The sequence below is a fragment of the Macaca nemestrina genome, chromosome 7, assembly GCF_043159975.1.
Source record: "Macaca nemestrina isolate mMacNem1 chromosome 7, mMacNem.hap1, whole genome shotgun sequence".
In the NCBI taxonomy this organism is placed as follows: domain Eukaryota; kingdom Metazoa; phylum Chordata; class Mammalia; order Primates; family Cercopithecidae; genus Macaca; species Macaca nemestrina.
The window spans coordinates 120,761,694-120,905,872 of record NC_092131.1 but is presented as its reverse complement, the minus strand read 5'-3'; the positions used below and the strand labels follow the sequence as shown (position 1 = coordinate 120,905,872).

Here is a 144,179-nt window from a genome sequence, read left to right as displayed (position 1 = left end):
ATTTTGTTAGATTTACACTTAATTATTTCATTTTTTGAGGTGCTAATGTAAATGATATTGTGTTTTTAATTTCAAATTCTACTAGTTCATTGCTGGTGTATAGGAAAGTGATTGACTTTTTTGTATTAACCTTATATCCTGCAAAGCTGCTATAAGCACTGATTAGCTCCGGGGGGGTTTGTCTGTTCTTTCAGATTTTCTTTCCTTTTCTTTCTTTTTTTTGTTTGTTTGTTTTGTTTTAAATTCAGAGTCTTGCTCTGTCACCCAGGCTGGAGTACAGTGGTGCAACCTCGGCTCACTGCAACCTCTGCCTCTTGGGTTCAAGTGATTCTTGAGCCTCACTGGGATTACAGGCACGTACCCTCATGCCTGGCTACTTTTTGTATTTTTAGAAAAGATGGGGTTTCTCCATGTTGGCCAGGCTGGTCTCGAACTCCTGGCCTCAAGTGATCCATCTGCCTTGGCCTCCCAAAGTGCTAGGATTACAGGTGTGAGCCACCACCCTGGCTCTTTTAGATTTTCTACATAGACAATCATATCATCTGAGAACAAAGACAGTTTAATATTCCTACTTAACCCATACATCTTTTCTTTTCTGGTCTTATTACATTATTAGATCTTCCAGCATGACACTGAAAAGAGAAGTGAAAGGGGATATCCTTACCTTGTTTCTGAGCTTAGAGAGAAAGCTTCTTGTTTCTCACCATTAATAGGTGTTAGCTATAGGGTTTTGTTAACGTCCTTTATCAAATCGAGAAAGTTCTCCTCTATTCCTAGTTTGGTGAGAGTTTTCATCATAATTGGGTATTGGACTTAGTCAATTTTTTTTTTTTTTTTTTTTTTTTGAGACGGAGTCTGGCTCTGTCGCCCGGGCTGGAGTGCAGTGGCCGGATCTCAGCTCACTGCAAGCTCCGCCCCCCGGGTTCCCGCCATTCTCCTGCCTCAGCCTCCCGAGTAGCTGGGACTACAGGCGCCGCCACCACGCCCGGCTAGTTTTTTGTATTTTTTTTAGTAGAGACGGGGTTTCACCGTGTTCGCCAGGATGGTCTCGATCTCCTAACCTCGTGATCCGCCCGTCTCGGCCTCCCAAAGTGCTGGGATTACAGGCTTGAGCCACCGCGCCCGGCCGTCAATTTTTTTTTTATCTATTGATGTAATCTTGTGATTTTTGTTCTTTCTCTGTTGATGTGATGGATTTTAGCGATTGATTTTTTTTGAATGTCAAACCAGGCCTGCATTCTTCGGGTAATTCCATTTGGTCATGGTATGTAATTCTTTTGTTTTGTTTTGTTTTGTTTTGTTTTTGAGATGAAGTCTCGCTCTGTCACCCAGGCTGCAGTGCAGTGGCGTGATCCCGGCTTACTGCAACCTCCACCTCCCAGGTTCCGGTGATTCTCCTGCCTCAGCCTCCCTAGTAGCTGGGACTACAGGTGCGTGCCACCATGCCTGACTAATTTTTGTATTTTTAGTAAAGACGGGGTTTCACTATGTTGGCCAGGCTGGTCTTGAACTCCTGACCTCGTGATCCGCCCACCTCAGCCTCCCAAAGTGCCGGGATTACAGGTGTGAGCCACCGCACCCAGCCTGTTTTGTTTTGTTTTGTTTTGTTTTTTGAGATGAAGCTTCCCTCTTGTCACCCAGGCTGGAGTGCAATGGCGCGATTTCAGGTCACTGCAACCTCTGCCTCTCAGGTCCAAGCAATTCTCCTGCCTCAGCCTTCCAAGTAGCTGGGACTACAGGTGTGCAGCACCATGCCCAGCTAATGTTTGTATTTTTAGTAGAGATGGGGTTTCTCCATGTTGACCAGGCTGGTCTCAAATTCCTGACCTAAGGCGAGCTGCCCTCCTTGGCCTCCTAAAGTGCTGGGATTACAAGCATGAACCACCAAGCCTGGCCCTGGTTATGGTATATAATTCTTTTTACACATTGTTGTATCTGATTTGTTAATATGGTGTTGAGTATTTTTGCATTAATATTCATGAGAAATATTGGTCTGTAGCTTTCTTTGTCTTGTTTTGATATTAAGGTAATATTGACCTCACAGAATGAGCTAGGAAGTATTCCCTCTGCTTCTATCTTCTGAAAGAGATTGGAGAGTCAGAATAATTTATTCCTTAAATATTTGGTAGAATTCACCAGTGAATCCATCTGGGTCTGATGGTTTCTGTTACAGAAAGTTATTAATTATTGATTCAATTTTTTTTTTTTTTGAGACAGAGTCTTGCTTTATCACCCAGGCTGGAGTGTAGTGGCATGATCTCGGCTCACTGCAAGCTCCACCTTCTGGGTTCAAGCGGTTCTCCTGCGTCAGCCTCCTGAGTAGCTGGGATTACAGGCACGTGCCACCATGCCCGGTTAATTTTTGTATTTTTAGTAGAGATGGGATTCACCATGTTGGTCAGGCTGTTCTCGAACTCCTGACCTCGTGATCTGCTCACCTTGGCCTCCCAAAGTGTTGGGATTACAGGCGTGAGCCATCGTGCCCTGCTGGTTCAACTTCTTTAATAGATATTGGCCTATTCGGATTGTCTGTTTCTCATCATATGCTTTGGCAGATTGTATCTTTCAGGGAATTTGCCCACTTCATCTAGGTTGTCAAATGCCTGGGCATAGTTGTTCATAATATTCCTTTCTTAGCCTCTTAATGTTCATGGGATATGGGAAAGATATCTCTTTCACTTCTGATATTAATAATTTGTCAACTCTTTTTTTTTCTTAGCCTGGCTAGAGGCTTATTTATTTTGTTGATCTTTTCAAATAACTGACTTTTAATTTTGAAGTTTTTTTGTTTTGTTTTGAGACGGAGGTCGCCCAGGTTAGAGCGCAGTGACATGATCTCGGCTCACTGCAACTTCTACCTCCTGGATTCAAGTGATTCTCCTGCCTCAGCCTCCCAAGTAGCTGGGATTACAGGCATGCACCACCACACCTGGCTAATTTTTATATTTTTAGTAGAGGCAGGGTTTTGCCATGTTGGCCAGGCTGGTCTCAAACTCCTGACCTCAAGTGATCTGCCTGCCTCGGCCTCCCAAAGTGCTGAGATTACAGGCATGAGCCACCACGTCCAGCCTTTTTTTTTTTTTTTTTAAAGAGACAGGATCTTGCTCTGTTGCCCAAGCTGGAGTGCAGTGGCCCGATCTCGGCTCAGCATCCTGAGTTTCTTTTTCGTTTTTTCAGACTATTTTTTCTTTGCTTTTTCATTTCAGAAGTTTCTATTGACATATCTTTAAGCTGAGAGAGTCTTTCCTCAGCCTTATGCACATTACTAATGAGTCCATCAAAGACATTCTTTATTTCTGTTACAATGTTTTTAATCTCTAGCATTTACTTTTTCTTCTTTCTTAGAATTTCCATCTCTCTACATTGCCCATCTATTCTTGCATGCTTTATACTTTATCCATTAGAGCCCTTAGCATATTCATCATAGTTCTTTTAAATTCCTGGGCTGGGCTGGGCGCGGTGGCTCACACCTGTAATCCCAGCACTTTGGGAGGCTGAGGTGGGCGGATCATGAGGTCAGGAGTTCGAGACCAGCCTGGCCAACATAGTGAAACTCTGTCTCTACTAAAAATACAAAAATTAGCCAGGCATGGTGGTGCATGCCTGTAGTCCCAGCTACTAGGGAGGCTGAGGCAGGAGAATCCCTTGAACCCAGGAGGCAGAGGTGGTAGTGAGCCAAGATCATGCCACTGCACACCAGCCCAGGTGACAGTGCAAGACTCCATCTCAAAAAATAAAATAAAATAAAATAAAAATAAATTCCTGGTCTGATAATTCCAATGTCCCTAGCATATCTGAGTCTGCTTCTGTTGCTTGCTCTGTCTTTGCAAACTGTGTTTTTGCCTTTTAGTATGCCTTGTAAAAGAAACTGAGGTAAATAAGTCTTTAGTGATGTGGTGGCAAGGTGTGGCACGAGGGGAAGGGAAGCATTATATAGTCCTATGACTGGATCTCGGTCTTTTAGTGAGCCTGTGGCTCTGGATTGTGAACTTCACAAGTACTTCTCAGGTGTTTTTCCCCCTACCTAGGTGAGACAGGGTGGCTATAGTGGGTTGAGGTTGGGTACTTTTCTTCCATCAGATAGAAGGCTAAAGAGGGCTGGAGTTGGGCATTTTTCTTCTCCCTGATTGACTAGGGTCTGATAAAACCCCATTAGTTTAGACCATGGTGAAGTCGTTTCTCTGAGCTCAGGCCTTTATAAGGATAACAGAAGGCAGCCAGGCATGGTGGCTCAAGTCTCCAATCCCAGCACTTTGAGAGGCTGAGGCAGGAGGATTGTTTCAGGCCAGGAGTTTGAGACCAGCCTGGCCAATATGGCAAGACCCCATCTCTACAAAAAACATTAGTTGAGTGTGGTGGTGCACACCCATAGTGTCAGCTACTTGGGAGGCTAAGCAGGAGGATCCCTTGAGCCTGGGAGGTGGAGACTGCAGTGAGCCAGGATTCCGCTGCTGCACTCCAGCCTGGGTGACAGAGTGAGACTTTGTTTCATTAAAAATAAGAGAGAGAGAGAGAGAGAAAGAAAATAATATTCTTATATATTTCAAAATGGTTTGTTTTCCCCTCTTCCTGCTAGAAGCACAAGGGGATTTTTCTCTGATATTCATTGTGAGAACCTGTTAGAACTCCTGGAGGTAAAACTCAAAAGTATAGGGCCCTTCCTGACTTGAGTCTTCCTGGAGTTGTTAACTGTCAGACTTGCCACTCTGAGTCTCCAGCAATTCTTGAATTACAATTCAGATTTTCCTATCCTGGTACAGGTTCCTGTGGAAGTTTCTATTACAGTGAGTTGTGATTCTCTGCATTTGCCTATCTCTCTAATTTTTGGGGCAGCAGTTTGCTATGTGACCTCACTTTTCTAACAAAACAAGAGATGTTATTTTTTTTTTCAGTTTGTTCAGCTTTTTACTTGTTAGGACAGAGTGCTGACTTCCAAGTTCCATACATGTCAGACTGGAAACCAGAAGTCAGGAGTCAAGTTTTCAAAAACACAAGTGCTTCTTTAAAAAAAAAAAAATTGTATTTATTTAGAAAGTGTATGATGATTGAAATGTTAAAGCTAGAAAGAATTTATAAATGGGGAAATTGAACTCTGGAAAGGTTGTAACTTATCAGTCAAGGTCTTAGTGGAAACAGATGGTATACTCATTTTATTTTTATTTATTTTTGAGACATGGTCTCATTCTGTCACCCAGGCTGGAGTGCAGTGGCGCAAACACAGCTCGCTGCAGCCTGGAACTCCTGAGCTCAAGCAATCCTCTCACCTCAGCCTCATGAGTAGCTGGAACTACAGGCACATGACACCATGCCCAGCTAATTTTTCTAATTTTTTTGTAGAGATGGAGTCTTGCTATGTTTCCCAGGTCGGTCTCAGCTTCCTGGGCTCAAACAATCTGCCCACACTGGCCTCCCAAAGTGCTGGGATTACAGGTGTGAACCACTGAACCCAGCCCTAGATGGTGTATTTTAACAGGGCAATTTGAGAAGAGTTTAAAAAAGCAACTATATATACAAAAGGTATGAGCATGGTTTAAGAAAACATACAAGGCATAAATAGTGCAGTATGCCAGGGCGAGTAACAGCCTGGAGCTATAACCCCCGCTAAGGCTAAAGAGGCAAGGGTGAAAGACTAGTTATCAGAACACAGGAAGATTATCACGAGGAACAACTGATAGAAGCTATGACCCCTAAAAGGATGCAGCCAACTCACAACAATATGGTAGGGAGGAAACCTCCCACCTTCCCATCTCCTGCCAATATTGTCCACTGACCAAGCCCAACCAGAAGATGAAGGGCAAAGGGGCCATTGATGCCACCCACCCAGGGACACAGAGTACAGCGAAGTGGAGAGTGGATCTTCATGCTGTGATATCCTTGTCCCCCAGAGAGGTATGTTTAAACCAGGATATTCTTTGCAATAAATAGCATTCAAAGTCCTTGTTTGGGTCACATCTGTTACTTTTAGAGAATACCTAATTTATACACCCTGGAGGAAAGATACCTTATTTAGTCCTGGAAACGTTGTTCTACCCCCACCCCCCAAAAAGGGCAAATGATTTCTTCTAAGGAGCATTAAAGACAGGAGGGAGGAAAAAGGAGAAAAATAATGACCAAACATTTATATCCTATACCCCACGGCTGTTTTTCCCCTCTGGAACCCTCCATTCTGCTGGGGTGGCAGCAGAGGTAAGCTCAGGGTACAGGTCCTTGATCCAAGTCTTTTCATGTCAGGGGTCTAGCAGCAGGCAGGAAGCCAATCAACAGATGTTTTCCCACTTCTGCCAGTATCACTGAGACCCTTAGGACAAGACAGTCTGGGCTCAGGAGCTGGGCCTGGGGCTTCTCCAGGACTTGCTTCTCTGCTAAGTGGACAGCTGGTGACACAAGAAACTTGAGCCATATGGACCAAGAATCCTACTCCCCACATGCCTTGCAGAGGCTGCTACAAGCCCAGGTTTAAACAGTGATGCAATGCAGCCTCCACTCCTCCCTCCCCAGCACTCCTACATTCAACCATCACCAAGTCTTGTCAATTCCAATTTCAAATAAATTTCAAATTCATCCACTTTCCTTGATCCCTCGTGCCCCAATCCCAGTCCACAGCTCTTTTGCGCTTTTGCACTTGTCTTCCTGTTGTTCTTCCTGCTCCCATTTTGTCCCTTCTAGGCTTTCTCATTACTTTAAGGAAGAATTCAAAATCCATAAGATGACCTTCAAAGCTTTACATGATCTAGTCCTGCCAGCCTCTCTGGAGCCATCTGATATTCACTTCTTACTCTTGATCCTTTAGCTATCCTAACCCTCTCTTCTCTCCTCTAACACAACCTCTTTCCTGCCTCAGGGCCTTTGCACATGTTATTCTCACTTAGCTCATGCTTCAGACTTTGGTTTTAGTAGCCACATCCTGTTTTCTTCTTCTTCTTTTTTTTTTTTTTTTTTTTTTTTTTGATACAGAGTCTCACTCCATCGCCAGGCTGGAGTGCAGTGGTGCGATCTCAGCTCACTGCAACCTCCACCTCCCTGGTTCAAGCAATTCCCCTGCCTCAGCCTCCCAATTAGCTGGGATTACAGGCGTACACCACCACATCTGGCTAATTTTTTTGTATTTTTAGTAGAGATGGAGTTTCACCATGTTGGCCAGACTGATCTTGAACTCCTGACCTCAGGCGATCCACCTGCCTCAGCCTCCCAAAGGCATGAGTCACTGTGCCCAGCCCACATCCTGCTTTCTTATATTCATATAGTAACCTGTAGTGTTTTTCTTCATATAATTTGTTGTATTTTAAAATTATATGGGGCTTTTAAAATTATTTGTTTCATGTCTGTCTGCCCTACTTATACTTCTTTTTTTTTTTGAGATGGAGTCTTGCTCTGTCACCCAGGCTGGAGTGCCCGATGGTGCGATCTCAGCTCACTGCAACCTCCACCTCCCAGGTTCAAGCCTTTCTCCTGCCTCCGCCTCCCAAGTAGCTGGGACTACAGTCACATGCCACCACACCCGGCTAATTTTTGTATTTTTAGTAGAGGCAGAGTTTCACCATGTTAGCCAGGCTGGTCTCGAACTCCTGACCTCAAGTGATCCACCCGCTTCGACCTCCCAAAGTGCTGGGATTATAAGCGTGAGCCAACGCACCCAACCTGCCCTACTTATACTTCCTGTGTGTGTGTATGATGGAGTCTTGCTCTTTTTTTTTTTTTTTTTTTTTTTGAGACGGAGTCTCACGCTGTTGCCCAGGCTGGAGTGCAGTGGCGCGATCTCGGCTCACTGCAAGCTCCGCCTCCCGGGTTCCCGCCATTCTCCTGCCTCAGCCTCCTGAGTAGCTGGGACTACAGGCACCCGCCACCGCGCCCGGCTAATTTTTTTTTGTATTTTTAGTAGAGACGGGGTTTCACTGTGGTCTCGATCTCCTGACCTTGTGATCCGCCCGCCTCGGCCTCCCAAAGTGCTGGGATTACAGGCTTGAGCCACCGCGCCCGGCCGGAGTCTTGCTCTTTTGCCCAGACTCTAGTGCAGTGGCGCAATCTGGGCTCACTGCAACCTCTGCTTCGTGGGTTCAAGCAATTCTCCTGCCTCAGCCTCCTGAGTGGCTGGGATTACAGGCTCCTGCCACCACACCCGGCTAATTTTTGTATTTTTAGTAGAGACGAGGTTTCACCATGTTGGCCGGGCTGGTCTCGAACTCCTGAGCTCAGGTGATCCACTTACCTCAGCCTCCCAAAGTGCTGGGATTACAGGCGTGAGCCACCACACTCAGCCTGCCCTACTTATACTTCTTAAAGGCAGCTCCAGTGTCTGATTTGCTGATCACAGAATTCTAGATTCCTAGAATTGTGCCTGGCATTTAAGAGGCCTAAATAGATATTCTTTAAATCAGGGGTTCCAGTCTCCAGGCCATGGACTGGTACTGCTCCATGGTTTATTAGGAACCAGGCCACACAGCAGGAGGTGAGTGGCAGGCAAGCGAACAAGGCTTCATCTGTATTTACAGCTGCTTTCCATCACTCATATTATCACCTGAGCTCTGCCTCCTGTCAGATCAGCGGCGGCATTAGATTCTCATAGGAGCACAAACCCTATTGTGAACTGCACATGCGAAAGATCTAGATTTTGCTTATGAGAATCTAATGCCTGATGATCTGTCACTGTCTCCTATCACTCCCAGATGGGACCGTCTAGTTGCTGGAAAACAAGCTCATGGGTCCCACTGAATCTAAATTATGGCGAGTTGTGTAATTATTTCATTATATATTACAATGTAATAATAACAGAAATAAAGTGCACAATAAACATAATGCACTGGAATCATCCCTAAACCATCCCCTGCACACACACACCCCATCCCTGGAAAAATTGTCTTCCACAAAACAAGTCCCTGGTGCCAAAATTGTTGGGGACCGGTGCTTTAAATGGATGGACTGAATGAATAAAGGTGCACTTTACAATGTAGGTTTTATTATTGTTTAGGTATGGCAAACCCAACAGACAACCGCCATTGGAAAGATATTTTGTTATACTCCCAGATCCCATAAGAATGGGGCATGCCGGCTGGGCGCAGTGGCTCATACCTGTAATCCTAGCACTTTGGGAGGCCGAGGCAGGCAGATCGTGAGGTCAGGAGATCGAGACCATCCTGGCTAACATGGTGAAACCCCGTCTCTACTAAAAATACAAAAAATTAGCCAGACATGGTGGCATGCGCCTATGGTCCCAGATACTCGGGAGTCTGAGGCAGGAGAATTGCTTGAACCCGGGAGGGGGAGGTTGCAGTGAGCCAAGATCATGCCACTGCACTCCAACCTGGGTGACAGAGCGAGACTCCATCTCAAAAAAAAAAAAAAAAAAAAGGGAAAAAAAGGGGGGCATGCCACACCATGGGGAACACACAGGAAAGCACCAGGGCTAGGCTGAAGGCAGAGGGAAAGAGAGAAAAATGTGGAAAAGAGCCTTTGTTGTGGTTTCCATAGTAAGGAATCAGGGAAACAGGGTAAACAGGGTTGCAATTGGCTGCTTTGAATAATTACAAGGGGTTTTGGGGCATAGGGGCTATCTCTAGCTATTTGGTATCTGGCCCTGGAGTTATTAGGACAGGGAGTGTGAGAGCCCAGTAAAGGAGATGGTTGGGAGGGGGGACTCTGGATTCGTTGGTTTGTATTTGAATAACCCGAGGAGGGCAGTCCCCCTAGAGTCAAGGAGGACCCAAGATGCCAAAGCATCAGAATACAGAAATAAAAGACATGCTTAATATAAGGGGCAAGACCCAGGACTTAATTCATACAAATGCCCCTAGAGATTGGTCTTTCATACACACACACACACACACACACACACACACACACACACACACACACACACACACACACACACATCCCTCCTAACCATGGGACTGCCGACTCAGAGAAAGAAGGCCCTGGGCAAGGGTTATTGAAAGAGTTATTGAAAGAGGTATTCGCCGGGCGCGGTGGCTCAAGCCTGTAATCCCAGCACTTTGGGAGGCCGAGGCGGGCAGATCACAAGGTCAGGAGATCGAGACCATCCTGGCTAACACGGTGAAACCCCGTCTCTACTAAAAAATACAAAAAACTAGCCGGGCGAGGTGGCGGGCGCCTGTAGTCCCAGCTACTCGGGAGGCTGAGGCAGGAGAATGGCGTGGACCCGGGAGGCGGAGGCTGCAGTGAGCTGAGATCCGGCCACTGCACTCCAGCCTGGGTGACAGAACAAGACTCCGTCTCAAAAAAAAAAAAAAAAGAAAGAGGTATTCAAGTATGGTTCTCTACTTTCTTTCTAGTAACAGCATGAACACCTCATCCCTCTTGTTTCCTTTCTAACAGGGATATTAGGAAGAGTAACTACGTTCCCAGCTGGAAGCTGGTATATCTCCCAGCAGGGCTGGGCTTCTATTTCAGAAAGAACACAGCCACTTTACTGGAACCAGGGCAGTGGCACAATCCTAATCCTGGCGGAGGGGAGAAAGTCAGCTTCATGCTCAGAATGTGCTTCTCTGAAGGCCTGTGAGTTACCAGGAAGAATCTAAGCACAAGCAGACATATTTCTCCCGGGCATGGGGTATAGGTCAGTGTTCTCAGTTGCAGACCACAGAATCTGCCCCAGCTAGTTTAAACAGAAAGGTATTTATTATGTGTTAAAGACAGATCACAGAATCATTGGAGGCACTAAAGAAATAGACACTAGAATGAACCTTCCGGAAGGACTCCCAAAACCACAACACAGAACTGTGCAGCCAAGGGACCTTCTGTCTCTGCATGATCAAGAAGCTTCAGAAGCAGGAAGCTGCCACCCCAGCCACCCCCAGGAAGCTACCTCCCAAACCAGGAAACTACTGGCAGTCTCCAGTTCCACACAGCCTCTACCGCCATTGCTGCCACGTTGCTCTCCCTACAAAATTCAACACCACATGCAAGTACATTTGGTTGGTTGAAAGTAATTCCCATTTTGTACGGTAGTTACAAGGGGGTATGGAAAATGCCATTTATAGTCCTAGCCTCTCAATTCGAATGGATGTCAGTATACCAATCCATGTGTATATCACACATGGTTTGGTCCTTTCCCCAGGCCTGGTGTTTTTTAAAGAAATTGTGAATTATTCAACAAAATTCTGTCCCTAAATCTCAGTGGCTATGCCTTGGCTGCTCACAGTCCAACTTTCTAGATATTCAAGGCCCACCTGCCTAGATGTCTAAAGGTTACTGTGCTCCTAGCTCCTGTTGGCATACACCATGGCTTCTAAGAACATAGAGCCAAACATTTGTCCAAACTTTGGCCTGGCGTGGTGGCTCACACCTGTAATCCCAGCACTTTGGGAGGCCGAGGTGGGCAGATCTCTTGAGGTCAGGAGTTCAAGACCAGCCTGGCCAACATGGTGAAACCCCATCTCTCCTGAAAATACAAAAATTAGCCAGATGTGGTGGCAGGTGCCTGTGATCCCAACTACTTGGGAGGCTGAGGCAGGAGAATTGCTTGAACCTGGGAGGCAGAGGTTACAGTGAGACGAGATCGTGCCACTGCACTCCAGCCCGGGCAATAGAGCGAGACTCTGTCCTCCCCACAAAAAAGGCCATGCACGGTGGCTCATGCCTGTAATCTCAGCACTTTGGGAGGTCGAGGTGGACAGATCACCTGAGGTAAGAAGTTCGAGACCAGCCTGATCAACATGGTGAAACCCTATCTTTACTAAAAATAGAAAAATTAGCCAAGCGTGGTGGTGCAGTGGCTTGAACCTGGGAGGCAGAGGTCACAGTGAGCCGAGATCACGCCACTGCACTCCAGCCTGGGTGGCAGAGCAAGACTCTGTCTCAAAAAAATAAAAAATAATAATACATTTTTAAAAATTATCCAAACTTCAAGGAGAGTTTGGGATTTTGCAGTATTTTTATCTAGAACATAACATTTCCTGGCTACAGCAACTAGTACTATCTGCTAGACCAGTGCAGGAGGCTTAGCAACTGTTCTTGGCTTTCTCTGTTCCCTGAGGCTTATTAAATAGTCCTCATAACTGAGAAGAAACACAGGTGGGAAATACCTTGTTGGTTTAGATGAAGGCTTAGAATTTACAAGCAAGAGCCCTAAGTTCAGATTCTGACTCTCCCATAATTTATATGTGTAATTTTGGTCAAGTCATTTATCTTCATGAAATATACATTTTCTCATCTCTAAAACAGGCCTTTATGAAGTAGCAACTACTTCATAAAGCTGTTGAGAAAAGCAAAAGAAATAATGTATCTAAAAATGTTATGTAAACTGAAAAACTGTTGTCCTGAGCTAGTAATCAGGCTCTATCTCATGAACTTACTCTCATGAATTTATTACAGCTGTCTGGAGAACTGTGTTGAGAAGGATTCTGAGGGGTACATCCAGGTTCATTGGGAAAAAGTACTATTGTTGGGTAAAAATGCCTGCTGTGATTACCAGGGTTTGTTGGCATTGGAAGGGCACTGGTAAAGACCGTGTCACATATTTGACATTGCCACGCTAGATAAGCAGGTGTTGTAATTAGCATCGTAATGACAGAAGTCATCTGGAGCAGCCTTAAGAAGACAAAGAAGAAACAGCAGCATTAAAGAAGCAGAATATCAGCTATAAGAATGTAGCCTAAAGAAACAAATGACTTACTTTGCTGGATGAGGAGTTGGTTTCCCAAACAGCAAACTCCAAGCTGAGCCTTAGTGGATTAGGAATAGAGCTGAACATTTAGCTCCTTCTCCATCTCCTTTGTGAGTTCCCATTCATCTGCCATTTCTCAAGTGTCCAGGCCAGGTCCTCTTCCATTGTCATGATGCCAACTTGCAGAGCAATCCTTTTTTTGTTGTTGTTATTATTGTTGTTTTTTTTTTTTTTTTGAGACAAAGTTCCACTCTGTTGCTCAGGCTGGAGTGCAGTGGCACAATCTCTGCTCACTGCAACCTCCGCCTCCCGGGTTCAAGCAATTCTCGTGCCTCAGCCTCCCTAGGATTACAGGTGCCCACCACCATGCCCCGCTAATTTTTGTATTTTTACCAGAGATGGGGTTTTGCCATGTTGGCCAAACTGGTCTCAAACTCCTGACCTCGGGTGATCCACCTGCCTCAGCCTTGGGATTACAGGCATGAGCACCGTGCCCAGCCGCACAGCAATTGTATCCACTCCCATGGCTTTAACCACCTCCATGAATATCTCTGCCCCAGATCTCCTAAGCTCTACAACTGCATATCCAAATGCTATCTGTACATTTATATTTGGCCTATATGAGACCAAGTATCTAGTTGCAAGCAACAGAAAATAACCTTCGTGAATTTACACAGAAAAAAATGTTAAAGATATTAAATAGTTCACAGAATCTCTGAAAGGGCACCAGGAAACACAGCAAAAAACAATGTCAAAGATCATGCCATAGAATTGTCATCAGTGGACAAAGTCATAGAATCCTGGGCCACTAATATCACCGACATTGAATACTAGATGCTGCAGCTGGAATAGCTGCCATGCCAGCCTCAGAACACTGGCAGGATAAACTCTTCTGCTGCCTCCCTCACCTGAATGGATTCGGTATGCCATTAGCTTCCAAATCAAAGTCTGAGGGAGAACTGTCTGAATGACAGTGGCTAGGCCATGTGCCCATGCCTTGGACGCAAGGAAGTCTGAGAAAGTACTAGTTGGGCATTTTTCGCTTTATGGTGGGAGGTAGGCTCTGCCTTATAAAGTTTGGAAGAGGGTTTAAATGCTAGATGGCCCTTTTGGGATAAGATGGTATGGTGCAGCCACAAGAGGGAAGGAGTCTGGTCCCCTAAACCACCATGTCACCTTGTTGCCATGCAGATCTGAAATACCTGCATTGGACTGTCATGTGGAGCAAAGCAAAAATAAAATAAAATAAAATAAACCCAAAACATCTATTATGTTAAGCCACTGAAATTGTAGAATTTATTTCTTAGGGCAGATAGTAGTCATATCTTAACTACCATAGTGGCCCAAAATCATTTTAAATTTCCACTTCATTGCCTCAGCAGATTCTTTTTTTTTTTTTTTTTTTTTTTTTTGAGACGGAGTCTTGCTCTGTCACCCAGGCTGGAGTGCAGTGGCCGGATCTCAGCTCACTGCAAGCTCCTTCTCTCGGGTTCACGCCATTCTCCTGCCTCAGCCTCCCGAGTAGCTGGGACTACAGGCACCCGCCACTTCGTCCAGCTAGTTTTTTGTATTTTTTAGTAGAGACGGGGTTTCACCGTATTAGCCAGGATGGTCTCGATCTCCTGACCTCATGATCCGCCCGTCTCGGCCTCCCAAAGTGCTGGGATTACAGGCTTGAGCCACCGCGCCCGGCCATCTCAGCAGATTCTTAAATGTAGGGGTCATCCTCTTTATCCTACACCTCCAAATTTGCTCTCCTTTGTTTCCAGCCTCCCTAGCCCTCAGTCAGAAGCTTGGCTGTCACCTTGCACTCCTTCCTCTGCTTCACCCCTGACATTCAACCAGAGACCAAATTCTGCAGATTCCTGCTGTCAATTCCCTCCTCAGCTTTTCCGCTTTTACTGTCTTGGCCCATTCACCAATTCTCATCTCTTTTCTGCTCTGACTACTGGATAAGTCTCTGAATTCATCCTTGCCTTTACTCAGCCTCAGCTCCAGTTCATCCATTCATCCATCCATCCATCCATCCATCCATCCATCCATCCATCCATCCATCCAACCATCCATCCATTCAACCATCCAACCATTCATCCATCTAAACATCCAATCATCCATCCCATCCATCCAACCTTCCAATCATCTATCCATCAATTTATGAATCCATCCATCCATTTATCCATCCATCCATCCCATCCATCCAACCATCGTCTATCCATCCATTTAATTTATATGTATTAAATACATTACCAGGGTTAGACAGTATAAATATTATAATAAACGAGTCCTTGACAGAGGACCAAGTGCTGGGGAGACCAACACTAATGAAATAGTCTCACTAATAAATATATAATTACAGGTGCTATGAAAGAAAATTACAGATTGCTGTGAGAACATCATAATGGGGCTGTGAACTGGTTAAGAGGTCAGGGACATCCTCCTTGAGGAAGTGACTTTTGAGCTGAGATCTAAAGGCTAGAGTAGGTAACCTGGTCAAGTAGATGGGGACTATGATCTTTCAAGTAGCGGGAAGAGTGAGTGTGAAGACTCTGAGGCAGGCAGGAGCTGGGCACATTTGGGAAGCCAAATGTCCAATGTGGCAGAGGAACCAGTCTTTTTTATCGTGGTATTCCCAGGACCTAGCAGAGTGTCTGACACATAATAGGTGTTTCAAGAGCTTGTTGAAGGAGCCAATTAATGAATGAAGAGATGGATGGTGGAGACAGATGGGTAAAGAAATGAAACTGTAATCATGGCACAACGTACCACTGAAAAATAGAGCTGCAGCCTCCTTGCTGGTCTCCTTACTTCAGGTTTGGCCACCTCCAATCCCTACTCCACCCTATGGCCCCAGGAGCTTAGGCCATTATAGCACTTACCACACTGGATATAACTGACTGGTTATTGTCTCCCTCCTCCTCCATAATGAGCTCCACAGAAACTTGTTACCAATACAGTCCCAGCACCCAACCCACTGCCTGCAAAGAGGAAGCATTGCATATAAAAATTTAATGGGTTGGTAGGCATAGGAGGCAAATGCCCAGCATCAAAGTCAATTGGGCAGGAGAGGGTGGAGTTGAGAATGAGTAAAACACAGTCAGCTGCCATTGTCAGCCAGCACGGGAGGGGCTGAGAATCAAGTGGAGCACTTATATGCCAGTGGCATTTGACAGTAATATATAGAGACAAGCCTAGAGTCGGCAGAGATGAGCAAGTAAGCAGGTGCAGGAGATGCAAGGAGGAGCTGCAGGGCAGGCTCACATCAACAGGGGATGGCATCCTTCTGGCCTTTAAAGAGCTTGGCTTACACCTGTCAGGTCACACAATGCCCTTCAAAAGAAGGCACTCACACCTCCTGACACTTAACTTTTTTTTTTTTTTTTTTTTTTTTTTTTTGAGACAGAGTCTCGCTCTGTCGCCCAGGCTAGAGTGCAGTGGTGCGATCCCAGCTCACTGCAAGTTCCGCCTCCTGGGTTCACCCTCTTCTCCTGCCTCAGCCCCCCGAGTAGCTGGGACTACAGGTGATGGCCACCACGCCCAGATAATTTTTTGTATTTTTTTAGTAGAGACAGGGTTTCACCGTGTTAGCCAGGATGGCCTCGATCTCCTGACCTCGTGATCCGCCCGCCTTGGCCTCCCAAAGTGCTGGGATTACAGGCGTGAGCCACCGGCCCGGCCTTAACTGCTTTTTCTACTGCATCTTGGCTGTGTGTGTGCGTGTGTGTGTGTGTGTGTGTGTGTGTGTAATGCACCCCCTACGGGGACATCCTGTTTCTAGCCTCTGCACCTTGCCAGTGCCCAGTCCAGTGCCTGACTCAGTGCCTGAGTAAATGTGCGTTGGAGGAATGAACAGCCAGCAAAAGAGAGAGGACACTGAGCCTGGCAGCCAGAGCAGCTGGAAGGGAGGCCCCAAAACAAACAGAACCTCTGCCAGGAAATCTAATGACACAAGGCCCCATGGACGATTGTGAGTTGTTGTCTGAATGCTTCCTGTTTGCTTGCTTGAAACCAGACTTCCTACAGTGTCTATTCTGGTCCTCTCACTTTGACTTACCGCCTTTCAAAATGATCAGTTTCACCATTCATTCTGCCCTTTTGGCTCCTAGTTTCTGCAACAGACAGATTGAATCTTTATGCATTTATTCATGAAACACTTCTGGAGTCCCTATTATGTGCGATACACTAAGTCACCAGACTCAGGATTCTATGAGAGAACCTGGTGGGAAAGTCAGCAAAATAATAAAAAATTCACAATCTAGAGTGATAAGAGAACGAAACACCAGGGCGACACTGGGAAGCAGACACTCACACCAAAATAATATATGATTGTGTTTTTCCTGAATTCATTTCCTCATATATGAGTGACTAATGAACCAGATTGGAGGTATTTGGGTCAGGAATGCCACTAATTATTTCCCAAACACCCAGCTGTGTGGTCATTCAGGGCAGCTAGGAACAAACACCAGCCCAACAGCGTTCAAACTTCCCAGGACCAAGCTTGGGGGCTTTGCCACAGCACCAGCAATTACTCACTTGGCATGCGGCCACTCCTCACTCTTACCTGCCCAAGGACCTCAGTCCTGCACTAGAGGGGTTTCCTGGGACAATGCTAAAAACCAAACCAGCCCTGGGCAAACTGGGACAGTTGGTCACACTAAAGTCTGTGTGCTTTGCTGAACTTACGGGTCTGCACACACACCAGGACAGCTGGTCTGGATTGGGGATAACAGAGGAAGAGGCGTTAACTGTTGTGTGGAATCATAGCCTCAGCACCTGCCTCTCCAATCTGGCACCCTGCCAGCCCCAGCTCCTAAGATGCAGGCCACTCACACTTCCTGCCTGCTGACTCAGCCACACGTCAGCTGCTCAGTCCTGATGGAGGCAGGACAGGTGACCTTGAGCTAGTGAGGAGGGTGGAGACCCTGCTGCTCTTCTTTATCACTCTATCCTTAGCAGCTAGCATGGTACTCCATGGAGCAGGGGTTCAGTAATGAATGAGTTAAGAGTGGTCTTAGTCTGTCTCTGTTCAGTGGGGCTTAAAGCCTCTGACTCCTGCCATGTACTTCCCTCTACCCGCCTCCTAAATTCTCTTCTGTTGCAACTCACGGGACACCAAGAACCCAGGGACCAGCCCAGAAAATGCATGCTGCCTGAAACCCAGTCCTCTCTCACTTTCCCACTCCATGGGGACTCTTTTAAGGCTGCCCAGGCCCCTTTGGCCAATATCTGACTACCGCCTGTCCCCTTTCACCCTGAAGTGGCCTTGCCTTGTGCTTGCCAGACTTCCCATGTGCTGCAGTTTCCTGGGCAGATCTCCAGCATGTTGGCTGCTCCACCGCCCACAGCCTCAGGTCTGGCAGCTGCCTAGATGGGGACCCTATGTTTTACATACGTCCTCCTGAGCAATCTGCATGCTGACTTTTCTGAACTTCTGAGCTGGCAATGCTTTTGGGTTCTATCCCTACTCCACCCATCTGCACCCTCAAGGTCAGTCACCATCAGTCGGGTGATGAGGGGGAAAACAAGGTATTAAGGGAAGTTCCAATCTTTTATTTTTCCCCATCAACACATTTACCATCAGCTACCGCCTGAGTCCCTGGAGAGCTGTGAGGAGGGTGTAGGAGGAGCATGGGGCTATTTGTAGACTCACAACCTCAGAGCTGGAGGGAACTGTCTGGGTCACTGAGCCCAGCCTCCCACCTGAGCAGGAAAGCAGACTTGCTGTATTCTGTCAATAAATGGGAATTACGCTTTTGCTTGAATCTGTCTTCATGGGTCGCTCACTCCCTTTTGGGGGGTGTGCTTTGTGGTTAGATTGTGCCTACTGTTAGGACATTTTCCCTGCATCTCTTGTAGTAAAATGAGCCCCTTGTTGTACATGTCATATTCCAATGTTGCACTCCTGGATTCTGGTAAGCTTACCCTGTCGGTACCACTGTGGGTTGAGATGAGATCTCCCCCTAAGGATGTGATGTTTCCCATCATTGATCCATTGTATCAGCCAGGATCCCGACAGGTACACTCAAGTTAGGATAACGTGAGGAAGATTTATTTACAAAAGGACTACTTACCAAGCTATGGGTGGGATACACGGGAACCCCAGAGACAGTGCAGTGATCTGCCTTCACTAGCAGTGGAGATCTTACTCGTTAGGCCTTATGGATCAGGGGATAGACTGGTAGTTTCTGGAACCCACAAAGTGGAGTCATGTATAGGAGCTGCCTATCAGAACCACCTAGGGGCTTTCCAAATGCACTCTCCACTCCCAGACTCCCCAGGAGAGTTTCCTAGAGCAACTGCAGGGAATGCAGGCTGGTTACCAGGGCCTGTGAAGCAGAGAAGCTGAATTTCATCACCAGATGTGAAGGCTGAGTTTGGGACTAAGAAAGAGCAAAGTTGGAGGGGTTAGGACTCAGGCAGGCACTGGCCTGGGGCAGGGAGCCTGGGCAAAGCACACAGATGGCCTCTGAGAGGCCCTGCAAATGACATGAACGCCTAGGGCCTATTGTTGCAGTTGACTTCTGGTCTGGTCAGGGCCTGTGTTATTCCCCAAGATTTCTTTGCCACCCCATACTCGGGATCCATTTCCTTGAATAACAGACGGCTCCTCTTCTCCTCACTTGGGAGTTTCTTTTGTCTGACTGGACTCTTCCCTGTTTTTGTCAGTTTAGATGAGTGATCGTGTTCAGCTGGTCTTTTCTTTGGGCCTGGAGCCACTTTTTCTTGGGGCCCAGCTGCTGCCCAGTTACTCTATGATCTAGCTCTAATGCTTCCCAAATTGTAAGGTGAATAAAAATCCTTAAGGACCCTGTCAAAATGACAACACTGATTTAGTAGGTGGGCTCAGAGATGCTACATTTCTAACATGTGCTCAGATAATACTGATGCTGCCTGTCTGCACACCACACTTTGAGTAGCAAGGCTTGAACCCAGTGGTTCTCAGTTCTTGGTTGGAATGAGCTGGAGCTCATCTGGAGCACATGGTGAAAACACAAAGGCCCAGACCCTTGTGTATTCCAATGAGCTTGGACCTCAGCCAGCTGCATTAGCTCTCAAGGTGATTCTCATATACATTAGGGTTTCAGAACCATTGCTGGGACTCTGGTGTATTGCAGGTGGCTGACCTGATTGGGTAGCATTGGTCGCCAACTGCATTTAAGGCCCTGGCACAACTCCCTGCCAAGATTTCCTGGAAGACTCATTCCCTAAGGGTGGCTTTACGTTGTCACTCCTTGACATTATGGGTCTCCTGCAGTCTCCCTCATCACTCGCCAACCATGGGTTCCCTTCCTTAAAGCTCCAGGTCAGTGCTGACACTGGTTGTCCCCATTGCCTATAGCAGTGTTAGCAAACCATGGCCGACAGGCCAAACCAGCCAGCCACCTATTTTGTAAATAATGTTTCATTAGAACAGTCATGCTCATAAATACAAATACAAAAATGCTCCCATCCCCTTTGCAAATAGCATGATCAGGAAAATTATCTCCTTTTGAAATATAACTTCCTGTGAAGCTCCTATTAACTAGAGTTTTGAGAGCATGGCATGTGCCCAGTGTTGGAGACACAAGGCTAGGCCACAGATAATGAACTCTTCCCCAGCAACCCCTGCAATGCCCCTCCTCCCTGGGGGTCTGTGGATACTTCCTCTGCCTCCTTCTCCCCTATTTACATGCCAGGGCTAAGAGGGGTGATAGACAAGTGTGAAACACAATTGCTTTCCATGTGAAATAGGCTAACCTACTTTGGCTGCCAAATGAAAATGCAAAAAGGTACAGTTTCTTGATGGATTGAAGATTGTGGAAACGGTGAAAAGGAAATGAGGTGGCCACTACGGAAGCCCAGAGGAAATGTGGTGAGGCACCTAACATCCCTCTCTTCTATAAACCTTCAACCCCAACTGGGATGTACAGTAAGAAAATTCAAGCTTCTTGGCTGGGCACGGTGGCCCACGCCTGGAATCCAAGCACTTTGGGAGGCCGAGGTGGGCGGAGTGCCTGAGCTCAGGAGTTCGAGACCAGCCCAGGCAACACAGTGAAACCTCGTCTCTACTAAAATACAAAAAAAAAATTAGCTGGGTGTGACAGCATGCACCTGTAGTCCCAGCTACTCGGGAGGCTGAGGCAGGAGAATTGCTTGAACCCAGGAGGCAGAGGTTGAAGTGAGCTGAGATCATGCCACTGCACTCCACCCTGGCAACAGAGAGAGACTCTGTCTCCAAAAAAAAAAAAAAAAAAAAGAAAGAAAGAAAATTAAAGCTTCTTTTAGGCACCCCTGCTCATTGCAGCAACTGCACTGTCAAGGCTACAGCATCATCATCTGACCCAGCAACCTACACCTAAGATATAGCAAGGATCCTCAGCCTGGGACTTGGCTCCATCCAACGCTTGGAAGGGGAATCTGGCCTGACATTACAGTCTCCTGCAGGCTCCCTCATCACTCTCCGACTATGGGTCTCCTTCCTCAAAGCTCCAGGTCATTGCTGACATTGGTTGACACCACTGCCTAGAGCAGTGTTAGCAAACTATGGCCCATGGGCCAAACCAACCATTTTATAAATAATGTTTTACAATAATGTATTTACAAAATAGCAGCTATTTTGTAAATCATGTTTCAATAGAACACCGTCATGCTCATTTATTTACATCAGACCACCCTCCCCACAGTGACATTTTGGGTGTTAACAACTGAGGAGTGCTACTGGTATCAACTGGGTAGAGACTAGGATGCTGCTAAATATCCTATAGTTCACAGGACAGCCCTCATAAAAAAGAATGATCCAGCCCCAAATGTCAGCAGGCCAAGGTGGACAATACCTTGCGTATTGTTTGTGGCTGCTTCTGAGCTAAAATGGGAGAGTTGAGTAGATGTGACAGAGATCACATGACCTGCAGAGTCTAAAACACGTTCTGTTTGGATTTTGTACTAGTCAGGGTTTTCCATAGAGACAGAACCAATAGGACAGAGAGAAAAGAAAAAAAAAAAGAGAGAGATTTAAGGAACTGGCTCATGTGATTATGGAGGCTGGCAAGTCCAAAGTCTGCAGAGTGGACTGGCAGGCTGAAGACCTGGGAAGAACGAAGGTTGCAGTTTAAGTCTGAAGGCTGTCTGCTGCAGGATTCCTTCTTGCTCAGGTGAGGTCAGTCTTTGTACCATTCAGTCCTTTGACTGATTGGATGAGGCCCACCGACATTGTGGAGGGCAACTAACTTTACTCAAAATCCACTGATTTCAATGTTAATCTCATCCAAATGTACTCTCACAGAAACATCCAGAATAATGTCTGACCAAATATCTGGGTACCGTGGTCCAGCCAAACTGACACATAAAATTAACCATCAGAGCCAGGTGCAGTGGCTCATGCCTGTAATCCCAGCACTTTGGGAGGCCGAGGTGGGTGGATCATGAGGTCAGGAGTTCAAGATCAGCCTGGCCAATATGGTGAAACCCTGTCTCTACTAAAAATACAAAAATTAGCCGGGTGTGATGGTGTGTGCCTGTAATCCCAGCTACTTGGGAGGCTGAGACAGAAGAATCACTGGAATCCAGAAGGCGGAGTTTGCAGTGAGCCGAGATTGTGTCACTGCACTCCAGCCTGGGTAACAGAGTGAGACTCTGTCTCAAACAAAACAAAACAAAACAAAACAAAACAAAAAAACAAAAAAACATTAACCATCAAAGGTTTTTACAGAAAAAGTTTGTAGAACCCTCGGAGTCACACTTCACCAGAGCTGAAGACTTGTTGGATTGGCCTCATGAGAGGATTTTAGGTGGGCGTGACCTTGGATGTCAAGGAGAATGGAGAATAAGCTGTGATGAGAATGCTGTGGTCATGCCTCCATGGCTCTAGCTGACTCCCCCAGGGGCAAAGTCCACCCTGACCCTCCCCTGAGGACACAGTCCTTAGTTTACAATGTAATGTCACATTTTTTTTTCTTTGAAACGACCCTTTAAGGTAGAGTCTGGGGAGATGATACTGTTTTACTGATAAGCAAACTAAGGCCCAGACAGGTGAGGTAATACCACACAGGGAGTTGGGGTGAGAATGGTGATCTCCTGGTTCCCAGTTTGGTGTTCTTGGGAATCACAATTCACTCTGGGGTGACCAACCGTTCTGTGTTGCTGTTGTTGTTGTTGTTACTTGAGATGGAGTCTCGCTTTGTCACCCAGGCTGTAGTGCAGTGGCGCAATCTTGGCTCACTGAAACCTCCGCCTCCTGGGTTCAACTAATTCTCTTGCCTCTGCTTCCCGAGTAGCTGGGACTACAGGCATTTGCTACCATGCCTGGCTAATTTTTATATTTTTAGTAGAGACAGGGTTTCACCAAGTTGGCCAAGCTGGTCTCAAACTCCCGACCTCCTGTCCTTAGGTGATCCACCCACCTTGGTCTCCCAAAGTACTGGGATTGCAGGAGTGAGCCACCATGCCTGACCCTGTTCTGGTTTTTATAGGTCCAAGGGATTTCCTGGAATGCAGGATTTTAAGTGCTAAAACTGGGGAAATCTGAGGCAAACTGGGACAAACTGATCACCCTACTTTGCCACCTCAGGGATGTCTGACCTCAGTTAACCTAGCACTAAGTAGAATTAGCCAGCCAGGAGCTCAAGGCCCTGGGGAGACCCCTCAGTTAGGTGTGATGTGAGCAGACTGCCAGCATGGGCACCTGTGTGTGTTCCTTCTCTACAAACTCGAGAACAGAAACGTGATGGCAGCTTGAAGGGGGCTGGAAGGAGCTCTAGAACCCAGAGGTGAGACCTGCCCCAGCCTGCACCCCTTTTAGCAGCCAATGCCCCTGCTTGCCCCTAAGTTTCTCCAACTCTAAAATGATGATCTTTGTGTGCACCTAATAAATGTTTACATTTTTAAGTTACACTTTCTTCTAGCACCAGAACTAATATTCATTCATTATCGTAGACTTGGGAAAAAAAGAAAAGGAAAAAAAGGCCGGGCGTGGTGGCTCAAACCTGTAATCCCAGCACTTTGGGAGGCCGAGACGGGCAGATCACGAGGTCAGGAGATCGAGACCATCCTGGCTAACACGGTGAAACCCCGTCTCTACTAAAAAAAATACAAAAAGCTAGCTGGGCGAGGTGGCGGGCACCTGTAGTCCCAGCTACTTCGGAGGCTGAGGCAGGAGAATGGCGTAAACCCGGGCGCAGAGCTTGCGGTGAGCTGAGATCCGGCCACTGCACTCCAGCCCGGGCGACAGAGCGAGACTCCGTCTCAAAAAAAAAAAAAAAAAGAAAAGGAAAAAAACAAGTTTTAACATCCAAATTTCTACTAATTCGAGTTTTTCCTAGATTTTTTTCCATGTACAAAATTTATGCATACTTTCACTCACTAGTAATTATACTATACAATTTTATTAGGTCTTTCCTTTTTTTAAAACCTTTTAGGCCGGGCGCAGTGGCTCAAGCCTGTAATCCCAGCACTTTGGGAGGCCGAGACGGGCGGATCACGAGGTCAGGAGATCGAGACCATCCTGGCTGACACAGTGAAACCCCGTCTCTACTAAAAAATACAAAAAAACTAGCCGGGCGAGGTGGCGGACGCCTGTAGTCCCAGCTACTCGGGAGGCTGAGGCAAGAGAATGGCGTGAACCCGGGAGGCGGAGCTTGCAGTGAGCCAAGATCACGCCACTGCACTCCAGCCTGGGCGGCAGAGCGAGACTCTGTCTCAAAAAAAATAAATAAATAAAATAAAATAAATAAATAAATAAAACCTTTTAGTTTTTAAAAAAATTCTTGCCAGATTATAAAATTGGTGAAAATATGAAAAGCACATGAATACAAAAGTCAATAGTAATCATCACCTATAATGCCATATATGTAAATATATATACACATATATAAATATATACGCATGTGTATATATAAATATAAACATCTATTTTCCTAGGCATATATATGTGTTTACATTTACACATGTGTCTGTGTATATATTTAAATATGTATATATATTTTCTATATAGGATATATTTATAGATATTTTTACATACACATATTTATATATATACACACATTCATGTGCTTATATAAGCATACTTTATATGTTTATATATAATTTATTTTTATTATAAAAAATATATCATCATTATAAAAAATTCAAACACTCATAAATAAGCTTTCTATTACCACTCAAACCCATCCCTTAGAGATAATAACCCCTATTTTCTTTTTTTGTTGTTGTTGAGATGGAGTCTGGCTCTGTTGCCCAGGCTGGAATGCAGTGGTGCTAACTCGGCTCACTGCAAGCTCTGCCTCCCAGGTTTACGCCATTCTCCTGTCTCAGCCTCCCGAGTAGCTGGGACTATAGGTGCCCGCCACCATGCCCAGCTAATTTTTGTATTTTTAGTAGAGACGGGGTTTCACCGTGTTAGCCAGGATGGTCTCGATCTCCTGACCTTGTGATCCGCCCGCCTTGGCCTCCCAAAGTGCTGGGATTACAGGCGTGAACCACCACGCCCCGCCGATAATAATCCCTATTTTCAATTTGGTATCTATCTTTTTTTTTTTTTTTGAGACGGAGTCTCGCTCTGTAGCCCAGGTTGGAGTGCAGTGGCGCAATCTTGGCTCACTGCAAGCTCCGCCTCCCGGGTTCACGCCATTCTCCTGCCTCAGCCTCCCAAGTAGCTGGGACTACAGGCGCCCGCCACCACGCCCGGCTAATAGTTCGCATTTTTAGTAGAGACGGGGTTTCACTGTGTTAGCCAGGATGGTCTCTATCTCCTGACCTCGTGATCTGCCCGCCTCGGCCTCCCAAAGTGCTGGAATTACAGGCGTGAGCCACCTCGCCTGGCCTTGGTATCTATCTTTACAGGCATTTATTTCATTTGTAGGTATACATGTGTCTACATTTTTAACACAGGTAGGATCTTAACATAGTACTGTTCTGTGACTTGCCTTTTCACTTAAAATATTATTGGCATATTCATAGAATGTTCTCTCCTGCTTTATTCACTTAACTTTCAAAGATAACTTCCAGATTTTTTATAAACTGAAATATTTTACTGAATGGCTATAGTTGTTAAATCTCACCTTTGGCACTTCTTTGTTATTCCTGATTTTAACTTATTTTTTAAATTATACAAGTAGTATGTGGATACATTCGCATTTTTAAAAATTCAAACTATAAGGAAGAGGCCAGTTTCAGTGGCTCACACCTGTAATCCCAGCACTTTGGGAGGCTTAGGTGCCTCGATCACCTGAGCCCAGGAGTTTGAGACCAGTCTAGGCAACATAGCGAAACTCCATCTCTACTAAAAATACAAAAAAACTAGCAGGGTGTGGTAGCGCGCACCTGTACTCCCAGCTATTCAGAAGGCTGAAGTGGGAGAATCACTTGAGCCTGGGAGGCAGAGATTGCAGTGAGCTGAGATCCCACCACCATACTACCACCCAGGGATAGAGCCAGACCCTCTCTCATATTCAAAGTATAAGAAAGAAAAAAGAAGGCCGGGCGCGGTGGCTCAAGCCTGTAATCCCAGCACTTTGGGAGGCCGAGACGGGCGGATCACGAGGTCAGGAGATCGAGACCATCCTGGCTAACACGGTGAAACCCCGTCTCTACTAAAAAATACAAAAAACTAGCCGGGCGAGGTGGCGGGCGCCTGTAGTCCCAGCTACTCGGGAGGCTGAGGCAGGAGAATGGTCTAAACCCGGGAGGCGGAGCTTGCAGTGAGCTGAGATCCGGCCACTGCACCCCAGCCTGGGCGACAGAGCAAGACTCTGTCTCAAAAAAAAAAAAAAAAAAAAGAAAGAAAAAAGAGCAGTTTGCCTTCCTCTTTTCCCCACCCATATTCCTGTCCAGCAATAGCCACCGTAGCAGTCTCTCTTCTATGCATTTACATGTATGAACATATTTACTTACTGGAATCACACTGTACCTATTGTTCTGCAGCCTGCTTTTTACATACACGTAGACATCTACAGTGCCTTCATCAGCCTATTTGATGCCTTTACTGAGTTTGGAAAAAGGCACTCCTTTATCAAATAAATATTTTTTAAGTTAGCACAATCTGATTAGCTCTGCCAAGGGTGCTTTCCAGAGTGTGGCCTGGCTCTGGCATGGCCTGGCTGTGCACCACATTCACATCCACTTATACTCTGAACTCCCTGAATGCCAGTGTGCTCGAGCCTCCAAAGAGGGCACAGTCCACCTCCATATGAGGAATCTATGTCAGATTTGGAGTTAGGCAGGAGGCAGGGATTGGAGCAGCAGGTGAATAAGAAGAGACTTCAGTGGGCTCCTAGAATACATGTGGGACTGGTTTTAACTACGTATGCATGTGTGTGCCAGTGAGTGTGAGTGCATGCTCTGCCAAGTGTGTGCATGGTTCTGTGTGACAGTACTAAATTATATGAGGACGAGCAAGCTGTCACATCTCGGTATATGTCTAAGATGTCAATGAAGTTCCCTTGGCAGTGGCTCCCTTGTGCAGTGAACAACCCAGACAGCAGTAGGCAGCATCCCTGGAGGTGGACTTGTTTTTAACAGCTACATAGCAATGCATAAAATGGCTGTATCATAATTTAGCTAGGCGTTCCCTTTTTGATGGATATTTAGATTCCCTCCCTCCCTCCCTTCCCTCTTTTCCTCCCTCCCTCCCTCCCTCCCTCTGTCTACCTACCTGTCTATTGTTATTACAAACAATGGTGTTAGGAATTTCGTTGTACTCACTTCTTTGATTATTTCTGTAGTATAGACTACTAAAAGCACAATTACTAGGTCAGAGGTAGGTGCACTTAAATTTTAAAAACTATTGCCTTCTGGTATTTTTGTGCCCCAAACTGAATGATTGACAGTCCTTGTTTCATCATGAACTTTCTGGCTTTAAGTATAGTTAAAACAATTTTCTAGCTTTGGAGGCAAGATGTGGTATCTCATTGTTGTTTCCTTTGCATTTCTTTGCTTACTAGCTAGGTTGAACATGTTTACATCTTTGCTTGCCAATTACTTTTGGTTGCTTGCTAATTATCTATTTGTGTCCTTACTCATTTATCTATTGCAAAAGATCATCTAATTTTAGCCATGACTGGATTAGATAACTAATTAGGTAACACTTACAATTATTGTTTTCTAAGCATTTTTTTTTGTGCCAGACATTATGCTAAGCACTTTGCACAGACTATTTTTCATTTAATTAACTTAGCGAAGAAGATACTTTGATCTCCACTTTAAAGATAAGAGACTAAGGCTTAGAGAACTAGAACAACATAGATCACTCACCTGGGTAAGTTGAAGGTGCCACAGTTTGAGTCCAGCACTGACTACTTAGTCCTCTAACCACTCAGTTGTATTGTCACAAGGGTGTCTTGCAACTTCTTTAACATGTGATTCGTTGACTGATTCATTCATTCAATGAACACTGATTTCCCACACTGGGGCAAGCACATACCTTTCTGGCACCCATGCCACAGTGGGTTTGCAAGGTGCTACCTATAAGCTCTACACCTGTAGTGTGGCATGAGGGCTAAGCTTTGGACTGATAGGGACAAGGAGAGGAAGCTGTTACTAGAAACTGGAAAGAGTGGCTGGGTGGAAAAGGCCATTGACAGGAGAGTGGCTTTGGTAGAAGTGTCACCAATTTTATATGACCAGCAGCGCTAGAACTGAGAATAAACACCCTATCCTGACACTCCTCCCTCCCTCCCATCTCCTGCCAGTGCTTCCCATGGACCAGACACAACTGGAGGCTAAAGGACAAGGATACTCACTGAGGAAGTCCACGTGGGTCAGCCTCTCAGGGTACAGAGTTGGGGAGGGCATGAGAAAATATATCTAGGCTGGTTGTGGTGGCTCACGCCTATAATCTCAGCACTTTGGGAGGTTGAGGAGGGCAGATCACTTGAGGTCAGGAGTTTGAGACCAGTCAAGACAACATGATGAAACCCCATCTCCACTAAAAATACAAAAATTAGCTGGGCATGGTGGCAGGTGCCTGTAATCCCAGCTACTCAGGAGGCTGAGGCACAAGAACTGCTTGAACCTAGGAGGCAGAGGTTACGGTGAGCCGAGAATGTGCCACTGAACTCTAGCCTGGGAGACACAGCGAGGCTCTAACTCGAAAAAACAAAAAGAAAGAAAAAGTATGTCTAGAGGGACAAACAGAACACATCCATCTCCCTGTCTTCTGCACGTGTGGTGGATTCCCAGCAACAGCTGGGGACCCAACCATTTTGCTCACTGAACCAGGTACACCTTAATAGTGGCCACTTGTGGGGTCTACTGGCCTACGGCCTAGACAAGGCAGGTCACTGATGCAAGTTCATTGAAGAGGAAATGGGTTTACAGGGGTGTTTATGGGGTTACTGAGAATTTTAATTTATTGTAACTTTTATTTTAGGTTCAGGGATCCATATGCAGGATTGTTATATAGGTTAAACTCATGTCGCAGGGGTTTGCTGTACGTATTATTTCATCACCCAGCTACTAAGCCTAGTACCCAATAGTTATATTTATTTATTTTTGAGACAGGGTCCTGCTAACTCTATGTTGATCTTTGTAAAAAAAACTGCCAAACTCCCTTCCAAGGGGCTGTATAATTTTGCATTTCCCATCAGCCATGAATGAGAATTCCTCTTGCTCCACATTTTTGCCAGAAATCTGTTTCAGGTTTTTGGATTTTAGCAATTCTAATAGGTACATAATGATATCTCTTGTTTTAATTTGCATTTCCCTAATGACAAATGATGTTGCACATTTTTTTCCATATGCTTATTTGCATACGGTCTTGCTATGTTGCCCAGGCTGGAGTGCAGTGGCATGAACATGGCTCACTGCAGCCTTGACCTCCCAGGTTCAAGTGATCCTTCTTCTTCAGCTCCCAAGTAGCTAGGACCACAGGTTTGTGCCACTATACTTGGCTAATTTTTAAATTTAGCAATATACATTTAAAATTCATCCATCTTTTCACACTTTGATAGCTCATTTCTTTTTATTGTTGGATACTATTCCATTGTACAGATATATCACATTGTATGTATCCATTCACCTATCAAAGAGCACCTTAGTTGCTTCCAGTTTTTGGCAATTATGAATAAAGCTGCCATGAACATTTGTGTGCAGCTTTTTGCATTGATATACATTTTCAAATCAGTTGGGTAAATACCAACAAGCGTGATTGCTCAATCTCCTGGGCTCAAGCAACCTTCCCACCTCAGCCTCCCGGGTAGCTGAGACTACAGGTGCACAACACCATGCCTAGCTAATTTTAAAATTTTTTGTAGAGACAGGCTACCACTGTGTTGCCCAGGCTGGTCTGGAACTCCTGGGATTAAGCAAATCCTCTTGCTTCAAACTCTGAAGATATTCACTTTGCGATTTTAGGAGAACAGGGGAGGGAAAAGTACTGATGGAACTATTAGGAGGAAAGTAATTAACATAAAGTAGTACTTTTTTATGATTTATTTATCTATTTTTTTTGAGACGGAGTCTTGCTCTGTCACCCAGGCTGGAATGCAGTGGCACGATCTTGGCTCACTGCAAGCTCCTCCTTCTGGGTTCACGCCATTCTCCTGCCTCAGCCTCCCGAGTAGCTGGAACTACAGGCACCCGCCACCTCACCTGGCTAATTTTTTGTATTTTTAGTAGAGACGGGGTTTAACCGTGTTAGCCAGGATGGTCTCAATCTCCTGACCTCATGATCCGCCTGCCTTGGCCTCCCAAAGTGCTGGGATTACAGGTGTGAGCCACCGTGCTGGGCCCTATTTCGCTTATTTTAAAATTCAGTTGTTTCTTTTCTTTTCTTTTTTTCTTTCTTTTTTTTTTTTTTTTGAGATGGAGTCTTGCTCTGTCACCAGGTTGGAGTGCAGTGGCGTGATCTCAGCTCACTGCGACACCCATCTCCTGGGTTCAAGTGATTCTCCTGCCTCAGCCTCCCGAGTAGCTCGGATTACAGGTACGCACCACCATGCCCAGCTAATTTTTGTATTTTTAATAGAGATGGGGTTTCACGATGTTGGCCAGGATGGTCTTGATCTCCTGACCTCGTGATCCCTCCGCCTTGGCCTCCCAAAGTGCTGGGATTATAGGCGTGAGCCACTGCGCCCGGCCCAGTTGTTTGTTTTTCTTATTGTTGAGTTTTTAAGAGTTTTTTTTGCGTTTCTCAGATGTGTTTCTCAACATTCTCTCTCAGTCTGTGGCTTGTCTTCTCATTCTCTTAACACTGTCTTTCACACAGCAAATGTTCATTTTAATAAAGTGCAATTACATAAAGTCCAGCACATAGACTGTGCTTTTGGTGTTATGTCCGAATGGATTTTCTCTTATGTTTCCTTTTAGAAGTTTTATGGTTTTGTTTCACACTTAGATCTACAATCCATTTGAGGAAATTTTTGCAAAAGGTTTAAAGTCCGTGTTTAGGTTAATTTTTTTTCCGTATCAATGCCCAATTGTTCCAGCACCATTTATTTTAAAATTATCCTTTCTATACTGAAATTGCCTTTGCATCTTTGCCAAAAACCAGTTGACTATATTTGTGTGGGTACTGAGATAGTTTCATCAAATAATACAACTAAAATGCTTAGCATAGGGCCTATTGTAGAATAACCAATTAGTGTTAGCTTTTATTAGTCTATGAATCTATTTCTTTGGTAGTGTGTTCAAATTAAAATAGAATAAGAAAATTAAGCTATATCATGGAATATGTGGATGTTATTTGGCTAAGTCCCATTTTGGACATGGTTTTAAAGCACTTTTTAAAAATTTTAATCAAGAGGAGGGTCTTACCTTATATATAGTACTCTGATGGACACTGTGTGTTGTGATGATAAAAATTATGAGATTGTTATACTCTAGACTATGTTTCAATTTGGTAACAATGAACATCTTTATTCAGGAAAATGGTTTACACAGCAAAGTGACAATTATTTGCAGTATTTTTAACCAAGCTCTTTTCACATGTCACTTAATATCATAGATTTTCTGATGTTTGAATTTCTCCACAACTTCGGAAAAACTTTTTTATATTTTAAGCCAGTCAAATTTAGCAGTGGGGAGTGTAAAAACTTAAAGGACCAACATATGGGGTTATAAAAATACGGTTAGATAAAAGAATAAGTTCTTGCATTTGGTAGCAGGGAAATTATAGTTAACAATAATTTATTGTGTATTTCAAAATAATTACAAGAGAAGGTTTGGAATGTTCCCAACACAAAGAAAACATAAATGTTTGAGGCAATGGATATCACAATTACCCTGATTTGATCATTACACATTATATACAGGTATCAAAATATCACATATACTCCCAAAATATGTGTATTATATGCTAATGAGAAAACTAGCACCCATTTTACAAGGTCACTATGATGATTAACTTATTTATTAGATATAATATGCTTAAAATGGTGCCTGACACATTCAATACATTTATCACTTTTTTAAAAAATAACCAACATACAGAGATGTTAGGAAATGATTAAACCTTTCATTATTAGCAAAAGGTAAATAGACCCTGAAAGCTGCAACCAACAAAAAGATGCAGTTGGTGCTACAAGGTCAGGAAGCTTGAAGATGCCTGTCCTCTCATCTTGGAAAGCCAAATGGACTTGACTCTAACCTAGACTCTAGAAATATAGATTTCTATGTGAGACTCTAGGAACAAGAACTTAAGTAGAAGACAAAAAGCCTGGGTGGGTTCTGTTGTGACTTTGAGAGTGATCTTGCTGTTCGTAGGTATGTGTTCTGGTTTTGTGACAAGACAACTGGCTTCATTGTATTTTAAGTTGTCAGATTTCAAGGGATAATAATACCTACTGGGTCAACTTCAGAAGGCTGTTAGAAAAATCACCTAGTATATGTGAACATATTCATAAGGTGTAAAATGATATTCAAACGTTAGATACTTAAGAGAATCTACCACTAGAAAGAGCCAGGCTAAAATTCTGAAAACACACAAAGAGGAACCTAGTGTAGAAGAAACAAAACCAATATGAAAATCAAATAGGGAGGGACCTTCATACAGAAGCAGCATAGCTCAGAGGTTAATTCTTTATCATAAAAGCTGCTGTATAAGACAGCTATAATAAGAAACAAGATATTCACTTTGTGAATTTAGGACAATAGGGGAGGGAAATGTCCTGATGAAACTATTAACGGTAAAGTAATTAACATAAAGTAGTATTATTTATTTATTTATTTATTTTTATTTTTATTTTTTTGAGACGGAGTCTCGCTCTGTCTCCCAGGCTGGAGTGCAGTGGCACCATCTTGGTTCACTGCAAGCTCTGCCTCCCGGGTTCACGCCATTCTCCTGCCTCAGCCTCCTGAGTAGCTGGGACTACAGGCACTCGCCACCGTGCCCGGCTAATTTTTTTGTATTTTTAGTAGAGTCGGGGTTTCACCCTGTTAGCCAGGGTGATCTCTTCTGACCTTGTGATCCACCCGCCTCGGTGTCCCAAAGTGCTGGGATTATAGGCGTGAGCCACCGCGCCCGGCCTAAAGTAGTATTTAAATCAATTAGAAGCCATAAGAAAGAGTAGAATTGATAAGTAAATACAAGATGGTGGCTGGGTGTGGTGGTTCACACCTGTAATCCCAGCATTTTGGGAGGCTGAGATGGGAGGATTACTTGAGCCCAGGAGTTTGCGAACAGCCAGGGCAACACAGGGAGACCTAGTCTCTACAAATAAAAATAAAAATAGGCCGGGTGCTGTGGCTCACGCCTGTAATCACAGCACTTTGGGAGGCCAAGGCAGGTGTATCACCAGGTCAGGAGTTTGAGACCAGCCTGGCTAGCATGGTGAAAACCTATCTCTAATAAAAATACAAAAAATTAGCCGGATGTGGTGGTGGTGCATGCCTGTAGTCCCAGGTACTCAGGAGGCTGAGGCAGGAGAATGCCCTGCCCTGGCAGGCGGAGGTTGCAATGAGCTGAGATTGTGCCACTGCACTCCAGCCTGGGCGACGTAGCGAGACTCTGTCTCAAAAAAAAAAAAAATATATATATATATATATATATATATTACCTGGGCAAGGTAGTGTGAGCCTGTGGTCTCAGCTACTTAGGAAGCTGAAGTGGGAAGATCACTTGAGCCAGGGAGGTCAAGGCTGCAATAAGTCATGATTGCATTTCTACACTCCAGCCTGGGTGACAGTGAGATCCTGTCTTAAAAACACACACAAAAAAAGACAAAATTTTTTTTGTCTTTAGACAGAGTCTGGCTCTGTCGTCCAGGCTGGAGTGCAGTGGCACAATCTCGGCTCACAGCAAGCTCCACCTCCCAGGTTCACGCCATTCTCCTGCCTCAGCCTCTCGAGTAGCTGGGATTACAGGCACCTGCCACCACGCCTGGCTAATTTTTTGCATTTTTAGTAGAGACGGGGTTTCACCGTGTTAGCCAGGATGGTCTTGATCTCCTGACCTCGTGATCCACCCACCTCGGCCTCCCAAAGTGCTGGGATTACAGGTGTAAGCCACCGCGCCCAGCCCGAAATGTTTTTAAAAAGATAATGTAAACAGATAATCCTTTGAATCCTAGTCAAGGAGCAGGAATAATTACAATTAGAATGAAGAAAGGGCTATACGATTAGGTGTAGGATAGTTCTATGTGTTGAGGATAGCTAGCCTGGTCATCACAATAATGCTGTTAGATGTCCTGCCTTAATGAACCCAGTGGGATGTTCCCTGAGAGGCATTATGGGGCAGCATTCCCTATCCTCATTTGGTTGATGTATCAAGTGCTCGGTTTTGCATCTCAGAATGCTGATTTTTGTCTCAGAGCCATTTCTCACAGGCAGACTCACAATAGCCAAGGTCATAAGACTGATGTATAAATCCAAGTACCAATTTATAAATTAAAAATGAGAAACATAACTGAGGCTGGAAAACAGCCCAATCATATTAACTCACAACAAAGGAAGTCTGTTAGATAAATTGAGCATTTAATAACAAGATATCCTTGTGAAGAATGTAAACTAGATAAAAAACGTTCATTTTACAATGAGGATCACCTTGTCAGCTAGACCAGCATATGTGAAATTCAGCCACTGAAACTGCCTATCCCCTGGACCGTGCTGAGATGAACACTGCTGATCACTGCATCTCTGACTCTCCTTTGATTCTGCTTTTACGAGGACCAACCTTCCCCTCTTTATGATTGACACTGGCTTGTTTCAGATAGGTCAGTGCATTCAAAAGGCAAATGAACAATGGCAGTCCTGGGAGTGGCTCCATCATTTTAGTTACAGAGCTCATGGACATGGATCCACGGTCTGCAGATAGGTTCTGGGAGACACAGGAACTTTCTCAACTAGATGGAAAGCTTTACATCTAGTTTTTGCAATTTTCTGAGGAGAGAATCTACAGGCTTCATGAGACCCTCAAAGAGGCCCACACACTAAAAACAACAATTACAATCTTCAAACATCTCTACTATGATCCTTTTGAGTTGGGTTTGCAGTTTAATTCTCAGTAGATTATTTTATCCTCGCGCTCAGAAGAAACTCACATTTGCCCCAGAGTGCTGACAGCACAAGTATACATTAACAAATAACTTTTGAGGCCAGGTGCAGTGGCTCACACCTGTAATCCCAGCACTTTGGGAGGCCAAGGTGGGAAGATCACAAGGTCAGGAGTTCAAGACCAGCCTGACCAACATGGTGAAATCCTGTCTCTACTAAAAATACAAAAATTAGCTGGGTGTGGTGGTGCATGCCTGCAATCCCAGCTATTCAGGAGGCTGAGGTAGGAGAATCGCTTGAACCCGGGAGGCGGAGGTTACAGTGAGCTGAGATTGCACCATTGTACTCCAGCCTGGGTGACAGAGCGAGACTCCATCTCAAAATAATAATAGTAATAATAATAATTTGAAAATCTCAATGAAATAGGCAATTTTCTATAAAAATATATATTATCAAAATTGATAAAACATAGAGTAAAAAACCTGACTGGACGAGTAAGTCAGGCAGAGACTGAGAAAGTTTTCAAGAATAATATTGGAAAGCAATCTCACACACGAAAATATGCAGTATGGAGACTGTAAGCATCATGGGGAAGACTGGAAGTCATAAACACACTCATTTCTGGAACTGTCTATGGGCCCATGGGGCAAAGCAATAGGTATGCCTGCATCCAATCATCTTAAAGTAGGGGGAACTTGGGACCTGGAGAACAGGGGAGAAGGATTTAGTCCAAGTGAGCCTTTGAGTCCATCTTGCCCCCTTGCTGCTGGTGGAGGGAGAGTATTTGAATACTAATCCTTTCAGGAGCAGATCTTCTCAGTCCCTCCCTCTCTTGCCCAGAGGAGCTACTGCTAAACAAGAGAACACACATGAGTAAGGCTGCCAGGGACACCAGCGGATGAAGCAACAGAACTAACAACCAAACAAACAGCATAGACTCCCATGCTGACTTAGTTGGCATTCTGGTTTTCTCTCTTTGAGCATAAGTATCCTTTGGCCTGAGTAAATTTCCTGGAATTATCATAAAAGGAGGATAAAAGAGGGTAAGGGAAGGTAAAATGGGAGTTTAGAATCATTTAATGTAAGCTCATTTGATACTACTGATGAATTGGGCTATATCAGGTAGATATAGATGAAAAATCGAAACTAAAACATTAGCAGATGTAATTAAACAACATAATGAAAGAAAAACTCACTATAGTTGTGCTATGCATATCAATAATATAAGAAAAATTCAATAAGTAAGCCTATTAATATACTACTTTAAAACTATAGATCAAATGTAAAAATGATCATCTTTGGCCGGGCATGGTGGCCCACACCTGTAATCCCAGCACTTTGGGAGACTGAGGTGGGTGGATCACAAGGTCAGGAGTTTGAGACCAGTCTGGCCAACACAGTGAAACCTCGTCTCTACTAAAAATACAAAAACTAGCCGGGCATGGTGGCACACGCCTGTAGTCCCAGCTACTCGGGTGGCTGAGGCAGAAGACCTGCTTGAACCTGGGAAGCGGAAGTTGCGGTGAGCCGAGATCATGCCACTGCACTCCAGCCTTGGTGACAGAATGAGACTCCATCTCAAAAAAAAAAAAAAAAAAAATCAACTTTTTTGGAAGGGGAAAATCAGTCAATACAATTCAATAGCCATTTCTAACAAAAATTAATTATAAAAATAGATGGTACCTCTTTAGCATCACTTTTTTAAAAATTGCAATAAAATATACAGAGCCTAAAATTTACCATCTTAACCATTTTTTAAGTGTACAGTTTGGTGGCATTAAGGACATTCACTTTCTAGTGCAGCCATCACCACCATCTATCTCCACAATTCTTTTCATCTTGCAAAACTGAAACTCTGTACACATTAAACAATGACTTTCCATTCCTCCCTCCCCTCAGCCCTTGGCAACCATCATTCTACTCTCTGTCTCTAAGAATTTGATAACTCTAGGTACCCCGATCTAAAAAGTCATACAGTATATGTCTTTTTGAGACTGGTTTATTTCACTTAGCATAATGTCCTCCAGGTTCATCAGTGTTGTCGTATGTGTCAGAATTTCCTTCCTTTTTAAGGTGGAATAATATTCCATCTCATATATATACACCACATTTTGTTTATCCATTCATCTGTCAATGGACACAGGATGCTTCCACCTTTTGGCTATTGTGAATAATGCTGCTTGAATATCCATGTATAAATATCTCTTTGAGACCCTGCTTTCAATTCTTTTGGTTATATGCCCAGAAGTACAATTGCTGAATCATACAGGAATTCTAATTTTTTGTGGCTGTACTATTTTACACTCCCACCATCAGCACACAAAAGTTCCAATTTCTCCACATCTTTGCCAACACTTATTGTTCTGTTTATATAGTAGTCATCCTTAGAACACATTATTATTATTATTATTATTATTGAGACAGAGTCTTGCTCTATTGCCCAGGCTGAGTGCAGTGGCACGATCTTGTCTCACTGCAACCTCCGCCTCCCGGGTTAAAGCAATTCTCCTGCTTCAGCCTCTCAAGTAGCTGGGACTACAGGTGCATACCACCACACCCGGCTAATTTTTTTTGTATTTTAGTAGAGACGGGGTTTCACCATGTTGCCCAGGCTGGTTGCGAACTCCTAAACTCAGGAATTCCGCCCACCTCAGCCTCCCAAAGTGCTGGGATTACAGGTGTGAGCCACCGTGCCCGGCCAGAACACATTTTTTTTTTCTTTTTGAGACAGAGTCTCACTCTGTTGCCCAGGCTGGAGTGCAGTGCCTGCGATTTCGCTCACTGCAACCTCCACCTCCCAGGTTCAAGTGATTCTCCTGCCTCAGCCTCCTGAGTAGCTGGGACTATAGGTATACGCCACCATGCCCAGCTAATTTTTGTATTTTTTAGTAGAGATGAGGTTTCACCGTGTTGGCCAGGATGGTCTAGATCTCTTGACCTTGTGATCCTCCCACCTTGGCCTCCCAAGGTGCTGGGATTACAGGTGTAAGCCACCACGCCCAGCCCAGAACACAATTTTTTTTTTTTTTTTTTTTTGAGACGGAGTCTCGCTCTGTCGCCCAGGCTGGAGTGCAGTGGCCGGATCTCAGCTCACTGCAAGCTCCGCCTCCCGGGTTCACGCCATTCTCCTGCCTCAGCCTCCCGAGTAGCTGGGACTACAGGCGCCCAGAACCGCGCCCGGCTAGTTTTTTGTATTTTTAGTAGAGACGGGGTTTCACCGTGGTCTCGATCTCCTGACCTTGTGATCCACCCGCCTCGGCCTCCCAAAGTGCTGGGATTACAGGCGTGAGCCACCACGCCCGGCCCACAATTTTTTAAAAAGATATTTATTCCAACTAAATCAGCATTTGCCAGAAACTAGTCTACAATGGAATGTCATATCAATATTATCATATCAACATGATATAATATCATATCAATCAATATTGTCATATCAACAATAACAATATTATTTAATTTTGCTTTAAAACTCGGGCTATATCAGTAAGACATGAAACATAAATAAAAAATATAAATATTTTAGGCCAGGCGCAGTGGCTCAAGCCTGTAATCCCAGCACTTTGGGAGGCTGAGACGGGCGGATCACAAGGTCCAGAGATCGAGACCATCCTGGCTAACCCGGTGAAATCCCGTCTCTACTAAAAAATACAAAAAACTAGCTGGGCGTGGTGGCGGGCGCCTGTAGTCCCAGCTACCGGGAGGCTGAGGCAGGAGAATGGCGTGAACCCGAAAGGTGGAGCTTGCAGTGAGCTGAGATCCGGCCACTGCACTCCAGCCCAGGCGACAGAGCGAGAAAAAAATAAAATAAAATAAAAATAAATAAATAAATAAATAAATATTTTAAAGGAAGACAGAAAATACTATTTTAGTTATAATAACAAAAAACAAAGCAGGCTGGGTGCCTGTAATCCTAGCACTCTGGGAGGCCGAGGTGGGCGGATGGCCTGAGGTCAGGAGTTTGAGACCAGTCTGACCACCATGGTGAAACCCTGTCTCTACTAAAAATACAAAAAAATTAGCCGGACATGGTGGGGTGCGCCTGTAATCCCAGCTACTCGGGAGGTTGAGGCAGGGGAATTGCTTGAACCAGCGGGGTGGAGGTTGCAGTGAGCAGAGATCCTGCCACTGCACTCCAGCCTGGGTGACAGAGAAAGACTGTGTCTCAAAAAACAAACAAACAAACACACAAAACCACAAAAACAAAGCAATCAACTGAAAAATTATTTAAAAAATTTTTAAGGACAGGGTGTGGTGATATACATCTGTAATTCCAGCACTTTAGGAGTTTGAGGCAAGAGGATTTGCTTGAGCCCAGGAGTTCGAGACCAGCCTGGGCAACACAGTGGTAGCCCGTCTCTACAAAAAATTTTCAAATTAGCTAGGCATGGTGTTGTACACCTGTACTCCCAGCTACCTGGGAGGCTGAGGTGGGAGGACTGCTTGAGCCCAGGAGATTGAGGCTGCAGTGAGCTATGATTGTGTCACTGCACTCCAGCCTCGGAGACAAAGCAAGACTGTCTCAAAAAAAAAAAAAAAAAAAAAAATATATATATATATATATATATATATATATAGATGTATATATACACATTTTTTTTTTCTAAAGGCCAGTTTACAATAGATACATAGAATTAAGGTATACAATAGATACATAGAATTAAATAGCATTGTAATATATTATCAATGACTAGCTTGAAAATATAAAAAAATTTCATCCACAGTTTCAATAAATCATAAGTGAATTATTAACAAAAAATATAACGCTCATAAGCATTTCTCTTTAATATTTCACTGTTAAGGAAACAAAAATATGAGAAGTGTTTTTTGTAAAGCTGAATAAATGGAGAAAAAAGACAGCAGATTTCTTTCTTTTTTTACTTTTTTGGGATGGAGTCTAGCTCTGTTGCCCAGGCTGGAGTCAGTGGCGCGATCTCAGCTCACTGCAACCTCCGCCTCCCGGGTTCATGCCATTCTCCTGCCTCAGCCTCCCGAGTAGCTGGGACTACAGGTGCCCGCCACCATGCCCGGCTAGTGTTTTTTTTGTATTTTTAGTAGAGACGGGGTTTCACCGTGTTAGCCAGAATGGTCTCAATTTCCTGACCTCGTGATCCGCCTGCCTGGGCCTCCGAAGTGCTGGGATTACAGGTGTTAGCCAGGATTACAGGCGTTAGCCACCGCGCCTGGCCCGACAGCAGATTTCTTAATGGGCCATCCAGATACTGTGAAGATGAAAATATTTCTCCCTGCTCCCCCAAATTGTTTTTGGCAAATGCAATTCCAATTAAAATCTTGGCAGGATATTTCTTAAACAACTGACGAAATTATTCTAGTTAACCTAGAGGCATAAACAGATCAGATTTTCAAATAAAATTCAGAAGAAGAGCAATGAACAGTAAAAAGACAAGCTCTAGTAGATATTAAAGCATTTTATATAGCAATGAGATTAAAATGTCATGGGTCTTGAATAAAAACATGCTGTTGAAGCAAAAATAGCAAGAATAGTGGAAAAGCTCAGATCTAGAATCTATTATGTATAAAAAGTTGACATATGGTAAAGAAGGCCTCACACAAAACCATGGGGAAGAGGATAGTTGATATATTTGTTAGAACAATTGATTAGAAATGGCTGGGTGCAGTGGCCTGTAATCCCAGGACTTTGGGAGGCCAAGATGGGTGGATCATGAGGTAAAGAGATCAAGACCAGCCTGGCCAACATGGCAAAACTCCGTCTCTACTAAAAATATGAAAATTAGCTGGGCACGGTGGCACGTGCCTGTAGTCCCAGCTACTCGGGAGACTGAGGCACGAGAATTGCTTGAACACAGAGGCCGAGGTTGTGGTGAGCTGAAACTGCACCACTGCACTCAAGCCTGGGTGAGAGAGAGAGGCTCTGTCTCAAAACAAAACAAAACAAAAGAACAATTGGCTAGAGACTTGGAAATGGAGCAATTTACATGCTTATCATATACCAACTTTTTTTTTTTTTTAAATCACACTTCAGAAAAACAAGTTTCCGGTCTAACTAGGGAAGAGGCAAACAAATTTCTTTTCTTTCTTTCTTTCTTTCTTTCTTTCTTCCTTTCTTTCTTTCTTTCTTTCTTTCTTTCTTTCTTTCTTTCTTTCTTTCTTTCTTTCTTTCTTTCTTTCTTTCTTTCTTTCTTTCTTTCTTTCTTTCTTTCTTTCTTTCTTTCTTTTCTTCCTTTCTTCCTTTCTTCCTTTCTTCCTTTCTTCCTTTCTTCCTTTCTTCCTTTCTTTCTTCTCTCTCTCTCCTCTCTCTCTCTATCTCTCTCTCTTTCTTTGTTTCTTCTTTCTTTCTCAGAGTCTTGTTCTATTGCCCAGGCTGGAGTTAGAGGCACAATCATAGTTCGCTGTAACCTAAACTTCTGAGGTCAAGTGATCTTCCTACCTCAGCTTCCTGAGTAAGGCACGTGCTGCCACACCTGGCTAATTTAGTTTTAACTTTTAGTAGAGAGGGTATCTTTCTATGGTGCCCAGGCTATACTGACAAATTTCAATTTAACAAGGGAAGTACTATTGCAGAAGGAAGAATAAAGTGTGTGAAACACAGAAGAGGGGCGTCCTAATTATACCCAGAGGAATCAAGACAGCCTTGACCAATGAGCAGGCATTTATACTGGAATTTGAGGGATGAGTGGGAGTTTGATAGAGATAAGAGAAAATACCCATACAAAGGTGAGGTCATAAAAAGGCCCAGCATCCTGAATGGAATGAATAGAAGGAGGTGGGCAGAAGCATGTCCATGAGTTGAGGGAGCTGCTTGCCTGAACACCTTCTACAAGTGTAGTACCCTTCCAACAATTTTAAGACACTGTGTCAACATGATGATAGTTTAGACCAGCAGTCCTCAAAGTGAGATTCATGAACCCCTGGAGGCCCTTGAGATCCTTTTAGAGGGTCTGCAAGGTCAAAATTATTTTCATTGTAATGTTAGGTCATTATTTCTCTTTTTCACTGTTATTGTCATGAGTGTACAGTGGAGTTTTCTAGAAACTACATGATGTGTGATATTGTAACAGATAAAATGTAGAGGCCTGGTGCAGTGGCTCATGCCTGTAATCTCAGCACTTTGGGAGGCTGAGGTGGGCATATCACGAGGTCAGGAGATTGACACCATCCTGGCTAACATGGTGAAACTCTGTCACTACTAAAAATACAAAAACTTAGCCGGGCGTGGTGGTGCATGCCTGTAGTCTCAGCTACTTGGGAGGCGGAGGCAGGAGAATCGCTTGAACCCCGGAGGCGGAAGTTGCAGTGAGCCGAGATCGCACCACTGCACTCCAGCCTGGGCAACAGAGCAAGACTCCATCTCAAAAAAAAAAATGTAGAGGAAAATAGGGGACTCAATCAAGCTGTCTTGTGCTGAGCCAAACATTAAGGATGGGCCGTGAAACCCAAAGTTTGAGAACTTTGATTTAGACTCTGATGGAAAGTTATTAGAGGAAACACTATTAACAGAAGTCAAGTTCATGAGAAGTTTTTCTAAAAGTAGCTCCTTCCCCATTAACCAGAGCCTCAAATTCTGTTTTGGCCCTATCCTTCCCTGGGGTTATGTTAGAAGTGGGTGTGCCCTTGGAGATAGTTTTGAAAAGGTAAATTGGTAAAGTGAATTAAATGACCATCAATTCTTTGCAAGCACCCTGTTTCAAAAGATAGAATTTATCTCCCTACCCCTTGAATCTAGGTCAGTCTTGTATCATTCTTTCATAAAATATAGCAAAAGTGTCATATTACAACTTCCAAGGAAGACCAGGCTCATGCTACTGTATTCCTGAAAGTGCTGTGCTCTGAAAGACTATGAGGAAAGAGAGGACCCAGCTAAACAGCTATCTCAGCTCATCTGTCACCTACAGCTTCTCCATAAGAGAGTCCAGGCAACAGTACCAGCAGGATTGCCCAATCCACCCACAGAATCAAGAAAAATAATAAATTGCTGTTTTAAGCCACTAGGTTTGGGGTGTTTCTTACGGAGCAACAGATGCTTGATAGAATTGGGGACTAACTGCCTGGCCTCAAATGCAGAAGTTTGTATTTTATCTTCTGGACCAGGGTTTCTCAACATGAAATGATTGACATTTGAGGCTGATAATTCTTTTTTTTGTTTGTTTTGAGAGGGAGTCTCACTCTCTCGCCCAGGCTGGAGTGCAGTGGTGCGATCTCGGCTCACTGCAAGCTCCGCCTCGTGTGTTCATACCATTCTCCTGCCTCAGCCTCCCAAGTAGCTGGGACTACAGGCGCCCGCCACCACACCTGTATTTTTAGTAGAGATGGGGTTTTACAGTGTTAGCCAGGATGATCTCAATCTCCTGACCTCATGATTCACCCACCTCAGCCTCCCAAAGTGCTGGGATTACAGGTGTGAGCCACCGCGTCCGGCTGAGGCTGGTAATTCTTTGTTGAGGGGGGCTGCCCTGTGCATTACAGGATGCTTAGCAGCATTCCTGCTGCCACTAGATGACAGTGACAGCTCCATCCAGTTGTGACAACCAAAAATATCTCCAGACATTGCCAAATGTCCTCTGGGGGACAAAATCGCACCCCTCCTTTAGAACCATAGGCTAAACCATTCTGAGAATAAGAATCACCTGGGAGGTTATTAAAACTAGATTTCCAGACTCCTCCCCTAGGGATTCTTATTTATCATGTCCAGATTATGACCTGTAATGTGAATTTTTTAAATGCTCAAGGTATTCTTATCAGAGGAATGTGAGAACTGCTACAGTACAGACCAGGAACCAAAAGAGGTCTGACATGCTCATTTTGTGTTTCAGGAAGATCCTTCTGGAAGCAGTTGGAAGATAAATCGGGTAGGATGTGGGGGGATGCAGAAAAAAGAATAGAATTGGAGGCTATTACTTAAATTCAGGTGAGAAATAACAAGAGGGTTGTATAGGGCAATGGTGGTGGGGGTGCATTCCAAAGATATTTCTAAGGCAGAATCAGTGAAATTCATGATGAATTGGATATTGGGGAGAGGAGGGCTTAAGAAAAAAAAATGAGGCCAGCCGCTGTGGCTCACGCCTGTAATCCCAGCACTTTGGGAGGCTGAGATGAGTGGATCATGAGGTCAAGAGATCGAGACCAGCCTGGCCAACATGGTGAAGCCCCGTCTGTACTAAAAATATAAAAATTAGCTGAGTGTGGTGGTGCACGCCTGTAGTCCCAGCCACTTGGGAGGCTGAGGCAGGAGAATCACTTGAACCCAGTAGGCGGAGGTTGCAGTGAGCCAGGATTTTTTTTTTTTTTTTTTTTTTTTGAGACGGAGTCTCGCTCTGTCGCCCAGGCTGGAGTGCAGTGGCCGGATCTCAGCTCACTGCAAGCTCCACCTCCCGGGTTTACGCCATTCTCCGGCCTCAGCCTCCTGAGTAGCTGGGACTACAGGCGCCCGCCACCTCGCCCGGCTAGTTTTTTGTATTTTTTAGTAGAGATGGGGTTTCACCCTGTTAGCCAGGATGGTCTCGATCTCCTGACCTAGTGATCCACCCGTCTCGGCCTCCCAAAGTGCTGGGATTACAGGCTTGAGCCACCGTGTCCGGCCAGTGAGCCAGGATTATACCACTGCACTCCAGCCTGGAGAAAGAGTGAGACTCCATCACAAAAAAAAAAAAGAAAAAAAAAAAAAGAAAAAGAAAAACAGAAAAAAAAAGAGCAAAAATTAAAGAACTTTTATACTTCAAATGATATCATCAAGCAAGTGAAAAGACAATGTGCAAAATGGGAGAAAATATTTGCAAATTGTATATCTGAAAAGGGACTTGTATCCAGAATATGTAAGAACTCTTATGACCAACAATAAAAAGACTAACAACCCAATTAAAAAATGGGCAAAGATCTGAATAGACATGTTTTCAAAGAAGATACCCAAATGGCCAATAAACACATGAAAAGATGCTCAACATCATTAGCCATCAGAGAAATGCCAAGCAAAACCACAGTGATACACCACTTCATACTCACTAGGGTGGTTATAATCAAGAAGATTGATTATGACAAGTGTTGGCAAAGATGTGGAGAAATTGAAACCCTCACTCATTGCTGGTGGTTACGTAAAATGGTGTAGTCTCTATGGAAAACAGTCTGGTAGTTCCACAGATGGTTAAACAGAGTTACCATATGACGCAGTGTCTACCTACTCCTAGGTAGATACCCAAGACAAATAAAAACAAGTTGGGCACAGTACACCTGTAATCTCAGCACTTCAAGAGGCCAAGCTGGGAGGACTTCTTAAGCCCAAGAGTTTGAGACCAGTCTGGGCAACATAGTGAAACCCCATCTCTACAAAAAATAAAAAAAAAATTAGCTGGGCATGGTGGTGCATACCTGTAGTCCCAGCTACTTGGGAGGCTGAGGTGGGAGGATTGTTTGAGTCCAGTAGTTGAGGTGTCAGTAAGCTTACGTTCATGCTACCACACCCTCACCAGGGTGACAGAGTGAGACCTCATCTGTTAAAAAAAAAAGTCCCTGTAAGAACTTGGATAAAAATATTAATAGGAGCACTAGTCACATAATGGGCAAAAAGTGGAAAATGTCTATAAATTAATGAATAAATGTGCTATATTAAATATCAATACAGTGAAATATTATTCAGCAATAAAAGGAAATAAAGTGCTGATACATACTACAACACGATGAACTTTGAAAACCTTATACTAAGTGAAAGTAGCCAGTCTCAAAAGACCGCATATTATATGACTACGTATTTATGAAATGTCCAAAATAGGCAAAACTAGCCAGGCATGGTAGTTTGCGCCTGTAGACCCAGCTACTTAGGAGGTTGAGGCCAAAGGATCACTTGCAAAACTAAAGGGACACAGAGTAGCTTAATGGTTACCCAGGGGTGGAGGTGGGACATGAATTGGGGGAAAGGGGAATGTGACTGCTAAAAGGTACAAGGTTGTTTTTTTGTTTTGTTTTTCCTTTTTTTCTTTCTTTCTTTTTTTTTTCTTTTTTTTTTTTGAGATGGAGTCTTGGTCTGTCACCTAGGCTGGAGTGCAGTGGCGTGATCTTGGCTCACTGCGACCTCTGCCTGCCGGGTTCAAGTGATTCTCCTGCCTCAGTCTCCCAAGCACCTACAGATGTGCACCACCAAGTAGGTGTGCACCACTACAGGTGTGCACCACCAAGCTTGGCTAATTTTTGTATTTTTAGTAGAGACAGGGTTTCACTGTATTGACCAGGCTGGTCTCTAACACCTGACCTCAAGTGATCCACCTGCCTTGGCCTCCTAAAATGCTGGTATTACAGGCACGAGCCACTGCACCCTGCCAAGGTTTCTTTTTAGGGTGACAAAATGTTCTGAAACTGATTTGTGGTGATACCTGCACCACTGTGAATATACTAAAAAACACTGAATTGTATAATTTCTTTTATTTTTCTTTTTGTTTTTTCTTTAATAGGAGACAGAGTCTTGCTATGTTTCCCAGGCTGGAGTGCAATGGCATGATCCCATTACTAATCAGCACAGGAGTTTTGATCTGCTCTGTTTTGGACTTGGGCAGAGTCCTCTTCCTTAGGCAACTTGACGGTCCCCCCCATCCTCGTGGACACCCATGGGTACAGTGCATTACTGCCCAGAATTCCTGGACTCAATCAATTCCCCCAGCTAACCCTCCTGAGTAGCTGGGACCACTGGCATGTGTCACTGCGCCCAGCAAATTGTATTCTTTAAAAATGGGTGAGTTGTAATGATATGTGTGTTAAATCTCAATAAAGCTTGAGTTTCTAGTTTTAATAACTGGAAACATGGTGTCACCATTAGCCAAAATTGGGACTATAGGAGGAAGAATGTGTTTGGGGGGAAAATGAGCCTTGGACATATTGAGTGGCTGTGATAAGCACACAGTAAATGTCCTGCTCTGGAACACAGGAAAGAAGATGGGGTTGGAAATAATAATGCAAATAAACAATCATTTATTGCGCATTTGTTACATACCAGGTGCTGTGAATATGTTGTTTACGTACACTGCCTGGTAGGTTGCATATGTATACTGTTTATTGTTTCTGCTCCCTCTTCCCCTGTGTAAGTCAATGAGAGGAGGGCCTTCATCTCTCTTACCTAATGCTATCTCCAGCACCTACAGCACAGGCTGGCAGAGAGTTGGCATACAGCATTTACTGGGTATATAGAAATGCAGTATCTTTTAACCCTCATAACAATCCTTTGTGGTAGGTTTTTGTTCCCATTTCACACGATTTTCTTAAGACCACAAAGCTAGTAAGTGACAGTGGTCTGTCTGCATTCAAAGTCACAATGCAATGCTATAATCTCTCAATCTCCCAGAACGAATCTGGAACAAAGGAAAGCAGTAAAGGTCATGTAAACCCAATTTGTGAAAATTCATAATAGCTGTATATGAAAATCCAACTGGGTTAGGTGCTGGAGTTAATACAATGATAAACTGGACAAGCATCTGAAGAAAAATACATTTAAGACAAAATCCATAAGACTTGGCGCATAACCTCGCTAGTTCAAGAAGCTCTTTCACACATACTATCTTTTTTTTTTTTTTTTTTTTTTTTTTGAGACGGAGTCTCGCTCTGTCGCCCAGCCCAGGCTGGAGTGCAGTGGCGCGATCTCGGCTCACTGCAAGCTCCGCCTCCCGGGTTTACGCCATTCTCCTGCCTCAGCCTCCCGAGTAGCTGGGACTACAGGCGCCCACAACCGCGCCCGGCTAATTTTTTGTAATTTTTAGTAGAGACGGGGTTTCACCGTGGTCTCGATCTCCTGACCTTGTGATCCGCCCGCCTCGGCCTCCCAAAGTGCTGGGATTACAGGCGTGAGCCACCGCGCCGGGCCACACATACTATCTTAGTTAACCCCCACAAATAGCCTAATAAGTAGGTTTTATTACCATTCCAATCAGGCTTTTGTCCTCCACTTAAACTGTACTCCCCAAGGTGACTTCTGTGTTGCTAAATGCAACAGGTACTCACTTCAGGCACAATATTTAAGGGAGCACCAAAAAACTAAGTGATCAAGATGAACAACATTTTTATTTTTTTAAATTAAAATTAATGCAAAAAAAATCCATGAATAACAAAATAAAAACATTCAAAACAAAGAGGATCCTCAGGACTGGGCCCGCCCACCTGAAAGCCCCAACGGAACCCTTCATTCACGATAGGATTGAATGACCTCGAACTAAAGTGTCACGTACTTCCTGCTTGTGATGCTCATGAGCCCGAACGAAGGCTGAAAAACTTCAGGGGGAGCCATTCTGCCCATCATCCCTAGTTCCAGCGCAGTAGCGCAGCATGCACCACGCAGGTAGGAACTGACCCCGTGCTTTTGGAAAAGGCTGAACTGAGGGTGCTTGTGCCCGTGCATGTATGTATTGCACACGTGTGCATGCACGCTTCTCGTCTTGCTTCTATTTCCAAGTCCCAGTTCAGGACAGGGCAGAGTACTGCTTTCCAGTATGCGCCCTGAGCTCGGACTTCGCGCTTGCAGACTGAGGCGCCGGCCTGCGTGTGAAGACAGAAGCTCAGAATTCCTTCCTGCACAAGTGGCAGGTGGAGGGCAACTCTCTGGTGCCTCAATCCGAGACAGGGACACGCCATTCCCTGCGAGGTAGCAAAGGTACCTGAACCTATCAAGCCCTTAAAGACTCCGCGGCACCTCTTAATCGCCTTCCCGTAGCTATTGGAGGTAGAGAAACTGCGGCGGGATGAGCCCCACAGAGACGGCAGTGGAGCAAGCGATGGTGGAGGTGCAGAGGAAGGAGAAGCATCTCCTTTCGCTCCGCCCCGCCTCTTCTCTCGCCTCCGGCCAATTGCCGTGCGCTCCGAGCCTTGACCCCGCCTCTCCCCGCCTCCTCCGGCCTGTGGCCCCGCCCGCGCCGGTAATAATTAGGATGCGGGCGGGGCCCGCCGCGTCAGCCCTGGGAGCCGGCCAATCCAGTGGCTCTCCTCCGCGGTCGCGTCATAGGCCGAACAACCAAACAGAAAAGTTTAATAAACAGCAGACGGAGGGGCCTGCGGTGGCGGAGCCAGAGGGAGCAGGGGTTCGGCGGCCTTACCTGTCCCGGTTCACCAGCGGCTACCGGCGGCGGCGGGCAGCGCGTCAGGCGGAGAGAGCCGCCGCCAGGTGAATAGCGCGGCCCGCGGGGCCCGGTCTGGTCCGCGCTGCCCCTCCCCCGCCCGCTCCCTTCCCCCACCCGGCTGCAGCGAGGCGAGGCCCGCCCCCGGCCCCTCCCGGCTCCCGGGAGCCGGAAGCGGAGGGCCGCTGGCCGGCGCAGCAGGTGGTGGGCCCGCGGGGGCCGCGGCCGAGAGGGCTAGGACTCCCGGCTCCGGGGGCAGGGGCCGGGGATCGGCTGGTTCACCTCAGACGCGCGCGGGCGCCCGCAGCCCGGGGCCAAAACCTGTCAGGGTGGTCGCGCTGGGGTCCGGAGCCTCAGTTCTTCAGGGCCGCGGAGGCCGCGACGCGCGCCGCCCCGAGCGGGTTCGTAGCGGTTGGCGGGCGGGGGTCGGAAGGGCCCTGGGCACCCTGGGGCGCGTCAACTCCCCCTCCCCCCCCCAGTCTCAGGTCTTCTTCGGGATGTTTTTCCACCTGCCGTGTTTTCAGAAACCAGCCGGAGGCAGCCCGTTGTTTCCAACTCCTGACTGGCACCGGGAAGGGAATCGGTCTCTTTTTTCCGTGCTTGGGTTTAGCTTGCTTAGGATTCTAAATTTTTCGTCTGCTCTTTTGAAATAGTTATTTTCAAGTTTTAGCCACCTAAAGAACTACGAAAGAATATTGTGTTTGAAATCTTTTTAACTTGGTTTCGAAGTCATGTGCTAACCCACACAGTTGGGACGCTATGATTTACCTTCACAACTCGGAAGTTGTGACCAGTTGTGAGGAAGTTAGGGCCTTGGGGTTACCTAAAGGTAATTTATATTAAGTTATTGGGCCATAAAAACTGGGCAGAATTGGCCACGCGCGGTAACTCAACGCCTCTAATCCCAGCACTTTGGGAGGCCGACGCGGTCTAATAACAAGGTCAGGAGATCGAGACCATCCTGGCCAACATGGTGAAACCCTGTCTCTACTAAAAATGCAAAAATTAGCTGGGCGTGGTGGTGCTTGCCTGTAGTCCCAGCTACTGGGAGGCTGAGGCAGGAGCATCGCTTGAACCCGGGGGGCGGAGGTTGCAGTGAGCCCAGATCGCGCTACTGTACTCCAGCCTGGCGACAGAGGGAGACTCCGTCTCAAAAAACAAAACAAAAAAAACAAAACTGGGCAGAATTAATGATTTTGATGCTCCGAGAAACAGGATTAAATTCCTCTTTCAAACCAAAGTCGGAATTTGATTTTTTAAAAGTGTAAAATACCATAAACTTTTAAGGGTAGTTGTTCAGTTTCTATGTCACCAAGTTTAAGGCACTTTCTGAATTTACGTATAGTTTCTCCAGAGCCCTAGGGGAAATGTTTTGCAAAATGTGCACGTTTAAGTTTCCAAAACAGGTTGTCTTTTTTATTTTTACTTTTGTAGGTTTTAAAGTATATTTAAAGGGAGACAGAGATCACCAATGTGCAGGAGAAAATACGGGGGTCGATGGATTTATTATCTTGTAGTGATAACTTTCTGGGTGTATGCATATGTCAGAACTTACACGTTTTACACTTCAAGTATGTGCAGTTTATTGTCAACTATATGTCAGTGAAGTTTATAAGAAGTAACCAAAATATATTTAATACCACAAAAAAATACAGTAAAGTATAAACAGATAAAACGTCATAAATGCTTGACTCCTCCTCCCAAACCCAAAACTGGAACATTAGTAAAACTTGCATTTGTCTATGAGTTTATCTGTGCAGTGGATTTTGTGTATGTCACTTCCTTGACTTTTTGAAAAATAGTTTTATCATATATGTTTGTATGCCGAAACAGTGTGGCATTTAATTTGCTTTTCTTTTGAGCTTTATAAAAAATAGTATGTGGCTGTAGTTTATTTCATTGCTTTGTGACATGTTAATCTGCCGTAACTCATGGGCACTTAGACCGTGTTTTTGTTGTTTTTTATTTTGTTTTGCTATAAACAGTCTTGCTCTATGAACATTTCTTGTTTCCGGCTCTTGGTACACATGTACAATAATTTCTCTAGAGTAAATACTTAATGTGGATTGCATTAGAAGGTATTAGGTAATCAGGACTAGAATAGATTGAATAACTTAGAAATAAAATGAATGAAAAACGTTAGGATTCTCTATTATGTTTAAATAGAAGATTCATAGCCATAGTGATTGAACTAGTTCAACCTAGTTGAACATTTGCATGAAAACCCAAAATTCCTGTTAACCTATGTGTAATGACCCTCTTACTTTGAAGTCACATTGTAAAAAGTCTGGCACTGTTTGGTATCTCCTTTTCAATGCAAAAATAGTAAGTATAGTCGAAAAAACGCTGGATCGTATGTAAAATAAATCACCTTTCTGCTGTTCCTCTCCTCCCCTCTAATCTCTAGCAAATTACTTAAAAATTTCTCTTGTGCCTTAGCATACTCATGTAGAAGAAACTTGTCCTAAGCTTATTCTTCCAGTTTTGCACAGACTTTAGTTAAGGAAAACACCTGTCAAATGGCACACACCCTTTAAGGGAAAGCATTAGGACCAAGGTGTTATTCCGTGGAATTACGTTTTGTATCCTTTGGAATATTTTTGAAAAAGTTGTGCGATGTTTCAGGATTTCTTAACTCCATATTTAAATACCTTTTAGATTAGAGAATGCCCACAAGGTGTGCTTCCCAAGTATCTGTTTCATTATGCTAACAGAGACACAGTGACAAATTAGGGAATAGTATCTCCTTAATATCCTGAAGATAGGTGTGTTTGTGTGTGTTTCATGTTTCATTCATGTATGTAAGTGTGAATTTACATGTAGCGTTGAATAACCTTTTTGAAGGCATGGGAGTAGAGATGGTTTCATTTTTTCTATATGTAGCTTGCAGACAAATATCAGGATGCTTTGTTTTGGTAGGGCTGTATTTTGCTTTTAAAAACCTCATTTTTTATTTGATTGTAAGGACAATGTGTATATGGGGTTTTCCCCCTCAAACTTTGAGAAAGAATAGAAAGTTACTAAGAAAAGCCACCTATAACACCATCATAGATAACTATTGTTAACATTTTTCAGGTATATCCTTGGTCTTTGTGTGTGTTTTCTTAATATCCTAAACTATTAAGAGTCAATTTTTTTTTTTTTTTTTTGGAGAGAGAGTCTTGCTCTGTCACCCGGGCTGGAGTGTAGTGGCGCGATCTCGGCTCACTGCAAGCTCTGCCTCCCGGGTTCACGCCATTTTCCTGCCTCAGCCTCCTGAGTAGCTGGGACTACAGGCGCCTGCCACCACGCCTGGCTAATTTTTTGTATTTTTAGTAGGGACGGGGTTTCACCGTGTTAGCCAGTATGGTCTCGATCTTCTGACCTTGTGATCCGCCTGCCTCGGCGTCCCAAAGTGCTGGGATTATGGGCTGGCGCTCATGCCTGGCCTATTAAGAGCCAATTCTAAACACTCTCAGGCTGGCTTTTCCTTAAGAAATTACCGAAATGTAATCTGCCTCACCATCTTGTTTTATATAAGATGGTAATAGAGGTCATCTAACTGGTACCATTGCTTCAACTTTTCTACTCTTCTGTTTCATTTAAATGTGTAAATTAGAGTATCTTATTCTCTGACTCAAAACTCCCCCGTAGCTTTGCAATATACCAAATAAAATTGAAACCTCTTACTGTGGTTTGTATACCTCAGACCAGCAAAGTCCACTAGAAATACAATGTTAGTCACGAATGGGAGCTACATTAAGTAATTTAAAATTTTCTGGTAGCCACATTACGAAAAGAAGATGAACAGGTGAAATACATTTTATTTAACCCAAAAACTATGAATTCAACATGTAATCAGTGTAAGAAATTGCTGATGGGATAATTTTCTTTTTTAGACTGTGTTTATAATTTGTTGTGTATTTTCCACTTAAAGTATATCTCAATTCGTACTAGCTACATTTCTTTTTTTTAATTTTTATTTTTTTGAGACAGAGTCTTGCTCTGTCTCCCAGGCTGGAGGGCAATGGTGCGATCTCAGCTCACTGCAACCTCCGCCTCCTAGGTTCAAGTGATTCTTGTTCCTCAGCCTCCTGAGTAGCTGGGACTACAGGCGTGCAGAACCACGCCCGGCTATTTTTTTTTTTTTTTTTTGTTGAGACGGAGTCTTATTCTGGTATACAGGCTAGAGTGCAGTGGTGCAATCTTGGCTCACTGCAACCTTTGCCTCCTGGGTTCAAGCGATTCTCCTGCCTTAGCCTCCCCCCAATAGCTGGGACTGCAGGTGCATGCCACCACACCCAGCTAATTTTTGTATTTTTCGTAGAGAGGGGGTTTCACTATGTTGGCCAGATTGGTCTCAAACTCCTGACCTCAGGTGATCCATCTGCCTGGGCCTCCCAAAATTCTAGAATTACAGGCGTGAGCCACCGTGCCTTGCCTAAATTTTTATAATTTTAGTCGATACCGAGTTATCACCATGTTGGCCAGGCTGGTCTTTTCCTGGTCTCAAGTGATTCGCCTGCCTTGGCCTCCCAAAGTGCTGGGATTACAGTCATGAGCCACCATGTCCGACCCAGACTAGCCACATTTCAAATGCTCAGTAGACGTATGACCAGTGGTTACCCCCAGGGACAGTTCCATCTTATAAAAATAACCTAACTAGTTATCTGTTGGGTGTAACTTAACGTTTATTATTTTTTTCTTCTTATAATGTGTGATAAATATCATAAGAGCTACTTCTGTGTATTTGTCATTGTGTCTTTAGGATCTAGTCTGTCTTAATCACTGAATCAAAGCATATGAACATTTCTTAAAGTCTTTTCATAAATATTGCCAAATTTAGTTCTTAAATTTTGACTAACATCAAACTTTAACATCAAATTTGACTAAAAATATGACAGAATACACATTTCTTGTATATCTTTACCAGCATTATCTGTCTATCCATCTACCCTCCATTCTTCCTTCCCTTTCTGTAGGAATCATTATATATTTCTTTAATTAATTATGATGGTAAATAAACATGGATCTTGGACATCTAGTTTCTCTTTTGCCCATTTTGGATGGTGGTTTATGTTTGTGATACCCTTTTAAACCTTTTATATTTTTAGGGTTTAGGATAGCAACTCTGCCATATACTGCAAATATACATATACACATTTATATATGCACACGTATACATATACACACATACACGTTTGGTTTTTTTAAAATGTTTTTTGAAACACGTCTTGCTCTGTCACCCAGGCTGGAGGGCAGTGGTGCAGTCATGGCTCACTGTGGCCTTTACTCCTGGGCTTAAGTGATTATCCCACCTCAGCCTCCCATGTAACTGGGACTACAGGCATGGTGGGGACCATGCCTGGCAATTTTTTGTAGAGATGGGGTTTCACCATGTTGCCCAGAGTGGTTTCAAACTCCTGGGCTCAAGCGATTCACCTACCTCGGCCTCCCTAAGTGCTGGGATTACAGGTATGAGCCATTGGGCCTGGCCTACAAATATTTTTCCTAACTCTTCATTTACCTTACAGTGTTTTCTTTTCTCTTGCTCTCTCTTTTTTTTTTTTTTTTTTTTTTTTAACAAAACAAAAACAGGCAATGGTTTTTTTTTTTTTGTTTTTTTTTTTTGAGACGGAGTCTCGCTCTGTCACCCAGGCTGGAGTGCAGTGGCCGGATCTCAGCTCACTGCAAGCTCCACCTCCCGGGTTTACGCCATTCTCCGGCCTCAGCCTCCCGAGTAGCTGGGACTACAGGCGCCCGCCACCTCGCCCGGCTAGTTTTTTGTATTTCTTAATAGAGACGGGGTTTCACCGTGTTAGCCAGGATGGTCTCGATCTCCTGACCTCGTGATCCGCCCGTCTCGGCCTCCCAAAGTGCTGGGATTACAGGCTTGAGCCACCGCGCCCGGCCTAGGCAATGGTTTTTACCTTTTAAGAAAATTAGGTTAATACTTTCTTTCATGGCTTCTACTTTGCTTTTATATTTAAAGGTTTCTCCTGCCCAGATAAATTTTCTTCTAGTTCTTTTACAGTTTCGTATTTCACATCTGTCTTTTTCTGTTCATCTGGGATTTATTTTGATATATGTGAAGTGAAATAACTTCCTTTATTTTTCCTTAAAAATTTTGGCCCCACTAAAAAAAAAAAAAAAAAAAAAAAAAAAAAAAAAACTTGTTGCCTTGAAATAAAGCTGCCTTTATCATATGTTAAATGCACATATTCTTGGTTCTTTTTAGGTTTTATTGAAATATCAGTGATTTGGTACCAGTGCACACTTGTATACACGGGGCAGAGTATTTTCATTTTGTAAACAAATGTGTTTTTTTTTTGTTATTTAAGTCTGTCCTCCATCCCCCTTTTTTGGTTGTTGCTGTGTTAGTCCTCAGATTTTTTAGTTTATTCTTTTTGGGCTTCAAATTAGTTTTGGTTTTGATTTTTTTTTTTTTTTGAGACAGAGTCTTACTGTGTTGCCAAGGCTGGAGTGCAATGGCATGATCTCGGCTCACCACAACCTTAGTCTCCAGGTTCAAGTGATTCTCATGCCTCAGCCCTCTGAGTAGTTGGGATTGCAGGGGTGTGCCACCACACCTGGCTAGTTTTTGTGTTTTTAGTAGAGATGGGGTTTCACGATGTTGGCCAAGCTGGTCTTGAATCCCTGACCTCAGGTGATCTACCCACCTCGGCCTCCCAAAGTGCTGGGATTACAGGCGTGAGCCACTGTGCCCAGCCAGTTTTGAATTTTTTAACTTAAAAAAATTGCAACTTTTACAATATTATATGTTTTATAATGAAAATATGTAATGCTGTTGAATGTTCTTCTGAGCATAGCTTTAACTATTACTTAAATTTTGATGAGTAATATTTTTATGTTTATATATTTAAAAACCTCTACAGTTGCAGTTTTTATTTTTTCAACAAGTATTTAAGTACTTGCTCCATCTAGGCATTGTGCCAAGTACTGAGGACACAACTGTGTGCAAGACAAGGTCTCTTGCCTTCATCCAGTTACAGTCTGTCAATATAGACAAACCAACGAATAAAGAATTTCAGATTTCGACAAGTGCCTAGGAAGTAAATAAATAATAGAAGGTGCTAATTGGATGATCTGTGATGGTCTCTCTGAGGATGTCACATTTAAATTGATCAGTGGTACCAAGGTGTGTATGGGAGTTTCTTTAGCTTTCCCAATCTATCAAAACATAAAAAAGGAAAAAAGAAAAATGGAGTCTTGCTCCGTTGCCCAGGCTGGAGTGCAGTGGTGCGATCTTGGCTCACTGTAGCCTCTGCCTCCTGGGTTCAAGCAATTCTCCTGCCTCAGCCTCCTGAGTGGTTGAGATTACAGGCATGCACCACCATGCCTGGCTAATTTTTGTATTTTTAGTAGAGATGGGGTTTCACCGTGTTGGCCAGGCTGGTCCCAAATTCCTGACGCCAGGTGATCCACCCGCCTCAGCCTCCCAAAGTGCTGGGATTACAGGCGTGAGCCACTGCATCCGGCTGAAATGACTAAGTTTTTTTGCCAGATATTTTGTGAAAATTGCTTTGCAGGCATGGTTGAGATCACCTGAGGTCAGGAGTTCAAGACCAGCCTGACCAACATGGTGAAACCTCATCTCTACTGAAAATGCCAAAATTAGGTAGGTGTGGTGGCCGGTGCCTGTAATCCCGGCTACTCCGGAGGCTGAGGCAGGAGAATCACTTGCACCCTGGAGACAGAGGTTGCAGTGAGCTGAGACTGCACCACTGTACTCTAGCCTGGGTGAAAAAAAAAGAAAAAGAAAAAGAAAAATTGCTTTGCAAACAGTTTCAAGCCTCTTCCCCATCTTCCAACTGGATCACTGCTCCAAAACTTGTCCTGTGTAGAAAATTTGGAACTGATTCTGAGTTCTAAAATCAAGAAGTTGGAGGAAGTTTCCCAAGTGAAGGGAACTGCTGGCACAAATGGCATGTATGCAAAGTGCTTGACTTGACTTTGAATTTGACAGAAGATTGGAATGACTGCAGTTTACTGAGTGAGGACAGTGGGACAAGCTTTGTTTCAGGACTTGTTTGGGAGACTTTTATTTTTTATTTCCAAATGGTAGGGCTGCTTCCACCCCTCCTGCCTTCCTATGGAGTTTCGATTTTGTGATCCAAATCAGTCTCCTACAAATAGCTATATTATTTTACCCCTTTTACTTTTCTTCATTATTTCTACTGTGTTTTCAGTTTTCTCTACTCAAGACCTTTGCATATGCTTTTGTTTTGCTTAGTTGTGATTTCCTTGAGGAATCCTTCCTTGATGCCACAAAATAGGTTAGGTCTTTCTGTTGGCTTCATGTGCTCATTTTATATTGGGCTTTTCTTTCTTTTCTTTTTTTTTTTTTTTTTTTTTTTGAGACAGAGTCTTGCTCTGTCCCCCAGGCTGGAGTGCAGTGGTGCGATCTCGGCTCACTGCAAGCTCTGCCTCCCGGGTTCACGCCATTCTCCTGCCTCAACCTCCCGAGTAGCTGGGACTACAGGCGCCCGCCGCCACGCCCGGCTAATTTTTTGCATTTTTAGTAGAGACGGGTTTTCACCGTGTTAGCCAGGATGTTCTTGATCTCCTGACCTCGTGATCCGCCCGCCTTGGCCTCCTAAAGTGCTGGGATTACAGGCGTGAGCCACTGCGCCCAGCCTGGGCTTTTCTTTCATAAACATTTGTAACAACTCCAGTTCATTAAATTTGTGTGAATTGTTTTAGCGTCTGTTTCTTCTTTCAGATCCATACAGTCCCGTAGCTGCCAGCCACTTGTGGCTATTTAAATAAATTTAAATTTAATTTAATATTAAAAATTCAGTTCCTCATTTGTATTAGTCACATTTTAGGTGCTCACTCAGTGGCCTTATGTGGCTAGTGGCAATTGTGTTGGACAGCAGAGATACAGAGTCTTCTGCAATAATAGATATTTATCTTAATTTATAGTCCTGTGGCTAATGGCTACCATATTTTATTTAAATAGTCACATCTGACTATTGAGATGTGGCAAGTCTGAATTGATGTACTGAGTATGAAATAGGAACTTGATTTCTAGTACAAAACAATGAAAATATCTCAATTTTTAAAATATTGATTACATATTGAAGTAATGATATTTTACATATATTGTGTTAAAATATACTATTACTGTTTTTTTTTTTTAATTAAAACAATTTTTTTTTTTTTTTTGAGACGGAGTCTTACTCTGTCGTCCAGGCTGAAGTGCACACAGTCTCAGCTCACTGCAGCCTCTGCCTCCTGGGTTCAAGTGATTCTCCTGCCTCCACTTCCCAAGTAGCTGGGACTACAGGCGAGCACCACCGCTCCTGGCCTATTAATTTTTTTTGTTGTTGTTGTTTGTTTGTTTTTGAGACATAGTGTTGCCTTTGTCGCCCAGGATTGAGTGCAGTGGTGTGATGTTGGCTCACTGTAGTCTAAACCTCCCTGGCTCAAGGGATCCTCCCACCTCAGCCTCCCAAGTAGCTGTGACTATAGGCGCTCCACCACGCCCAGATAATTTAAAAAAATTTTTTAAATTTTTTGTAGAGATGGGGTTTCACTGTGGTGCCCAGGCTAGTCTTGAACTTTTGAGCTCAAGTGATCTGTCTGCCTTGGCCTCTGAAAGTCTTGGGATTACGGGCGTGAGCCACTGTGCCCAGCCAATTTTTATATTTCAATGTGACTACTAGGAAATAGAAAATCACATGTGGCCCTCATGTTTCTGTGCGACAGCACTGGTCTGACTTGACCATAAGTTTCTATAATGGTAGGGACTATATCCATTTTATTTACTGTAGTATCTTCAGCGCATAATAGAGGTTCAAAAGATTTGGTGAATGAATAAACTAACTGTTAACTTTTGAATGTTATTGTATAGTTCACAGAGAATGTTACCTATTCAACTTTTGCTTTTCAGAATTGTTCGTTTTCTTTGTGACTGTTTAAACTGGTTGAGAAAAGCTCTTTTGGTAGCTATAAGAGTTAGTCTTTGTCTTTTATGTAATATTTATTTTTTTCTGGTTTAGGCCTCCAAGGAGAGAGAGGGAATTTAAAGTTGGCCAGTCTATTTTCTCTTCGTTTTTCTATGTCTAGCACTTTTTCTTAGATGATCTATGGTATGTTATTTGGCACATGAAAATGTATGACTCCTAAAATCTTGATAGTTGAGTATTATAAATGCCTTCTCTTTTACTTTTGTCTCACTATTGTGATCCCGGTTTCTTTTTATTTTGCATGAATCATAACCTTGTTTATCCCTTGAGGCCTAAAACAAAGCAATTTACTGTGTTTTTTGTAGAAAGATACCTTATCCTATCAGCTTGGTTTATGCTTTCTTATCTGTAGGTTTCCTTAATGTTTCCTTTGTGTTCAGTGTTTGACTGAATAGGCCATTCAGTCAAACTCCCCAACTCCTCCTACACACCTTGTAATCTTTTCCCTAAGGAGTCAGCAGAGATACACCAGGAATTGCAAGCTCAAATGTATCTTACTTTTGTAGGCAATGTGTATTGGCCAGGGAAATATTTTTTATTTTTATTTATTTATTTGAGACAGAGTCTTACTGTGTCACCCAGGCTGGAGTGCAGTGTCTGCCGCCTCAAGCAAATCTCCTGCCTCAGCCTCCCAAGTAGCTGAGATTACAGGCACCTGCCACAGCGCCCAGCTAATTTTTGTAGTTCTAGTAGAGATGGGGTTTCACCATCTTGGCCACGCTGGTCTTGAACTCCTAGGACCTTGTGATCCACCTGCCTCTGCCTCCCAAAGTGCTGGGATTACAGGCGTGATCAACCACACCCAGCCATATTTTTTAAATTTTTTATTCCCCATTGAGGTGTTTTTCAGTTTATCCTTAGTGATCCCAGTCATGTTTTGCTAATGTCAGGGTGGTCTTTTTATCATCTACTACAATAAACCACCAGCTGTGCCAGAGAAAATGCCCAGGATTAATTTCTTTTGTTGGAAGAGCAGTTTGAACTATCCAGAATCCTTCAGAATTCTAAGAAAGTGTTTGCCCTGTTCTGTATATATTCTGCTAAAAGTTGTTCGTAATAGTCTAGATACTGATTCTTTATATAAGTAGGGTCTTTTTAATCAAAAATGAAGTGGCACCAAATTGTTCAGTGGTTTGTTCTGTTCTAAATTGTTTTTAGCTGATAAGATTTGGGAAACTTTCTGGGCTCCCACAAATAGTGTACAATACATCCTTTGAATACTTGATGCTTAAAAAGTGTTGTTACTGCATGCAGTCAGGGAGCTTCAGAGCTTTTTGCAGGCTCCTTGTTTTCATATTATCTCGGTTATAAATTTTATGGTTGTGACATTGCTTTCTTTTTATTTATTTTTGCTGTTGTTTTCTGCTGCTGCTGATTTAGAAATGGAATAAACTACTCTTAATTTTAACCTGTTTGCTACCTAAAATGATAATCACCTTGATGTTCTTTCAAGCAGGTCCCGGAGATCTTAAAACAATCTAGATTCACTAAGTACACAGTTCTCTTTTCTCTTGGTTATATATAGATTGAGAGTGGTCTTGGTGTTATATTAGTGTATGATTCGTGTTTGTTTCATAATTAACTTTGAAGTGAAAAATTGATGCGAGAGCAAAGGTTTGTTTGGTTTCCATAACTGTCTACTAATTTTATGCTTGCCAGATTTTAAGATTAAAATGTTTGCCAACTCTCTCTCTCTTTTTTTTTTTATAAAACTTTTGGCCATCTACAGTCACTTTTCTTCAAGTCTTATGCTGTAATTCAAGCTGTGTATTTTTTTGCTGATTGCTTCTGTGCCTCCTTTGCTTCTAGTGTTCTTTTGCAAGAGTGTCCACACAGTGGGAAGAAAACCTGAACTTGACTCATGAAGTGCTGGGCATTCAAAACAGTGAATCCTTGCAAAGGATCCTGGGACTAGACCTCTGTGAATTGGCTCTTTCAATTTGTCCACTTAAAGGGCATAATAGATTATGCAGCTGTTTGGGCTTCAGCAGGGTATTGCTCCATATTCATGTCTAGTTGCAATTATGTGAATTTTCAGTTTGTTACAAAGACTTCCCTTTGTATTCAAAACAATTTTGTTGGCTTTGTGTTCTAATATGTGAGTTTTCTCTGGGGAAAAATAGTTGCAAGATTTTGAACTTTGAAAACTTTAAAATGTTGAAAGGTTTTGTCACTGTTTTTCTTTTCTGATGCAAACCAAACATTGAAAGCATATTTTAAGAAGAAGTCACTCTAATATGCTTTAATTTTGAGTTTATGAATCACAGGATTTTTGGTAGAGGTAAAAAGTATACTTACACAGTTAATTAGACATAAAATGCCATTGAATCAGTCAGGTAATGATTAATGTCAGAGTAATGTTTGATGGGCCAAGCTGCTAAAAACATAAGCAGTTCTAATTAAAATATATAAACTTATAATGTAAAAATAGTAAACCTAGTAGTGTATAAAGTGACAGTAGGTCTTTTTTGCTTAAAAATCAGAGTTCCTGAATAGTATCTCTTTAGGATCTCTGTAGTAAAAATACAATTTAATGTAGCTTAGTGAGAAGTTTAAGAGGAATATACCTTTCACTTTAGGGTGCCCATGCCACTTTGAAGTTATAGAGTGCAAAGTAGTTTCCACACATTAAAAAAAATATATGAAAAAGACTTAAACTTTTCTAAATTTTATACTTGAACAGGTCATTAGAACATGTGCCTTTTGCTTTTAGATCTCTGTTTGCAAATGGTTAAGCATTAATGTTGGCAAAATACTCACATGTCGTATCTGTTAAATGTAATAATATTTCTGCCCAGTCTTCAGTTTTAAGTAGAAATATCAACCTTTGATGTCACTAACATTTCTACTCTGTTGTGATACTGAGAACGTAAGTGTCAGTGAATTTGATAGACAGCTTAGAAATGAATCTTTTGCATTCAATATTTTAGTGCTGTGTATTTTCACTTAAGTTATAGTTTTCTCTTTAAGTCTTAGAAAAAACATTAGTTTGTTCCTCTTAGCAACATATTGTAATGAATTTTCTGTTGCCCTTTTACAATTTTCAGGTAAAATGTGAACTCTATTAAAAATAATCTGTCTTTAAAGCATAACTTCACCTTCATTGTTCCAAAAAAATAATCAAATGATTTTGATTAGAAGCGTTGTATTTTAAACAATTGGTAACAGCTGCTTCTGTGAGATTTTCATTTATGTTACTTAGTTTATTTTTCACCTAGACAAGGGTAAGCAAACAGTATATGATGGGAAAACTGAAACCTTATCTACTGTTTCTTTAAGAAACCAGCTTATCCAGGGGGTTTTAGTGTGTCCAACCTAACCTGCTAGCAAGGAAAAGTTCTTTAAAATAATGGATATTAGCAGTATCCAATCACAATTACCAGTTTCACTAACAGGGAGGAGATTTTACTCTTCAGCCACTAGAATTGGGGAAGGTGGAGCTTGGTACTCAGGTTTGGTTGCTTTGGAGTACAGCTTCAAGTGAAGTTAATCTGAGGTGAAGCAAACAGAAAATTGTGGAGGTTTTGTTGGTAGGATTTTTGTTCTAATCTTTTTATGATCTTTTATTTTATAATTTTGCTCCTTTATGATTCTGTGTGTGCTAGGTTTTGTCATTGTTTTTATTTTCTGATGCAAACTGAACACTAAAATTAAGCAGGGAAGCAGAACAAAAGGGCTGTTTGGACAGGAAATAGGTGTTCAGAGAATCAAACTTGACTTTCTCCTATCATTATTTTTAGTTCAGAATATGAGTGTCATCAAAAAATCTTAGACTCCAAATCATCTTCAATAACAGGCTTTTCTTTGGGATTGGTTGTTCGAACAGTCAGTTGTCAGTTTTTATAAATGACATCTTGAGGAGGTTCATTTGATATGTCATTTTCCTTAAACTTAAAATGTTAAATTGCTGAAAGATAAATGTGATAGGCTTAAATAAGTCTTTTTTAATAAATTGAAATGCCAACTGTTTAATTTTTTTAACCCCAGCACAATCCCCCTTTTAATTTCAGTATATTTTAACAATATGTTGACATTTTTAATATGCTCATAATTTTAGCTTTGTTTTCAAAAAGGCCATTGATGAACAAAGTAAAACTGCTTTCTTCTTCATTCACTCTTCATTTCTTTCAAAGGTGGAGATAAGTAATTAACATTTTGAAACAGGATTTATATTTTTAAAAGCTATAGGTAGGCTACTAAAACTTTTTTTAAAGTATCTGATTCTATCTACATTTCTTATTTATGAAGTAATTGTAGTGTATTTCAGTACAAGAATATTTTTTTAGAGACTGTTTTCTTTATATTGTTGCTCTTTGTTCTCATAGAAATTAAGGTATAAATTGCAATAATCATTACAGTAATCAGAACAAATGCCGGCTAAGCATTTTCAGCTGTTGTATTTGCTATGCTGCTTGTTCCGGATCATGCAAAGGTTTTTAAATTAATGCTTTTCTGCTGTATCTGTTGCTTAAACAATAGTGTAATAATAATGAAATCGAAAAAAGTTACCTATCTACCCACCAGAAGATCATTGTTTGGTCATCTCATTTTTTTCCTGTTCCCTTCTCTATCTTATATTCTTGCATTTTTCCAATAATTATGAATTCGTGCAGTTTTATGTTTTCACTTAACTATCTGTTGAAATTGTTTTCATTTCAGTAACTATGTAATTCTCCTAAATTGATGTGACCTTAATTGACCTAGTTTTTTGACTTGTCTACTTTTAGGTTACTAATTTTTTGTCATTTTTAATAGTATTGCTTTGAACACACATCTGTGTGTAGCTGTAAAATATTTTCCTTTTTAAAAAAGATTTCTTTTGGAAAAATCCTGGAGTGGCCTTATCTAGATCAAAGGATATGAACACTTCACTGGCCAAATTGTTTTTCTAAAAAGTTACACCAGTTTATATCGACACCAGCAGAATGTGCTTCAAAGTTTTTCTAATGTGTAGCCTGAAATGTTCTGTTAAAGTGTGCCTATGGAGCTCTCTGACTTGTTGATTAGTTTTTGCCTGAAAGCCTGTTTTCAACACCATTTTCCAAGATGTAGATGGATATAAATCAATTTTTCTGGATATGAAAATCAGCTGAAGGAAATTAGAAAAACTTTTACCCACTTAAGTGAGCAGTTGTATCTCTGTTAGATATTTCATATACTTATTTGTATGTATTGCTATTAGTAAGTATGGGGCTTAATGTTTTACACTGGCTTTGTTATTCAGGCTGGCTTTTCTTTTTCTTCTGGTAAGCGCATGTCAGAAGAAATATTTTCTTTCAAGAAAATATATCAGAAACATTTTTAGGAGGAGACTGAAGTAGCGCCAGTTAACCTTAGTTTACCTGCCTCAAAAACATGTATGAATAACCTTTGTCATTATTTGTGCATTTCTTAATTTTGAGTTTTTAAAACTACGCTTCGGAAACAGATAACTGTTATGAATAATTACAGGCTTTGAAATGGTATATTAGCATCTTTCCAGTATTTTATAGGTTTCAGTTAAAGGTAAGAACTTAACTTTACACACATATAGTGGTGCTAGACATACGTTGTTTCTATTTGTCTTTAAGAGCATGCTTTGTTGGCATTGACCACGGATTGTGTATACTCTTACTAGCTAGTCTGTTAAATGAAATAGGCATAACTGGCTTATAAATGAGTAACGTTGCAGAATAAACTTAAGTTGTGTTAAAATCAAAGACAATCCTAATTTTTCTTGGAAATGGGGAGTAATGATAAGCCATGGGCTGAGCTATAACTCATTGATGCAACCAGTAGTTGAGCATGTATGGTATTGAGTTAGTCTAGCTCATTTTGCAATTTAAATAATTTAACTTACTTTGTGTCAACTTTTATTTCAGTTAACTGATAATTTAGTATCTCTGACTTTCAGAGCTAATGCTGGTATGTTTGTTGTTGTGTTTGTTTCAGGGGAAGGTTTTTTTTAATGTCTACTTTTATGGTTTTTTTTTTTCAGATACTTTGGTGTCTGGAACATTTGGGATAGAGAGAAGTTTAAAATTTTCCATATTTATATCATGAATATTGGTAATTTGACATGTAATTTGATTGTCTTAATAAAATGTAATGTTATTGCTACCAAATAGAGATAAAGATAATTGTAAATACTGTAGTGAAAGTTATTTCAAGTTTAGCTGTTGATTACATTTTGCTGGGTACCCCAGGGTAAAGAAATGATGCTCTTTTAGTGGCTTCTGTAACTGTAACTCTGCAATACTACTGATCTTATGTTGGCAGATTTAGGGAATATCTTCTTGGTTTTGTAGGGAGAGTAGAAACTAGTTTTCTACAAGGAGAAGAAAACTTTTAAATTGACCTAGGTATTTGGGTCAAGATATGAAGAGTGATGGTTGCGTTTTATTCCCTTACATTGGAGATGAAATAATGTATTCAAAGTCTGTGTTAGTTGCCATTCAAGAGGAACATAGTGATTTTTTTCCCTCCAAATAATATGAGGAAAAAATTTAATGGGCAGTAAGTTGATAAAACTTGAAAGAACCCAGAGCCATTTTTGTCGAAACCTATTAATGCTAATTTTTGAACTGATGTGGCTGTGAACTTGTTTGACTAAATATGGTTTTCTGTGTTTGTATGCCATTGGAGAAAATGAACTCGAAACAGTTTTGTGTTAGTAGCGCTTTGGTAGAAGAGAGAAGATCCATCTATCACTGTTTATACCTTTTTTTCCCCTCCCCAGTGTAAAATACCCTGTGTCATGTGCTACCAATAGATTTTTGTAAGTACTAGATTTCTCAGCAACATTTAGTGCCATTGACTACTTTTCCTGCTTGAAACTCTTCTCATTAGTTTCATGATACTGTCTATGCTTTCCTCATTAGTGATTTGTGTCCTCTTCTCTAGACTTCCCTTTTGATAATCTCCAGTCCCATATCTTTAATTAACATACTATACATATTAATGGTTCCAACATCTGTATCTAAAATCCAAAAATTTTTTTTGTACCTGAGAGCCATATTTATCCAGCTCACCAAAAGTCACAGTAAATGGGTGATACTACCACCCAAGCCAGAATTTGATTGTCATTCTGATTCTTCTCTTTCATCACCAGTTAGCCACAATTAGCCTATAAATTTTAAATTCAGTGTCTCTAGAATCGATCTTTTTTTTTTTCCTTCACATGTTAGCATAAGGCCACGGTATGATTTCTTCCTTAGATGACTAAACAACCCCCTAATTGATCTTCATTTCCATTTTAGGCTCTATATAATACATTCTTTACTGTGCAGTCGTATCTGTTTTTCTCTGCTTCATATTCGTCAGTGAATACTAGCATACTAGCTAGAGTGAAGAATAACACCAGCTAATTCTGTGCTAAGTGTTCTCTCAGATGGTCCCCATGCTAAGTACTGTTACTATCATTGAACCAGTAAGTCAATTTAGAAAGGTTAGCTAATTTGTCTGAGGTCTCCTTGGCTGGTAAATGGCTAGCATACTTTAAAACTGAGGTTTGTCAGACCAGAAGTCCTTTCCCTTACGCACTGAGCTGTGTGCTTTCCTGAGCTTACTTCTCTATTCCTTTTTTCCCACACACCATTCCACCTCACTCTTTAACCAGCTATTTGTAGTTCCTTCTTCTAAGGCATAGTGAAAACTTGCTGCCTGTCTAAAAGTGCTTTAAGGGAAACAAACATTTAAAAAAAAAAAAAGTATTTCTGACAGTTTTTGAAACACTTTGAAAAAGGATATTAAACATTTTAGCATCCCCAGAATGTAAGAAGATAAAAGAATGAGAGACAGGAAAAGTAAAGGTAGTTTTCCTTATGCACATAGTTTTGAGTTTCATAGCTGTTGAATTCCTCACATTTAATAAAAACTTGAGACCAACCTGTGTAGTAGGAAGATTAGGCAAAGTGCAAAAGCACTTTAAGCTATTTGAAATGCTAACAACTCCTTAAATAACTATTGGCTTGGACCTTACGCTCGCTCGTTCTGCATCCGGATGTATAAAGCACCTGTGAACAAAAGTCAGCTAGCTTACTAAGTAACTTATACATAGGATAGAGAAGCTACATAGGTTATTTTGCATCAAATATTATATCATCAAAAAAGTTAAATACTGCAGCCAACATTACTTGCAAATGAAATTGATGTGAACTGAAAAATAGTTGATTTGGAATCATTTTCATTTAAAATATTTTCTCTTTGTCCTCTGTGCCATTCCCCCTCTAACATATTTTAAAGCAAAAGGACCTCTATTGGACCAAAAAAAAGAAAAAGTAGGCTTTTTATTCATAGCTTTGAAAGCAACTTGGTGGTAAAGGAAAAGATCAAATCGATGAAACTTTTGAAATAGAGGTAAATATTACCAGTATTTCTTTATTTGAAGGGATCAAATTCTTAACTATAGTTGGGAATTAAAGGTAATTATAAGCATAATAAAAATCCATGAATTATCCATTATAAGAATAGGAGTGGTTTTTCTTTCCTTTTTTTTTTTTTTTTTTTTAACCAATTACAATTTTTTTAGAGGCAGGAAGCGCCATGCTATCGTAACTCTTTATCTTTTTTTTTTTTTTTTTTGAGACAGAGTCTGGCTCTGTCACCCAGGCTGGAGTGCAGTGGCGTGACCTCGGTTCACTGCAGCCTCCACCTCCCTGGTTCAAGTGATTCTCCTGTCTCAGCCTCCTGAGTACTGGGACTACAGGTGCCTGCCACCACACTCAGCTAATTTTTGTATTTTTAGTAGAGATGGGGTTTCACCATATTGGCCAGGCTGGTCTCGAACTCCTGACCCTTGTGATATGCCCGCCTCGGCCTCCCAAAGTGCTGGGATTACAGGTGTGAACCACCGCACCCGGCCTTCAAAACTTAATGTGACATTATTTACTATCCAAAATAGTCTTTTGCTATATTTTATTTTTTTAACTTTTATTTTAGGTTCAGGGGTACATGTGCAGGTTTGTTACATGGGTAAATTGTCTGTCACTGTGGTTTGATGTACAAACGATCCCATCACTCAGTGAACATAGTACCTGATAGGTATTAATAGTTTTTCAACACTTGTCTCTCCCCAGCTCTTCCCTCCATGTTTATTGTTCTCATCTTTATGTCCTTGTGTACTTATTGCTTAGCTCTCACGTATAAGTGAAAACGTGATATTTGGTTTCCTGTCCTGCATTAACTCAGGATAGTGGCCTCCAGCCCCATCCATGTTGCTACAAAGAACGTGATTTTGTTCTTTTTTATGGCTGCATATAGTGTCCCATAATGTATATGTACCACGTTTTCTTTAGGCCACTGTTGATGGGCACCTAGGTTAATTCTGTGTCTTTTCTATTGTGAATAGTGCTGTGATGAAAATAAGTGAGTGCACGTGTCTTTTTGGTAGAATGATTTATTTTCCTTTGAGTATATACCCAGTAATGGGATTGCTGGGTCTAATGGTAGTTGTGTTTTAAGTTCTTTGGGAAATCTCCAAACTGCTTTTTGCAGTGGCTGAACTAATTTACCTTAACACCAACAGTGTACAAGCATTCCATTTTCTTGGAAACCTCGCCAACATGTGTCATTTTTTTGACTTTTTAATAATAGCCATTCTGACTGGTGTGAGATGATATTTTGATTTTGATTTGCATTTCTCTAATGATTAGTGATGGTGATGTTGAACATTTTTTCATGTATTTGTTGGCTGTATTTATGTCTTCTTTTGAGAAGTATCTGTTCATGTGCTTTGCTTGTTTTTTAATGGGATTATTTGTTTCTTGCTTGTTGAATTGTTTTATAGATCCTGGATATTAGACCTTTGTCAGAGGCACATAGTTTGTGAATATTTTCTCCTATTCTGTAGATTATCTGTTTACTCTGTTCTTTTGGTATACATTAAATAATAAAATTGTAAATGACCCAATAGATTTTGAATGTTATAATAGATTTATATGATATATAATTTGAAAAGAATGGTTTCCTTAGCTTTTTTTTTTTTTTTTTTTTTTGAGACAGAGTCTTGCTCTCTTGCTCTGTTGCCCAGGCTGGAGTGCAGTGGTGTGATCTCTGCTCACTGCAGGCTTCGCCTCCTGGGTTCACACCATTCTCCTGCCTCAGCCTCCCGAGTAGCTGGGACTGTAGGCACCCACCACCACGCCAGGCTAATTTTGTTGTATTTTCAGTAGAGTCGGGGTTTCACCGTAGCCAGGATGGTCTTGATCTCCTGACATCATGATCCGCCTGCCTTGGCCTCCCAAAGTGCTGGGATTACAGGCGTGAGCCACCACACCCAGCTCTTAGCTTTGAGAAATAGAATACACAACGGTTTTTCTGGGTTTTTTTTCTTTCTTTCTTTCTTTTTTCCTTTTTGAGATGGAGTGTCTCACTCAGCCGCCCAGGCTGGAGTGCAATGGCGCAATCTCAGATCACTGCAACCACCATCTCCTGGGTTCAGGCGATTCTCCCGTTCAGCCTTCGAGTAGCTGGGATTACAGGCACCCACCATCATGACCAGCAAATTTTTGTATTTTAGTAATAACGGGGTTTCACCATGTTGGCCAGGCTGGTCTTGAACTCCTGACCTCAGGTGATCCACCCATCTTGGCCTCCCAAAGTGCTAGGGTTACAGGCATGAGCCACTGCACCTGGCCTACACAACCAGTTTTCTTAAATTTTTTTAGATAATTGTTTAAAATATATACAGTAATTGCCCCTTATCCATGGGGGATACGTTTGAAGACCCTCTGTGGATAGTACCAAACCTATATATGCTGTGTTTTGTCCTATGCATACATATATATCTATGACATAGTTTTATAAATTAGACATAGTAAGAAATTAACAATAATATAATAATTATACTGTAATAAAAGTTATGTGAATATGGTCTCCCTCCCTCTTAAATACCGTAATATCTTCAGGCTGTGGTTGATCTCAGGTAACTGAAACAGCCAACAATGAAATCTTGGATGTATTCGGTCATTCTTGCATTACTGTAAAGAAATAAGTGAGACTGAGTGTAAAGAAAAAAGGTTTAATTGGCTCATGGTTCTGCAGGCTGTGCAGGAAACATGGCACCAGACATCTGCTCAGCTTCTGATCATGCCTCAGGAAGCTTACAATCACCGTGGAAGGCAAAGAGAGAGCTGGTGTATCACATGACAAAAGCCAGGAGCTACAGAGAGAATGAGGTTGGGGGAGGTGCCACACACTTTTAAGCAGCCAGATCTTGTGAAAACTATCTCAAGGACAGCACCAAGGGGATGGTGTTAAGCTGTTCATGAGAACTCCTCCATCCCCATGATCCAGTCACCTCCCGTCAGGCCCCACCTCCTACACTGGGGATTGCAGTTCACCCATGAGATTTGAGTGGGGACAAATACACAAACTTTATCAGTGGATAAGGGTGGACTACTGTAAGGTTATCTTTTCTCTGAATGAATACTGAATCTCAGTAGCTGTAGGAATTTTAAAAATACGTTTACTTTTTGTAGAAAAATTTGTTCTTTGCAGACTTTCAAATGAAAACCTACACTGAAAAGGTGACATTGATTGCCTAAAATAATTGTTTCAGTAACAAATTTGTACTGAGTTGTGTGCATACGGTCTAGTCAGGTAGTCAAACTAGTTACATAGTCAGATGAGCTTGCAAAGTACTGTAAAATGGTCCTTTTCTGGAGGAAACTCACTGTTTGATAAAACTAGGGGATATGAATATTTCCTATCTGATAAGTCAGTGTTAAAGACTTTAGACAAATTTAATGGAATTTAATTGAGCAAAAAGCAATTCAAGAACCAAGAAACTCCCAGAACCAGAACAGTTCAGAAGGACTCTAGAGTACTGTATTGTCAGATAACATTTATGGTCAGAAAAGGGGAAGTGACATACATACAGCTAAGGGAAGTGAGGTACAGTAACAGCTGGATTGGTTACAGCAGCCTTTGCCTCATCTGAACACAGTTTGAACAGTTGGCCACCTGTGATTGGCTGAAGCTCAGCTACTGTGATTGGCTGAGACTTGGCTACTTGTTACAAGAGTATGCTTACGTATCAAGTTAGCTTTATAGTTCACTATGTAGGGAGAAACTTTGGGCCAAACCTAAAATATGGATGGAGGCAGCCTCGGGCCAGACTTAATTCAGTTTAATGTCAGGATCATGTATTACTGAGTCCAAAATTGTGTTTTGTTATAGATGATTGCTGTAGAAGTTCAAGTGGAGAGAAAGGTAAGCTAAGATCATAAGAAAATTAGAAAAAGTAAAATCTGAGACATTCCTTGAAGGTTTGTCAGATAGGTTTGAGACTGGATGTACACTAAAAGCTTTATTTTATTTACCCAGAAAGAGGCAATCCTGGAATGGCAAAATGGAGGAAGTAATAGATTCTGGATACGCCAACCAAAATTTTGCTGGTTTAGCAGGTGCCATTTAATTTCTCACTTTTCCAGTAAGCCCAGGTGGGGAAGAGGCATGGAGTACATACAGGATATGGGAATGGTGTGACTGAGGAGTGGTGAATTATGAAGGTTTCTGTGCAAATAAGTGGAAAAACAGGGTTTGGAATATTAATTTAATTGCAACTCATATTAGACATTGTCATCAGACACGTTAACTTTTTAAGTTCTTGCAATATCATGAGGTGGATATTATTGTGCCTGTTTCACAGATGATAATGCTAAGTTATAGAGAGATGGGACAAATTGACAAAGGTTATGTGGCAGAGCCTAGATTCAAAATGGGAAGGCTAACAGCAGAGCATGATCTTGCTATTCAGGTTTACTTGGAGAGGGAAGATTTACTTGAGGAGAGGAATTCAAGGCAGGGAGACTACTGGTGGTTGTTTTTGAAGCTCCATGATAACCTGAGTAATTTTACGAATGTTCCTAAACCTTTGGGTTTGGTATCTCAGTATCACTTGATGTCAAGTGACTTTCTGGGAAAGGTAGGAAAGAGGCATGTAGCAGGGATTATTCATTCTTATTTTAGTGAGTGTCAAATGATGGAAATTGGTAAGAGTTCCAGATACTTAAGGATTTTATGAGGATTGGACCATGCTTCCCTCCTTGTTTTGCTGAATTTATATCTTCTGGTTCTTTGATTTCCTATGAACTAAAAATCAGAATTCCATCTTAGAAGTTTGTTATTCAATTGAACCGTCCTCACCTCCCTTAATTTTCTTTTGTAAAGTCTTCTCTGAGGTGGATATGGTATAGAAAAAATGATGGTGGACTGAGCACCTACTGTGTATCCTATACGTATATACATATGTTATTTTTATTTTTTTGGAGACGGAGTCTCCCTGTGTCGCCCAGGCTGGAGTGCAGTGGTGTGATCTCGGCTCACTGCAAGCTCCGCCTCCTGGGTTCACGCCATTCTCCTGCCTCAGTCTCCTGAGTAGCTGGGACTACAGGCGCCCGCCACCATGCCCGGCTAATTTTTTGTATTTTTTAGTAGAAACGGGGTTTCACCATGTTAGGCGGGATGGTCTTGATCTCCTGACCTCGTGATCTGCCCACCTCGGCCTCCCAAAGTTCTGGGATTACAAGCGTGAGCCACTGTGCCCGGCCTATACATATGTTATTTTAAACCTCCCAGCCCTGTGAAGTGGTGGTGGTATTATCCACAATAATAAATTCTGCACAGGTTTCTTAAGCACCTACTAACTAGGTGCTATGCTAATAACTTACATGTTGGGGAAACATGCAGAGAATTTATGTTAGCTGATAATGAGGGAAAAAAAGAGACCAGATTATCATTGGAGCAGAGTCAGAGAAGACTGTAAAGTGAATGTGCTAAGACTTAGAAAATCAATAAAAGTTAACCAGAGTGAGTGAAAGGGATGATAGGTAAGCCTTGTAACTTGAGAGAAAAGCCTGTTCGTGGAGATGATTTAGCATGAAAGGCCAGGCACGGTGGCTCATGCCTGTAATCCCAGCACTTGAGGAAGCCGAAGCAGGAGGATCACTTGAAGTCAGGAGTTTGAGACTAGCCTGGCCAACGTGGTGAAACCCTGTATCTACTAAAAATACAAAAATCAGCTGGACATGATGGCAAGCATCTTTAATCCCAGCTACTCAGGAGGCTGAGGAGGTTGCAGTGAGCTTAGATCATGCCATTGCGCTCCAGCCTGGGCAACAGAGCGAAATTCCCTCTCAAAAGCATGGAAGTTGAGAGCTTTAGGGCCCAGGAGGAAAAATGACAGGAGAATGAATCTGGATAGACAAGATGAGCTAAGCCTATTCTCTTAGTGATGGGAAACCTTTTAATTATTGATCTGGGGAGTGGTCTGATCCTCCTGAGAGGATTTAAGTATCCTCTTAGGCAGTAAAGTGATGTGGGTTCAAGATTGCACAGCTAATATGTAACAGCTGGGATTCGAATCCAGGCCTTACCAATATTATAGCACTCTGCTTCTTACGAAGTCTGTTTAAGCCTAGATCAGGGAACACAGGCAGGGGGAATGATTACAGCACACACATAGTTACTGCAAATCAGTTCAGAGAGGCAAGAGATTAAGTGAGATTTACGAAGTGTAAGTCAATCATCCCAAATTTGAAATTTGAAATACTCCAAAATTGGAAACTTTCTGAGTGCAGACATGATGCTGAAAGGAAATGTTCTTTGGAGCATTTCAGATTTTGGATTTTCAGATTAGGGATGCTCAACTGTTAAGTATTTAATGCAAATATTCCAAAATATGAAAAAAATTGAAATCTGAAACTCTTCTGGTCCCAAACATTTTGGATAAAGGATATACTTCCTAATAACTGAGGCCTAACTGGACAAGCAGTGGGAGGGAGGAGGGCCTAAACCAGATGTAATGGCATAAAAGGGTTAGATGAGGAGTATTGATTTAATTACTAATTTACATGGGGGCAGTGTGTCAGAAATGACCAAGGCATTAAGCCGGGTTGGCAGAGAATGATAGTTTCCTTGAAAACAACACTAAGTTAGGCAAAGCTATTTCTTGGAGCAAGTTCCTCAGCGATGCTGAATTTTGCTATTTAGGATTTTCTCTTCAAGTCATTGAAGGTTTTTGCTTTTACTAACCTGCAGATTTGACTCTATTAGACTCTGAGGATACAGTGATAAATAATATATGCTGTCCCAGCATCTGAGGACCAGGTGATTGTCATCTTGCATCATCATCAAGCCTCAAAATGCCTCGTAAGCTGCAGTCTGAACCTAGTTAAGAATTTTGAAGTCAGTTAATCCTGCCATGCTCCCTTGGTTCCTATACCAAATATAGTTTACTACTCATCCCTTTTGCTCTAGAGCTCTATTCTGTAGTGAACAAGATACTTAACTCCTCACAGAATCTTTGTCTCCTCCCCTAACTGAAGCTTTCATCTTTCAAAGGATGCCACTTTACTTCTAGTCCTCAAGTGTTGGTTGCTGATTCTTCCATACTTCTTACAAGGAGGTTAAAAGGGGAGTGAGTTCTGTGTTTTCAGGCCATTACTCTTCTGTCAAGTATCAGGGCTACTCCTGTTCATTATCTCTTTTTTTTCTCTCTATCGTTCTTTCACATTCATTTAGAATTTTTGTACCTGGTTTAAGTTCTTCACCCCATTCAAGTGACTTTCCACTTCTGTGAATGCTGGGATTTGGGTCTGTTTTATTCGTTGCTATATCCTCAGATCCTAGAACAGTAGCTGGCACATAGGAAACGCTTAATTTTTATTGAATACATAAATTCATTTAAATTTCAAAGTAAATTAATTTTTTTAACTCCTATGACCTTTGTCTCCAGAGCTTTCGCAATCAACTCCCAAAATCAAGACCTTATCGTTGCTTAAAACAATTCCACTTCTGAACTTTTCTGATCATACAATTAAAATACATATTAATTGTCTGGGTGCCGTGGCTCACACCTGTAATCCTAGCACTTTGGGAGGCCAAGGTGTGCAGATCACAAGGTCAGGAGATGAAGACCATCCCTGGCTAACGCTGTGAAACCCCGTCTCTACTAAAAAAATACAAAAAATTAGCCAGGCGTGGTGGCGGGGCGCCCCATAGTCCCAGCTACTCAGGAGGCTGAGGCAGGAGAATGGCGTGAACCCGGGAGGCGGAGCTTGCAGTGAGCCGAGATCACGCCACTGCTCTCCAGCCTGGGCGACAGAGCGAGACTCCATCTCAAAACAAAACAAAACAAAAAATACATATTAATTATGGAAAATTTGGCAAATGGATAGGCAAAAACAAAAAACACTGATCATCTACTTAGCAATAAAAATGAATAAAAGTTTCTATGTATCTTTCTAGCCTTTTTTCTATAAACATGCATACCTAGGTTTAATTTTTTTAATGGGGGATCATATTGTACCTACTGTTTTTAAAATCCTGGTGTGTGGCCGGGCGCGGTGGCTCAAGCCTGTAATCCCAGCACTTTGGGAGGCCGAGACGGGTGGATCACGAGGTCAGGAGATCGAGACCATCCTGGCTAACACGGTGAAACCCCGTCTCTACTAAGAAATACAAAAAACTAGCCGGGCGAGGTGGCGGGCGCCTGTAGTCCCAGCTACTCGGGAGGCTGAGGCCGGAGAATGGCGTGAACCCGGGAGGCGGAGCTTGCAGTGAGCTGAGATCCGGCCACTGCACTCCAGCCTGGGCTACAGAGCGAGACTCCGTCTCAAAAAAAAAAAAAAAAAAAACAATCCTGGTGTGTTTTGTGTGTGTGTTTAACTTCAGGATATTTTGTGAAATCTACATGTATAGTCATGTGCCACATGATGTGTTGGTCAGTAATGGACTCCATGTAGACTGTGGTCACGTGTGACTATAATACTGTATTTTATTGTACCTTTTTTATAGATACACAAATACTTACATTGTATAAGTACTATACTCTCCGTTTCCGGACCTATAAAAAAAGGTAGTTCATCTGCACCCATACCAGTAGATATATTAATTTTTTTTTACTGATTGGCAATTCGATCGGTGAAAAATTTATTTTTATTTATTTTTATTTTTTTTTGAGATGGAGTTTTGCTCTTGTTGCCCAGGCTGGAGTGCAATGGCACGATCTCGGCTCACTGGAACCTCTGCCTCCTGGGTTCAAGTGATTCTCCTGCCTCAGCCTTCCAGGTAGCTGGGATTACAGGCATGCACCACCACACCCAGCTAATTTTGTATTTTTAGTAGGGATGGAGTTTCTCCATGTTGGTCAGGCTGGTCTCGAACTCCCAACCTCAGGTGACCTGCCTGCTTCGGCCTCCCAAAGTGCTGGGATTACAGGCGTGAGCCACCACACCTGGCCTAAAACTTCTTATATTGAGGTATAATTTACATACCACAAAATTCACCTGTTTCATAAGTGCTCAGTGTTTTTTAGTAAATTTTTAAAGTTATGTTGTTACTACCACAATCCACTTTTAGAACATTTCTCTCACCCAAAATATCCCTTGAACCAATTTGTAAACAATCCCCTTTCCTACCACCCGTCATGGGTAACCAGTAATCTATAGATTTGCCCTTTCTTGACATTTCATATAAATGGAATAATAAAATACATGACCTTAAAATGTTTTTGAGGTACATTCATGTTGCACTGTCATTAGCTTAATGTTTTATTGTGATAAAACATACATAAAATTTATCATTTATACTGTTTTTAAATAGACATCAGTAGCATTAAATACATTCACATTGTCGTATAACTATTAACCACTCTCCATCTCCAAAACTGTAAAAATTGTCCCAAACCGAAACTGTACCCATTAAACTATAACTCCCAATCACGTCTCCCCCAGTCAATGGCAACCAACATTCTTTCTGTCACTGTGAATTTGACCATTCCAAGTACTTCACGTAAGTGGAATCATACAATATCTGTCCTTTTGTAGTGTGGCTTATTTAATTTAGCATGTCTTCAGGGTTCATCCAAATTGTAGCATGTATCAGAATTTCATTCCTTTTAAAGGTGGAATAATACTCTATATATATACATACCACATTTTGTTTATCCGTTCATCTGTGGACACTTGGCTGCTTTTATGCTTTGGCTGTTGTGAATAATGCCGCTGTGAACATTTGTGTACAAGTGTGTGGCATATGTTTTTTGTTCCTTGTGGGTAGAAACGCAGGAGTGGAATTGCTAGGTCTTAGGATAATTGTGCATTTAACTGTAGTTTTTTACATGCCCACTAGTCATACGTGGGAATTGTGTTTCTCTTCACCCTCACCAAAAATTGGTGTGGTCAGTCTTTTAAATGTTAACCATTTTAGTGGATGTGGGGTGGTATTCTATTGTGGGATTAATTTGCATTTCCTAAATGACTAATAACAACTCTGATTTGGAATGCTTAATATCCTATCTTTCTGACTGTAGCCTCCTGTCATGCCAACGCTCATTCTCCTTTTCCCACCACGTTTATTCTTAAGCCTTAAGCTTTAAGCTTTAAGCTTTATCAAGATCTCCGGTCCCAGCACCTCTTGTTTCATTGTCTCCTCTAGCTACAGTTCCCTCTTCAATCACTTTTCTTCCCAGTATTCTTAGCTTTTAATCTTTGACCAGGTTTGTCATCTACTCTGCTTCTAAGTGCTATCAGAGAAAATCATATAGTTTTGTTTTGACACTACTATGAATTTTTCTGTAACTTTTAATTTGTATTTATTTTCAAACTTTTACATAGTTATTGCATGTACAGTACAAGGAGCTTTCATATATCCTTTTTCTAGAGTCCCAGTTGTTATACTCTGTCCTGTTTGCTTTATCATATTCTTACTTTCCTTGGGTGTGTATTATACATGCATATATAAAAATTAAATTAGTATGCACATATATGTGCATTGTATATATAATATGTATGCATACTGTGTTTTTCTGAATCATTTGAGAGTAAGCTGGAGACTTTTACCCCTACCTAGTTCAGTATGTATTTCCATAGATCAAGAATATTCTCTTACACAGTGTGATTATCAAAATCAGGAAATTTAACTTTTATGCAATAGTATTATTAAATGTACTGTCCATATTTAGTTTTGTCAGTTGTCTCAACAATACCCTTTATAGCTTCTTTTTTTTTTTTTAAGTTTTACTGCATACTTTATACTTTACAACTCCAGCTTGGACTTGTCCATCCTTGTTCATCCTAACCCTCTACCATTTTTCTGTGTGCTTATTTTAAACCTTCTCCATTCTTTAAGACTTTGGCCGAGCACAGTGGTTCATGCCTGTAATTCCAGCACTTTGAGGGCCGAGGCGGGTGGATCACTTGAGGTCAGGAGTTCGAGACCAGCCTGACCAACATGGTGAAATCCCGTCTCTACTAAAAATACAAAATTAACCGGGTGTGGTGGTACATTCCTGTAATCTCAGCTACTCGGGAGGCTGAAGCAGGAGAGTCGCTTGAACCTGGGGGACAGAGGTTGCAGTGAGCTGAGATTGTGCCAATGCACTCCAGTCTGGGCAATAAGAGTGAAACTCTGTCTCAAAAAAAAAAAAAAAAAAAAAAAAAAAAAAAAAAAAAAATTCACCTCACTCCTTCTTTATACTTTATTGTTATCATTGACATAATTTTGTGAGTTTTCTCAATTTCCTGCCCCTTCTTTTCCTTAACTTACAAATGCCTGTATCTTTGGTTACCCTCTTTTCTTTGTAGAAGATAAATTCTTTCTGGATAAGAAAATTCTCTTACTTGTGCTTAGATCATTGCTGTCTAATATGGTAGTTAGTAGTGGCTATTTAAATTGATTAAAACTTAGCTCCTTAGTTGCACCATTCCAAGTGCTCAGTAGTTCCACGAGGCTGGTGGCTACTTAATGTATTGGGTAGCACCTTTCTAGGTTCCCTTCTTTCCCAACATTTGAGGGATTTTTCTTAATTGCATCTTTATCCAGAACAGACCCACCATGATCTTGCCCTTGCTTGTCTCTGTATCCTCACCTCACTACTTTCTCAATGTGTACTGTATTTCAGTCACAGTAAACTACCAGCATTTTCTCCAAATACCTAGTTTTGGGCCCTTTTCACTTTTACAGCTGTTATCTTCCCGCATCTTCCTGAAAGAGCTACTCATAATTGGCAACTCCTTCTGTTCTTCACTGTTCACACCATTTGCCTTAATAATTCAACACATTTGCCTTTTGTACCGAAGCTGTGAAATCCTGTATGAGTAGGGGCCATATTCTGTCTTCATGTGTGAGTGTGTGTGTGGTGGGTTTTTTTTTTTTTGGGAGACAGAGTCTCTGTCACCGAGGCTGGAGCGGTGGCATGATCTCCTCACTGCAACCTCCATCTCCCTGGTTCAAGCAGTTCTCCTGATTACAGGAGCTGGGATTACAGGCTGTGCCACCACCTGGCTAATTTTTGTATTCTTAGTAGAGATGGGGTTTTGCCCTGTTTGCCAGGCTGATGTTGGAACTCCTGGGCTCAAGTGATCTGCCTGCCTCGGCCTCCCAAAGTGGTGGGATTACAGGTGTGAGCCACCGCTCCCAGCCTATCCTCTGTGTTCTCTTGACCTAGCATTCACCTATATGTTGAACTGAAATGAAGATGTAATCTGTGCCTTCTGCCTGCTTACCATAGGCTAATTGATGATCACTTGTATAGACTCCCATGCCCAAGAAAATGGAATAGCTTTCCTTGTACTGCCTGAGCTCTGCTTTCCACCCAGTCCGTTTTAGCTTACTTGAGCCTTGGACCTTGACTTCTGTCTGGATGTTTGAACTGTGTTTTCCTTTTTATTTTTCTAATCATCTAGAATCCAGCCTAACTCTCCAGCTTCCTAGGTATTTATATTTTAGGAGTATCAGTCTACTTGTGACCCTGTTGAGTACACTATGTAGAATCATGGTATCATGTTTTATTTAGTCTGGAATATCCTTCATCCTCATTCAAAATATTAAGGTGAGTCTCCCACCATAAACCAAAACAATCCCTTCCCTATGACAAAGCTAATCACTGTATAAATTATTTTCCTTGTTTATATTTGTGTTGTTTCATATTGTATTGTGACTTGTTAATTTGTCTATTTTCCTGATAGCAGCCATTCCTTATTCAAATCATACTGCTCAGAAACTTTTTCATTTCAGTTTACATAGCTATTAAGTAGTAAAGCAAAAATTTGAACCCAGATGTACATTTTTTTTTTTTTTGTATCCTCAGTGTCTGGCAGTACCTAAGTACTCAAGAAATACCTCTTGAATTGACCAGTGACCACAACTCTGTCAGAATCTGCATCTCATTCTTTTTTTTTTTTTTTTTTTTTTTTTTTTTGAGACGGAGTCTCGCTCTGCCGCCCAGGCTGGAGTGCATTGGCCGGATCTCAGCTCACTGCAGGCTCCGCCTCCCGGGTTCACGCAATTCTCCTGCCTCAGCCTCCCCAGTAGCTGGGACTACAGGCGCCCGCCACCTCGCCCGGCTAGTTTTTTGTACTTTTTAGTAGAGACGGGGTTTCACCGTGTCAGCCAGGATGGTCTCGATCTCCTGACCTCGTGATCTGCCCGCCTCGGCCTCCCAAAGTGCTGAGATTACAGGCTTGAGCCACCGCGCCCGGCCGATCTCATTCTTTTTGATGTCTTAGCATGTTCAGGTGCCTGGGCTTTGGAGTCAGACTCTTGGATTCAAATCCTTGCTTTACTGCTTACTAGCTGTTTGACCTGAGCAAGTTCCATAATCTTTGTAGGCCTCAGTTTCCTCATCTCTAAATAGTTGCTACTACCTTTAAGGGATATTGTGAAGATGAAAGAAGACAATGCAGATAAAGCATTTATCATGGGACCCCTCAATTTTGTTCTTACTATTTGTCCTGCAATTCTGACTTACCTACTAGCTCTTAGTCAATCCTGCTCCATGCTCACCCCATGTTTTCTGTTTGTTTGTTTACTGGCAGAGCCAATGAGACATCTAAGTGAATTTCTAGTAGGCAGTTAGCAAAAACAGAACCCTGGAGAAAGTTCTGAGAAAGAGTCATGTTTGGGAGAGATTTGCTCAGAACTCCTATTTAGAACTTTGAAACCTGAGGTAATGTATATAAAAAGACAAATAGTGGGTGATGGGATTTTGAGATACCGTTCTAGGAGCCATGTATCTTCAGGCAACCCGGTTTTCAAATATTTTTCATTGGCCTTCTAAATTTTTGGAATATTTTAGAAATGTTAACTTTTTGACATCCTTAAAATACAGAGCCATACATTTGGAAGAAGCACAAAAATTTGAACTGCCTCTTTGCCGCAACCCGCTAGAGGTTTATGTTTTTCTACTAAAATATTCTATTTTGTTGGATCATACATCCTAGGTTTTGATTTAGAAGATATGGTCACCGTAGGTGTTACTCCACTTGGTCAGTAGGAGGAAGAGAAGTTGCCAAAGGAAATACTTGCAAAGAAAGATTTCATTAGTATCATATTGTCTATTTAGTCATTAAGGAGTGTGTGTGTGTGTTTTGTACACGCGTGCGCATGTGTAGTTTCTCACTGTTAGGTGATTTTGTATCAGAATGGGGTGAGAAGGAGGAGGATGTATGTGAAAATCTAGAGGTGTTATTGAGAAGACAGAGTACCACAAAAATCTCTGACTCTGGATACCTAATGGATTATTTGTATGTGATTAAACTCCAAGCCATGTTTCATTCTTCTAATCATTTTGGTAATTTTCTCAGAATAATCAAATGCTCTTTTGAAGGAAAAGGTTACCAGGACCTTTTATTCATTTGCTTTTGCAGAGTTCCATTTAGATAATTTTTATAATGTGATGAAAACTAAAGAGTGAACTATTTTAGAGAAAAGTAACACTGAAGATTGCAAATTTGCCATAGGTATCCTTGATTTGCTCTTCGTCATCTCTAATAACAGATACAAATTTTTAATATATTTACTGCTAAAAACTTTTTTAAGAGACAGGGTCTTGATCTTGTCACCCCAGCTGGAGTGCAGTGGCATGATCATAGCTCACTGTAACCTCAAACTCCAGGACTGAAGCAATCCTCCTGCCTCAGCCGCTTGAGTAGCTAGCACTACAGGCACACGCCACCATGCCTGGCTAATTTTAAAATTTTTTGTAGAGGCAGAATCTTGCTGTATTGCCCAGGCTGGTCTTGAACTCCTGACCTCAAGCTGTCCTCTCATCTCAGCCTCCCAAAGTGCTAAGATTACAAACATGAGCCTCCATACCTGGCCAATACATATATTTAATATCTCACTTTGACTGTTAATGTTAATAGCTGATAACATTCTTGAATGTAAACATTTGCTCCCTGATAATGATGAAGTGCTTTGTTTCTGAGTAGAGGTGATATTTTTGTATTTAGTTTTCTCTACATGTATCTGTCCCACTGGCAACGGATAGTATTTATCTGCAAAATAACTAATTGTTAACTGGAATGAATTATCAAAGAGGATTTATAGAAAAAATTTGGTTTGTTGATGGTTGGGAAACAAAAAGAAAAAATCAGCTGACCAGCACGATGGCTCACACCTGTAATCCCAGCACTTCAGGGATCAAGGTGGGTGGATCCCTTGATCCCAGGAGTTCTAGACCAGCCTGGGCAACATGGCAAAACCCGGTCTCTACCAAAAAAAAAAAGCATTGTTTGAGCCCGGGAGGGAGAGGTTGCAGTGAGCCAAGATTGTGCCGCTGCACTCTAGTCCAGGCGACAGAGTGAGACTCTGTCTCAAAAAACAAAACAACTGTGTATCCTCGTTAAACAATATGATAAACTGAATGTGCTATTTCAGACATACCAGTTATTCATTGTTAACATGTTTTATTAGAGGGGTAGTAACATTTTAATTTATTCAAAGTTCTAAATGGTAAGAGATGGGGAAAAAGTTCTTCACTCATCATTCAGGCTGAATTTGTGTCTTACATTTTGTATCCCCCAAGGGTGTGCAGGTAATCAGTGTGAGTGAGTGGGTTCATTGACAGTGTTACCCTGGAGTATTTTACCTTGGCAACATTGACACACTACAATACCAGTAGAATTTTTAAAAATTGCTTAAATTGGAAGACTACTCTTAAAAAATAGCTATTATTTTGAGCATTTTAATTTTGTGGTAAACAAGAAAAAAGGTTTTAAATGAATTATATTAAAAAATGCTTTTATATTTAGCTCCTGAAGCTATATTTGGTCTCAAAATACCCAATTTACTATAAGTTACTATTTAGGTTTTATATTTAAATATTGGCCACTACAATTATTATTATTATTATTTTTTTTGAGACGAAGTCTCGCTCTGTCACCCAGGCTGGAATGCAGTAGCATGATCTCAGCTCACTGCAACCTCTGCCTCCTCAGTTCAAGCAATTCTCCTGCCTCCGCCTCCTGAATAGCTGGGATTACAGGTGTGTGCTACCATGCCCAGCTAATTTTTCTTTTTATTTGTATATTTAGTAGAGTTGGGGTTTCACCATGCTGACCAGGCTGGTTTCGAACTCCTGACCTCGTGATCCGCCTGCCTCGGCCTCCCAAAGTGCTGGGATTACAGGCATGAGCCACCACGCCCAGGCAGGACTTTTTTTTTTTTTTTTTTTTTTTTTTTAATGTGCAAGTTTTTATCTAGAAATTGGAACTCTTTAGAAACTTGAGTTATTTTGTAATGTAAATGTAATAGATGAGCAAGAAAGTTGTATCTGAGGTGTGGGAAGGGAGGTTGCTTTCTCTATATTCTTTCAAATAATCGGAAAACATTAAGAAGTGATTCCTGCTTGAAGAAATAAGCTATGCTGCCTTTATTTGAGAAGCATCTTTTATTGAAATGCAATAAATTATTTAATGACAGTTACACTTTAAAATCTAAGATTAGCAAAAAATGTTTAGTAGAATTATAAGCTTTATTTATTGTAAAATAATAACGTGTTAAAAAGGCAGTCCAAGTTAGTCTTGTTTAAGTTACCAAATCGTTTTCAGGGTATTGAAATGATGTAAAAGTGGGTATAGAGGTAAAGGAGGGAAAAGTGTGTTTCTGTGCTTACAGCTAAATGAGGAGAATTAGGCCGGGCATGGTGTCTCATACCTGTAATCCCTTTGGGAGGCCTTGGCGAGCAGATCACTTGAGGTTGGGAGTTTGAGACCAGCCTGGCCAACATGGTGAAACCGCGTCTCTACAAAAAATACAAAAATTAGCCAGGCGAGGAGGCGGTACCTGTAATCCCAGCCACTCATTAGGCTGAGGTACGAGAATCGCTTGAACCTGGGGGACAGAGGTTGCGGTGAGCCGAGATCGTGTCACTGTACTCCAGCCTGGACGACAGAGCAAGACTCCCTCTCAAAATTATAAATAAGGAGAATTAGAGAGTTATTATTTTTTGAGACCAAGCCTTGCTCTGTTGCCCAGGCTGGAGTGCAGTGGCGTGATCTTGGCTCACTGGCTCATGGCAACCTCCACCTCCCAGGTTCAAGTGATTCTCCTCCCTCAGTCTCCCGAGTAGCTGGGATTACAGGCATGTGCCACAACACTCAATTAATTTTGTATTTTTAGTAGAGACCGGATTTCACCACAGTCTCTACTTCTTCGAACTCCTTACCTCTTGATCTGCTCACCTCAGCCTCCCAAAGTGCTGGGATTACAGGCATGAGCCACCGCACCCGGCCTAGAAAGTTATTTTAAGACATCTTTAAAAAAATACTTAGTGAAAAACTGATTCTAGGTGAAACTTGAACTCATTAGTTTTGTGGCTTCTCTTGGTATAGTTGAAATTTCTAATACTTATCTTTTACTGATTTAACTGAAGAGTACTTTAAGTCAAATGACTGTTTCCACTCCTTTGTCCCATTTTGTCTTTTAAAATCAGCTTTATTAAGTTAAGTTTACACAATGAAATATACTAATTTTTGGTGTGCAGTTTTAGTTATGATTTATGTAGTTGTTTAACCACCACCACAGTCATGATGGTATAATATTTCCATCACCCTGGAAAGTTTCCTTGTGTACTTTTGAAGTCAATCCCATCTCCCTATCCTGTGGTCCCTGGATCTGCTTTCTGTTATAGTTGCATTTTAATTACATTTTAAGAGATGGGGGCCTCACTATATTGCTCAGGCTGGACTCAACTCCTGAGCTCAGGCGATCCTTATCCTTCCTCCTCTGCACGCCATCCATCATGCCTACTCAGTTTATAGTTGTATTTTTGTAACTTTTCCTGTGAATAGAATCCTCATTGTGTAGTCTTTTTTCTTTCACTTAGCATAATAATTTGGAGATTCACCCACATTGTATTATCAGTAGTTCTTTTAATTGCAGAATAGTATTTCATTTTATGGTTATATCATAATTTATCTGTTTACCATTAGATGGATAATTTGGATTGTTTCCATTTCTTGGCTGTTAAAATAAGGTTACTATGAACATTTCAGTACAAGTTTTTGTGTGGACATGTGTATAAATACCTAGGAGTGGAAACTTTGCTCTCTTTTAAATCTGACATTTCACTCCTGGCCAGGTGCTGGTGACTCATGTCTGTAATCACACACTTTGGGAGGATGAGGTGGGAGGATTGCTTGAGCCCAGGAGTTCCAGACCAGCCTCAACAACGTAGTGAGACCCTTGCTCTACAAAAAATAAACATCTTTTATTTTTTTGAGACGGAGTCTTGCTCTGTCACCCAGGCCGTAGTGCAGTGGCATAATCTCGGCTTACTGCAAACTCCATCTCCCAGGTTCACGCCGTTCTCCTGCCTCAGCCTCCCCAGTAGCTGGGACTACAGGCACATGGCACCATTCCCAGCCAATTTTTTGTATTTTTTTTTTTTTAGTAGTGACGGGGTTTCACCATATTAGTCAGGATGGTCTTGATCTGACCTCGTGATCCACCTGCCTTGGCCTCCCAAAGTGCTGGGATTACAGGTGTGAGCCACAGCACCAGGCTGCAGTCTTTTAAATTAGTGGGGTGTAGTGGGTGTTCCCCTGTAGTGTATGCAACTACTCAATAGGCTGAGGGTAGAGGCTTCATTGAACTGTGGTCATTCCACTGCCCTGCAGCCTGAGCAACAGAGTATGGCCCTGTCTCAAAAAATGACAACAAATACAATGCTTAGTTTTGGTAGAGAAGATAGAAAAATTTAATTAAACTGGAAGGCTTTTATTTCAGGATTTTATTTCAGAATTGAATTGCCAGTTGTTATTCTCTTTTATTATTATTTCCTACTCATCTCTGCCAAAAAGCTACTGCCTTTCCTTTAAACCTCCCCTAAGAAGGTATTCCTTATTTAAAACTCTTGTTTACAAGAATATGCTAGATTTTGAATGGGTTACTTGAATCTTGTCCATGTCGCAACACTTCTGTCCCGCGTTCCCTAGTATTTTTCTAACTTATACTTGGATTTATTGTTTGGAGCCTTTTTTCGTTTCTTTCCATACCACCTCCTTTCTTTTCAGGGTTTGGGACTTAATGCAGTTTAAGTTAAGGGGAATCTGTAGAGGAAGCTACAAATCAAGGTTTATGATTTGTAATGTCGTATTAGGGATTTGCTAGAAATTCAGCTGCATGACCATGCTGATTTGACTAATGACTTAATGAAAGCCTTTGAATTGAGCTATAATTGCAGACTCATATGCCTAAGTCTTTTTAGAAGTGTAGGTCTAAGAGTTAATTTGGAAGATGATGGATACTTGAAAACTTGCTCCCTACGCCCCCAAATATATTATGTTTGTATACACACACATGTCCATCGATACATCTTTTATTTACTAAGTTAGTGATTTTAGGTTTAAATTTGGTTTACATTTTAGGTTTGAATTGGTCAAGTTTCATTCACAGTGTGTGTTATTCTGATCCTTTTATTACAACATTATTTACCTGCAGCATTCGGAGAATTGGAGTTTAAATTGAGATATGTGGGGAAAAAAATTGGAGAGCTAATAGATCTGGCAGAGGTAGAAGAGTTGATAGCCTGGTACCTGAGCAAATGGGAGAGAAGGCAGGGATTGGGATTGAGATAAAATGGTTTTGCTTGTTTTGTAGTTTGGCATTCAACAAGAACCTGTTAAAATGCTTACTTTAAACAAGGCAGTGTTGGTGCTCTGTAGTTAGAAAGATTAACCTGATAAAGAGACTGTCTGAAAGAAGGCCACAGCTTAGCAGCAGGGCCCAAGGCCTGGAATTAGCTAAACGACCAGTAAATACTGTGCCAGCTTGGCACGGTGGCTCACGCCTGTAATCCCAGCACTTTAGGAGTCCGAGGTGGGTGGATCATGAGGTCAGGAGTCCAAGACCAGCCTGTCCAACATGGTGAAAACCCATCTCTACTAAAAATACAAATATTAGCCGGGTGTGGTGGTGCATGTCTGTAGTCCCAGCTACTCAGGAGGCTGAGGCAGGAGAATCGTTTGAACCCAGGAGGCGGAGGTTGCAGTGAGCCAAGATTGCGCCATTGCAATCCAGTCTGGGCAACAGAGCGAGACTCCATCTCAAAGAAAAAAAACAGTTGTGCCATAAGTTGCTGATACCTGATGTAGGATGTATCTAGATTAGTATAGGAAGCTAAAATAATTCATTTCCTTCTTCCCAGAGTTGGAAGGGTTGGAAGGCTGTTCGAATTAGGTGATGTGAATTAGATGATGTGTTCTGACACTCCACTCCTTTCCAGTGTGAATTGTTTGTGAGAATTTCCTAGTAGACTGCTGTTTTGGACCGCTCAACAAGTTAAAAAAAAAAAAGTATCATCACAAGATACAGTCAAAGCTGTGTCTTAACAGTTCTTAACATTTCTTGCAGTCTTACAAAGATGGACTTTTATATTTTATAGTAGGTGAGGTGAACAACAGTGGAAGATAAAATATGTGGAAGAAAAATACGTCTAATCATTGGAGAAGAACTCAAAATAATGTGGTGATGTGTAGCCATCATTATTTCTTCTTGAATGTTTTCTTTAATATTCATTCATGTTCTACTTCTGTTTGTTTTCTTTTTCCCTCTTTCTGTTTTTCATTTCTTTTTTTTTTTTTTTTTTTTTTTTTGGGCAACTGAAGTGTTTGTGTATTAACCATTTGTATGTTAGTCTCAGTAATTAACATTCTGGACTCTTGTTTTTGCCAGGTGCTCTGTAGTGAGTATATAGTGTACTTTGCCAGCTTTTAATTGGCATTAGAGTTTTGTTTAAAGTGAGGTTTTTAAAAATAGTTTCCATATAGGTTATTGATTGCTCTCAAATTGGGTCTGTTTTGCTACCTGGCATAATCAGAAAATAACTTACTTTGGGTTGGCCATGGTGACTCATGCCTATAATCCCACCACTTTGGGAGGCCGAGGTGGGCAGATCACCTGAGGTCAGGAGTTGGAGACCAGCCTGACCAAATGGTGAAATTCCATCTCTACTAAAAATACAAAATTAGCTGGGCCTGGTGGCACATGCCTGTAATCCCAGCTACTCGGGAGACTGAAGCAGGAGAATCGCTTGAACCCAAGAGGCAGAGGTTGCAGTGAGCCAAGATTGCGCCATTGCACTCCAGGCTGGGCAACAAGAGAAAAACTTCGTTTCAAAATAAATAAATAAATAGATAGATAATTTGGAGTTTTTAGCAAGGAGACACAGTTGCTACTGCCTTCTCAATGGAAGAATAGCAGTGCTTTATTGGAGAAGTCTTGTCTCTGTTCTTTAATTCCAGTGTATTTTGGGGAAGGGTGTTATAGAATAAAACAAGATTGGGAGGAGGTAGACATTCACCTGTCTTAGATCTCTGAGTCATACCTTATCAGTGGAATGGTACATGTCACTTGGCACTTATATTTGGTATTTTAAACTGGAGCACTATTTATTGTAACTCATTTGATCATCATAAATCAGTTTAGACTGCTGTTGGATTGGAGTTTGTGTGTGGAGACAAGATAGGGAATCTGGTTCTTTCAGGTATTTAGAATCCTTGAAACATCAGGTTCAAATATTTACCAGGTTTTATTTTGAAATAATTCAAATTTATGGAAGGTTAAAATATACATGTATTTCCTATCCCAATCCCCGGGCTGCTGACTGGACTAGTCTTAGTACTAGTCTGTGGCCTGTTAGAAACCTGGCTGCACAGCAGGTGAGCACATGGGAGCTGGCATTACCACTTGAGCTCCGCCTCCTGTCAGATCAGCAACATTGGATTCTCATAGGAGCACGAACCCTCTTGAGAACTGCTCATGAGAGTGAACTAGGTTACACACTCCTTATGAGAACCTAAGGCCTGATGATCTGAGGTGGCACAGTTTCATCCTGAAATCATCCTGCCCACCCTCCCCCCAGTGTAAACACATGGAAAATTTGTCTTCCACGAAACTGGTCCCTGGACCTCTTAGTAAGATTAACCCATTGTTAACATTTTGTGCTATTTACTTATTCATTCTCTGTCATGTTATTTTTTTCTGAATCTTCTGAGATTAAGTTGCTTACATCATGTTCCTTTACCATGTAATATTTCAGTATATAGTTTCTAAGAACAAGGACCTTCTCTTGTTTAACTACGTTACAGTTATTAAATTAAGGAAATGACGAAGTTATCTAATACACAGTCTACATTCACATTTTACTAGTTTTCCCATTAATTTTTTTTTTCTTTTGTATGTGAGACAGGGTTTTGCTCTTGTATTCCAGGCTGGAGTGCAATGGCTCACTGCAACGTCCGCCTCTCAGGTTCAAATGATTCTCCTGCCTCAGCCTCCCGAGTAGCTAGGATTACAAGCGTGCCACCACGCCCGGCTCATTTTTGTATTTTTAGTAAAGATGGGGTTTCACCATGTTGGCCAGGCTGGTCTCGAACTCCTGATCTCAGGTGATCCACCTGTCTCGGCCTCCCAGAGTGCTGGGATTACAGGCGTGAGCCCAATAGTGTTCTTTAGTGATTTTTTTTCCTGTCCAGAATCCAACCCATAATCATTCATTGCATTTAGTTTGCCACATCTCTTTATTCTTCTTTAATCAGGAACATTTCTTCAGCCTTTCTTTGTCTTTAATGACATTGACATTTTTGAAGAGAGTGACAGACCATTTATTTGTAGAATCTCCCTCAATTTGGGTGTATCTGATGTGTTCTCATGATAAAATTTAGGAATGTAGTTTTGGCAGGAATGTTACACTTGTGTCCTTTTCAGTGCATCACATTAGGAGGCACATGTCCACTTGTTCCCTGGTCAGTGATACTTACTTAGATCTTTAGGTTAATGTGATACCTGCCAGGTTCCTCTACTTAAGTTAATATTTTTCCTTCTGTAATACATAATTTGTGGGAAGACACTATTAGACTCAATGTATACCAGTCCTCATCAAACTTTCATTCACAAAGAGTTTTAACATTCTTTGGTAACTTTGTCTGAATCAAGTTATTACTATGATGGTAATAATTCAGATATTTAATTGGGTTTAGATACTTAACCAGGTTTAGGTATTTAATTGCAGGAGCTCAGTACTATAGTAGGAACTGCTTTGAGCTATTGGATTCCTTAGCATTATAAAGTGCTTTGTGTTGAACAAGAATGTCTCCTGAGACTTCTATACACTGTTTCAAGTTCTGTACTCTGTACCACAGGAGATGAGCCTGCTTTTTTGTGTGTTTCTCTAACTGCCCTTCAAAATGTGTTCTTTTTTGTCTTTTTGCTGTTCCTTGCTTTAATTTCATATAGTCACTTCTTGTAAGAGATGACTTTCCTGAATTTATAACCATCCTGTTGGTTTTCTGATAACACTCATTCACCATCAGTATCACACTTAACCTATGGTATCCAAATCTGTATACTAATTCCAGATACAGTTTGATCTATCAGTACAATGGATCACTGTTTGCCTGTAATCTAGCTTTATGCTCAAGAGCATCAGGTTTTGTTTTGTTTTTTTTTTGTTTTTTTTTTTGTTTTTTTTTGAGACAGAGTCTCACTCTTTGGCCCAGGCTGGAGTTCAGTGGCCGGATCTCAGCTCACTGCAAGCTCCGCCTCCCGGGTTTACGCCATTCTCCTCCTCAGCCTCCCCAGTAGCTGGGACTACAGGCGCCCGCCACCTCGCCCGGCTAGTTTTTTGTATTTTTTTTTAGTAGAGATGGGGTTTCACCGTATTAGCCAGGATGGTCTCGATCTCCTGACCTTGTGATCTGCCTGTCTCGGCCTCCCGAAGTGCTGGGATTACAGGCTTGAGAGCATCAGGTTTTGGAGACAAATAGATCTGGCTTCAGGTCATAGCTCTGCCACTTAACTAGCTCTGTGATCTTGAACTCGTTCCTAACATCTCTGAACCAGTTTTGTCATCTGTAAAGGGTTGGTAATAGTAGCACCTGACTTTTAAGGATGGAATGAAGATTAAGTGTGCATGTAAAACTGTCAGTGGTGTCTGTTATATTCTAAACACCTATAAAATGTTAATTATTATTATACAGAAAGCATGCTTCTGTTTTATAGCCCAAGATTGGTACAGTTTATGTTTTAGCCGTTGTACTGCAGACTCAGTTAAGCCTGCGGTGAAGTCAGAAAGTTTTAATCAGTTCTACTGAAGCAAGTTAGACTCTTGGACAAATATTTTAACTTTTTATGATAGAATACCTTTCATACAACTCTTATGAGTTACAACATGTCTCCTCCTGCTGTCACAAAACAATCTCATTCTCCCTAGTCTGGTGCTGTGATATGTATACTTGGGACTCTAAAGGCATTCCACTGACTATCTGTTTGTAAAAGCGTTCTTTACAAACGCTTTTATAGCTGTTTATTCTAAATAAATTAGCTAGACTTAAGGAGAACAGAAAAATACCTACTTTTGCTTACTTTGGACAAAATGATTATATATAAAGTAATCCTTACTCACCTAGTCTATGGCCAGGTATAGAAAAATCTATGGATTAGTTATATGCGTGTTAATAACGTCAAATACCAATTGGAATGTTTTTGTTTTTCACTTTTCCTTTAGCCACCCTTTTAACCTAGCTATAATGGCAAAAGCACTCCTTAAAATTTTAATGATTAAAATGTGGTACATAAATTTTATATGTCTCAACTCTGTTTCATGTTAAATGTGTTACAGGAATGAATCTGAAGTCTGCTGCAGTAAAACACTGAAGGCTTTAAAATGTTTTCTTGCATAAAACTCAAAACTTTTAAGTAGCTGCTTATGAGGATAGGGAAGGCAGAAAGCTAATGTCTGTCTCAAGATACAGGACAGCTGTTTGCTCATCAACCTCAACTGTGTGAGTAGAGACTTAAGCCTGTAACCCTATGTAATTGGGCATAGTAACTTAATTTTATTTTTTTAAATTTAAAATGCTTGAAGATAGACCTAAGTCATCATGGTGAGACATTTTTAGGGTGTATTTTTTCTGGTGGGTAGGATACTGAGGGTGGAGTGGGTGGTAGACTTTTATTTATATAATATTTTGTGCAATAACATTTATAACTAATGTTGTTAGTGACCACACATCTTTTATCAGAATTATTATAAGCATTGGAATCTGCATTACTAATTTTATTATTGTGAAGCAAAAGATTGTAATTCTTTAGATTGCTGTTTATTTTGCAGTTGATTTCAGCCATTTAAAGTTAATATTTTGACCAAACAACCATAAAAAAATTGCTTGGGATTATGATGTTTGATATTAATATAGAAAATTGCTTCTGGAAATAATAATTTAAATTATAATAATTTTGAAAACTAGTATTTTTTTAAATTGCTTTATTTAATCAAAGAGTGTATCAAAATACAAGCACGCTGGTTCCCTAAATGCAGTTGAAAGTTTTTTAAATTTGCCAATTTTATTTTGTAAAGTACTTTGAAAAATAGAAATGCCATTGAAGAAAAATTTCTCCTTTTCCTTCCTTTAAGGCGTTAAAGTTAACACCTTAAGAATCCATGGTGGGGTGGTGTTTTTTTTTTCTATCCTCCTCCCCCCACTTTTTCTTTATGGATTTAGAAGAGAGACTGAATTGGATGTGTTTTTTCTCTCTCTTTAGAAGAATGCATTGTTTGTACAGATGGAGTGATTATAAAGCATTGTAGTGAGCAAAATGATGAGCATGTAGACAGAGACTTATAAAATCTTGTTAACTATTCACTGAGGCATGGAGTAGAAGGAATGTTGCGCATTTGTATGCACTAAAATGAAATTACTTTCTCTTTCATAACACAAATGTGTTGACTGAAGGAAAATCAAAATGGACTATCTTTAGAATCAGTGAATGAGAAAACATTTAGAAAATGTGAAGAATACACATTGAATATGGATATCCTTTTTTCTTTTTTTTTTTTTGAGGAGTCTCACTCTGTCACCCAGGCTGGAAGCAGTGGCACCATTTCTGCTCGCCGTATCCTCCGCCTCCCAAGTTCAAGTAATTCTCCTGTCTCAGCCTCCTGAGCAGCTGGGACTACAAGCATGTGCCACCATGCCCAGCTAATTTTTGTATCTTTACAAAAGAGGTGGAGTTTCACCATGTTGGCCAGTCTGGTCTCAAAACTCCTGACCTCCAGTGATCTGCCTGCCTTGGCCTCCCAAAGTGCTGAGATTAGCAGTGTAAGCCACCTTGCATGGCCGAATATGGATATTCTTAATGAAAGTGGTCAAAGGATACATGGCAGAAATGGAGAGACACATGTTGCATTCAAAACTAGTGAAAAACCCAGAGGTTTCACTTTGCCCCATTATTTTCTTTTCTGTATTGGTCAGTAGATGTATAGCCCACTGTATAAATCTCCAGAGGTTATCTAGTTCCTAATCTTTCAGTAGTTCTAGAGAAGAAATATTTATAATCTTGTTTAATGATGACAAGCCTCACTTTAATGCAGTTTTAGGGTCTGTAATACGAAATTTAAGTCTTCATTTACAGCCATTTGGCATTTCCCTTGAAAAGCCACGTTTAATTTGGTGCTGCTATTCTGTGAACAGTACTTCAACAGCCTTCCCTCCTCTTTTTTGATTAGTGTCAAAAATAAGGAAAATTCAAGGTGAGAGAAGCCTTTGGAACATACTAATGAAACTTTGATTTTTAAAATGAGATTAGGAGAGAACACACAATAGGGAAGCGAGTTGCTTTTATCACTGTAGAGGGTTTAGGGGGAAATTGTATGATAGTAAATTGGTCCCAAATTTCTTTTTATCTCTTTGAGATGATTCTCTGTGTTCTGTTCTATATTACTGTTCTCTCAAGGGGGTAAAGTTAGAAGCTAATTAACTTTACTGGGATAGAAAGTACATGTAGGAATATGTGAGCACCATATATAAAATTCGTCTACTTTATTCCCTCTGCCTTGCTCTACCCTTTACCTTACCGCAATAGTGTAGGCTTCTCATTGATCCTGTACCCAATTCTGTCATTTGGTTTTGCTTGGATTTGTAAATGTATTTGAGCTTCTTTTACTGTTGTATAATGCGGTGTATTAAAATGAAGTTTTTGGGCTATGTAAGGCCATGTAATATGGTCATGTATGCAGGCCATAGAGTCTGGCTGCCTGAGTTCAGATCCTAGGTGTCCCTTCTGACATCTCTGTGATACTAAGCAAATTACTTAAACCTTTCTGGGCCTCAGTTGTATAATCTGTAAAATAGATACAGTAATAATTTACTACCTGGTGGGATATTGTGAGGTTGATTGAATCATCAGTGCTTGCAAATTATTATCATTATTAAACCTGTTTGTTCTTTGAGAGGAGGAATACTAGGTAGCATATTATAAATGCTCCAAGTAATAGATTTTAAGGCTTTAGGATTAAGAATTTGAACATCACAAAGTAGGGTATTTTCAATTAAGGTATCATGAGAAACATCTACAGAAGAGTAGAATAGAAATCTTTACTCCTAGCCTGGCATGGTGGCTCACCCTGTAATCACAGCACTTTGGGAGGCTGAGTCGGGTGGATCACGGGGTCAGGAGTTCAAGACCAGCCTGGCCAACATGATGAAACCTCCATCTCTACTAAAGATACAAAAAATTAGCCGGCCTTGGTGACGGGCGCCTGTCATCAAAGCTACTCGGGAGACTTAAGGCAGGAGAATCGCTTGAACCCGGGAGGCAGAGGTTGCACTGAGCTGAGATTGCATCATTGCACTCCAGCTTGGGCGACAGGGAAAGACTCCATCTCAAAAAAAAAGAAAAAAAATCTTTACTCCCTGCCTTCCTGTCTCAGTCTACTGTATGCATTAGCCCCATTTCACATTCTCAGTAGCCACATGTGGCTGATGGCTACTGTATTGGACAACACTGTTCTAGATAGTTGGTTTTACTAGGTAATGTATTTGCATTAAACATGACATTTATTGATGACACAATTCTCTTTGTCTGGAACATGAAAGATTGGCTCCTGCATCAGATAGAACTCCACCAAGAGGAGAAGAGGAAGCAAAAAATATTTCTTCAAGAATCTTGGTGAAGGTTAGGTGTATTTTCTCTGGGTTTTATATAACGTGATTTTTTTTTTTTTTTCTGAGATGAAGTCTTGCTCTGTGGCCCAGGCTGGAGTGTATAACATAATCTTGGCTCACTGCAAGCTCTGCCTCCTGGGTTCTAGCCATTCTCCTGCCTCAGCCTCCCAAGTAGCTGGGACTATAGGCGCCCACCACCACACCAAACTAATTTTTTGTATTTTTTAGTAGAGATAGGGTTTTACCGTGTTAGCCCGGATGGTCTCGATCTCCTGACCTCGTGATCCACCCGTCTCGGCCTCCCAAAGTGATGGGATTACAAGCGTGAGCCACTGCACCTGGCCATAAAGTGATTTTTAAACAATTTATAAAATGTAGTGTAGTTATTTTTATTTTTCATTTTTATTTTTGAGATGGAGTTTCACTCTTGTTGCCGAGGCTGGAGTACAGTGGCACGATTCTCTTGCCTCACCCTTCCAAGTAGCTGGGATTACAGGCATGCGCCACCATGCCCAACTAATTTTGCACTTTTAGTAGAAACAGGGTTTTACCATATTGGTCAGTCTGGTTTCGAACTCCTGACAGGTGATCCACCCGCCTCGGCTTCCCAAGTGCTGGGATTACAGGTGTGAGCCCCCGCGCCCAGCCTTGCAGTTATTTTTGAATAAAGATATTGACAGGTGAGTCAAGCAGTGTTGCAAGTATTGAAGTCTGTCAGTGACTGCTTCTCAAATTAAAGTGAGCCATCTGTTTATATGCGATATGGAAATGAAAACTAATTTTTACATTTAAATGCTAGTAGATTTCTTATCTAGACGCACCTTTGAAGACGAGCAATGTGATGGGTGGTACATTAATTTAGAGTCAGGAAGGACTAGGTTTCAGTTAGTGGTTTTATTGTGAGATAAATTTATCTGTTTGAGATGATTCCACTAAAGGTTAAAAGTAGTCTAGATTTCAGCACTGATAATCACTTTTACTTTGTACTTAGAAATAGTATAGGTGTTAGGGGAGATACCAAAGGATGGGAACAAGGTATTAATGTTATGTTCTAAAAGAAATCACTATTTACTGGATTCTAATCAGGGACCAGAACACATGGAAATAGAAATCCATTCTAACTAAGGAAAGAAAAAAGGATTATTTTGAAAATCTTTGGAAAATCATATGTAATTGAATTGCAAGTATGTAGCCTTGGTACTTTTTATGTGTGTGCTATTCTGTGTCCTCCCCACCTCCACCCATGACTTTAGATAGGTTCATTGGGTTGGTGTTCATCCAGGTCTAATTAGCTTGTCTGGAGGGTTTATCCCATGGTACTAAAAGGGCAGCAAGAGCTGATTTATAGGTATACAGATTGTCTTAGAAGGGAATTTTAGCAGGGAGGCAGTGAATGGCATGTGTAACTTCAGTTTCTTTAACTGATTACAGAGGAACATGTATGAGAATGTTACCTCCCTTATACAGATTTGGTGAGGCCTAAGTCAGATAATCTATATAAAGTCCTTAGCCCAGGGCCTAGTACATAATAATGAGTAGACGTTTTCAGTGAGCACTTACTCTAATATATACCTAATTATATAGTTTTTCTGACCTGATTTTTTTAATTTAGGGAAAAAATTTGGAGAATTTATTAGGATTAATTGGTGACTTATGGATATTCACTCAAAACATCTCAATTCAAAGTGGGGTGGCTGCCTAACTCAAATTTACCTCTTATAACTAGTGGCCTAGATATGCTCTAAAGTGTTCATGGTATAGTATATCAACCCTACCTCAGATTGGCTTACTGTTGACCATTGTTGAATTTGCTCTTAATCAAGAACTTAAGAGTGTCCAAATTTTTTAGCCATTTGAACCCCTTTATTTAATTGAAATCTTTTACAGAAACCAGGTATGTGAAGAGACCAAAAACGAACTATTCTGTTTGAAGCAGAAATTTGTAACCCATTCTGCATTCTCAATGTGCTTTCTCTCTACCCTTTTCCTCTGCCTCAGCAATCTTTGATAGAACAAAAGCACACACTTAGAAATAAACTTTATGAAGGATTGCCTAAATGATAAGCCTGGATGATAAGTTCATTATTATTATTGTATTCTTAAGAGACAAGAGTCTTGCTCTGTCGCCCGTGCAGGGATGCAGTAGTATGATCTCAGCTCACTGCAGCCTCAATTTCCTAGGCTCAAGCGGTACTCCCACCGTACATAGCCTCCTGAGTAGCTGGGACCACAGGTGTGCACTGCCACATCCAGATAATTTTTTAGTTTTTGTAGAGACGGGGATCTCACTTTGTTGCCCAGCTGGTCTTGAACTCCGGGCCTCAAGCAATCCTCTCGCCTTGGCCTCCCAGAATGTTGGGATTACACGCGTGAGCCACCACCCCTGGCCGGATTTTATTTTTAACTCTGGCTCCATGAAGACTGGCTGTTAACTGAAGGTGGCCATGAGACTATTGATTTATATTAGAACTAAAAACCCAGAGGCTGGGTGGGTGGCTCACGCCTTATAATCCCAGCACTTTGGGAGGCCGAGGCGAGTGGATCATTTGAGATCAGGAGTTCAAGACCAGCCTGGCCAACAGGGTGAAACCCCATCTTTTCTAAAAATACAAAAATCAGCCGGGTATGGTGGTGCGCAACTGTAATCCCAGCTACTTGAGAGGCTGAGGCAGGAGAATCGCTTGATCCTGGGAGGTAGAGCTGGCAGTGAGCTGAGATCGCGCCACTGCACTCCAGCCTGGATGACAGAGTGAGACCCTGTCTCAAGTCAATCCATCCATCCATCTATCCATCCATCCATCCATCCATCCCGGAAACTTATATTTTACTTTACAGATATTATGGACCTTATCACGTTGTGTTTTACTTGTAAACTATAGATGAAATCCTCTTATGTTATTGGGGGTAAGATTTCATTGTACTTCTTTGCATTAGCTACTTGAAAGAATAGAGTCAAATGAATGGCTTCTAATTAGCAAATAGGCCTTTATGGGCATACATTTTATTTATTGACAGTATTTCTAACTTTTTTTTTAACCATTTTTCCTTGGATTGACTATTTTTGCTTGCTTTTGATACCATGCAGCATGCATTTTTAAAGTCACCTTGAATTATTTTTAGAGCAATTTAAAGTATATAAAAACAGTAGTATTTAGTGAATAGCACTTGTTCTAAAAAGCTCCCCTTTTCATTCTAAGGTGGTGGGATTCCCAGTTGCCTGTGGGTTTAAATTCCGACTCCTTAGCATGGAAACACAGATTTTGTGATGTGGCCTTATTCTAAGATCATTTCCCACTATCCTATATTCTAGGCACACAGAAGTCTCCCCTGGTAGAACACATACTTGCTTTTATCCCTCATTTACAGTTATAAATACTGAGCATAAGCACGTAGTAAATTTTTGTTGCCAGTTATCCAGAATAATTGATACATCATTTTGTAAACTTTTGAGAGGAGGATATTAGAAACCATTCCATCATGCTTTTAATAAAAAATGGTATCATCTCAGGTGGAAGTGAGGCCTACTCACAGATCTCCTAACAGGTGATTAGTGTCTCTGTGGCAAGGGGAACTTTTATGAACCTGTCCTTTGTGAGCTATGGGTAAATAAGGAGTCTTGGATTTATGACTGCATCTATTATTAAATACCTGACAGTTTGCAACTCTCCCTCTCATGATGAACTGCAGATATGTGACTTAAAATAAGCCACCCAATTCTGAACTGAGCTTTATATTGCAACTTACGGGTTAAAGTATTTTCGCAATCACCATCCCAGTTGACCCCCTCAAAGTCCTATGAGTTAGAAAGGACAGGCATCATACCTATCTTAAATGAAGTACTTCGGGCTAGCCATTTATCTAAGTAGGAAGTTTATATTCACAACCAATTTGAAGATGAGTCAGTTCTTTTTTCTTTCTACTACACATCAAGTTGTCCCTGTATATATAGCAGTTGTTTTGCAGTGATTTGTAGTTATACTTCCTTTCATGATGCATTTGTTAGTCATCCCCACAAGGTGTGTTACACTTTAACTGAAAGAAAATCAGTTTCTGAAATATCTTGCAATCATTTCTGGCATCCATTTTTGTATACCTCTATGAAGTGAGAGTGGTATATTCTAAAACTTTGTGGTTTTGGTACTTCTTAGCATTTGGTGGTTTTGTGGCTAATGAAGTTGTAATTTTGGAGTTAGATGTGATGTTTGTGCAGAAAATCAGACATTAATATTTCTGTTCTTGTACCTACATTGATGAGAGCAGAACTGTGTGTCCTAAATGTCTTTTATAGTGTTTAATAGCTAGCGAAGTGATAGGTATCAAGATATCCTTGAACAAAGAGCTATGACAAAAGAAAGTGATACTTGCTTATAGTCATGGAATTTTGCTATGTCTTTCCTGATAATATTTCTAACCAAAATAGTTGTGAAATCATTTATTCATCCAGCATGTATTTGAGTACCTCCTATGTGCCTGGCATTAATCTAGTGCAGGAATTGGCCAACTGTGGTGCACTCACCAACTCCATTCCAGTCACCCCTTATTGTAAATAAAAGTTTTATTGAAACACAGCCATTCCTTTTCATTTACTTGTTGTTTATGGCTTCTTTTTTACTATAAAGGCGGAATTGAGCAGTTGTGACAGACTGTATGGCCCACAAAACCTAGAATATTTGCTATCTGGTGCTTTAGAGAAAAAATTTGCCAGCCCTAATCTAGAGTGCTGGGAATATAACTCTGAAAAAAACAAATAATTGTTCTGTGTGTTAAATTTGTTTTTTTGCTTTCATGTGCTCTTTGTGCTTAGAAACTTACTATTTGCTCATTATTCATATTTTAATTCATGTTGAAGGACAGTGTTGATTATTACAAGTAAGTTTTTTCCTCTGAATTTGTGTAGGTATCTTTTTCCTCAGTAACACTTTTTCCTGAAAAGGGAGACTGATTAGGAACTGTGTGCCTCAAACCTCTGTGAGGATAGAGACTTCAGTTTCCATTATGTGGATGAGAAACTAGAATGAGGAAGACTTTACTCTGGGGTGACGTGTCTCAAAATAGGTGAAAGAGGAAAAATACAATGAAGTGTAATTAGAATCAAGATTTAATAAAAGGGCCGGGCACAGTGGCTCACACCTGTAATCCCAGCATTTTGGGAGGCCAAGGCAGGTGGATCACCTGAGGTCAGGAGTTCGAGACCAACCTGACCAACATGGTAAAACCCCATCTCTACTAAAAATACAAAAAAATCAGCCAGGCATGGTGGCGGACACCAGTAATCTCAGCTACTCAGGAGGCTGAGGTAGGAGAATCACTTGAACCCAGGAGGCAAAGGTTGCAGTGAGCCGAGATCACGCCACTATACTCCAGCCTGTGCAACAAGAGCAAAATTTCATCTCAAAAAATAATAATAATAATAATAGATTTAATAAAAATAATTTGTTTCATCAAGAATACTCACAAGTGAAACTGGTTTTTTTGTTTTTTAACTGTGAGAGTATGGTGATGAATATGACTACTATTAGGTAGTCATTACCTAATGACATCACCATATTATATGACATCTTCTTGTCATATAATGACAACTATACTATTATAGTATGGTTTGGTGCCACTGCCTTGATGGCATGTTAAAGCTCTAGCTGTTTTACCCTTCATTGCTTTTACACTGCCAGTGCAAATGTCAACAAAGTGAATAAGACGAATAACAAGTTATTGTTACTATGAAAATAGGGACTGGGTGCAGTGGTTCATGCCTGTAATCCCAGCACTTTGGGAGGCTGAGGCAGGTGGGTCACCTAGGTCAGGAGTTCAAGACCAGTGTGGCCAACATGGTGAAACCCTGTCTCTACTAAAAACACAAAAAATAGTGGTGGTAGGTGCCCGTAAATCCCAGCTACTCAGGAGGCGGAGGTTGCAGTGAGCCGAGATCGTGCCACTGCACTCCAGCCTGGGCAACAAGAGCAAAACTCTGTCGAAGAGAAGAGAGGAGAGAGGGGAAAGCGGGGGAGAAGAGGGAGTTGGGAGGGCAGGGAGGAGGGAGAGGGACCTCTGAAAGGCTCTCAGGAATCCCCAGGAGTCCACAGATATGCTTTGGCAACTATTGATTTAGAGTGTGGACTCCAGCCAACTGCTTGGGTTGAATCCCAGCTCCTCAGTTACTAGCTGTGTGTCCTTGAACAGTTTACTTCTCTGTAAAATGAGAGTGGTAATAGTACCTACTTCATAGGACTATTATGAGGATTAAAGTGGTTGGTATTTATAAGTGCTTGGCACATAAAGCACTCAATAAATAGTAAAGCAGGTTTTCTTCTGTAACAAATGTGCAGAGTTTCATGAGCAGAAAAGATACAAATTTAGAGAATGACCATATATTAAACTTTAAAATTAGGAAAGGACATTCATTTACAATTGAAGATTTGCCTTAGGGGGAGAAGAGATTTTTTAAAAGGTTTTGGGCAGGGGCGTGAAGCACAAAGTCTACATGGTTGAATTAAAAGCTTTAAGGGCGAAGACGAATAAAAAGGCATAGATAGATCGATCTGTGGTAATCTTGAGAAGAAAAGAGAATGAGTGTCCATGAATGTGGAAGCCAGTGGGAAAATTTGAACGGTTTTCCTCTTTTTGCAAATAGGAATATTAGGTGGCCTTGTGCTGGTAAAAACTATGCCTTGCTCTTTAAGGTATGCGATATGGAACCTAGGTCAGTTTGAGAACATGAAATTCACCGCAACTTAATTTTACTAATAAAATTACCATTGGGTATGCTAAATTAGTCACATTGCTAAATGACCTCTTTCTGAGTAGGCTGAATGGAAAAGATGCCCAAAAGCTTGGAGCATGAGGCCAGGCATACTTGTTTTTTTGTTTTTTTTTCTTTTTTTTTTTGGAGTCTTGCTCTGTCGCCCAGGCTGGAATGCAGTGATGCAGTCGTGGCTCACTGCAACCTCTGCCTCCTGGGTTCAAGCACTTCTGCCTTAGCCTCCTGAGTAGCTGGGATTACAGACGCCTGCCACTACACCTGGCCAATTTTTGTATTTTTAGTAGAGACAGGATTTCACCGTGTTGGCCAGGCTGATCTCAAACTCCTGACCTCAAGTCATCTGCCTGTCTCAGCTTCCCAAAGTGCTGGGATTACAGGCGTGAGACATCTTTGTTCAGTGCACAAACTATATAGTCATATATGGCATACCTTGCTGACAGATCTAGCTCTCTTCTTAAAGAGCAAATTCAATTTCTTTAAAAGGAGCCTTCTAGTTTTTTACCTTGGGATAAATCCTTGGCTACTAGTGGTGGTGTGCAGGTAAGGTGGCAGTGCAGTTTCACTCATACATTCAATCAATATTGAATGCCTACCATTTACCAAGCATTATTCAAAGCATCAGGGAACAAAATGGACAAAATCCCTGCCCTTATGGAGGTAACATTTTAGCACGGGGAGACACAATACAATAGGAAATTAAGATTAGGATAATGGCGTTGAAGAAAGATAAAACTGGAATTGATGCTGGAGACAATTTTAAATAGGTGGCAAGGGAAGCCCTCCTTGAAAAAGGTAACATTTGAGCAGAGACCGGAAGGAGGTGAAGAACCTAGTCATGATGATTTCTGCAAAATAGAAGGAATAGCAACTACAAAGGCCTCAGGCAGGAAAATACCTGTCATACCTGGCATTGTGTATGATAGGAAGAGGAGTAAAAGAGGAAGTCATGTAATGGGGGACCAGATCATGAAGGGCCTTTAAGTCATGATAAAGAATATGGCTTTTAACGCTTTGTAAGTTGGGAAGCTACTGGAAGATTTTGAGTAAGCAAGCAGTGTGATTGGTTTAGATTTTAGTAAGATCACTGGCTGCTGTGTTGAAAATAAACTATAGGGGGGCGAGAAGCAGGGAGACATATATACCGGAAACTGTGTTATCAATTGCGGCATAAGAAACTAACCCAAAATTCACTGGCTTAAACAACAAATATTTATTATCTCACACAGTTTCTGTTGGGAATATGGAAGGGCCTCAGCTGTAGCTTTGGCCCAGGGTGTTTCATGAGGTTCCAATTCACATGTCAGCCAAGGCTGCAGTCATTCAAAGATTTGATCAGGGCTAGAGAAGATCCGCTTCCTGGTTCACGCATATAGCTGTTGGCCAGAGACCTCAGCTACTTATCACATGAGCCTTTCTCTATGACATGGCTCTCAGCCTCTCCAGAGTGAGTTACCAAGGAGAAAGCAAAGCAGAAACTACAGTGTCTCTTATGACCTAGACTTGGAAGACATGCCATTACTTCCGTGTTATTCTGTTGATATCCCAGACCAACGCTGATAAAATGTGGGAAGGAACTGCATGAGGCCTGACTACCAGGAGGCTCAGGGAATTGGGACAGGCCACCTTGGAGGCTGGCAACAGACAGACAGAAAATGAGATTTAAAAATAAGATACACCATTTATAATAGATTTTAAACAAATTCCTAGGAGTATCTAAAAGATGTGCAAGACCTCGTCACAGAACACTATAAAACATTATTACGAACCTAAAGGAGAACTAAATAAACTGAGAGATATACAGTAGTATTTGCACATCTGTAGACTCAACACAGTTCCAATAAAAATCCTATTGGTTTTTATTTTTTAAGTAGAAATTGACAAACTGAATCTAAAATTTGTGTGGAAATGCGAAGAGCCAAGAATAGCCAACACAATCATGAGGAAGATTGAAACTGATGCTAGATACCGAAAAAAACTGTAGTAATTTAGAACAGGGTAGAGAAATAAACCAGTAGAATAGAATAGAGAGCCTAGGAAAAGACCCATACATGTATGAGGCCTAATGTGTGGGCAAAGATGAGACTGTAGGGAAAAGATGATCATTTTAATAAATGGTTTGGAGTTAATTAGATATCCATATGGAGAAAAGCATTAATCTTAACTCTTCATTCCATACCAAAAAAAATCAACTCTAGATGGATTGCAGATATAAAAGTGAAAGGCTCAGCTTGTCACATGCCCAGACTTGGCTCAGGTATTCACCCCTGAGACAGGCCTGGCCCTGGGATGGGAGGGGTCAGTTCTACCCAAGCAAATGAAATGGTCTTCCTGCAAGAAATAGATGTTCTGTTACCTAAAAGAGCAAGGAAAGAAAACATAGTAGGCAGATTGAAGCTGTCAGCTTCAGTAATACAGATACCCTTCAGATTCAGTTGTTGAGTAATTTCATGATTAAGACACCACAGATATGTTTAGCTTGGTGTGCTAAGTGGAGATGGGATTGTACCAAGAGCGTTACTATCATTTATCATGTCATGGCTATAACTCCATATAAATCATGTCTGGGGATACATTTGGATGAGACATATTGCCTTTCTAATCCTTTCCCTTCACTGGGTGATGAACATACGTCAGTCATCCCTCAGTATCTGCAGGTATTGGTTCCAGGATCCTCCTCCCACTCCTGCAGACACCAGAATTTGTGGGTTCTTAAGACTTGCAGTCAACCCTGCGATACATTTGGGTATGAAAAGTCAGTCTTCCTTATTGACAGGTTTCACATCCTCGGAATACTGTATTTTCAATCTGAGGTTGGTACAATACAGTGGCCTCTTGGTGAGATTTATTTTACCAGTATAACTATATAGCAATATAGGATAAGTATATAGTGATACATTGCTATAAGGAAATTTTTCTCATAAGTTTTTTATAAAGTTTTCTTATAAGTGGGAGGGGCTCATCTTACCACTTTGTGCTGCGGTACTAGTTCAAAGTTTAATGTGCATTCTTAATTAACTAGGTATGTGTATTTTTTTCTTCTCTTGAAACTAATAGTGAAGATTCCCAAATTGAAAAGGCCAAAGATTGCTTATAAGATCAGTCAGGTAGCTAAAATTGAAGGTGGTCTTGAATTGGAGAGTACAGGCTCTGCCTAATAGGGCCTTAGCTGATGGGTTTTAATTTGGGGGACATGAGTCCAGTATTGTCAGATCTTCCTATTTTTCAACAGAAGTCTGGAAAAAACTGCTGTATAGGCCAGGCATGGTGACTTACACCTGTAATCTCAGCACTTTGGGAGGCCGAGGGAGGTGGATCACCTGAGGTCAGGGATTCGAGACCAGCCTGGCCAACGTGGTGAAACCCCGTCTTTACTAAAAATAAAAAATTAGCTGGGCATGGTGGTGCATACCTGTATTCCCAACTACATGGGAGGCTGAGGTAGGAGAATTGCTTGAACCTGGGAGGCAGAGGTTGCAGTGAGCCGAGATTGCACCACTGCAGTCCGGCCTGGGCAGCAAGAGTGAAACTCCGTCTCAAAAAAACCCAAAAAACTGCTATGCAGAGAAACTACAAAGCACAGTCAGTACAGTAGTCCAAAATCCCTATACTTTTATCAGAGTAAATAGCATTCATCCCAAGTGTTTTATATCAAGTCATACTTTCTGATCTGTTGGCTTTATGAGCTTTGCTGGATTTTTTTGAAATGGAGTCTCGCTCTGTTGCCCAGGCTGGATTATAATGGCATGATCTTGGCTCACTGCAACCTCCGCCTCCTGGGTTCAAGCAATTCTCCTGCCTCAGTCTCCTGAGTAGCTGGGATTACAGGCACTCGCCACCATGCCCGGCTGATTTTTATATTTTTAGTAGAGATGAGGTTTCACCATGTTGGTCAGGCCGGTCTCGAACTCCTGACCTCGTGATCTGCCCACCTTGGCCACCCAAAGTGCTGGGATTATAGACGTGAGCCACTGCGCCTGGCGGGATTTTTTTTTTTAATCATCTCTGCAAAAAGGTTACTGCTGCCCCTTACCATCCCTCATACCTGTTTATTATCCATGTGATAATTGGAGATCCGAAGGCTTAGAACTGGGAATTACTGTATGCAACCAGGAAACACTAATCTCAAGCACCTATGCCAAGTTAGGTAATTCCTCTTTTGATCAGTTAATAAAAAAAAAATTAGAGTGTACCATAAATCCTATTTTGCTCTCTTCTGGGATCCATTTGATACAATTGCAAAGAGAATTCACCCATTCTGAGTGGTTAGTTTTCCAGTGATCTAAAAAAAGGCAGAATGTGGCAGGAGCTCGTCTTACCTTTGTGTAACACTTTGTGTTGCGGTGTGGTACTGGTTCAAAGTTTAATGTGCATTCTTATTTAACTAGACATGTTACGTGTATTTTTTCTTCTTCTCTTGAAATTATTAGTGAAGGTCCCAAATTGAAAAGGCTAGAGATTACTTATAAGATCAGTTAGATAACTAAAATTGAAGGTGGTCATGAATTGGAGAGTACAGGCTCTGCCTAATAGGGCCCTAGCGGATGGGTTTTAATTTGAGGAACATGAGTCCAATATTGTCAGATCTTCCTATTTTTCAACAGAAGAAATCTGGAATTATGTGACATTCCCCAATTTTTGAATGCTAACAACTAATTTTTTAAAAAAGTAATAGATACTGGCCAATCAAATACGGCTATGGGTCAGACTTAACTTTGCTAGTTCACAACTTCTTTGGACTAATTCATCATTATAAATTATATTTTCTCCCTATTTTTTTCAGGATGAGGGAGAAAAAGAATGGAGTGAAAAAAAGTATGCATTTTATAACTGCCTTGGGCTGTTGGTCATTCTTACTGAATTAACTGTTTCATTATATAAATTATGAATATTGCACTGTGAAACGTTCTTCATCAGTTTTCTCCCCTTTTCAACAGAATAACCGTTTTTTTTGCCTGACATGAATACTTGTGACAATAATGAAGTGTGTTTACTCAACAAAATATTTTGTGGGATTCATGTTAGGCATAAAGAGGGTTTGAAGAAGAAACTTAAGAGTTTAGCTGGTAACAGTGTTGTATACCAGTGAAATATTTGAGTAATGGTACAATTAAGTGCCCCAAAAGAGTGGTACAAGCAGCTTCCTTAGGAATAGAGTAGAAGAGGCTTGAGGTGGTCAGAAATGGTCCCAGAAGAAATAGAATTTAAGCTGATTTCCTGAAATAGATAGGATTATTACAAGCAGAATACAAAGGTAGGCGGGCTATACTCAAAAAGGAGCAATATGAGCTAGAAGCTTGTTTCCAGGAGTGAACATGATTTGTTTCAAACAGAGGGAAGCAAAAGACCCTCTGCTTTTACGAAGAGTAGAGTAAGAACAGTTACTGAGACTTTGCTGTGTGCCACATGCTATTTAGATGCTTTTCATACGCATTATTTAATCTGGTTAGGTACATGATGTAAGTGCCCCTTAGGGAGTTGAAACCAGGGAAATTTAGTAACAAGTCCAAGCTTTTACAGGTAATAAAATGACAAAGCTGGGATTCCAGCTGTGGGCAACCTGACTCCAAGCCCATTCTGTTTACATACAGCATATTTTCTAGGGAAATTAGGCTGCTCGGGTTAAATTACGTGAAGCACGAATGCTAGGTTGAGTACTCCTCTCTGGGACAATTATACAAACTAAAACAGAAGTAATATGATGAGAACTGGGTGTTTTAGGAGAATTTCAATAAATGTATTAGGAGGAGGGGCAGTAAACTGTTAAAAATAACCCAGGTATGACAAGCAATGAGGACCACAGTTGGGATGGAAAATAAGAGGATGAAACATTTCAAAATAAAAATTATTGGAACATGGTGACTTACCTTTAGGGAAGGAAGCACAGCAAAGTAGGTTTAATTGACATGTATATGCTGTTATACTTGAGTTTGTGTTGCCATCGTTACTATTCTTTTGTCAGAATTTTAATAATTGGTAATGAATTTTCTTTACAGTCTTAGAGCATTTAATTTTGAATTTTTAATCCTGCTAAGAACTTCCTGGGTAAAAAGACATAAAGGAAAAACAAATTTTTTCAAGAGCATGATTTTAGCTAATTAAAGCTGCATGATATGTTAAGATTGAATAAATGGAATTTAAAATGTATACTTAAATGAAAGTAATAAGAACTAATGCTCAGAAAATTATAGGTTTTCAGGGATATGGTGGACTTTGACAGTTCTCTTTGTTTTTTGTTGTTATTGTTGGTTTTTTGGTTTTTGTTTTTGTTTTTTAGATCAAAAGACACTGACTTAGCTGCTTACCAGATAGGGGAACTTGGGCAAGTAACTAAGTCTTTTTGAGTATCATTTTTTTTGTTTTTAAAATAGGGATTTCAACAGCACCAACATCATAGGGTTCTTGAGAGGATTAAACAAGATATAAATAAAACAGTAAAAACAGTTCCTAGCACATACTAAACTCCAAATAACTGTTAAGTATTGTCTGGAATGTTAGAGGGAGTAATAAGTTGGGGGGTTGACTGAATGTTATGAACAGTCAAAAGTCACGTTTTATGAATTCTATTCAGTTCATAGGCTTTTGTTTATTATACCGTGCTAATCATTTTTAAAATATCTGGTAGAGTGATCTTACTCCCTGCCTCTGGATTTGTGGTTTTATAATTCCACAATGCAGCAGTTAAGGAATTGTTCTGCCTTTTCTCCCCTTATCCCTTTTCCTCTCTGACCATTTGAATGCCAGACTGATTGCCCCAAAAAGATATAGTAGCAAAGGGAGGGAGGCAGGACTTCCAATTTCTTCATAGCTACCCCATCTATGCCGTTACACATTCAGATAAACTAAATTACCCTTTTATGGTTTTTTGTCTTTTTCAGTCTTTCTGACTCTTCATGTAAAGGTGCATTTTACGGCTTAACCGATTAATGAATAAGGTTGATTCTTATTTTTTTTTAAGAATTCTGTGAGAATCCCTTTGTACCTCTTGAATTATGAGTATCATTGTTAATTTGATGCCGTGCAGGCAGTTTGACTTGGGAAAATTGGTAGTGTTACATGTTTTCAAACTTTAATCTTAATATTTTGAAGTAATTGTAATGAAAAGCTTAGTGGTCATATTGTACTTTCATCTATGACTTTTTACTTGAGTTTTTATGGAAATACGGTATTTATCTCTTCTACAGTTTTGTTGCTAGCCATGTATTTATCATTATCATTGGGAAAGTTCCTGTAATTCCTCTCTTGTACTTTAATATTGTTAATAGGCGGTGTAGCGTAGTTGGTGGTTTAAACCTGAGTTCCTCAGTCTTTTTTCTTTTTTCCCTAAGGAACCTTTTTAGGTTTTTTTTTTTTTTCCCTAAGTGGCCCCCACCTCCAGAGATTTTAACTCCAGAGAGATATTGCACATCTGTTTATGTGTTTTATGTATATCTGTGTTTTATACTAGAGTAAGGGTTTTTGTGACCCTTTCCTCCAAAAATCAGTGTTTTCCCCCTTGAGGGGCAAACTGTCTATACTGAGAGTGCACTTTTTATAAGCAGTGGATTCTCAAAATTTTGGTGTCAATATCCCGAAGAGCTTTTGTGTATGAGAGTTATATCTATCTAGTTAAATAAATCATATTAAAAATTAAAGCGGAGGGCCGGGCGCGGTGGCTCAAGCCTGTAATCCAAGCACTTTGGGAGGCCGAGACAGGTGGATCACGAGGTCAGGAGATCGAGACCATCCTGGCTAACACAGTGAAACCCCCTCTCTACTAAAAAATACAAAAAATTAGCCGGGCGAGGTGGTAGGCACCTGTAGTCCTAGCTACTTGGGAGGCTGAGAGGCAGGAGAATGGCGTGAACCCGGGAGGCGGAGCTTGCAGTGAGCTGAGATCCGGCCACTGCACTCCAGCCTGGGCGACAGAGCGAGACTCCGTCTCAAAAAAAAAAAAAAAAAAAAAAAATTAAAGCTGAGAAAATATTGTAAGTAGTAGTTTATTTTAAAATATTTTATGAAAAATAACCACTTTCCTCTCCCCCACACTTGTTAATCAGAAGAGTGGCATTGTTAACAACATTTTTGCAGATTTTTTTTAAAAGTCTGCCTTAATAGCAAGATTCTAGTAATTGCTTTGGCATTCATTCTGTTAACAGTGTTACAAAGAAAATCTGGGCTCATGTATTTGGAAAGAATATTTTAATAACATTTTCAGATTTCTTTAATATTACACCAAAACTTGACGATTGATAGTTTCTTAAAGGATAGCTGCAGTGCGAAATTGAAACCATGCAAAACAAGCTTGTTCAATTTGTGGCCCCAACACAAATTCATAAACTTTCTTAAAACGTTATTTATTTATTTATTTATTTATTTATTTATTTTATTTTATTTATCTATTTTAGCTCATCCACTTTCGTTAGTATTAGTGTACTTTATGTGTGGCCTAAGACAATTCTACTTCCACTGTGGCCCAGGGAAGCCAAACGATTGGACACCCCGATATAAAACTTTTTGTCCTGTTACATTAAAATTCATGGCCTTTCACTTTGAATGGATCTTCTGTTCATGAGTAATTTCTTACTATTTCTTGCTAAGCAACCAACACTGGTTGCTTAGAAAATACTGATTCACTGTCTTATGATGATATTTCAAATATTGATACCATATCAACTAATCACATTTCATTAATATCACCAGGAATCTTATCAGAAACTCTCAGAATATTGGAGATGCTTGTCAAGGTTTTTTTCACTTGACTGTTGTCTTTAATGACAAATACTATTAGATGTTTGAAGTGATGAGTGCACTTTGGTCATTTTCAAAAATGTCTGCTGAATACTCAAGTCTTAATAACCAGTTTATTAGTCATTCTTTCAAATAAAAAACATGTTCCATGAAAAAGGCAATTCAGTCAGCTCACAACTCAAACAATTGCACAGTGCTTTTTCTTCAGTCTTCATACTTCTTTACACAACAGGAGTGCTTCATGCATGCTTCCCAGTTTGTCACGTAAAATGTTAATAAGATGTGTATTCAGGGTCAAGATTTAGTAAAATTAATAATTTTTACTGTGAGAGCATGGTGATGAAGAATTGACTACTAGTACAGTTGGGTGCCACTGCTTTGATTTGTCTCCTTGATGAGGCTTCAGGTGTTTTTTTTTTCCCCCACAATTGCTATAGCAGCATTTGTGCTCATGTCCATATGGTGAAAAAGGCAAATAACTCACTAGTATTATGAAAACAATTTTGACCTCTATAGGAGTATGTGAACCATACTTTGAGAATCATTGATCACTTATTTATTTATTTATTTATTTATTTATTTATTTATGGACGGAGTCTTGCTCTGTTGCCCAGGCTGGGTTGCAGTGGTATGACCCCTGCTCACTGCAACCTCTGCCTCCCGGGTTCAAGTGATTCTCCTGCCTCAGCCTCCCAAGCAGCTGGGACTACAGGCACACGCCACCACACCTGGCTAATTTTTTTGTAGTTTTAGCAGAGACGGAATTTCACTATGTTAGCCAGGATAGTCTCAATCTCCTGACCTCGTGATCCGCCCACCTCGGCCTCCCAAAGTGCTGGGCTTACAAGTGTGAGCCACCATGCCTGGCCTCCATCACTTATTAGCTACATGACCTTGAGCAATTACTCTGATACCAAGATCAGATAAACATAAAAGAGAAAGCTGCAGACCAGTATTCGTCACAAAATAGGCAAAAAAGGGAAAAAACTCAAAAATGTTTGACATTAGCATTTCTATACTATCATTGTTATTTTTTAATTTGATGTATATGTGTGTGTGTGTGTATATATATGTGTGTATATATATTTTACAGGGCTGTAGAAGAAAGAGGGTTCTAAAATAGCATTTATAAAAAAGAAAGGTGGCAAAGATGGGATTCTGAAATGACTCGTCATCATGGAATAAGAAAGATGCTTGCCAGAATCCCAAATTGTATTCATAGGCTAAAGGTTTAACTATCCTCAACAGTTTTAGGACCTTTTTTTTTTTTTTTTTTAAGGGAAATGCTAAGCCTGCTGTCTTGTTTTGTAGTTCAGTCAAGTGCATTATTGCTCTTGGTTCTGAAATATGTATAAATCCTCACTACCCATCAACGGTCTTCAGATAATGTAGGGGAAGAGAAATCTAGTTGGTAACAGTAAACCGTGAATGCTTTCCTTGCGTATTTACCAGTTCAAGGAAGTTTCAGTGGCAAAACATTTTCCTTCTTTGGTTAGTCTCATTCTTCATGATCTTTGAAAATAAACTCATCTGTAATACATATACACCCATTTCAGAGTAACCTTCACTTAGGAGATTGCTGTTTTTTAATAAGAAAGAGAGCCTGTTAGTACCGTCTGTCGTGTTATTCATGCCAAAGAACCAATTGCTTTATGGGAGAAATGGCGCTTGGGGTTCTTCCATCTGCTGTAATTGATTATTGCTTTCATGTGATTCCCAAACAATTCCCTCAGTCCCAGCATCACTTGCCTGTCTGACTAATGCCTCTGGCCTGTTAGTTTTTAATATTTTTTAGTTTGAAATACTTAAAAAAATAAAAATTTCCACCAATTAGGCAAGAATATCTTCATTTTAGAGAATTTTATAAGTAAAGGTACGAATCAGGGAAAACACTAGCTTCACCATCCTGGGATGTGTTCATTACTGTCCTTTTTGATGATTAATGGATGCTTCTTTTTTCCTAATTGGCAAAATATTGTATACACATTTCATATTGTGCCTTTTCATTTATTATCAGTATTTCTCTCCATCAAAAAGTATTCTAAAATATTTTTAATGACAGCATAACTTTTGTCATTAATATATATCATGCTTTTAAAAAAACTGTATACATTCTAATGTTATTATCAGTTTATAAAAATTATAAATACACTGTGAAGCACATCCCTTATATTTTATTATTCTTTTTCTGATTATACTCTAGTCATTTTGTTGAAGACCCTTAAAGGGGAATGACTGGTTCAGATAGCAATATTTGTCTTTTATAGGGTTCTTGAAGTGAATTGCCAACTTGCTTTCCAAAAAGATTGAACCAATTTGTTATCATTTTTTACAAGCATTGAGCCCAGTTCTCCATATCTTCACCAGACATATACTATGTGAAATGCTTTTAAAACAGAATAAATAACACACATTAGCACATGAACTTCCAGCAAAAGTTTAAATGCTTAGAAATTAAATAGTATAACATACATCAAAACTTATAATGTATATCTCTTATTACTAGGAGGGTCCAAACTGAGCTAGTCTTCAAAACAGATTTCTTTCTCTAGGAGTTCTTTGTACTTTCTGAGCCTGTACAGACTTGCTTATGTAGAGTGGGTTGGAGATAAAAAGTTCAGTATGTGTCCTTTTGGTTTTTATATTTTCCTCTCCTTTAGCCCTATGTCTTGGGACAGTTATATCGAGTAGTTTGGTATATGTGGGTTTTTTTTCTTTATCTTATGAAACAGATTTGGATAATGTGTGATTGGAAGTTATATGTCTGTGTTCCTTGCTAATTTTATGTAAATTTCAGGTGTGCAACGGAGGAACATGGCTCAAGAAACTAATCACAGCCAAGTGCCTATGCTTTGTTCCACTGGCTGTGGATTTTATGGAAACCCTCGTACAAATGGCATGTGTTCAGTATGCTATAAAGAACATCTTCAAAGACAGAATAGTAGTAATGGTAGAATAAGCCCACCTGGTAAGTAATTCTAGTAAAACCCATCTGTATTCGTAATTGAAATACAAGCTTTGCAAAATAGGAAGTGTTTATTCATTTAGGATAGTTTTCATGTAGGTTAATGCCTGCATGTATAGATTTTTGTGGTTAATGAAAGTGTAGGCTATTAGTTCATTTAATATTGTATATGAGATCTTGTCTGTTTCTGTTCAAGCCAAAACCTACAACCATTTAACCAAAGCTCCAAATTTTCTTAAGGCTAAGATCAAATGAGTATAAACTGTTTCAAAATTAAGTCATCATCTACATGTGTAACCTAATGTACTGAGCATAGATTTTAATTCTGAACCTATATTCTTCACTGCTATGTCATCTTATTTAAATATCTCATTTGTACTGTAGTACTTGGAAGATGTTTTGAATTAAAGAATTTGGGCTTGGATGCTATTCAGTCCTAAGACATAGGAGTTTATTAATGTATACAACTTGTATATGGTTTCCTTCTTGGTTTAAAATTAATATATTTTTCACTGGCAAACCATTGAAAAAATTTTAAGTAAAAAAAATGAACCAACGTACTACATATTAAAAGAAAATCTCTATACTGTGTTCTGTGGAAAATGGATTTTGATTTTTTTAGATAAGGTCTTAGACTGCTTAGCATATAGAATCACTAATGTGAAATGTGGTACTGTTACAGCAACCTCTGTCAGTAGTCTGTCTGAATCTTTACCAGTTCAATGCACAGATGGCAGTGTCCCAGAAGCCCAGTCAACATTAGACTCTACATCTTCATCTATGCAGCCAAGGTAAGATGTAGTGTCTGAATTATAATGCGAATGCCAATAAAAACTAAAGAGTATATTCTGTGTTTGATTAATTCTAATGAGGAAAACTACATAAAGCTGCTTTTAGATTAACTGGCCTAAAATGTTATCTGTCTGATTATAACTAGTTAGAAAAAGCGATTTCTTGCTTTTACCTTGGGGGTATCGGGGGTTATCGTTTAAGTCTTAGATTTCTTTTTCAGGCATCTTTTTCTGTCTTCTTTCTCATAATGTATCCTGACCTACTCCTGAAGTCCTTTGGAAGCATGTTAAGTGAAATGTTAGTCTTATTCTGCAAGTATTACTACCTTGTATTAAAAAAATACAGTCTTGTCACACATTATCTTTGTTTAATATCATGGTGTAGTACTCATATTTGTTTATATTATACTGTATATATATACTTTTTAACTCTGAAGTCACATCATTTGGAAGCCTGCATACAGCAATACTGGTTTCATTTTTATTCTGCTGTTAGGAACCACTATATTAAGTTCCTACACTATGGTTCCTTTTTTCCAATTCATGATAGGAGATGTTCAGTTTTACTATGCTGGAATATCATTTACAGCTTTGTCTTAGGGTTCTTTAAGCATGTCTTTATCATGCTAGTTTTCATTTAGTGGATTCATGTGGTACTTGAAATACACAAAGGCAGTAAAATTCTGGTTCAAATTGGTCTCTAGTTTTAAAGCTCTATGATTATGTTTAAGTTGTTAAAAAAAAAAAGTATCTCTGTGTTCTCATCTTAATCATCTATTTAGATATGTTGAACTGTTACTGTGCACATTAGTTAATATTCATGTGTAGAGATCACCTTTTAAAATGAAATATTTTGCTTTTCTAGCTCTGTATCAAATCAGTCACTTTTATCAGAATCTGTAGCATCTTCTCAATTGGACAGTACATCTGTGGACAAAGCAGTACCTGAAACAGAAGATCTGCAGGGTTTGTATATGAGCTAGCATGTATTTTGTTATTTGAGTGTTATAGGCCAGACGCTATCGTAGGTGCATGTATTAAAAATTGCCAGCTTAAAATACATATTTTTCTGTTTTCCCTATGAACACAATACTTTATATTTTTAAGTATTTAACATGTTGGGGAGCCATTTCACACTTACATGTAATTTTATCATCAGCATAAACGTTGCAAATTCAAAATTTGTTTATTGTGAAAATATCATTAAATGAATGGCAGTGTTACACTGTTCTCTTTTACTATTTTGGCTGGTTCAGTCTAAATACTACTCTCTAAGAAAACTGGGGCTGCTGGTTTGAGGGGAATATCTTTCTTTTGTGTTTTGACTCATTATCTGAGAGACTGTGTCCATCTTGCCTGGCAGTTCTGCCCCTTCTTCCCCATGTATGCGGTAGTCACATTCAGTTGCTTGTATTCACAGCATGGTATCTATCATGTTCTTGCCCATGCTCTTCGTATCCCCATTATGTAGCTCAAAATGATCTAGGAAGACTTGAAAATTTGTATGAAGGTTTTTGTAGTAGGGAGAGAGAATGCGGAGTAGGCCATTTAGGAGGCTATTAAATCTCTGCTTAATTAGTTTGTATTCTAGCAGTGTGTGGAAGTAACGTGGTAATAAGGAAAGATGTCTGGAAAGATAAGCCTAATGAAGAGCAGTGTGTCATTCTGCCTACGGGATGATTTACCAGTGAAACTTCATTGCACGTGGTGTTCACATGATGGTAACAGATACATCTGCCAATCCTAGTTTGTTTGCTAAATTTTTAATTTAGGCCAAGCACAGTGGCTTGCGCCTATAATCCTACCTACTTGAGAGACTGAGGCAGGAGGATCGCTTGAGTCTGGGAGTTTGAGACTAGCCTGGACAACAAAAAATTAGCCAGGTGAGGTGACACATACCTATAGTCACAACTACTCAGGAAGCTGAGGTGGGAGGATTGCTTGAGCCCAGGAATTCCAGGCTGCAGTGAGCCATGATCGTGCCACTGCACTCCAGCCTGGGTGGGCGCCAGAGCACATCCCCCACCCCCAGTCTCAAGAATTAAATAAATTTAAATAAGCTAGGTAATTCCTCTTGCTTTTTTTTCCATACCCAGCAAATACTTGACCCAATTTGCTTGTTTGTGTAGATTTTGCTGTTATGAAAGAATATACTGTGTGGTCAACATAAATATTCTGTTCCATCTAGCATATTGTGATAAATTCATAAATGTTTTAAGTGAATTTTTATTTGTTAGTTACATCAAAACATTTAAGGAAGGGCAGAAATGAGGAATATTTTTAAAGAAATAAGGAAAAGACTGGTCATGGTAGCTCATGCCTGTAATCCTAGCACTTTGGGAGGCTGAGGTGGGCGGAGTGCCTGAGCTCAGGAGTTCAAGCTCAGCTTGGGCAATAAGGGAAAACCCCATCTCTACAAAAAATACAAAAAATTAGCTGGGCGTGGTGGCACACACCTGTAGTCCCAGCTTTTCGGGAGGCTGAGGCACGAGAATTGCTTGAACTGGGAGGCGGAATTTACAGTGATCCAGGATCATGCCACTGCCCTCCAGCCTGGGCAACAGAGTAAGGCTCTTAGTAAATAAATGAATAAGAAATCTCAAGATTTAGTTATTTACCAGACATAGGAAATAAGACAAGGGTATTGTCAAAGCTTTCAGTTTTATCATAGTGGCAGTGGTGTGGTTGCTTTTTAGACAGGGAAGCTGAATAAGGTGATTTGGTTAGACAAAGTTTTAGGTATAGTGAGTTTCAAATGATCAGATTTCAAAGTTGAAAAAGCTCATTTGGAGATTGTATAGATAGTAGGTATTTAAGTGTGTGTAGTAGTTGGTATTATGCCTGAAATTTAGAAGCCCTTGTCATAGGTTGAAAAATAGTTTAAACACAAGGGAGTAAGCAGGAGGATGAGCCAGCAAAGGAGCCGAGGAAGAAACCATCTAGGTCCTGGTTAGTTTTGGGTCATAGTTGCCAAAGGATAATTTCAAGAAGCAAAGATTACATGGCAGTTTTGAGCAGTTTTGACAGAGATAGGAAGGAAGAAAACAGGATGCTAATCATGAAGATGTTCTTTATGTCTTATGATAGAACAAATTTTAAAATGTTGGCAGTGAAAAAAATGTATAAAGCTTAAGAATACAATAGTACTTACAGAAGTCTGACAAAGAATAAAGGTCAGAGATTGGCAAACTATCATAATACATATGAAGTGTTTTTATACCATTTGTGTATAAAAGTGTTTTTATTTCCATTTGTGGTGTATGGAAAACAATACCGTTTTCTCCACTTAGCCCTGAGTATATCACTTCAAAAGGTGGTCCTGATGCCATATTAGGAGAAATTGTATAGGCCCCATTTTTCATACATGATTTGAATGATTTTTAGGTTAAAAAGTACTTAGGTACTTTTTAAAGGTACTTAGGTTTTTAAAGGTACTTACAAGTTAATACTGTAAAAAAAAAAAGATGACTTTTAGGTTAAAAAGAAAGAACTAATAGAAGCATTTTGTTACACTCTAAAATTGAAGAATATGCTTAAATTTGGTCAACCTCTTAGTCCCTCAGATCTTGAGTCATAGTAGAAAAATACTGAATTTGGATTCATAAGTACTATTTTCCTATCTTGATATGCCTGCTTAACTTCACTGAGCCTTACTTTCATTACTCCTAAAAGAGAATGATAAGTATGTCCCTCTTACCGGGTATTAAAAGATACTGAGATAATGGAGTTTGGATGAACTTTGTAAGCTGCAGAAGGTATTCTTTATATTGCCCGAGTGATTTGGGAGTTGTAGGAGGCCTAGAGTAAGAGAATTTTGAAGCTTTCCAACACTAGAATGATGTCATATGTTAAGATGGTAAGGTCTACATCACTGAAGCATTCTAGGAAAAATGAGTTGATGTTAGAGAACGTATAGAGGGGAATTCTGTGCTAAGTGGCAGGATGAACTAGAATTCTCAGGCTATTTCCTACTCTGAGGGTTTCTGACTTTATACAAAGTTGAATTGTCAAATCATTGGTTCAAGAAATCAGAGGGGGAACAGTCTCTTTGGACTGATTTAGGAAGGCTGTATGGGTTTAAAAAATCAGGCAGTTCTTCTGATTCTAAAGAATGAGTGAGAATAGCCAAAGCTATCTTGAAAAAGAACAAAGTTGGAGGACTAACAATTCCTGGCTTCAAAATTGAATACAAGCTGCAGTAATCAAGACTGTGTTGTAGCAGCATGAGGATAGTCATAAAGGTAAGTGGAATAGAACTGAGAGTCCAGAAATAAACTCTTATTATATTTATGGGCAATTGACTTTCAACAGTGGTGCCAAAATCCTTTGATGGGAAAAGAATAATCTTTTAAACAAATGATTCAGGAACAACCTCATATTCACATTCAAAAGAATGAATTGGACTCCTACCTCATACCATATACAAAAATTCACCTGAAATACATGAAAGACCTAAAACAAATATAAGAGAACTATAAAACTCTTAAAACAGGTATAAATTTTTGTGATCTTGGTTTAGGCAGTGGTTTCTTAGATACGACACCTTAACCACAAGCAACCAAAGAAAAGATAGATAAATTGAGCTACATCAAAATAAAGATTTTCGCTTAAAAGAGTGGAAAAACAACTAGGCGCTGTGGTTTATGCCTGTAATCCCAGCACGTTGGGAGGCCAAGGTGGGCAGATCACTTGAGCTCAAGACTTTGAGACCAGCCTGGGCAACATGGCAAAACCCCGTCTGTACAAAAAATAGCCAAGTATGGTGGTGCACACTTATAGTCCCAGCTACTGGGGAGGGAGGCTGAAGTGGGAGGATCACTTGAGCCTGGGATGTTGAGGCCTCAGTGAACCGTTAACGCACCACTGCACTTCAGCCTGGGTGACAGAATGAGACCCTCTCTCAAAAAATAAGAGTGGAAAACCAGCCTACAGAATGAGAGAAAAATACTTGCAAATCATATATGTGATAAGAATACATAAAGAAATAATTACAATTCAACAATAGAAAACCCATTTTAAAAATAAGCGAAGGATTTGAGTAGACATTTCTCCAGAAAATATATACAAGTTTCCAATAAACACATTGAAAGATGCTCAACAGGGCCAGGCGCAGTGGCTCACATCTGTAATCCCAGCCCTTTGGGAGGCCGAGGCAGGTGGATCACCTGTAGTCAGGAGTTGGAGACCAGCCTGGCCAACATGGTAAAACCCCATCTCTACTAAAAATACGAAAATTAGCTGGGCGTGATGGCATGCCCCTGTAGTCCCAGATACTTGTGAGGCTGAGGCAGAGGAGAATTGCTTGAACCTGGGAGGTGGAGGTTGCAGTGATCTGAGATTGTGCCACTGCATTCCAGCCTGTGCAACAGAGCAAGACTCCAGCCTGTGCAACACAGCAAGACTCCGTCTCCAAAAAAAAAAAAAAAAAAAAAGCTCAACATCATTAGATATTAGGGAAATAGAAGTCATGAGGCACCACTTCATACCCACTCAGATGGCTCTAATCAATGACTAAGTATTGTCAAGGATGTAGAAAAATTGGAGCCCTCCTGCCTTGGTGGGAGTATCAAATGGTGCCAGATACACTGGAAAACAATCTGCTAGCTCCACAAAAAATTTAAAAGAATTGTTATATGACCCAGCATTTTGCTCTTGATTCCCAGGAGAATTGAAAACATATGTCCACACAAAAACTTGTACACAAATGTTCGTAGCAGCATTATCCATAATAAATAGAAACTACTCAGGTGGCTGTAAGTAGATGATTGGATAAAAAAAAATGTGGTATATCCATACAGTAGAATATTCAGCCACAAAGAGGAAGGATATTCTGATACATGCCACAGCATGAATGATCCTTGAAAATATGCTGAATAAAAGAAGCTAAGTACAAAAGGCTACATGTTTTATGACTTTATTTACATAGAATGTCTAAAATAGGCTAGTCATACAGAAAGATTAGTGGTTGCCAGAAACTGGGAAGTGGGGAGTAATTGCTAATGAGTAGAGTTTTCCTTTAATGTGACTTAAATGTTCTGAAACTATAGTGGTGATGTTTTTTTTGTTTTTGTTTTTGTTTTATTTTTGAGTCGGAGTCTCGCTCTGTCGCGGCCCAGGCTGGAGCGCAGTGGCCGGATCTCAGCTCACTGCAAGCTCCGCCTCTTGGGTTTACGCCATTCTCCTGCCTCAGCCTCTCGAGTAGCTGGGACTACAGGCTCCCGCCACCTCGCCCGGCTAGTTTTTTGTATTTTTTTTTTTAGTAGAGACGGGGTTTTGCCGTGTTAGCCAGGATCTCTTGACCTCGTGATCCGCCCGTCTCGGCCTCCCAAATAGTGGTGATGGTTTTATAACCTTGTGAATATAATAAAAACCACTGAATTGTATACTTTAAAGGGTGAATTTTGTGGTGTGTAAATTATATCTCCCCACCACCCCAAGACAGCTTTGCTGGAGGATAACTTGTGAGTGCAAATGCATATAGGTAGGAAAAATGAAATTTGAGAAAGAGTGAAAAAACCCGTTGCTGAAGTGGTCAGTTCAGGCAGTTATATGTTGAAACTAAAGCTAGAAAGGTTGTTTGGAATTTGATAAGGTATTCTTTGGTCTTAAAACTCACATAAAAACTGAGGAAACTGGATAATTTCTGGGAATCATAGACTTTTAAAAATAATACTATATCATCTTGTCCGTGAATTCATTTGGTGACTGTTGAAATTCAGGTTGTCAGCTATTAGTTTCAGGTAAGCTGAGGTTATCTGAGCCTCATGGGTATATAAACAACATTTATCAGTCCCACATTTTAGCTGTAGCATATAAGCTTTTAGATAGCCTTCCGATCCTTCACTTTAAAGACTGCATTTGCCTCAGTTAAAAAGAAACTGTTCGCCACCTTTGGGTCTTTAGGGTTAAAACTGTGAAATGTCTTTTGAGATATGCAGTGGCATTTGTATGCGTAGAAGATAGATGGATTTTCACTTCTCCATTTCCAGATCCCATTCAAATTTGTGTCTCAGTAGTTAAACCAGTTTTGTTAAAACTATAATCTTGTGATAGTGTTACTGCCATTAAATGGATGTTTTTGAATATCAGACTGTTTTTGGAGAACAGGTTAGATATTATGGCTTATATATTTCAAAACCAATAAATACAATAGTTTCATTTCTGATTGCAAATTAAGCTGTTTTTTAGTCTGTATGTATAGCCAGATAGGCTTATCTGATACTGTTGTAGGAGCTGGGGATAAACATTAAACAAGACATTCAGCCCCTGCCCTCCCTTGGAGCTTACATTCTAGGAATATTTATTCATTGAAAATAAAAGGTTTGATGTGTCTGTATTCTGTTTCAAAAATAATATGTTCACAGGGTATTACTAGAACTGTCTCCTGTCTGATTTCAGCATGTCTGAGTGGAGTAACATGCTATAGAGTTTGTCATTAGCGCACATTCACTTGTTTGTGGTATTTGCCTTTTGTCATCTTTTGTTAAAATATGAGATAGTGATGTTAACATAAGCAGGTTAGAATCACAGTAAATGTCTGAGCATGTATTATGTGTAGTTCACTGTGATGGGACTGGAGATTCAGATGGGGAATAAGGTAACCATCCTTCTTCTCAACGGCCTTACAGTGTAGTTGGGGAAATGAGGCACATATAGGTAAGTAATTCAGTTCAACAGATCCTTATTGTTGAGTGCCTGCTATGTGGTTGGAAACACTGGGATAGGCACTGATAATGGGATAAATAGGACAGATGTCTCCCCTCAAAGAATTCGAAGTTAAACCAGGTTGAGCCAGTGAGGGAATTTTAATACGAAAAGTGCTATACGTAGTAGGGTTTCCCACCTCAAAGTTGTGGGAGAGGCAGTGGAGGAAGAGCTGATTATATAAGCTTAAACAAGAAAAACAAGTTAGAGTTAGCCTGGTAAAAAGAGGGACAGAAGGGGCATAGAAAGAGTATTTTGTATGGAAAGCATAACTTACCCAAGAGCCCAGAGGCAAAAGAGAGTTTGATATGTCCAGGGAAACTGCAAGTACTTCCGTATGGCTAACTCATGGGGTACCGTTGAGAAATAGTGAGAGATGAGGCCAGAGAAAGAAGGATGAAGAAAATCATGAAAGACCTCTGGGCTTTATCCTGGGAGTTAGTTGGGAGCCATTGAAGAATTCTAAACATCAGAGGGAACACCATTAGATTTTCACTTAAGGCAGATGATTGCGTGCAATGTGTGAAGCATGGATTGAAGAGGGAACTCGTGAGGTACCCGGTGTTTGGAAAAGGTGTTAAGGAAAATCAGAGTGAGAAGCTACAGAGAATTGAGACAAGGAAAGGGTATTTTACCTTGATCTTGAAAAAGAAGAGGACCTAGATCAAATGGGGGAAAAAAAGGAAACCCTTTGGAATAGATTATAAGAAGTGTGAGCAAAGGTACATGGCATATTCCCAGTGTAGATTAATGGAGAGTGGATTCCTGGGGAAAGTCTGGCTGGTGATGAAACTGAAGAGGTTAAGAATTTGATCCATGGCAAATTCCACCATTTTAGAGCAAAATGACATGTCTGCAAGGTCATATTACGTGATTCTGACTCGCAGCAGCATTTATGAGGGCCAGAGTGGTTAGCAACGGGAGGGAGTCATGTTAAGATTTCAGAGTAGTAATTTAACCCGAATCTTGGTAAATCTGGCTTTGGTTTCCATACATAAATGCATCAACTTATTATCTTACAACATTTTAAAGCTTCTTTGCTTCAATTTGCCTTATTTCAAACATTTAAAGTGCTTTATGTGAAACATTCTGGGAACTTTAAACATACTTAATATTCCACAGAATCTTGGTTTCACCTTTTCCCTCCTTGTTCTCTGAGAAACCTATGTCATTCTGACCCATGCATATGGCTATTTTCTTGCACACTCCCTTAGAATATTCAAGTAGTATTTGTTTATGTGCCTTTTATTGATTAAATATGTAGTTACTAGAAAAATTAGAAAATACAGTTAAAGCTGGGCGCGGTGGCTCAAGCCTGTAATCCCAGCACTTTGGGAGGCTGAGACGGGCGGATCACAAGGTCAGGAGATCGAGACCATCCTGGCTAACACGGTGAAACCCCGTCTCTACTAAAAAATACAAAAACCTAGCCGGGCGAGGTGGCGGGCGTCTGTAGTCCCAGCTACTCGGGAGGCTGAGGCAGGAGAATGGCGTGAACCCGGGAGGCGGAGCTTGCAGTGAGCTGAGATCCGGCCACTGCACTCCAGTCTGGGCGACAAAGCGAGACTCTGTCTCAACAAAAAAAAAAAAAAAAAAAGAAAATACAGTTAAAACCTAAAGAAGAAAGTCTATAAAACCACTGTCAATATATCATTACATGTTCTAGATTATTTTCTAGATAGAAATACATTATTTATGCATTTTCTATACATAAATTTAACAAAAAGGGGTCCTATTTTTGTAAACAACTTTGTAATTAAATGACTAGTTTTCTGTGCTAATTAATTCCTCAGTATCCTCTGAATAATAGACTAGGGAGGGTGGGATGAGGAATAGCAAAATCTTACAGAATAATTAAATTTTGCCACCTTCCTATTTTTGTCAGCTTCAGTATCAGACACGGCACAGCAGCCATCTGAAGAGCAAAGCAAGTCTCTTGAAAAACCAAAACAAAAAAAGAATCGCTGTTTCATGTGCAGGAAGAAAGTGGGACTTACTGGTAAGGACCTAAATCAAATGTTTAAAATTAAGATACTGTTTTATAGTAATGCATAGCTTACTATTATTGACTTCAATTAAGATTGTTCCTGTTCCCTTGAGAGCTAATACTGGCTATACTTCAGCTTCTGAATTTTCTTAAGGAAATAAAAATAGCTTTGATTATACACCTAAAAGTGAAATGAATAGCTTTTTTTTTTCTTTTTTTTTTTAAAGTTTATTTCAGTTGAATTTAGAAATATTAGACAAGTAAGGTTAGTGTGCCAGATTCTGTGAAAGGTCAAAGATGTGTCTCCTGCTTTCAAGGAGAGAATATTTTGAAGTACTTAGTAAACTGGAAGTACTTTCTGTATATAAAATAGGGCTAACCATACATTGTTGTGTGGGTTCAGTGAGTTAAGACGTGTAAGCAGTTAGCCCAGCCCAGTGCTGCCACACAGTAAGTAATCAGTATTAACATAGCTATCAGATGCAGATGGTGGTGGGCAGGAGAAAGAATTGTTCAAAAGCATTTAGCAAAGAAAGTACATGAAGTGCAGTCACATTGCTCTGGGAATTCAGGGATGAGAGTAACTAATTTACAATTAAAAATGGTGGTTCTTAGAGGCCCAGCAAGGAAAGGATCATGAAGGCAGAATGTTTCAGCGTGTCTTGAACAGTGAGTAGGACCTATAACTGATGGAAATAGGGGCATTTCAGGCAGAAAGAATAACTTGAAGAAAATGAATAGGGCATGTGCAGGAACCATAAACAGGGGAATGTTGCTAAATAGCACATAATACGTGAACAAGAGTGTTGTGTACTGCAATCCAACAGGAATAAAGAAATAAGACTAAAAACATATACAGTTGACCCTTGAACAACATGGGACTGTTGTAGGGGTCCACTTACAGTTTTTTCTAATATATTGGAAAATTTTTTGGAGATTTGCAGCAATTGGAAAAAACTCACAGATGAACTGTATAGCCTAGAAATACATGTTTTTATTAAGAAAAGTTAGACAAGTCTTGAATGTGTAAAACGTGTAGATACTTGTGTATTTTATCATTTGCTACCACAGAATATGCACAAATCTGTTAAAAAAATTAAAAGTTTATCAAAACTTGCTTATACAAATGCAGATCATACATGAAGCCATTCATAGTCAAGAAATGTAAACAAATGTAAAGCAGTATTAAGCGATAGTGGCAAAAAGTTACTGTAGTATATACTGTACTTCTCTAATAATTTCATAGCCACCTCCTGTTGCTATTGCAGTGAGTTCAGGTGCTGCAAGTATCCACTTAAAATGCCATGCATTTTAATGGTCACTGATCACCTCTGTTTCAGCAGTTTGTCTCTGTAGTAAATTGCCTACCACAGTAAAAGGTAATCTCTTGTGGTTCTCATGTATTTTTCATCGTGTTTAATACCATACTGTAAACTTTGACTAATACCATAAGACTCATACAAAGTGTCAGTACTGATACTGGAAGTGCTCCCAACAAGAAAAGTCTGACATTACAAGAAAAAGTTGAATTGCTTGGTATGTACTATAGATTAATGTCTGCAGCTGCTATTCTGCCATTTCAAGAAAAATGAGTGATGTCTGCCATTTCAGTATAAATGAATTCAGTGTAAGGACTGTTTAAAAAAAAGGAAATCTGTGAAGCCGTCTCTGCAGCTATGCCAGCAGGCACAAAAACCTTGTACTTTTTTATGCAATACCTTTTTATTTTGTATTGACAATGCAGCTTTTATGTGGGTGCAGGATTGCTATAAAGAAAGGCATACTATGATTCAAGAAAAAGTGAAGTCATTACATGACAACTTTTAGATTCTAAAACTGGAGACTTTAATGCCAGCAAAGGATAGTTTGATTTTTTTTTTTTTGAAGTGGAGTCTTGCTCTGTCATCCAGACTGGAGTGCAGTGGCACTATCTTGGCTCACTGCAACCTCTGCCTCCTGGGTTCAAGCAATTCTCCTGCCCCACCCTCCCAAGTAGTTGTGATTACAGGTTGTGCGCCACCATGCCTGGCTAATTTTTGCATTTCTTTAGTAGAGACAGGGTTTCACCACATTGGCCAGGCTGGTCTCAAACTCCTGACCTCAGGTGATTCGCCCACCTCAGCCTCCCAAAGTGCTGGGATTATAGACTGGAACTGCCGCACCTGGCTGGTTTGGTAATTTTAGAAAAAGGTTTGGCTTAAAAAAAGTCAAGATAACAGGAGAAACAGCTTCTGCCAAAAAAGAGGCAGCAGGTTCCCAAACTACATTAAGAAAGTTCCCAAACTATATAAAGTTGTTGGAGAAAGAGTATCTGCCTGGACAAGTTTTTAATGCAGACAAAAGTGCCCTATTCTGGAAGAAAAAGGTCACAAAGACATTTATAAATAAGAAAAGTGAATACTAGGACTTAAGGCAGGAAGAGATAGTCTAACTTTACTGTTTTGTGCAAATGCAGTTGGGTTTATGATCAGGACTGCCCTTACCTATAAAGCTGCTAACCCGAGTCTTGAAGGGAAAAAGATAAACACCAGCGGCCAGTCTTTTGGTTATACAACAAGAACACCTAAACAATATGAACCCTTTCTCGTAATTGGTTACATTAATGCTTTGTCCCTGAAATCAGAAAGTACCTTGCCAGTAAGGGACTGCCTTTCAAAGTTGTTGGGTTTTGTTTTGTTTTTTTTTTTGTTTGTTTTTGAGATGGAGTTTCACTCTTGTCGCCCAGGCTGGAGTGCAGTGGCGCAATCTCTGCTCACTGCAACCTCTTCCTCCTGGGTTCAAGCGATTCTCATGCCTCAGCCTCCCTGGTAGTTGGGATTACAGGCGTATTCCACTATGCCCAACTAATTTCTTTGTATCTTTAGTAGAGACAGGGTTTCACCCTGTTGGCCAAGCTGGTCCCAAACTCCTGATCTCAGGTGATCCGTCCACCTCAGCCTCCCAAAGTGCTGGGATTACAGGCATGAGCCATAGCTCCTGGCCTAAAGTTGTTTTGATTTTGGACAGTTGCCCCTGGCCACCCAGAACCTCCTGAGTTCAGCACTGAAGGTGTCAAAGTGATATGCTTGCCCCCAGAGAAGCATCTCTAATTCAGTCTCTATGTCAGGGGTCATAAAGACCTTTCAGGCTCATTACACATGGTACTCTATGGAAAAGATTGTCAGTGCTATGGAAGAGAACCCCAATAGAGGGAACATCATACCGTTGAAGATACCATTATTGTTTAGAAAAAGATGTGAAAGCTAAGAAGCCTGAAACAAATTCTTGCAGGAGAAAACTGTGTCCAGATGTTGTGTGTGACTTCACAGTATGGAAATCATGGTAGAGATTGTGGATATGGCAAGAAAGGTTGAGGGTTAAGGATTTCAAGATGGGGATCTTGGAGACATTCAGGAGCTACTAGACACCAAACCAGAAGAATTAACAGAAGATGACTTGATGGAGATGGCTGCTTCCAAACCACTGCCAGATAGTGAGGAAGAAGACATAGGAAAAGCAGTGCCAGAAAACAAATTGACGCTAGACAGTCTGACAGAAGGGGTCTGATTATTCAAGACTGCTTTTCACTTCTTTTGCAACATGGGCTCTTCGGTGATATGAGAACTAAAACTAAAGCAAATGGTGGAAAAAGGATGTCGGTACCATGTAGATACATTTTTAGAGAAACAAAAAAGCAGAAAAGTCAGAAATTACATTGTATTTCCATAAAGTTACACCAAGTATGTCTGCGTCTCCAGCCTCCCCTTTTACCTTCTCCACTTCTGCTAACCCTGAGACAGCAAGACCAACCCCTCTTCTACCTGTTCAATGTGAAGACAAGGATGAAGTCTTTTATGATGATCGACTTTCACTTAATGAATAGTAAATATATTTTCTCCTCATGATTTTCTTAATAACATTTCCTTTTCTCTAGCTTACTCTATTATTAGAATACATTATATATTAATAATATAACATACAAACATATAACACAAAATATGTGTTAGTCGACTATTTATGTTACCAGTAAAGCTTCTGGTTAATAGGCTGCTATTAGCTCAAGTTTTGGGGAAACATAAAATTATACATGGATTTTTGACTTGTAGAGGGGTCTGCATGCCTAAACCTGGCATCCTTCAAGGATCAGCGGTACTGTGGTTAGTTGGAAAGTAGTTGCAGCTATGGATAGTTAAAATGTATTGTTGACCATGTGCCAGGCATTGTGCTGAATACTTTGCATAAAAATTGAACTTACAGAAAAGAGTAGGTAAGATTTTGAGCAGAGCTTTGCTTTAGGAAGATTATTTCTGGTTAAGGAATGGGTTGGAGATGAAAAAGAAAGGAAGTTAGAGTTTAATATCAAAGATACTTCAAGATCAGGCATAGTGGCTCACTCCTATAATCCCAGCACTTTGGGAGGCCAAGGTGAGAGGATTGCTTGAGGCCAGGAATTCGGGCTCAGCCTGGGCAACATAATGAGACCTCATCTTTAAAAGAGAAAATTTAAAAAGATGTTTCAAATTTACCCATACCTTAGCACATGTGTATTTAAAGAATACAAATATGGCCCAGTGCAGTGGCTCACACCTGTATTCCCAGCACTGGGAGGCCAAGGTGGGAGGATCACCTGAGGCCAGGAGTTCAAGACCAGCCTGGACTACATAGACTCAGTCTCTACAAAAAAATTTTAAAAATTAGCTGAGCATTGTGGCATGTACCTGTAGTCCCAGCTACTTAGAAGGCTGAGATGGGAGGATTGCTTGAGCCCACGAGGTCGAGACTGCAGTGAGCTATGATTGCACCACTTCATACTAGCCTGAGACCCTGTGTCAAAAAAAAAAAAAGTGTGTGTGTGTGTGTATATATATATATATATATAGCCCCCAGAGAAGCAATATATATATAAGCAAATATATATATACTATATATACATATAAGACATTTAAAAATATATGTATTTAATATTAAAGATAGCCTTTCTAGGGCTGGACATAGTGGCTCACGCCTGTAATCCCAGTACTTCGGGAGGCTGAGGCAGGCGGATCACAAGGTCAGGAGACCTAGACCATCCTGGCCAACATGGTGAAACCCAGTCTCTACTAAAAATACAAAAATTAGCTGGGTGTGGTGGCGTGCACCTGTAATCCCAGCTACTCGGGAGGCTGAGGCAGGAGAATGTCTTCAACCCAGGAGGCGGAGATTGTGGTGAGCCGAGATCGTGCCACTGCGCTCCAGCCTGGCGACAAAGTGAGACTCCGTCTCAAAAACAAAAAGAAAAAAAAAAAGCCTTTGTAAATCTCACAAACCCTCAGACTTCATGATTAGAAGGGTGAGATTTAGTAATTTTCATCTTGTCCAATCTGTCAGTCTAATACGGTGTTGTTTGCTTCATTTTAAATTCATTATTATTAAGTTACAAATATGTCTTTGAAGTTAAAAATGTAGCAATGAAGGTTAACATCAAATATTAGTGTTTAAAATATTGATTCCTGTGCTCCATTTCCAACAATTGTATCATACCATAAAATTCTAATTTGGGGGAGCAGGACCAGTTTTATATAAAGACTGGCCGCACCCATTACATCTTGATTTTGGCTTTAACTCCAGGCATTTTCTTAAAATAAAGTAGCATTTATTGTGTGTTTTACCATATGTTCAGCATTAAATTCATTCCTCCTTTAATCCTTACTTATTATTATTCCAAAATTACAGATGCAGAAACTCAGGCTCAGAGAGGCAAATTTGCCTTCATTATTAGTCAGTAGATTCACACTGAGGCAATCAGATTCTAGATCCCATGCTCTTTACTTCTCAACTGCAGTACAGTTCACATCTCCATTGGAGGTTAGCAGAGTAAAGCAAATATTGAAGCTGTGTTCTTTGTTAACAGTTCTTTCAGAAGCATTATTTGATCTTTCTTAAATAAATGCCAAGACTGCCTTCTGACAGTAGGCTTATTCTCACATTGTAGTGTCTGGATTTGAAAAATGTTTTACATTTTCAACCTAGCAACTGTGTTTTTGTTAAGAAGTAATTGTTAGGCCGGGCGCGGTGGCTCAAGCCTGTAATCCCAGCACTTTGGGAGGCCGAGACGGGCGGATCATGAGGTCAGGAGATCGAGACCATCCTGGCTAACAAGGTGAAACCCCATCTCTACTAAAAATACAAAAAATTAGCCGGGCATGGTGGCAGGCGCCTGTAGTCCCAGCTACTCGGGAGGCTGAGGCAGGAGAATGGCGTGAACCTGGGAGCTGGAGCTTGCAGTGAGCTGAGATCACGCCACTGCACTCCAGCCTGGGCCACAGAGCCAGACTCGGTCTCAAAAAAAAAACAAAACAGGCCGGGCACGGTGGCTCACGCCTGTAATCCCAGCACTTTGGGAGGCCGAGGCAGGCGGATCACAAGGTCAGGAGATCGAGACCACGGTGAAACCCCGTCTCTACTAAAAATACAAAAAATTAGCCGGGCGCGGTTGTGGGCGCCTGTAGTCGCAGCTACTCGGGAGGCTGAGGCAGGAGAATGGCGTGAACCCGGGAGGCGGAGCTTGCAGTGAGCCGAGATCGCGCCACTGCACTCCAGCCTGGGCGACAGAGCGAGACTCCGTCTCAAAAAAAAAAAAAAAAAAAAAAAAACAAAAGAAGTAATTGTTGCCATATCACAGGTGAAGAAGCTAGCTCAGAGGAGACTTGCTCTAGGGCAAACCTACGTTTGTAGATAGGAACAAGAAATGAAGCTCTCAGGTAGTGAATAAGAATGTAGTTTGTGAGACAGTGTATTTAGAATGATTCTTTAGTTTACATTGCTGCCCTAAATATATTGTGCTGCTCAGTATTAAGTATGCCGAAGACCTTAATATTTCATCCTTCAACTCATGTATGTGTATTACTCCATTTTCAGGGTTTGAATGCCGGTGTGGAAATGTTTACTGTGGTGTACACCGTTACTCAGATGTACACAATTGCTCTTACAATTACAAAGCTGATGCTGCTGAGAAAATCAGAAAAGAAAATCCAGTAGTTGTTGGCGAAAAGATCCAAAAGATTTGAACTCCTGCTGGAATACAAAATCCTTGAGCATCTGCAAACTAAAAATTGACTTGAGGTTTTTTTTTTCCTAGTCATTGGGAATGTAGAGCAGTGTGTCTTGCATGTCATCGGAAGAATAGATTTTTGTTTTGATTTTGTTTTGGTTTTGTTTTGAAAATGACTCTGAACATTTATTTCCATTGCAATTTCTGTGGCTGAGAAGACTTAAACTTTACAAGTATTATCCTTTTAAGATCATTTTAATTTTAGTTGAGTGCAGAGGGCTTTTATAACAAATGTGCAGAAATTTTGGAGGGCTGTGATTTTTCCAGTATTAAACATGCATGCATTAATCTTGCAGTTTATTTTCTCATTGTGTATGTATATATCGCTTTTCTCTGCAGCACGATTTCTCTTTTGATAATGCCCTTTAGGGCACAACTAGTTATCGGTAACTGAATGTATCTTAATCATTATGGCTGCTTCTGTTTTTTCATTAACAAAGGTTATTCGTATGTTAGCATATAGTTTCTTTGCACCCACTATTTATGTCTGAATCATTTGTCACAAGAGAGTGTGTGCTGATGAGATTCTAAGTTTGTGTGTTTAAACTTTTTTTTGAGCGAGGGAAGAAAAAGCTGTATGCATTTCATTGCTGTCTACAGGTTTCTTTCAGATTATGTTCATGGGTTTGTGTGTATACAATATGAAGAATGATCTGAAGTAATTGTGCTGTATTTATGTTTATTCACCAGTCTTTGATTAAATAAAAAGGAAAACCAGAATGCTCCCTTGTATTACTTTTTCTCTTATTCTTTCTGGTAGTTAATTTTATTTCTTGGTCTTTCAGTTTTCTGCTTTCCTCATTTTGTAAGAGAACTGCCATTATTTGTCTCACATCTATTTGTGACTAAGCTAATGATCATAAATTGTAATTTTGTATTCCTCTGAATTGAAGACCTCAGCATATCTTCAAAGGCAAGCACTCCTCTCTGTTACTTAAATGTATTTTTTAGTCCTTGTCTGATTCCCTTTTCTACACTGTCATACTGAATTAACATCTAATAGAAGCTTTTTCTTGTAGGATTAGAGAAATTTTAAGAGTATAATTAAAGCTGCAGGGCAGTTGTAGAATTGCGGAGTAGAAAGACCCTGTGAAAGATCATTTGTCCCATGGTTTTCAAATGTGTCTGGTAGCCAAACATTTTTAAACATGAAATGTCATATGAAACAGATGAAGGCAATAATTTTACAATATAAATTTCTCAGTTTAAAATTATTGGCGTGTTCTGTTTAAATAATGGTTTAATTATCAAAATCTGTAAATTGATCACATTAACAGATTATAAAGAGAATAAACTGTTACAACTATCTTAATAGATTCAGGTAAAGTAATAGAATTTAACACCCATTCGTGATAAGAAAAATTAAACTTGATAAATTAAGACTAGAAAGGAATTTCCTTAAGCTGATAGTTCTGTGTGAAATAAACTAGCCAAATGAATGCAAAAGCAAGCATCAATTAAAAAGAGGAACTTCCTTTTAAAGTCAGAAACAAAGATGACTGCCCACTATTACTGCTTACTATTCAAAATTGTGTTGGAGATTATAATCAGTGGAGCAAGACAAGATAGAAAAATGATAAGAGGCCGGGCGCGGTGGCTCACGCCTGTAATCCCAGCACTTTGGGAGGCCGAGGCAGGTGGATCACAAGGTCAGGAAATCAAGAAAAATGATAAGAGGTAGCACTTATTTGCACATTATTGTTTTTATAGAAAAATCATGAAATCGCCGGGCGCGGTGGCTCAAGCCTGTAATCCCAGCACTTTGGGAGGCTGAGACGGGCGGATCACGAGGTCAGGAGATCGAGACCATCCTGGCTAACACAGTGAAACCCCATCTCTACCAAAAAAATACAAAAAACTAGCTGGGCAAGGTGGCGGGTGCCTGTAGACCCAGCTACTCAGGAGGCTGAGGCAGGAGAATGGCGTAAACCCGGGAGGCGGAGCTTGCAGTGAGCTGAGATCCGGCCACTGCACTCCAGCCCGGGCGACAGAGCGAGACTCCGTCTCAAAAAAAAAAAAAAAAAAAAAAAAAAAAAAAAATTCACGAAATTACTAGAAATAATAGGGTTTAGTTAGGTAGCTAGATACAACATTAGTTTTTAGAAGACAGTTGCATTTCTTTACACCAGTTACCTAGAAAACCAGGAAACACCATTTGACAATAATATCAGAATCTTGGTTACCTAGGAAATTGACAATATATGTTGATGGCCTCGTCAAGAAAGAATTCTAAAACATTAAGGGATAAGAACTCAGTAAATAGATATAGTGGATAGGAAGACAGTATCAAAAAATGTCATTTGTCCCTCAATAGGCATAGATTCAAGGTAATACCAATCAAAATTCCACTTGTTTTTTTTCGTGGAGCTTGTTTAGTTGATTCTAAAAGTAAAAGTTAAAAAGAGCAAAAGGCTAGAACACTTCAGAAAAGAGCAGGGAGACAGTGACTTGTCCTGCTAAATGTCAGGACTCACTGTGAAGGCTTGTTTGTTAAAATAGCATATTACTAGCTGATGGGGACAGACAGATACCCGAATTGAATAGATGGCCCGTGCATGGACTGAACTTTGGAAGGAGAGAGGTGGCATATTACATTCAGGAAAGGAGACTGTTCGATAATTAGAGCTAGAAGAAATGGTTTTCTGTACGGAAAAGGAAAAATCCTGTTATGCCAGAGGAAAAAGTTAAGTACTTCAATGTGAAACAAAACTTGAAAACTCTCAGAGAAAAAAGATGACTGCCTGTTACATCTTAGGATAGAGAGACTCCTTGGCCAGACACAGTGGCTAACGGTAATCCCATCATTTGGAGGCCAAGGTGAGCAGATCACTAGTTCAAGACCTGGCCAACATGGTGAAACCTTGTCTCTACTAAAAAATAAAAAAATTAGCCAAGCGCAGTGGCACATGCCTGTAATCACTTCTACTTGGGAGACTGAGGCAGGAGAATCGCTTGAATCCGGAGGCAGAGGTTGCGGTGAGCCAATACCGCACCACTGCACTCCAGCCTGGGTGACAGAGCAAGACTCCATCTCAAAAAAAAAATTCTCAAGGCACAAAGCATACTATAAATGTGTTATTAATGAATATGTCTTTTAAAAGGATATTTTATTCTCTGAAAATGCATTAAAGTATCTTCAAAGAATGTGAACAGACAAGTTACAAGGTGGGAGAAGTTCCACTGCAAATGAAGACTACAATGAGATACCTTTTTATACCCATTCAAGTATCAAAAAATTAAAAATCTGTCAATATATAGTGTTGGCAGATTTCTGCATGTTCTCTTGCATCGCTGGTGTTAGTGGAAAGTGGTTCAATCCTTGACAAAGTTTCATATTACCTTTTAAAGTGGAATTTTTACATACCTAATAGTCCAGAAGTTGCACTCCTAAGTGCATACCCAAGAAAAACTTGCACATAGATAAATGGGGGACCACAGCCCAGAGCAGTGGCTCAAGACTGTAATCCCAGCACTTTGGGAGGCCAAGGTGGGTGGATCAGGAGGTCAGGAGTTCGAGACTGGCCTGGCCAAAATGGTAAAATCTCGTTTCTACTAAAAATACAAAAATTAGCCAGGCGCTGTGGTGGGTGCCTGTAATCCCAGCTACTGGGGAGGCTGAGGCAGGAGAGTCGTGTGAACCCAAGAGGCGGAGAATGCAGTGTGCCGAGATCGCACCACTGCACTCTAACCTGGGCGACGGAGTGAGACTCCATCTCAGAAAAAAAAAAAGATAAATGGGGGACCCCTACACGAAGTTCTATAGTGCTGTTTACAAAAGCAAAATCCCAGAAACAAGTCTTCAAATCCCCACTGAAAAAGAGTGGATGAATATAATGTGATATATTCATACACTGGAATAATACACAGTAACCAAAACTGATCCATAGTGATACAACAAAATAGCATATTATGCAAAAAAGTCTTAAAGTATAGTAAGTTTTAGAAATACAGGAAGAAGTACAGTATAGTAAGCAAAACTGGTCTCAAAATATGAAACATGCTCACTTCAAAATACATTTGCATGTAATAGATTTTTTTTTTTAAATGGAGTTTTGCTCTTGTTGCCCAGGCTGGAGTGCAATGGCACAATCTTGGCTCACCGCAACCTCCGCCTCCTAGGTTCAAGTGATTCTCCTGCCTCAGCCTCCTGAGTAGCTGGGACTACAGGCACCTGCCACCACGCCCGGCTAATTTTGTATTTTTAGTAGAGATGGGGTTTCACCACATTGGTCAGGCTGGTCTCGAACTCCCGACCTCAGGTGATCTGCCTGCCTCGGCCTCTCAAAGTGCTGGGATTACAGGTGTGAGCTGCCGTGTCCGGCCAGTAGATAGATTTTATGTAAAAAGCAGGATGGTGATGATGAAAAAATTCAGAAAAATGCCCTTAGATGAGAGGTGGCAAGGGATGCGCTAGTAAGTGGTACTATATGGTCAAAGCTCCAGCTTTTTTGGTGTTATTAGAGTCAGGATGCTTATATTAGAAAACTAAAAGAGGCCATGTATGAACCAATGCTGAGAGTGTCTGGAACCAAGGATTATGATTAATCCAATATTCTGTACCTGAAGTCCAAAGTATCAAAAGAAGAAAGTTAATTATAAAGCTGTTTTGATGATCACATTTTAGAACTTGAAGGTTATGCAAGGAAAGGTGTTGAACCAGCCTCAGCATTCAATTTGTATTTCTTTTTTAAATTGTCACACACAAAAAACAAACATTCACAGTCTTCCAGTTTCACTACACCTAAATACACTGTTAATCAAGAGTTTTCTCGTACTTCAGTCTTCCATACTAATTTGTCTCGGATGTTTGTGCTCAAGTCTGGTGCAAAGTGTCCTCTCTCCTAGTTATCCTACAATGCTAACTTACACTGCACAGTGCAGTCTTGAAATCATTCCTTTACTTCAACCACAATTCAAAGCCGTGTTTTTTTCTAATGTGAAAACAGTTTTTACTAAACTGACAATGGCTATACTTCCCTTTCTCATAGTTTCCAGAACATGATGCCAAGACCAGCTCGGTCATGGAGACCCTAACCCAGCAGTGCTAGAGGAATGAAGACAAAAGACACAGAAATAGAGTGCAGTGTGGGATCAAGGGGCTGACAGCCTTCAGAGCTGAGGGACACAAACAGTTTGACCCACATATTTATTGACAGCAAGCCAGTGATAAGCATTATTTCTATAGATTACAGATTAGCTGGCCGGGCGCGGTGGCTCAAGCCTGTAATCCCAGCACTTTGGGAGGCCGAGACGGGTGGATCACGAGGTCAGGAGATCGAGACCATCCTGGCTAACACGGTGAAACCCCGTCTCTACTAAAAAATACAAAAAAACTAGCCAGGCGAGGTGGCGGGCGCCTGTAGTCCCAGCTACTGGGGAGGCTGAGGCAGGAGAATGGCATAAACCCGGGAGGCGGAGCTTGCAGTGAGCTGAGATCCGGCCACTGCACTCCAGCTTGGGCGACAGAGCAAGACTCTGTCTCAAAAAAAAAAAAAAAAAAAAAGATTATAGATTAGCTAAAAGCACTTCTTATGGGAAACAAAGGGACAGACTCTGGCTTGTTATCTGCAGCAGGAACATGTCCTTAGCTGTTCTAAGATCACTCAGGCACAGATCACTCATGCTATTGTTTGTGGTTTAGGAAGGCTTTGAGCAGTTTTCTGCCCTGGGTGGGCCAGGTGTTCCTTGCCCTCATTCCAGTAAACCAACAACCTCCAGCATGGGAGTCATAGGCATCACAAGCATGTCACAGTGCTGCAGAGATTTTGTTTATGGCCTGTTTATGGCCAGATTTGTGGGGCCTGTTCCCAGCATGTCCCCCTTCTTGTTTTTGCAGGGCAATAAAAGCAAAGGCAGCTTTATCACAGTGAGCTGCTTCTCGCAGGAGTAGGGATCCGCATCTGCAGACTACACAAAGACAACAGATTAAGAGCACAGCCATTATAGAAATCACAGAGCCTCCGAGGGTTTTTATCTATTTGAAGGATTTATGGCTGCCAATCCATCTGCAGCTCCTTCAAGCACTCTAGTTCCTGGCATTAAGGTCAGGTGTGCCTGGGATGCTTTAAATATTTGTTCTCTTAAATTTTGCAACATCTAAAGACAAGTTTGTAGAGTGTCCTTCTAGACGCTGTTTTATCCTTTCCCATTCATGTTCTGATTCATTATAAGGGTGAGGAGTGATACAAAAGTCAGAAGTATTCCTTCCAGTCGCATTTTAGCTATGTTCTATATTCCAAACTAGCTGCTCAGTCTCCTAGCCACATTGCAGTTTGTTGGAGATCTTTGATTTGATTAACTATCTTTTGGTCTATTTTAGTTTGAGAGTTCCACAGCAGACTAGAATTCTTTTGCCATTTATTTACAAAATCTGCTGTCTACACTGATGAATGTAGCGCAACTCCAGCTGCTGCCGCAGTAGCTGTGACAGCGATCAGTCCCATAATTATCAAGATTAAAGTAGCAATGAAACGCCAAGAGCATCTCAGAATTTTCTGAAGAATTTCAGTAATAATACGTACAGAGGGAGAGGCTTCCCAAGGATGGGAAAGCTTCACCAGTAACCATACTCCTTCTCGAGCTCTCACTACTAGGATAGAATGATTAGTATTAAACAAGGAAGAGTTCACACAAGAGAACAATCTACATTCCTGGCAAGTTACATGATAATTAGGGATGTCAAACTTTAGATCGCCCATTACCAACAGAAAAGGAGGGTGAACACAACTTTGTATCCAAATTGTATTGTTTTCAACAAGTTCTAAAATGTAATTAGAATTATATTGTGATGGCATAGTATATTTTCCTTCCCAAATTTTGATCTTATTATGAGCCATTAATAGTTTCCACAAATTCTTATGTTTAGCTCCTACAGCAGGCCATATCATGTGAGGTTGAGGTACCACTATACCGCCATGTTTCCAGATAATAAGAACTCTTGCCATACTTCTTATCATTTCTACCATCTGTTTTGTTCAGACCAGTTGAACATAGTGTGGCCATGGCACACAGACTGAGAGTTGCAATTCATACTAAGCATCCCCATAGGGGACCAATCAATAATGATTCCATAGGAATCGTTGTGCAGCACCTCTGCCTGTTCTGCAATGCAATCTTCCCAAACAAATATGTTCATTTTTTCTGGCCAGGTCCAATTCTGTTTACAAATAGGTTTTTGAGGGTGGTATGCCTCAATTATAGGAGCAGATTCATTATGGTAAATACCGAGACCAGAAAGCATGTGTAACTGTGCCACAGAGTGATACATCCAGACATCATTGCCAGCCGAGATTAATAGCGAGGGGGTAGGCAACTAGTGGCCTTTCCCAAACAGATAGGCAGATGTTCAAATCCTAAAGAAATATAACAGTTCCTTCCTCATGTGGGTGAGATGGGCCTCTATCATCTGTAGGACTGAGCATCCAAGAGCTATCATTAGTGTATACCTCCAGTGGGGGGGTATACAGTCTGTAGAAGTGGAAAAGGTAAATATGCCCAGTAAGTATAATTGTTCTCTGTGTCAGCCCTTGCTGAAGGAATACTCACGGCAATGGTGATCACCACTATCATAGTTGTCATTAAATTACTCATTGTGACTGGTTGTCCCAATTTCCTCAGGTTTTCTTCTGCCATCTGCAACAGCTTCTTGATCTGTCCCCAGGTAGGTGACTGTGTTTGACGGGTGTTGCTTGTGGTAGTCGGGGTCCTCTTCAGCATCAACTTGGACAACGCTGCCACCGGTGGGTCTTTGGGATCTTCCCAAAACCTCTTCCTGGGTATCTGGCTCACAGTAAGGCTTTAGATGTCTTGATGGCACACAAATTGGCTATTGATTCAGTCCTGGAGAAACACAAGCATAACCTCTACCCCAAGTTACTATTTTACCTATTTCCAAACTTTTTTTTATCGGATCTCTCCACCAAACCAGTTGTTCTGCTTCTGTCTTTGGTCTGAAACCAGCTGCTGATAGCATCTGGTCTTTAGGCAGGCTCAAAAAATTTTAAGTCAATAATGCTAGTTCAATTGCATATGTAGAGTCCCTTAGGCCCTGTTTCCCGCTCTCTGCTTTTGCAGTTGTCGTTTTAGGGAGAGATCCATTCTTTCCACTATGACTTGTCCTTGAGAATTATATGGGATACCAGTAATGTGTTTAATATTCCATATAGAGAGAAATGTAGCTAGAGCTTGGCTAGTATAGCCTGGGGCATTATCTGTTTTAATAGAAGCCTGAATGCCTGTCACCGCAAAACACTGCAAAAGGTGATGTTTAACACAGGCAGAAGACTCTCCTGATTGGCATGTAGCCAAAAGTGAGAAAAGGTGTCCACATATACATGTTCCTAAGCTAGCCTCCCAAACGAGGGAACATGTGTGACATCCATTTGCCAAAGAGAATTAGGTTCCAATCCTCGAGGATTAAGTCCTCTTGTAAAAGATGAGGAATGCACCATTTGGCAAGTTGAGCATCGCTGGATAATAGCTTTAGCTTCTTTTCAGGTAATGCTGTATCTGTGTGTGAGACCAGAGGCATTAACATGGGTTAAATTGTGAAAAAGTGTCTAGCATTAGATATTGCAGTAGCAACTAGGCAATCAGCCATTTGATTCCCTGCAGTCACAGGTCCTGCAAGAGGTGTATAAGCCCTAATGTGAGTGATGTAAAAAGGGTGCATTCTACTCGTAACTGGTGTTTGCAGTTGGGGAAATAAAGTCATCAGTTGCTCATCTGTGTAGAATCGTAGCTGAGCATTTTCAACTAACTGTGTAGAATGAACTACATATGAAGAATCAGAAATCACATTAGTAGGCATATCAAAAGCAGTCAATACCTAAATTACAACTACAAGCTCTGCTTTTTGAGCAGAAGTATAGGGTGTCTGAAAAACTTTACCTTTCTATCCAGCAGAAGAGGCTTTACCATTACTAGACCCATCTGTAAAAACATTTTCAGCACCTTCAGTTGGTTTAAATGTACTTATTTTAGGGAGAATTCAATTAGTTAATTTCAAAAATTGAAATAATTTTGTTTTCGGAAAGTGATTATCAAGAACACTCACGAAATCAGCTAAATGGGTTTGCCAAGTAAGACTATTTATAAAGGCCTGTTGTATTTGTGCCTTTGTAAGAGGGACAATAATTTTTCCAGGATCGTATCCTTGTAATTTAACAATCTGAGTTCTCCCATTTCCTATCATAGTAGCGATTTGATCCAAATAAGGAGTCAAAGTCCGTGAATTAGTATGTGGAAGAAAAAGCCATTCTACCAAGTCCTGCTGTTTGACAATAACACCAGTAGGTGAATGCTGAGTTGGAAAAATTAGCAAATCTGGAGTCTTCTCTGGATCTATTCTATTTATTTGAGCTTTATGTACTTGCTTCTCAATCAGCTGTAACTCTGCCTTAGCTTCCTTTGTTAATTGCTGAGGGCTAGTGAGACTAGCATCTCCTCTAAGGATAGAAAATAGATTACTCATGGCATAGGTAGGAATACCTAGAGCAGGTCACATCCAATCAATGTCCCCTAGTAATTTTTGAAAGTCATTTAATGTTTTTAATTGATCCCTACGTGTAGTTACTTTCTGTGGCACTATTGTAGTGTCATTTACTAAGGTCCCTAAGTAGGAGTAAGGAGTAGTAGTCTGAATTTCGTCAGGAGCTATAATTAAACTGGCATGAGAAATCGAATTTTGCAAGTGATCGTAACATTGGAGTAATATTTCTCGAGCGGGGCGGCACAAAGAATATCATCTATATAATGAATAATGTAACACTGAAAATTTTTATGAGTAGGTTCAATTGCTTGCCCTATATAAGTCTGGCAAATTGTTGGACTGTTTAACGTGCCTTGTGGCAACACTTTCCAGTGAAAACACTTAGCAGGCTGCAGGTTGTTTACCACAGGAATTGTAAATGCAAACTGTCCACAGTCTTGCTCAGCTAAGGGGATAGTAAAGAAGCAGTCTTTTAAATCTGTGACTATTAAAGGCCAGTTTTTTGGAATCATAGCAGGAGAAGACAGTCCTGGGTGTAATGTCCCCATAGGTGGCATAACTGAATTAATGGCCCTTAAGTCAGTTAACATTCTCCATTTACCTGATTTTTTCTTAATTACAAAAACTGGAGAATTCCAAGGGGAAAATGTTGGAGCTATGTGTCCTTTTTCTAATTGTTCAGTAACTAAGTCCTCTAAAGCCTCCAGTTTCTCTTTACTCAGTGGCCATTGTTCTATCCAAATTGGCTTATCTGTTAACCATTTTAAAGGTATAGGTTCTGGAGGCTTAACCACCATCAAAAATGGTATCCTAACCCTTGGTGGGAACTTTGTCTTTCCACTTGAAGCAGTTCCTTCAAACCTTTCATGTTTTTTCCTAGTCCCATGCCAGGGACGTACCCCATTTCATGCATCATATTTTGACTTTGAGGGCTGTATAATTGCTCAGGAATTAGAGCTTGTGCTCCCCATTGTTGTAATCTCTTCCCCATAAATTTATAGGTACAGAAGTTACAATTGGTTGAATAGTCCCAGGTTGTCCATCGGGCCATTAACAATGCAAAATATAACTGCTTTGATATACCTCAGGGACTTTACCAACTCCAACTATGTTAGATTGAGCAGGTTGAATTGGCCATGCAGATGGCCAGTGCTGTAGAGAAATGATTGAAATGTCCGCTCCTGTATCTACCAAACCTTTACATTTTTTTCCCCTGAATAGTTATTTCACAGGTAGGACGTTTATCAGTAATTTGATTCACCCAATATGCTGCTTTGCCTTGTTTATTTGTACTGCCAAATCCTGTTCATTTAGTTTCACTTTTCCCGATTTCCACATATGGCACAATCAGGAGCTGTGCTATATGCTCTTCTGGCTCTGCTTTCCAGGGAACAGAAGTAGATACGGCAATTTGAATTTCCCCATTGTAATCTGAATCGATGACTCCTGTATGCACTTGCACTCCTTTTAAATTTAAACTAGACCTACGTAGAAGTAATCCTACATTGTAATCTGAATCAATGACTCCTGTATGTACTTGCACTCCTTTTAAATTTAAACTAGACCTACCTATAAGTAATCCTACCATCCTCACTGGAAAGGGTCCACAGACTCCTGTTGGCACTTTTTGTGGGGGTTCTCCAGACGGAAAGCTCACAGCTTTTGTGCAGCATAAATCTACTGCGGCACTACCGCCTGTGGTGGGGGACAGGCATTGTACAGGGGTGAGGGAGTGGCCTGAGCCAGAAATGCCCCGGTTTGGAATGGAGCCCGGGACGGGCCCCTCATGGTGTTTCCTGAAATTGGGTTCTCATCTTTATCAAACTTAGAGTGACATTGATTAGCCCAACGTTTTCCTTTTTTACATTTTGGACATATTTCAGGCTCAGTAGTTTTCTTGTTTCCCCCATCTGGTGGCCTGACTCGCTGATTTTTTCTACATTCTTTTTTAGTATGACCATGCTTCCCACAGTTGAAACAAACTCCAGGAAATGGAGTTTCCTCTAAAGCACTAAAACTCTGCATAAGTTGGTTAGTGCTAACCTTCATACCTCCTTTTCTGAGGAGCTGCTGAAGCAGACTCAAATAAGCCTCATGCCTGGTCGACCCTTGTCCCATTGTTACCCTGATGCTTCCGAGCCCCTCTTCTGACTCACCACGGGGATTGCTTAAGAGTACTCGGGTGTCCTTCAGTGTAGTTCCATGTTCTCCAACTGTCACTCCGGCGACCCTTCAACCCGGGTTTGAGCCCCACGTATGGGCACCACTTGCCGAGACCAGCTCGGTCATGGAGACCCTAACCCAGCAGCGCTAGAGGAATGAAGACAAAGACACAGAAATAGAGTGTAGAGTGGGATCGGGGGGTGACAGCCTTCAGAGCTGAGAGCCCCGAACAGAGTTTGACCCACATATTTATTGACAGCAAGCCGGTGATAAGCATTATATCTATAGATTATAGATTAGCTAAAAGCATTCCTTATGGGAAACGAAGGGACAGGCTCTGGCTTGTTATCTGCAGCGGGAACATGTCCTTAAGGCACAGATCGCTCATGCTGTTGTTTGTGGTTTAGGAATGTCTTGAGCAGTTTTCTGCTCTGGGTGGGCCAGGTGTTCCTTGCTGGTAAACCAGCAACCTCCAGCGTGGGCATCATAGCCATCACAAGCATGTCACAGTGCTGCAGAGATTTTGTTTATGGCCAGATATGGGGGGCCTGTTCTCTGCAACATCTAAACAGATATTATTGGGAATTTAGGAAAGGATACTTTGTTGTGGTGTCTTTTCAGAGACAGGCTTCCTGGCCATTTTTCCTTCTTTTTATTAACACATAAGCATCAAGATTAATTCAGAAGGCCAGTAGAATGGAAAGTCAGAATGTGGAGATGGGAGACAGAATGTAACCAATGAAAGATGTTAACATCTGGAATGAAATCAAAGTATCTATATAAAGACTCTTGAAACTTATAAGCAATTATAGTAAGATTGTAGGATAAAAGTTTAATACAAAAAAAGGTTAATATATAATACAAAAGCCAATTGCTTTGCTATATACCAGCAATGAAAAATTTGAATTTAAAATTAAAAACACCATTCACGCCAGGTGCACTGACTCACGCCTGTAATCCCAGTACTTTGGGAGGCTGAGGCGGGCGGATCACGAGATCAAAAGATCAAGACCATCCTGGCCAAGATGGTGAAACCCTGTCTCTACTAAAAATACAAAAAATCAGCTGGGCGTGGTGGCACGCGCCTGTAATCCCAGCTACTTGGGAGGCTGTGGCAGGAGAATCACTTGAATCCAGGAGGTGGAGGTTGCAGTGAGCCGAGATTGTGCCACTGCACACCAGCCTGGCAACAGAATGAGACTCCGTCTCGCAAAACAAACAACAAGCAAACAAACAAACAAAAAACACCATTCACATTAGCACCAGTAA

The 144,179-nt window shown here is 41.0% G+C and overlaps 1 protein-coding gene across 8 annotated transcripts; it reads left to right on the top strand.

Moving 5' to 3' along the window:
* Positions 1 to 48,929: 48,929 nt before the first annotated feature.
* LOC105493111 (zinc finger AN1-type containing 6) lies at positions 48,930 to 131,977 on the top strand. Of its 8 annotated transcripts, none has more exons than XM_011760551.2 (7): positions 48,987 to 49,121; positions 91,933 to 92,095; positions 113,539 to 113,709; positions 114,389 to 114,497; positions 115,363 to 115,463; positions 124,087 to 124,200; positions 131,065 to 131,977. In XM_011760551.2, exons 3-7 carry the CDS (start codon positions 113,556 to 113,558, stop codon positions 131,211 to 131,213), a joined length of 627 nt encoding a protein of 208 aa, XP_011758853.1. In that variant the 5' UTR covers positions 48,987 to 49,121; positions 91,933 to 92,095; positions 113,539 to 113,555; the 3' UTR covers positions 131,214 to 131,977. The 8 variants fall into 8 exon arrangements, with proteins under 8 accessions (XP_011758856.1, XP_011758853.1, XP_011758854.1 ...); XM_011760552.3 differs by lacking the exon at positions 48,987 to 49,121 and adding an exon at positions 49,331 to 49,475; XM_071100819.1 differs by lacking the exon at positions 48,987 to 49,121 and adding an exon at positions 49,886 to 49,903.
* Positions 131,978 to 144,179: the final 12,202 nt, after the last annotated feature.

Excerpts from the sequence above, each read along its gene's own strand:
- LOC105493111 (XM_011760554.3), top strand. The coding sequence starts at position 113,556 with ATGGCTCAAGAAACTAATCACAGCCAAGTGCCTATGCTTTGTTCCACT. Across the intron at positions 114,498-115,362 it reads TCTTCATCTATGCAGCCAAG|CTCTGTATCAAATCAGTCAC; the intron begins GTAAGATGTAGT and ends TTGCTTTTCTAG. Across the intron at positions 115,464-124,086 it reads TGAAACAGAAGATCTGCAGG|CTTCAGTATCAGACACGGCA; the intron begins GTTTGTATATGA and ends TATTTTTGTCAG.